This window comes from Lactuca sativa, chromosome 8 (assembly GCF_002870075.4).
Source record: "Lactuca sativa cultivar Salinas chromosome 8, Lsat_Salinas_v11, whole genome shotgun sequence".
In the NCBI taxonomy this organism is placed as follows: domain Eukaryota; kingdom Viridiplantae; phylum Streptophyta; class Magnoliopsida; order Asterales; family Asteraceae; genus Lactuca; species Lactuca sativa.
In genome coordinates, this window is record NC_056630.2 from 16959292 (window position 1) to 17103470 (window position 144179).

General features: G+C 36.9%; 7 protein-coding genes, 2 long non-coding RNA genes and 1 other non-coding gene across 15 annotated transcripts; 3 read left to right on the top strand and 7 right to left on the bottom strand.

Annotated features, from left to right (window-relative positions):
- Positions 1–57256: 57256 nt before the first annotated feature.
- On the bottom strand, positions 57257–60168 carry LOC111919689 (protein trichome birefringence-like 33). Its single transcript, XM_023915268.3, has 6 exons — positions 59805–60168; positions 59286–59502; positions 58617–58788; positions 58319–58518; positions 58042–58200; positions 57257–57634 (listed from the first exon to the last, which is right to left on the bottom strand). Exons 1-6 carry the CDS (start codon positions 60016–60018, stop codon positions 57295–57297), a joined length of 1302 nt encoding a protein of 433 aa, XP_023771036.1. The 5' UTR covers positions 60019–60168; the 3' UTR covers positions 57257–57294.
- Positions 60169–68274: 8106 nt separating this feature from the next.
- LOC111919770 (protein ALP1-like) lies at positions 68275–69159 on the top strand. Its single transcript, XM_023915362.1, has one exon. The coding sequence runs from the start codon at positions 68275–68277 to the stop codon at positions 69157–69159; it is 885 nt and encodes a 294-aa protein (XP_023771130.1).
- Positions 69160–72271: 3112 nt separating this feature from the next.
- On the bottom strand, positions 72272–74760 carry LOC111919690 (uncharacterized). 4 transcript variants are annotated; one of them, XR_006185522.1, is made up of 4 exons: positions 74462–74760; positions 74287–74393; positions 73805–74190; positions 72272–72992 (listed from the first exon to the last, which is right to left on the bottom strand). It is a non-coding gene; the product is annotated as an uncharacterized LOC111919690 (long non-coding RNA). The 4 variants fall into 4 exon arrangements; XR_006185524.1 differs by having other exon boundaries at positions 73805–73887; positions 73970–74393; XR_006185523.1 differs by having other exon boundaries at positions 72272–72776; positions 72863–72992; positions 73805–74393.
- Positions 74761–79595: 4835 nt separating this feature from the next.
- On the bottom strand, positions 79596–81359 carry LOC111919771 (uncharacterized). Its single transcript, XM_052766310.1, has 6 exons — positions 81173–81359; positions 81016–81089; positions 80779–80931; positions 80448–80697; positions 80084–80356; positions 79596–79990 (listed from the first exon to the last, which is right to left on the bottom strand). The coding sequence occupies exons 1-6, from the start codon at positions 81357–81359 to the stop codon at positions 79596–79598; spliced, it is 1332 nt and encodes a 443-aa protein (XP_052622270.1).
- A 2108-nt stretch (positions 81360–83467) lies between these two features.
- Positions 83468–86289, bottom strand: LOC111919691 (uncharacterized). Of its 2 annotated transcripts, none has more exons than XM_042897606.2 (11): positions 85951–86289; positions 85469–85525; positions 85108–85252; positions 84889–84952; positions 84733–84789; positions 84527–84633; positions 84405–84443; positions 84208–84296; positions 84055–84133; positions 83939–83986; positions 83468–83851 (listed from the first exon to the last, which is right to left on the bottom strand). In XM_042897606.2, the coding sequence occupies exons 1-11, from the start codon at positions 86142–86144 to the stop codon at positions 83771–83773; spliced, it is 960 nt and encodes a 319-aa protein (XP_042753540.1). In that variant the 5' UTR covers positions 86145–86289; the 3' UTR covers positions 83468–83770. The 2 variants fall into 2 exon arrangements, with proteins under 2 accessions (XP_042753540.1, XP_023771037.1); XM_023915269.3 differs by having other exon boundaries at positions 85108–85161; positions 85483–85525; positions 85951–86287.
- Positions 86290–97750: 11461 nt separating this feature from the next.
- LOC111919692 (ferritin-4, chloroplastic) lies at positions 97751–99761 on the top strand. The gene is made up of 8 exons (XM_023915270.3): positions 97751–98124; positions 98491–98574; positions 98680–98740; positions 98825–98912; positions 98998–99059; positions 99161–99226; positions 99319–99382; positions 99462–99761. Exons 1-8 carry the CDS (start codon positions 97838–97840, stop codon positions 99509–99511), a joined length of 762 nt encoding a protein of 253 aa, XP_023771038.1. The 5' UTR covers positions 97751–97837; the 3' UTR covers positions 99512–99761.
- A 7638-nt stretch (positions 99762–107399) lies between these two features.
- Positions 107400–112153, bottom strand: LOC111919693 (probable apyrase 7). The gene is made up of 3 exons (XM_023915272.3): positions 111841–112153; positions 109081–110972; positions 107400–107899 (listed from the first exon to the last, which is right to left on the bottom strand). The coding sequence occupies exons 2-3, from the start codon at positions 110828–110830 to the stop codon at positions 107634–107636; spliced, it is 2016 nt and encodes a 671-aa protein (XP_023771040.1). The 5' UTR covers positions 110831–110972; positions 111841–112153; the 3' UTR covers positions 107400–107633.
- A 25341-nt stretch (positions 112154–137494) lies between these two features.
- Positions 137495–140395, bottom strand: LOC111919694 (uncharacterized). 2 transcript variants are annotated; one of them, XR_006186254.2, is made up of 3 exons: positions 140279–140395; positions 139912–140070; positions 137495–138362 (listed from the first exon to the last, which is right to left on the bottom strand). It is a non-coding gene; the product is annotated as an uncharacterized LOC111919694 (long non-coding RNA). The 2 variants fall into 2 exon arrangements; XR_002859587.3 differs by having other exon boundaries at positions 137527–138271.
- Positions 140396–141330: 935 nt separating this feature from the next.
- TRNAK-CUU (transfer RNA lysine (anticodon CUU)) lies at positions 141331–141403 on the top strand. Its single transcript has one exon. It is a non-coding gene; the product is annotated as a tRNA-Lys (tRNA).
- A 422-nt stretch (positions 141404–141825) lies between these two features.
- Positions 141826–143966, bottom strand: LOC111919695 (peptide-N4-(N-acetyl-beta-glucosaminyl)asparagine amidase A). Its single transcript, XM_023915273.3, has one exon. The coding sequence runs from the start codon at positions 143811–143813 to the stop codon at positions 141999–142001; it is 1815 nt and encodes a 604-aa protein (XP_023771041.1). The 5' UTR covers positions 143814–143966; the 3' UTR covers positions 141826–141998.
- Between the last annotated feature and the right edge of the window lie 213 nt (positions 143967–144179).

Sequence of the window (144179 nt, forward strand, 5' to 3'; positions counted from 1 at the left end):
GCAATTGGGTCGGCTGCCCTCACATCCTATTTATAGGAGGTTGGAGCCTCAGAGTACGCGGGGCGTACTGCAGTACGCAACACATACTGCTTCCTAAATCGTCACTGCATGCGTCATCCGACATGTCGACACTCTTCGGAGTACGCGGGGCGTACGTCGGATCAGGCCGGTGACTCGCCTTCGGATAATGCCTCCGAATTTCCATTTAAATTTAATTACCAAATATTTAATAAACTTCGGAAATTCATATCTTCTTCATACGAACTTCATTTTCGACGTTCTTTATATCCACGCGAAGGTGAGACTACGCTCTACAACTTTCGTTTAGACTCCGTCGGCTAATTTCGAATTTATTTTTATTATTTATTTTTAATAGGCCGGGACAGAAACTTTCGTTATAAATTCATAACTTCTTCGTTTGACGTCCGTTCTCGCCTAACTTTTTATCGCTTCGATACCAACAATGAGATCTTCGATTCTTATTTAGATTGCTTCGGCTAAAAACTCCTCGATCTCAAATCGAGTAAAACAGGTTGCTCACCGCTAAGCCGAAACTTCGATAAATCATAACTTCCTCATACGAAGTCAGATTTGGGCGTTCTAAATATATTCGGAAACCTCGTTTCAACTACTACAACATTATTCAAAGATATTAAGTTTATTTTACACTTAAATTTTGATGCTTATTTTTATTCTTAATTAATCAAACCACATAATTAAGCAATTAAGCACAAAACACATAATACTCAAATAACAAAATCTTATTATTTCAAAACGGGTTACAGAGGTTAACCTAGACTATTACATTGCTAAAAATGGCAAGCCCGGAAACACAGGCGTTACAATTCTCTCCACCTTACAATGATTCCGTCCCCGGAATCACACATCAACAAACAAATGCGGATAACGACTCATCATGTCACTCTCCGTCTCCCAGGTGAGATTCGGCCCATTCGTGTGTTTCCATCGGACAAGCACTAACCCAACCATTTTGCGTCGCAACTTTTTAGTCTTTCGGTCAACAATTGCCTCTGGTTCTTCAATCAACCTTTTGTTCTCATCAATTCTCAATTCAGAAATTGGAATTATATCGGGAACTTCTCCAATGAACTTCCTCAAATAACACACATGAAAAGTGTTGTGAATTCCATTTAGTTCTTCGGGTAATTCGAGCTTGTAAGCTTGGTTCCCAATCCTCTGAAGAACTTTAAACGGTCCAATAAACCTTGGACTCAACTTTCCCCTTTTACCAAATCTTATAAGTCCCTTCCACGGCGAGACTTTAAGCAAAACCGAATCTCCAATCTCAAAAGTCATCGGTCTTCGCTTCTTGTCAGCATAGCTCTTTTGACGATCTTGAGCTGCTAACATTCTTTCTCTAATTATTTTCAACTTTTCAGCGGTTTGATGGACCATCTCAGGACCCATAAACTGCTTTTCTCCAGCCTCAAGCCAACAAGACGGCGTACGACACTTTTGTCCGTACAAAGCTTGATAAGGTGCCATCTTTATGCTCGAGTGGAAACTATTATTGTAGGAAAATTCTACTAAAGGTAAGTGTTCATCCCAGTTACCTAGGAATTCTAGGGTACATGCTCTCAGCATATCTTCAAGTGTTTGTATCGTTCTTTCACTCTGACCATCAGTCTGCGGATGGTAAGTTGTACTTAAACACAACTTGGTACCCAATTCCTCTTGTAGACTTTTCCAGAACCTTGAGGTGAAACGGTTATCACGATCCGATACAATCGTTAACGGAACACCGTGAAGCCTCACAATTTCCTTCACGTAAGAATTCGCAAGCTTTTCCATAAACCATTTCTCCTTGGCCACTATGAAATGCACACTCTTAGTGAATCGATCAACGACCACCCAAATCATGTCGTGACCATTCTTTGTTCTGGGCAGTTTAGTGACAAAGTCCATAACAATGTCTTCCCACTTACCCATAGGCACATGCAATGGTTCTAAACTCCCGTAAGGTTTCTGATGTTGTGTCTTTACTCTCGCACAAGTCACACACTCAGCCACATACTTTGCAACATCAAGCTTCATCGTTGGCCACCAGTAGTAGGGTTTCAGGTCCCTATACATTTTAGTCCTACCAGGATGAATTGAGTACATGGTTTTATGAGCTTCTTCCATCAGAAGATCCCAAATTCCTCCTGACTTAGGTACCCAAATACGATCTTGGAATACCTTCAGTCCATGACCGTTTGTACCAAACACCAACGTTTTACCCAAACGTTCCTCCTTTCGGTCATTTTTCTCAGAAGCTTCCTCTTGAGCTTTCTTTATACATTCCACAATGGTCGAGACAACTTCAATTCTCAACGCTCTTGGCCGTTTCCTTTCAAGATTGACCTTCCGACTGAGAGCATTAGCAACAACATTAGCTTTACCGGGGTGGTAAAGTATCTCACAGTCGTAGTCTTTAAGTAATTCTAGCCAGCGTCGTTGCCTCATATTCAATTCTTTCTGATTAAAGAGATATTGGAGACTCTTATGATCAGTCAAAAGTTTGCACTTCGTGCCATAGAGGTAATGCCTCCATATTTTCAGAGCGAAAACTACCGCTGCCAACTCCAAATCATGAGTCGGGTAATTCTTTTCATGCTCTTTCAGCTGTCGAGACGCATATGCTATCACCTTTTCTCTTTGGGTCAAAACACAACCCAATCCAACCCCAGACGCATCGCTATAAACAACGAAGTCTTCAACTCCATCGGGTGAAGAAAGTATCGGTGCCTCGCATAGCTTCTTCTTTAGCTTCTCAAATGCTTCTTTATGCTTATCACTCCAAGCATAAGTAGCTCCTTTGTGGGTCAAAGCTGTCAATGGAGTAGCAATCGAAGAAAAGCCTTGGATAAACCTTCGGTAATATCCAGCTAACCCCAAAAAGCTTCGAACCTCCGTGGGACTTTTCGGTTGTTCCCACTTCATCACAACTTCGATCTTCGCTGGATCAACCATTATCCCCTCTTGGTTGACCACGTGACCCAAGAATTGGACTTCACGAATCCAAAAATCACATTTGGAGAACTTCGCATACAACTTCTCCTGCTTCAAAACTTCTAACACCTCTCGCAAGTGTCTGCCATGCTCCTCCTGGCTTTTCGAGTAAATCAGAATGTCGTCTATGAACACTATCACGGATTTATCAAGGAAAGGATTACAAACCCTATTCATTAAATCCATGAATGCTGCCGGAGCATTGGTTAGTCCAAACGACATAACCAAAAACTCGTAGTGTCCATATCTAGTTCTGAATGCAGTCTTCTTGATATCTTGCTCTCTTACTTTTAGCTGATGATATCTTGACCTTAGATCGATCTTCGAGAAATAGCTCGAACCTTGCAATTGATCAAATAGGTCATCAATCCTCGGCAACGGATATCTATTCTTTATTGTTGCCTTGTTCAGCTCTCTGTAATCGATGCACATTCTCATACTTCCATCTTTCTTCTTCACGAACAACACCGGAGCTCCCAAGGGCGATGAACTAGGTCTAATAAAACCTTTGTCCAATAACTCCTGAAGTTGCATCATCAACTCCTTCATCTCCGTCGGTGCTAATCGATAAGGTGCTTTTGCTATTGGCGTGGTTCCTGGTAACAAGTCTATTCTGAACTCCACTTGTCTATCAGGTGGTAATCCAGGAAGATCTTCGGGAAATACTTCCGGATAATCACACACCATTGGAATACTCTGCATCACCTTCTTGTATTTCTTAGCATCAATCACGAATGCTAAATATGATGTACATCCCTTGGTCAAACACTTTCTGGCTTTCATTAGAGAAATAATTCCAGAATTTACTCTGCGTTTTTCCCCGTACACCATAAATGAATCTTTCCCAGGCGGGTTTACTTTAACTATCTTCTTCTTGCATAAAATTTCGGCATCATTGGCGCTAAGCCAATCCATTCCCAACACGATGTCGAAACCATTAAGCTCGATAGGCAATAATTCTTCGCAAAACTTATTCCCATTAAGGTCGATTAAGATGTCTTTCACACGATGGCTAACAGGTACAAACTTGCCACTGGCTACTTCGACTAATAAAGCATCATCTAGTCTATCAATAGGCAAAGCTAGCTTTCTACCAAACTCATGCGAAATAAAGGAGTAGTTGGCTCCAGAATCAAACAAAATTTGAGAAGGTAATTCATTTACGAGAAAGGTACCTGAAGCGACATCAGCTTCATCTTTCGCAGCTTTGAGTGTCATCTGGAAGGCTCTCGCCTTCGGCTTTGGTGGAATGTTGGGCCTAGCTGCCTCCTTCTTTTTCGGACAGTCTTTCAAAATGTGCCCCTCTTCATTACAACCAAAACACATCCTTTTGTTGCTCGGACATTCTTTGGCAAAATGTCCAACCTTTCCACACTTGTAGCAGGTCACATCCTCGCTACATTTCCCATAGTGCTTTTTCTTACACTTATCACACCACTTCGCTTCGCCTCCTTTTCCTCCAAACTTTTTCGAATCAGATTTCGAAAATTTGCCCTTCTTACCGGAACCAGATGTTCCCTCAAACTTCCTTTTTTCACCAACCTCAACCTTGACGGTGGTTCTTCCCTTAATCATGTTCTCAACAGACTTGGCAGCCCAAATAGCTGGCTCTAGGGTAAGTGCCTGACGTACTGGCACCTCGTACTCCCATGGGAGTCCCTTTGCATACCGGTCCACCTTATTCAACTCGTCTGGGACGATACACAAGGCAAACTCCATCTTATCGGTGAAGCTATTGGTGTATTCATCAACTGACAAACTGCCTTTCGTCAATGTCAGGAACTTGTTCTCCAACTCCAACAAATTTTGAGCCGAGCAGAACTTGCGCTTGAACTGCACCAAGAACTCTGCCCATGACAATTGCAGTGGCTCGTTAGGGCTCAACGTCTTCCCTAGAGTGTTCCACCAACAAACGGCTCCACCTCGGAATTGTCGCACGACATAGATAGTCTGTAACTTGCCTCTGCAGCCACATGTCATAAAGGCTAACTCCATTTCGGAGATCCAATCCATAACCCCAATTGGATCCTCCTTTCCATTGAAGGTTGATGGTTTGCAAGTTAGAAAGTCCTTGTACTTGCATCCCATTCCATCATTCCTTCCATCATGGTTATCTTGCCTAACTATCGATGGGTTGGCTTGACCAATAGACCCACTGAAGTTTCCCCCTTCCGAGTGCCCTTCATTTAATTCAGGCTCCTCCACACGAATTGACAGTTCTTCACGATGCTGCTGAAGCAACCATCTAGTTTCATCCATCTGACGATCCAACATCGTCTGAATCATCATTTGCACACCAGCCATGGTTATTGGCTCAGGTGCTGCTGCTACGACAGGTACTTGTTCAATCACTGGTGGTTGATTCCTGTTTTCGTCAGCATTTCCAACTCCACTTCTTGTTCTCACCATTTTTGATCTACACACCGAATAAGGTGAAATTAGATCCTCAATCATGGTAGATATTCAAATCTTCCTTATCACACCGAAACGTTTACATGCTAGTTCTAATATCGTAGACGCACGCTTAGAATCCTAGACACATAAGGTTTCTAGATCCGGTCGGCAACAGACCATAGATCCGAACAAATAATATGGCAACATATAACATTTAGCACATAAAGCATTTTAGGCAACTTTCCTAAAATAAACCAGTGCTCGTGTCTAAAACACAACAGACACACATCTCAAAACTTCACTTAGCATTCTAAGTTTAAGTCTAGAGATCCTACAAATTCCTAGTTCGCTTAAACTAATGCTCTGATACCAACTGTGACATCCCCAAAATCTCGGCCAGAAAAGACCGATTTTCATTTATGCTTTTAAAATATTTTCAGAGTAAATCCTTTTGATTTGAAAGAGTTGCGGAATTTGTTCCCAAAAACAAAACATGATAAAACAATGTTTACCAAAGCATTTCATAAAAGAAATGTATTTTCATTATAATCAAAACTCGGGGTGTCATGTTCCGATACAGACCAATAAGCATAAACGAATACATTACAAGTCATTCAACAAATATAAACATATACAGACTTGCAATCAAAACAACTGATGGTTCATCCATCTCGTGCCCTCGCGCCACTTCCTGTAATACAATTAAAACTGAGTGGGTCAGGCTTGGGAGCCTGGTGAGCATATAGGGTTTTCAACCCACAATAAATAATCATATTTAATTTTCACCAACCAACAATAACCCAATTACCCATTCCCGTTATTCTCACTTTATGTCCCAAAAATAGCTAACACAAGGGACCTAGTCTAAGAATATTTCATCGGGGTGACAACACATGCTTCGGGGGTACCTCAGCCATATAAGTCAAATAAGGCAACCATGAGGGGGATGGAGTACAGAAAATGAACACCCGAGTTCATTAACACCTACAGGTGGCGAACCTGTTAATGTTTCCACAAGCCTGTCTAGAATAGCCAGTGGTCGTCATCTAAACTCCGCTAGATGACTAAATCAAACAACAACGAGGCCTCTCATCTGTTTATTACACACCAACTATCTACCCATGTTCTACCCAACATATTAGTAGATAAAATATACATTTTTATACATAGTTTTGAAAACCTGTATAGCATGCTTTAATCAACACATAATCCACATAACAGATGAGGCACACACACACATAGCACATATCTCATAGAGAATAAATCATATCTATGAGATAGAAGAGAGCGAATACACATTCACACATAACACAACCAAATATATACACATAGCACGTATTTTATTTAAAATACTTCATATTATTGTATTTGGAAGAAGGTAACTACACACTCACACTTATAAACAACAATATACTTAATACACTCGAACCAAACTTGTATTATTATCGTGTTTATGAAAGGTAGTATACACTCACTTGATCAGAAGATGATCGGACAGCACTACGACTTGCAGAAGTAGCAATCCTCAGCAAATCTGAAAGATCTTCACAAAAATCGAACTTCTCGCGGGCAGAGCTTCGGCTCGGGAACCGCACTTCTCGGGATCTTTGGGATCTCGGGACTTGCCTCGGGGCTTGAGAACAATACCGGGGCTTCGGGATATTTCTGGCACGCAAAACGATGCAAAACGGGAGAGAGAAGAGAAGAAATTGGCAATTGGGTCGGCTGCCCTCGCATCCTATTTATAGGAGGCTGGAGGCTCGGAGTACGCGGGGCGTACTGTAGTACGCAGCGCGTACTGCTTCTGAAATCGTCACTGCATGCGTCATTCGAAATGTCGACACTCTTCGGAGTACGCGGGGCGTACTCGCGTATGCGGGGCGTACGTCGGATCAGGCCGGTGACTCGCCTTCGGATAATGCCTCCGAATTTCCATTTAAATTTAATTACCAAATATTTAATAAACTTCGGAAATTCATATCTTCTTCATACGAACTCCTTTTTCGACGTTCTTTATATCCACGCGAAGGTGAGACTACGCTCTACAACTTTCGTTTAGACTCCGTCGGCTAATTTCGAATTTATTTTTAATAGGCCGGGACAGAAACTTTCGTTATAAATTAATAACTTCTTCGTTTGACGTCCGTTCTCGCCTAACTTTTTATCGCTTCGATACCAACAATGAGATCTTCGATTCTCATTTAGATTGCTTCGGCTAAAAACCCCTCGATCTCAAATCGAGTAAAACAGACTGCTCACCGCTAAGCTGAAACTTCGATAAATCATAACTTCCTCATACGAAGTCAGATTTGGGCGTTCTAAATATATTCGGAAACCTCGTTTCAACTACTACAACATTATTCAAAGATATTAAGTTTATTTTACACTTAAATTTTGATGCTTATTTTTATTCTTAATTAATCAAACCACATAATTAAGCAATTAAGCACAAAACACATAATACTCAAATAACAAAATCTTATTATTTCAAAACGGGTTACAGAGGTTAACCTAGACTATTACATTGATAAAAATGGCAAGCCCGGAAACACAGGCGTTACAAAATCTCTCCCAAATCTCTCTATGCATCTCCAATCTCTCCCAAATCTCTCTATGCATCTCAAATATTTCCCAAATCTCTCTATGTATCTCAAATCTCTCTATGCATCTCAAATCTCTCTATGCATCTCAAATCTCTCTATGCATCTCAAATCTCTCCCAAATCTCTCTATGTATCTCAAATCTCTCTATGTATCTTCCTTAGTCAAAACCAACTCAAAACGAAAGGAGAAAACTCGAAAGAACAGGCCCATTCCGGAATATAGTATCCACACTCGGAACCTCTCTTCCTAGTTTGGAACCCTCTTGTTCCGGAACACCACCCACTTCGAAACCTTCTGATTTGGCTTCAGAATCCATCCACCCGAACAATCTCGCTCCGGACATTTGCTGATGATAGCTTATTTTAATTCCTTATTTTTATTAGTTTATTTTAGACTTTTAGTTCTTTTTTTATTAGTATTGCATTGTATATTCTTTATTTTCTTTATCATGGATCGTATCGAGGACTTTTTATTTTGCATGAGGAATTTTGCAGGATTTTGGAGCTCATTGCGGTTGCAGTTTGACTGGAGTTGGGCTTAGTGGGCTTTCCGATGCATTATTGGGCTTGGCGAATCCACCAAAGAAGATTTGGGCTTAAAAGGCTAAAGGCTTGGATGAAGTGGGCTTGTGAAGATGGATCTTGGACTTTTATTTTGGGCTTGGAGCATCCACATTTGAAGCTAAAAGATGATTGATTGATTTGAATCATGTGGCATATGGAGGGGACCAAGGGAATATTTGGTAGTGGGATGGTTAGTGGAGGAAAAATGAGCCAATTGCATTCCAGCAGCACTTGTGCGGGTGGAATCTCCGTCGCGCGGGTACCCGCGCAACTGCCCAGTTTTGGGCATTTTGGTCATTTGGCTTGCCATTACCTTGGGGGATCAAATCTTCCAGCCATAACTTCGATTTTACACCATTGGAGACCAGGAGGAGGCGATTTTGAAGCTCAAGACTCATTTCTTTTCATCTTTCCTAGTTATTGGTAGTTTCTTTATGCAATTAGATTTTTGTGATTGTTATCTATTGCCATGAGTGGCTAAATCCTCTATTTTGGTAGACCTTGGCTAAAACCTTTGAATGTTTGTGGGTTTTTGAAGGATTTATGCTTATTTATCATTTGTCTTATGTCTATGATTCTAGTTCATATCTCCTATGCTTGTTTAATGCTTTGATAATGAGCTTGGTACTTTAATAAGCAATTGTTAGTTTATTTCTTTGGTTTGGCATTGAATCATTGAATTTTACTTAGAACAAGTAAAATTCATCTCCAGCTTATGAATCATAACTCTTTTATGGATGTGTAAGCATTGACATCCTCTAGGAATTGACGATTCCTTCATTCTTAAGGCTAATCAACTTCTTGGGTTCATTTGCTTCAATTGGATCTTTGATTTTGATTAAGAAGGTGTGTTGTGGGCTTCCCCAACCTCCATACAACTTATGAGGAATTTTGGCATATCATGCTTCATGATTGCTATAACCAATTTGGGATGAATGATAAGCTTCATATTAAATCCTAATTATAAACACACAAATGTTCATTGTGTTATAGTTATTTGATTGTTTATGACTATGTCTACAAAAACCGGTGAACTACTCTACAATCCGGAAATTGAAAAAGAAGCAAAAATATTGAAAAAGCTAGCCAAACAAGCAAAACAGCAACAACTCGTTCAAGCTTCTTCCTCATCTCCACTAATCAACATAGAATACCACGTTCATACTACAAGTGATACCGACACCGAGCCGAGTTCTCCAATTGTTGGTCATTCCTTTGAAGACATTCCGTTTGAAAACTACATAGCCATGAATCACACTCCACCTCACAATCCTAACTCAAACCCAAACAATCAAGATGCTAATACCCCACCCCAACGACCAAGACAACAAAACCAAGAACCTATCATAGATATGCCACCTTAGAATCAAGCCCCTCCTAAAAACCAACCCAGTTATCAACCAGAAAACCAACAATTCCACCAAAACAACCAACCTCAAACCAATGCTTTTCAAGTTCAACAACAAGTATAATACCCAAATCAACCCAATTACCAACAACCTCTAATGTACCAAAACCCAATGTACCCACAACAACAACCTCCCTACAACCAATATCCTACCTAACAACCTTATCCATGACAAATCTACAATCACCAACAATACCCATACCCACCTTACCAACAATCACCCAATTACTTGCAACAATATCCCAATAACCCCAATCCACCCAATCCCCCTCGAGAGTTAACACTTTGACAAATGATGGAAACGGATGTTACTCATACACCTCTTGCTATTGTTTATCCCGCAAATCGTCGAGGGATTGAATTGAAGTCAAGTTTCATACATCAACTCACCAAGTTCCATGGTTTGGATAGAGAAGATCCTCAAAAGCATTTGAAGTCCTTTCATATGATATGTGTTAGCATGTTGCCTGAACATGTGACAATGGATGATCTCAAGCTAACCGTCTTCCCGCTCACCTTGGAAGATAAAGCTAGAGAGTGGTTATTCAACTTACCACCGGGATCTATCCACACATGGGAAGAGTTACTAAAGGCCTTTAATAGCAAGTTCTATCCCACCTCCCGAATATCAAGTCAAAGAAGTGACATTTTGGGGATTCGTCAAGGGGAGAATGAGACTTTTCATGATTTTTGGGAGTGATTCAACAACTTGTGTACAAGTTGCCCTCAACACAACATACCCGAACAACTACTTCTTCAACAATTTTATGAGGGTATGAATGAAAAATATCGAAGGATGATTGATGGTTCAAGTGGTGGTGACATCTTCAACAAGACACCCCAAGGGATAAGATCACTTTTTGGAACCATTTCTCAAAATCAAAGGAACTTTAGAACTAAAAATAAAATGAAGACAAATTCTCCACAAGTGGTTGGTGAAGTTAGAAATACCCAACACTGGGAATCAAAGCTTCTGGATTTGACTAATGTGTTAAGTCAAATGGTGGTGGGAAGTGGTCAACAATTGGTGGTATGCAATATTTGTGCAATGACGGGGTATTTTACGGATAAGTGTCCCACTCTTGGAAGTGAACCGGAAGATGTGAATGCAATGGGAGGATATCAAGGTCAACCAAGACCCATGGGATTTCAAAACAATTTCAACCCAAATTGGAGGAAAAACCCAAACAACCCATACCCACCAAAGCAAAATCCACCAAACATTTTGATGAGACCCTAACATCTGCAATATCCTTCCCAAAAACCTCAATATCCACAAACTTCTTATAACCCTCCAGATTACCAACAACCTCCAGAACAAGGCCAATCAAGTGGTAATCACCAAATGAGCCTTCAAGAACTTGTCACTTCTCTTGCTCAAAGTCAAACCCAATTTCAACAAGAGACCAAGAACACTTTCTCCAACATTTAAGCACAAATTGGAGACTTGGCCACCGCTCTCAACAAGATGGAACAAAGGGGTAAAATTCCTTCTCAAACCGAGAATAACCCGAATGTGAGTGCAATAACCTTAAGAAGAGGGAAAACCCTTGAAGAAAGCAACCCCAAAAGAGTTTCAAGAGAAGAAGTGTAACAACCAAAATTTCACGTCCAAAAATTTTATTTTTAAATCAATACTTTAGAAAACGGTTGTAATTAAAACATTGTCTGGTCAAACCATTTCATAACATACATCGTGTCTGAAAACCGAAACATGAAAAACAATCAACTATCAGAGTACAAAATCCCAGAATGACTCATGGTGCGGAAAACAAGGTGCATGTATGATGTGCCGCTACCGCGCCAGCTCCTTCCCGCTTGAAGAAGAGGTACCTGAAAACGAAACTGTAAACCGTAAGCACGAAGCTTAGTGAGTTCCCCCATAATACCTCATACCATACAAACATACAATGTACAGCTAGGAGATACGGGCCTCGCCCACACTCATGAAGATACGGGCCTCGCCCACACTCCGCTAGCTGGGAGATACGGGCCTTACCCACACTCTGCTATTTGGGAGATACGGGCCCCGCCCACACTCCCCTATCTAAGAGATACGGACGTCGCCCACACTCCAATATCAAAGAGATACGCGCCTCGCCCACACTCAGATGCTACCATAACATACAAGTATTACACATACAACGAGTATAAACAATTCTATCATACTGACATATATCATAATCAACCTCAACTATGAGATACGGGCCCTGCCCACACTCCGTCACTAACATATCGTCTATACGGGTCGGCCTTGGTGCCTTAGACCCGTTACTACTGGAAGGAAACTCACCTCGTAACGTAGCTACCGAAAGTCTGACTGCTAAACGTCTGGCGGCAGTATCGGTAATCCTCCGGCTACAATTCCATAAACATAGATTAGCCACTCATAAATACCCTTAGGTCAATTGACTGACCCACCCATGGTCCAAGGTCAACTCCTTGGTCAAAGTCAACTTCCAGTTGACTGGACTCGCCGAGTCGTGGCACAGACTCGCCGAGTCCTTCTCCTACTAACCCGGTCCTACTCGCCAAGTCCCTCTTCCCACTCACTGAGTCACCCTTAACTCACTACTCGGAACTATAGAACCGACTTGTGATCCGACTCGCCGAGTCCAAGAACGACTCGTCGAGTCCCCACGAGCAGATCTCCTACTCGCTTCCAAATCCTCACCAGAGCATCCCTTAAGAGGATTTGGGGTTCTGGGACTATTGCTACACGTTAAATTGCTAATTCCGCGTGCAGATACGAAGTGTTGGACCTTCAACACTTAAACCCCTCTTACTCAGTGACAGTTCATCTGACTCGCTGAGTTTGAAGAACAACTTGTTGAGTTCCAGGCAATCTTCATAGGACTCGCCGAGTTGTTCATCCAACTCGCCGAGTCTAAGACCATCTTCATAGAACTCGTCGAGTTCCACTTTGGGACTCGCCGAGTCCCTTCGACCCACTTCCCATACAGACCAAATCTGAGACATGCAATGCTTCTAAACCATAGATCTATGCTCCTAGGGCATGCTTATCACGTAAAGTTGCAAACTTTACGTGCATACATGGCCTTATAAGCTCAAGAAGGCAAATCCAAGCTCTTTAAGAGGTCATACACTCAATAGGGACCTCAATAACTCCAACCACAGAGACTTTACACTTCTAAGATGTCTATAAGGTCCCAATCTGAAGTCCTTTCAGAACATAGAACATGAATACATGGAGTTTGAGGTTTTAGGGTTTGTGACATCCCCAAAATCTCGGCTAGAAAAGACCGGTTTCATTTATGCTTTTTAAACATTTTCAGAGTAAATCCTCTTGATTTTAAAAGAGATGCGGAATTTGTTCCCAAACACAAAGTACGATAAAATAATATTTACCAAAGCATTTCATAAAGAAATGTATTTTCATTATATAATCAAACTCGGGATCATGTTCCGATACAGACCATAAAGCATAAACGATAACATTACAAGTCATTCAAGAAATATATACATATACAGACTTGTAAACAAAACAACTTGATGATTATCCATCTTATGCCCTCGTGCCACTTCCTGTAATACAAAGAAACTGAGTGGGTCAGGCTTGGGAGCCTGGTGAGCATATAGGGTTTTCAACCCACAATAAATAATTATATTTAATTGCACCAACCAACAATAACCCAATTACCCATTCCCGTTATTCTCACTTTACGTCCCTAAAACAACTAACACAAGGGACCTAGTCTTAGAATATTTCATCGGGGCGACAACACATGCATTCGGGGGTTTCCCGGCAATATATGTCAAATAAGGCAACCATGGGGAGATGGAGTACAGCGAATGAACACCCAAGTTCATTAACACCTACATGTGGCGAGCCTGCTAGTGTTCCACAAGACTGTCTAGAAAAGTCCGTGGTCGTCATCTAAACTCCGCTAGATGACTGAATCAAAACAACATCGAGGCCTCTCATCTGTTTATCACACATCAACTATCTACCCATGTTCTACCCAACATATTAGTAGATAAAAATATTTATTTTTATACATAGTTTAAAACCTGTATAGCATGCTTTAATCAATACATATTCCACATAACAGATGAGGCACACACACATAACACGTATTTCATAGAGAATAAATCAAATCTATGAGATAGAAGAGAGTGAATATACATTCACACATATAACAACAAAATATATACACATAACACGTATTTTATATAAAATACTTCATAATAATGTGTTGGAAGAAAGTAACTACACACTCACTTGATCAGAAGATGATCAGACAACACTACGGCTTGAAGAAGTAGTGTTTCTCCGTAGATCTGGAAGATCTTCACAAAAATCGAACTCCTCGCGGGCAGAGCTTCGGCTCGGGAATCGCACTTCTCGGGATCTCGGAAGCTTCCTTCTTAACTTGGATATGAGATCCGGAGTGTCGGGATGGCTTCGGGGTTTTACACGCAGAGCTTTAGCACGAAAAAGAGAAGAAATGAGCAAGAATGCCCGGAACCCTCGCATCCCATTTATAGGAGGCTGAGGCCTCGCAGTACGCTGGGCGTACGAGGTTACGCGGGGCGTACTGCCTCGGTCGTCATGGCTTACGTATCCGAAATCACTCGAGTGCGAGGCGCGTCATGCTTCGCTGTACGCGGGGCGTACCGCCTTACACTGGGTGTAATCCGGATAAGTCTGGTGACTCTTCTTCGGATAATATCGGGCATAATAATTAAATTTAAATATTAATTATTTAATAAAATTTAAAAATTCTTATCTTCATCATACGAACTCCGTTTTCGACGTTCTTTATATCCACGCGTATGTGAGACTACGCTCTACAACTTTCCTTTAGACTCCGTCGGCTAATTTTGACTTTGTTTTTATTATTTATTTTTAGTAGGCCCGGATAGGAAAATTTCGCTATAAATTCATAACTTCTTCGTCCGACGTCCGTTATCGCCTAACTATTTTATCGTTTCGCTACTAAAAACGAGATATTCGATTCCCGTTTAGATTGTTTCGGCTATAAACCGCTCGATCTCAAATCGAGGATTCGGGCTGCATACTGCCAAGTCGAAACTTCAGAAAATCATAACTTCCTCATACGAAGTCAGATTTAGGCGTTCTTTTTATGCATGCTCTCGGTTTAATGAACTCTACGACTTTCATTTAGATAACTAAGGCTAAATATTGCTCTAACGTAAATTTCACTTTTTACGTCATTCAGCGTTGCCGGTTCTGTCACGAAATTTCGACAGGTCATAACTTCTTCGTTATAATTCGGATTTCGACATTCTTTATATCTTCGGAATCCTTGTTTCGACCACTACATCTTTATGCAAAGATATCGGGCTTATTTCATACTTTAATTTTGACGCTTATTTTATTCTTAATTCATTAAATTATAATAATTAAGAAAATAAACACATGATTCACATAATTCACATAATACTCAAATATTTCATCATTAATACTTTAAAAGAGTTACATGGGTTAACCTAGACTGTTACATCAAGGATAATGCCTAGCCTGGAAACGTCGCCGTTACAATTCTCTCCCCCTTAGGATGATTCCATCCCCGGAATCACACATCGATAAACAAATGCGGATAGCGACTCAACATGTCACTCTCTGTTTCCCAAGTGAGATTTGGCCCATTCGAATGTTTCCAACGGACAAGCACTAATTCGACCATCTTGCGTCGAAGCTTCTTAGTCTTTCGGTCAACAATTGCCTCTGGTTCTTCAATTAATCTCTTGTTTTCATCAATTCTCAATTCAGAAATTGGAATTATATCAGGAACTTCTCCCGTGAACTTCGTCAAATAACACACATGGAAAGTGTTATGAATACCACTCAGTTCTTCTGGTAGTTCTAGCTTGTAAGCTTGGTTCCCAATACTCTGAAGAACTTTAAACGGTCCAATAAACCTCGGGCTTAATTTTCCCCTTTTACCAAACCTTATAAGTCCCTTCCACGGCGAGACTTTAAGTAAAACCGAATCTCCAACTTCAAAAGTCATCGGTCTTCGCTTCTTGTTAGCATAGCTCTTTTGACGATCCTGAGCTGCTAACATTCTTTCTCTAATTATTTTCAACTTTTCAGCGGTTTGATGGACCATCCCGGGACCCATAAACTGCTTTTCTCTAGCCTCAAGCCAACAAGACGGTGTACGACACTTTTGTCCGTACAAAGCTTGATAAGGTGCCATCTTTATGCTCGAGTGGAAACTATTATTGTAGGAAAATTCTACTAAAGGTAAGTGTTCATCCCAGTTACCTAGGAATTCTAGGGTACATGCTCTCAGCATATCTTCAAGTGTTTGTATCGTTCTTTCACTCTGACCATCAGTCTGCGGATGGTAAGCTGTACTTAAACACAACTTGGTACCCATTTCCTCTTGTAGACTTTTCCAAAACCTTGAGGTGAAACGGTTGTCACGATCTGACACAATCGTTAACGGGACATCGTGAAGCCTCACAATTTCCTTCACATAAGAATTCGCAAGCTTATCCATAGACCAGTTCTCCTTGGCTGCTATGAAATGTGCACTCTTAGTGAATCGATCAACGACCACCCAAATCATGTCGTGACCACTTTTTGTTCTGTGTAGTTTAGTGACAAAATCCATCGCAATGTCTTCCCATTTACCCATAGGCACAGGTAAAGGTTCTAAACTCCCATATGGTTTCTGATGTTGTGTCTTGACTCTTGCACAAGTCACACACTCGGCCACATACTTTGCAACATCAAGCTTCATCGTCGGCCACCAGTAGTAGGGTTTCAGGTCCCTATACTTTTTAGTGCTGCCAGGATGAATTGAGTACATGGTTTTGTGAGCTTCTTCCATTAGAAGATCTCTTATTCCTCCCGACTTAGGTACCCAAATACGCTCTTGGAATACCTTCAGTCCATGACCGTTTATACCAAACACCAACGTTTTGCCCAAACGTTCCTCTTTTCAGTCATTCTTCTCAGAAGCTTCCTCTTGAGCTTTCTTTATACTTTCCACAATTGTCGAGACAACTTCTATTCTCAACGCTCTTGGCCCTTTTCCTTCAAGATTGACTTTCCGACCGAGAGCATCAGCAACAACATTAGCTTTACCAGGGTGGTAAAGTATCTCACAGTCGTAGTCCTTAAGTAATTCTAGCCAGCATTGTTGCCTCATATTCAATTCTTTCTGACTAAAGAGATATTGGAGATTCTTATGATCAGTGAAAAGTTTGCACTTCGTGTCATAGAGGTAATGCCTCCATATTTTTAGAGCGAAAACTACCGCTGCCAACTCCAAATCATGAGTCGGGTAATTCTTTTCATGCTCCTTCAGCTGTCGAGACACATAGGCTATCACCTTTTCTCTTTGGGTCAAAACACAACCCAATCCAACCCCAGACACATCGCTATAAACAACGAAGTCTTCACCTCCATCGGGTAGAGATATAATCGATGCCTCACATAGCCTCTTCTTTAGCTTCTCGAATGCCTCTTTATGCTTATCACTCCAAGCATAAGTAGCTCCTTTGTGGGTCAAAGCTGTTAATGGACTAGCGATCGAAGAAAAGCCTTGGATAAACCTTCGGTAATATTCGGCTAATCCTAAAAAGCTTCGGATTTCCGTGGGACTTTTCGGCTGTTACCACTTCATTACAGTTTCAATCTTTGCTGGATCAACCATTATTCCTTCTTGGTTGACCACGTGACCCAAGAATTGGACTTCTCGAATCCAAAAATCACATTTGGAGAACTTCACATACAACTTCTCATTCTTCAAGACTTCTAACACTTCTCGCAAGTGTCTGCCATGCTCCTCTTGGATTTTCGAGTAAATCAGAATGTCGTCTATGAATACTATCACAGATTTATCAAGGAACGGATTACAAACCCTATTCATTAAATCCATGAATGCTGCTGGAGCATTGGTTAGTCCAAACGACATAACCAAGAACTCATAGTGTCCATATCGAGTTCTGAATGCAGTCTTCTCGATATCTTGCTCTCTTACTTTTAGCTGATGATATCCTGACCTTAGATCGATCTTCGAGAAGTAGCTCGAACCTTGCAATTGATCAAACATGTCATCAATCCTTGGCAACAGGTATCTATTCTTTATTGTTGCCTTGTTCAGCTCTCTGTAATCGATGCACATTCTCATACTTCCATCTTTCTTCTTCACGAATAACACCGGAGCTCCCCAGGGTGATGAACTAGGTCTAATGAAACCTTTGTCCAATAACTCCTGAAGTTGCATCATTAGCTCCTTCATCTCGGTCGGTGCTAATCGGTAAGGTGCTTTTGCAATTGGCGTGGTTCCTGGTAACAAGTCTATTCTGAACTCCACTTGTCTATTAGGAGGTAATCCAGGAAGATCTTCGGGAAATACTTCCGGATAATCACACACCACTGGAATACTCTGCATCACCTTCTTTTCCTTCTTAGCATCAATCATGTATACTAAATATGATGTACATCCCTTGGTCAAACACTTCCTGGCTTTCATTAGAGAAATGATTGCAGGATTACTCTGTGTTTTTCCCCATACACCATAAACGAATCTTTCCCAGGTGGGTGTCCTTTAACTATCTTCTTCTTGCATAAAATTTCAGCATCATTGGCGCTAAGCCAATCCATTCCCAGAACGATGTCGAAACCATTTAGTTCGATAGGAAATAATTCCTCGTGAAACTTATTCCCATTAAGGTCAATTAAGATGTTTTTCATTTGATGGCCAACAGGTACAAACTTGCCACTAGCAACTTCGACTAATAAAACATTATTTAGTCTATCAACAGACAAAACTAGTTTTCTACCAAACTCATGCGAAATAAAGGAGTAGTTGGCTCCAAAATCAAACAAAATTTGAGCAGGTAATTCGTTAACAAGAAAGGTACCTGAAGCGACATCAGCTTCATCTTTCGCAGCCTCAAGTGGCATCTGGAAGGCTCTCGCCTTCGGCTTCGGTGGAATGTTGGGCTTTGCTGCCTCCTTCTTCTTCAGACAGTGTTTCAAAATATGTCCCTCTTCATTACAACCAAAACACATCCTTTTGTTGTTCGGACACTCATTGGCAAAATGTCCAATTTTTCCACACTTGTAGCAGGTTACATCCTCACTACATTTCCCAAAGTGCTTTTTCTTACACTTATCACACCATTTCGCTTCGCCTCCTTTTCCTCCACCTAACCTTTTCGAATCAGATTTCGAAAATTTGCTTTTCTTACTGGAACCAGATGTTCCCTCAAACTTCCTCTTCTCACCAACCTCAACCTTGTTGGTGGTTCTCCCCTTAATCATGTTCTCAACAGACTTGGCAGCCTAGATAGCTGCCTCTAGAGTATGTGCCTGACATACCGGCACCTCGTACTCCCATGGGAGTCCTTTTGCGTATCGGTCAACCTTTTTCAGCTCATCTGGCACGATGCGCTAAGAAAACTCTATCTTATCGGTAAAGTTAATAGTGTATTCATCAACTGACATGCTGCCTTTTATCAATGCCAAAAACTTATTCTCCAACTCCAACAGATTTTGAGCCGAGCAGAACTTGCGTTTGAACTGCGCCAAGAATTCTGCCCATAACAACTGCAGTGGCTCATTAGGGCTTAAAGTCTTCCCTAGAGTGTTCCACCAACGAACGACTCCACCTCGAAACTGACACACTGCATAGATACTCTGCAACTTGCCTCTGTAGCCACAAGTCATGAAGGCCAACTCCATTTTTGAGATCCGATCCATAACTCCAATCGGATCCTCCTTTCCATTGAAGGTCGATGGTTTGCAAGTTAGAAAGTCCTTGTACTTGCATCCCATTCCATCATTCCTTCCATCATGGTTGTTTTGCCTAACTATCGGTGGGTTGGCTTGACCAACAGACCCACTGAAGTTTCCGCCTTCCGAGTGCCCTTCATTCAATTCGGGCTCTTCCACTTGAATTGACAGTTCTTCACGATTCTGTTGAAGCAACCGCCTAGTCTCCTCCATTTCATGATCCAACATCGTTTGAATCATCAATTGTACACCAACCATTGTTATCGGCTCAGGTGCTGCTGGTACGACAAGTATTTTCTCAATCACTGGTGGTTGATTCCTGTATTCATCAGCATTTCCAACTCCACTTCTCGTGCTCACCATTTTTGATCTACACACCGAATAAGGTGAAATTAGATCCTCATTCACAATAGATAATCAAATCATCCTTATCACTCCGAAACGTTTACATGCTAGTTCTAATATCGTAGAAGTACGCTTAGAATCCTACACACATAAGGTTTCCAGATCCGGTCGGCAACAAACCATAGATCCGAACAAATAATATCATATATGACAAACATATAACATTTAGCACATAAAAGCATTTTAGGCAATTTTCCTAAAATAACTAGTGCTCGTGTCTAAAACATAACAGACACACATCTCAAAATTTCACTTAGCATTTTAAGTTTAAGTCTACAAATCCTACAAATTCCTAGTTCGCTTAAACTAATGCTCTAATACCAACTGTGACATCCCCAAATTCTCGGCCAGAGAAGACCGGTTTCATTTATGCTTTTTAAACATTTTCAGAGTAAATCCTTTTGATTTTAAAAGAGATGCGGAATTTGTTTCCAAACACAAAGTATGATAAAATAATATTTACCAAAGCATTTCATAAAGAAATGTATTTTCATTATATAATCAAAACTCAGGATGTCATGTTCCGATACATACCATAAAGCATAAACGATAACATTACAAGTCATTCAACAAATATATACATATACAGACTTGTAAACAAAACAACTTGATGATTATTCATCTTATGCCCTCGCGCCACTTCCTGTAATACAAGGAAACTGAGTGGGTCAGGCTTGGGAGTCTGGTGAGCATATAGGGTTTTCAACACATAATAAATAATTATATTTAATTCCACCAACCAACAATAACCCAATTACCCATTCCCGTTATTCTCACTTTACGTCCCTAAAACAACTAACACAAGGGACCTAGTCTTAGAATATTTCATCGGGGCGACAACACATGCATTCGGGGGTTTCCCGGCAATATATGTCAAATAAGGCAACTATGGGGGGATAAAGTACATCGAATGAACACCCAAGTTCATTAACACCTACAGGTGGCGAGCCTGCTATTGTTCCACAAGACTGTCTAGAAAAGTCCGTGGTCGTCATCTAAACTCCGCTAGATGACTGAATCAAAACAACATCGAGGCCTCTCATCTGTTTATCACACATCAACTATCTACCCATGTTCTACCCAACATATTAGTAGATAAAAATATTTATTTTTATGCATAGGTTAAAGTCTGTATAGCATGCTTTAATCAATACATATTCCACATAACAGATGAGGCACACACACATAACACGTATTTCATAGAGAATAAATCAAATCTATGAGATAGAAGAGAGTGAATATACATTCACACATATAACAACAAAATATATACACATAACACGTATTTTATATAAAATACTTCATAATAATGTGTTGGAAGAAAGTAACCACACAATCACTTGATCAGAAGATGATCGGACAACACTACGGCTTGAAGAAGTAGTGTTTCTCCGTAGATCTGGAAGATCTTCACAAAAATCGAACTCCTCGCGGGTTGAGCTTCGGCTCAGGAATCGCACTTCTCGGGATCTCTAAATCTTCCTTCTTAACTTGGATATGAGATCCTGGGTGTCGGGATGGCTTCGGGGGTTTACACGCAGAGCTTCGGCACGAAAAAGAGAAGAAATGAGCAAGAATGCCCGGAACCCTCGCATCCCATTTATAGGAGGTAGAGGCCTTGCAGTACCCTGTGTCACACCCCCAAACCAGAACGGTGGAAACGTTTGGGGGCGGAGGACGTCATATTCAATATCATAACAGTTCATAGAAAGGAAAGTACACACCACCATACATATATAAAGGTTTTTAAAATGTTTACATCATTGTATTCATTACATGCCCAAAAGATAAAAGCATAAACATCTTTCAAAAGAAGTAAATTAACGCCAGCGCGTTAATCCCCAAAAGTTGATTTCCAAACCTGCTTAGCGGTTCCCTGAGAATACAAGTTATTTCAAAGAGAAAGTGTCAACAATTAAGTTGGTGAGTTCATAAGTAGTTTAGAAAGTTTGTATGCTATTCCAAATTGAGTGTATGTTTTCCAAGAAAATCCCTTATTTTCTTATAAAAGTGTGAAATGCATAAGAATATATGTATTGAATAATATGGATAGTTAAATCAAGAAAATCCCTTATTTTCCTATTAGTTGTTTGTTTTGTATACCGGGAAAATCCCATATTTTCCTAAAGTGATAGTTAGCCTAATGTCCCAGACTAAAAACCGAAAGCAAAAGACATGCCTTAGGGAGTTAGAGCATAGATTTATATAATAAAACCTATTAGAAGATTTCAGTTTGTTAGATGAAGAATAGTTTTAATAACTACTCATTCATCAATCAGAAGTACTATAATAATTGTATATCCGATGAGTTTTATAACCATACTAAACATAATATGCCTGTAGCGACGTTCTTCAGGTGTCGTAGCGTTATGACAAACTGTCACCCCAAAGGACGGACTGTAGCTAACAGTCAGGGCGCGGGATCATGACTTCCCGTATAGATCTACACACATTTGACACGTTCTCCGAACGGGAGACTCTGGTTATAGACAGGACTTGAAGCGGTACCTTTTAGCAAAAAGGTATTATTTGAAGATGTGCACGTCTCACGGATTCTCAACTAAGTCTGTATTAAAGTAGTAGTTTCGTATGCAAAGTTTATCCTTTTTCACAATGTTCGACAATGCATAAATCATAAGTTTTTAAAATGTATTAAAACAGTTTAGCAACGAAGGATGATTTGGAATTGCTAAATACTTTGTATAAATCTAGTGCATGCAAAAAGTGACAAGAGTTTTCACATAGTAGTAGTGAATCAAAAGTGATTCATTCGATAAAAACAAGTACAGTGAAACTTTATGAAATACATGATAATAACCGTATGTTTACTTGTATCCCCCCCTTAAAAGATTATAAAAAGCATTTAAAATGTATTTAAAAATGTGTTTGTAGGGGTATGAACTCACCTGAAGGTTTGAAGAAAGCGAGATGGAAACCGGGCAGAATTTCGTCTCGGGAAACAGATTTTTCTCAGGATTCTCGGGAATCTCGGGAGTAAAAACGATCTTCGGGACTTGGGCAAAATGACCAGGGCTTCGGGTTAGCACGGGCACGGAAAATGAGGCAAAACGCAAGAGAAATGAGAGGAAATGAGCAAGTTTTCCCGGAACCCTCGCATCCCTTTTATAGGGGCTGAGAGGCCTCGATACGTGGGGCGTATGGGCGTACGCGGGGCGTACCCGTGCGTCATGCATGACCGAGTCCTCGACTGCCCCGGAGCTCGGATGGGACGGGGCATAGCTCGCATAGGGGGCGACGTGGTCGAACCGAGGCCCTTGATTTGAGTACGCGGGGCGTACGAGGGTACACAGGGCGTACCTCAGTCCTATCTTGACTCCTCTTCGGATATTACCAAGAGTTTAAAATTAAAAATATATATTAATTATTTATTAAACTTCAAAAATTCATATCTCCTTCATACGAACTCCGTTTTCGACGTTCTTTATATCCACGCGTAGGTGAGACTAAGATCTACAACTTTCGTTTAGATTCCGCCGGGAAATTCCAAAATTATTTTTATTATTTATTTTTAAAAGGCCGTGTTTAAGGAATTTCTTTAGAAATTCATAACTTCTTTATCTGACGTCGGTTTTTGCCAGACTTTTTACCGCTGAATTACCATTGTCGAGACTTTCAATTCTCGTTTAGGTCATTCCGGCCAAAAGTCGCTCGATCTCCGATTCAAGTTTTTAGCTGCCTGCTGCTAAGCCGAACTTAAAAAAAATCATAAATTCAATTTACGAAGTCGGATTTGGGCGTTCTTTTTATGTACTTTTGCAGTTTAACGATATCCATGACTTTCATTTAGACACCTAAGGTCAAAAAGTATTTTATTGAAACTTTGCGTTTTTACGTAACTTCGTATTGCCGGTTTTGGTCGGAAAACTTAGGATGATCATGACTTCTTCGTTATAACTCGGATTTTAGTGTTCTTTATATGCTTGGAAATCTTAAGACGATATCTACTACATAGCGTACTCCAACCAGAGCTTTTGAATACTTCATTTTTCGATGGTATCCCAATTACTTTTTCCAAGAGGTTACAAGACTCGATTTTCAATGACCTGAAATGACGGGTTGTTACATCATCCCTCCGTTAGAGGGAATTTCGTCCCGAAATTTTAATACAAAAGAAAAGTTTTATGGGCTGAGGAAGAGGTGTGGATACTTCTGTTGCATTTGATCTTCTCGTTCCCACGTGAACTCAGGTCCCCTCTTAGCATTCCATCGGACCTTTACAATTGGAATGCGACCCTGTTTAGTTCGCTTAACTTCCCTGTCCATGATCTCGACGGGTTCTTCCACAAAGTTAAGATTTTCATTTAGTTCGATTTCATCGAGTGGAATTACTAGTGTTTCGTCGGACAAGCACTTTTTCAGGTTCGACACGTGGAATACTGGATGTACTTTGTTAAGCTCGATCGGAAGTTGGAGTTTGTAGGCCACTGGACCAACTCTTGAAATGATTTCAAAGGGTCCAATGTACCTAGGATTTAGCTTCCCACGTTTTCCAAAGAGTATCATGCCCTTCCAGGGTGAGTCCTTCAGTAGTACACGGTCGCCAATCTGGAATTCCAAGGGTTTACGTCTTTTGTCGGCATAGCTCTTTTGCCTATCCCTTGAGGATTTCAATCGTTCTCGTATTTGCACGATCTTTTCAGTCATTTTTCTGATGATCTCCGGACCAGTGAGGGTGCTATCAGGGACTAGACCTTTTGCCAATTGTGTGTCGCCCACTTCTGTCCAACACAGAGGTGATCTGCACTTACGGCCGTAAAGGGCTTCAAATGGAGCAGTCTTGATACTAGTATGATAACTATTGTTATAATAGAACTCGACCAAAGGTAAGTGAACATCCCATGCTTTACCAAAGTCGATTACACATGCTCGCAACATGTCTTCCAAGGTTTGGATTGTTCTCTCACTTTGTCCATCAGTTTGTGGGTGGTATGATGTACTCATATCCAACCTTGTTCCCATGGATTTTTGCAATGATTGCCAGAATCTGGAAGTGAATCTGCTGTCTCTATCTGAGATGATGGACATCGGCACTCCATGAAGTCGTACGATCTCCCGGATGTAGGTTCTTGATAGTTTTTCCATCTTATCAGTTTCCTTGATCGATAAGAAATGAGCGGACTTGGTTAGTCTGTCGACGATCACCCAAATAGTATCTTGGCCACGCTGAGTTTTGGGCAGTTTCGTTATAAAGTCCATGGAAATCTGCTCCCATTTCCACTCAGGTATTTCAGGTTGTTGGAGTAGGCCTGAGGGTTTCTGGTGTTCTATTTTTATCTTGGCGCAAGTCAAACACTTGCTCACATAGGTAGCAATCTCTGCTTTCATGTTTGGCCACCAGTAGAGTTGCTTGAGATCTAGATACATCTTGTCTGACACTGGGTGTATGGAGAATGGAGTCTTGTGTGCCTCGCTCATAACTACCTCTCTGAATCCACCAAACTTGGGTGTCCAGATTCGGTTCATGAAGTAGCGTGCTCCGTTACTCTTGATTTCTAAGTTCTTGTCCATTCCTCTAAGGGTCTCACCTGTCACGTTTTCGGGTTTCAAGGCCTCTATTTGAGCTTCCTTGACTTGTGCTGACAGGTGCGAATGGATCGACATGGCTAATGACTTCACTCTTCGGCCAAAGTACTCCTTACGACTAAGGGCATCGGCCACGACGTTTGCCTTTCCCGGATGATAGCGAATCTCACATTCGTAGTCGTTGATCAATTCGACCCAACGTCGCTGTCTCATGTTTAACTCTTTCTGGTCGAAGATGTGTTGGAGGCTCTTGTGGTCTGTAAAGATAGTGCACTTGGTACCGTATAGGTAGTGCCTCCAGATTTTAAGAGCGAAGACCACCGCTCCAAGTTCTAAGTCATGAGTGGTGTAATTGACCTCATGCGTTTTCAGTTGTCGTGAGGCATATGCAATAACCTTTCCCCTCTGCATTAGCACACAACCCAGTCCTTGCTTCGAAGCGTCGCAATACACCACAAAATCTTCGGTCCCATCTGGAAGAGAAAGGATGGGTGCACTACAAAGGGCCTGTTTCAAATTCTGAAATGCAACATCTTGCTTTTCTCCCCAGTTGTAGGTCACACCTTTCTGGGTTAAAGAAGTAAGAGGTTTTGTGATGCTGGAGAAATTCTGAATGAACCTTCGATAATAACCAACAAGACCTAGAAATTGGCGAATCTCTGTTGGAGTAGTTGGGGCAGACCAGTTTTTGATAGCCTTGATTTTTTATGGGTCCACGTGGATCCCTTCCTTGCTGACTACGTGACCGAGGAAGTCCACTTTTCTAATCCAAAACTCACACTTTGAGAATTTTGCATAAAGTCTCTCAGTCCGTAACGTCTCTAAGACTTGTCTCAGATGTTGACTATGCTCTTCTTTATTCTTTGAATAAATTAGTATATCGTCTATGAATACGATCACAAATTTATCCAAGAATGGACGACATACCCGATTCATTAGATCCATGAATACAGCCGGGGAATTGGTTAGTCCGAACGACATCACTACGAACTCGTAATGTCTGTATCTCGTTCGGAAGGCCGTCTTGGGAACATCGCTCTCCAGGACTCGCAGCTGGTGATATCCCGACCTCAGATCAATCTTGGAGAAGTAGTTGGCTCCTTGGAGTTGGTCGAATAAGTCGTCGATTCGGGGTAGGGGGTATCGGTTCTTGATGGTAAGTTTGTTGAGTTCTCGGTAGTCGATGCACATCCTGAATGATCCATCCTTCTTTTTCATGAACAAGACGGGTGCTCCCCATGGCGAGAAGCTCGGCCTGATGAATCCTTTTCCAAGTAGCTCATTCAGTTGGCTGGATAGCTCCTGCATCTCTGCCGGGGCTAATCGATAGGATGCTTTGGCTACTGGGGTAGCTCCGGGAACCAGATCGATTCTGAACTCGACTTGTCTCGCGGGTGGTATTCCCGGAAGGTCCTCGGGAAAAACGTCGGGAAAATCGCATACGTCGGGCACATTCTTGACGTCCTGGGCTTCGCGTTTCATATCTACAACATGTGCCAAAAACGCGTGACACTCTTTGCGTAGGCACTTCTGAGCTTGGATACTTGAGATGATACGAAGAGTGGTACTGGGTTTGTCGCCCAAGACAATGAAAGTTTCGCCGGTTGGCAGATTAAGACGAATGGCCTTATCGTAACATAAAATGTCTGCATGATGAGAACTCGGCCAATCCATGCCAATAATGACATCGAAACTCTTAATCGAGACTAGCATGAGGCTGATTGTAAAGGGATTATCGTTTAGAGTTAGAGTACAGTTTAAGTATATCTCCTTGGTGCCTTCGGTTTTACCGTTGGCCATTTCTACTATAAACGGTTCACTTAATGATTATGGTAATGGCTTTAGCAGGCCTTTAAAATTGTGACTCACAAAACTTCTCTCCGCTCCACTTTCAAACAAAATGCATGCATACGAGTTATCGAGAAGAAACGTACCCGTAACAACAGTGGGGTCCGCAACGGCTTCATCTTGTCCCATTGCGAATACTCGGCCCCTCCCGCCGGTATTCCTGTTGTTTGCCTTCGGGCAGTCCCTGCGGTAGTGCCCCGTGTCTCCGCACTCAAAGCAGGCACGACTTACTCCGGTATTAGTAGTGAGGGAGGGTTGTTGGGTTGGCTCTTTGCAATAGCGGGCTGTATGTCCCTTCTTATTGCACCTGGTGCATTGAAGGTCACGGCAGAGACCGTGGTGGTGGAAGTTGCATTGGTTGCATTTCGGAAGTTTCCCATTGTATGAGCTTGTGGGGGCAGTATTGGTAGGTACAGTAATAGCGTGGATCGCTACTACTTGTTGTTTCTTGGGGTTCTCCTATAGGGTTTGCCCCCTTCTCTTGTTCCAAGGCCTATTCTGGCCCTGTGCCTCCTTAGATGGATTGGTGGTAGTTGCAATGGTACCCTGTTTTACCCCGTGGTCGATGAGTCGCTGAGCCAGGCGTTTAGCGCTATTGTAGGTGATAGGGTTGGAAGCTAGGACATGCCCTTGAATCTGGGGTGACAACCCCCAAATGTACCTTTCAACCTTCTTTGATTCTGGTTTGACCATGGTAGGGCACAATGCAGCGAGGTCGTTGAACCTAGCTGTGTAGGTGACTAGATCAGACCCAGTCATTTTCAGATTCCAGAGCTCCTGCTCAAGCTTTTGCACTTCGCCCCTTGGGCAGTATTCTTCCAGTAGTAGAACCTTCAGATCTTCCCAACTCATGGCGTTGGCGACAGTGAGCGTCACCGAATTCACATGGCTTTTCCACCAAGTGAGGGCTCGATCTATGAAGGTGCAAGCAACGAACTTGACCTTGCTTGTTTCTTGGCATGAGCAGATCTCGAAGACTGTTTCGGTCTTTTCGAACCATTGCATTAGTGCAATGACTCCTCCCATGCCATTAAAATTCTTTGGCTTTGAGTTGGAGAACTCCTTGTAGGTACACTCCCTCACTTGACCACGGCCGGTGCCATGATTTGAATGATTCGTGTTGCTTCCTGTACCTCCATTTGCATTGGAGTTTATTTGTGAGAGAGCTGTTGTTACTACTGCTGTGATAGCCGCCTGGACCATGGCCGGATCATACGTTGGTGGTGGAGTTGGTGGTGGCACCGTGCCCGGTCTGGGCCTCAGGTTTGGACGAGGAGGCATCGCGCTGCCAAAAGAAAATGAGAGATTATAAGTTTTGGTGATTGCAAGTTGAATGATATTGAGTTAACTTCCTTTAATAGTTTAAGGATTTGGTTTGGCCAACACAGGGTTCTGAGTCTGATTTATAAATGAAGTTTGAATAGATGTACTTATGAATTGGACGAACTGCACATAATCAAAACAGAAAAGAGGTTTTCCCTATATATTTTAAACATATAGTTGTGTTACATCCGAGTTTAGACAAAACTTTTTGACCTTTCTAAAGGTCTCCGATTACAAAAAGTTTAAGGAAAGTAATACTTTTATCCGAAGTCCTAATTTATAACAAATTTTGAAATTTTGGCAAACACTACTTGTGACGTAGGTTGCGCTTGGAGCTTGACTCCGCATCCGATTGCTTCGACTCCATTAGACGCCTATCAAAAGCGGCTTGTTGTTCCCTTAATTCGGCTAGGGCTGCAATCATTTGTGCCTGAAATGCCTCAGTTTGGAGTTGGGCATGGTCCTGAATCCCATCCATCCTACGGATGTCAGAAGTGTGAACCTGCACTTCTACGTTGATTTCGCGGATCCGGTTGGCTTGAACTCCGGATTGATAGCACTGGTTGGCTAGTTTGCCAACCATGACCGGAAGTGCTCGGTCCGCCGATCCCCCGCCCCTGACATCATAAAAGTCTCGGCACATGCCGTAGGGAGGCCGTAAGCTTTGTTGTTGGCTCCAATGGTGGAGGTGACTCCCCCACACAGGAGTGGGTCCTTGGAAGTTCCTCACATGGACGGGAGGTTGTGGGGCCAGTGGATTGATAACCTCTGGCTCTGAATCTGTACCAGAGTCATCTCCTTCATCCAACTCTATAGGTTCTTCGTCTTCTTCGGGATCTTCTTCGATCCATCCTCCATTACCTTGGTTGGGGTAGTAGGGGTCATTGGGGTGGTGGAATCCAGCCATTGAGTCTGTACGAGAATAGGGTTAAGAATTCACTATAAGCTAGAGTACATGAAATTTACCCTTAAGTTTAATGGTTGTTGATACTTAGATACTCCCTTAGTATTATTTAACGATATGTTTTTGGCAAGTTTTAAATTTGTTGTCCACTACAGACACTCCTCGGCACACGTTAGTCGGCTCTCGGACAAATATAGTTGATCAGGCTATATCCTTCCCAGTTCCGATTACATGTCCCAAGTCGTACCTACATTGCACAACTTATTTATAATACTTCTAAAATGGTCCGATGTGAAACTGTTATTAGTACGAAATGAATGCATGCTTACTTTACAAAAACTAAATAAATTTAATTTCAAAAGTATGAATCTTCTCAGAGTGTTTTTGCCCAGTTGAGTTTATAGTTGTATACCAAAAATGGTTTTGTTATACTTAATTCACTATAAATGATGCTCTGATACCAATCTGTCACACCCCCAAACTAGAACGGAGGAAACGTTTGGGGGCGGAGGACGTCATATTCAGTATCATAACAGTTCATAGAAAGGAAAGTACACACCACCATACATATATAAAGGCTTTTAAAATGTTTACATCATTGTATTCATTACATGCCCAAAAGATAAAAGCATAAACATCTTTCAAAAGAAGTAAATTAACGCCAGCACGTTAATCCCCAAAAGTTGATTTCCAAACCTGCTTAGCGGTTCCCTGAGAATACAAGTTATTTCAAAGAGAAAGTGTCAACAATTAAGATGGTGAGTTCATAAGTAGTTTAGAAAGTTTGTATGCCATTCCAAATTGAGTGTATGTTTTCCAAGAAAATCCCTTATTTTCTTATAAAAGTGTGAAATGCATAAGAATATATGTATTGAATAATATGGATAGTTAAATCAAGAAAATCTCTTATTTTCCTATTAGTTGTTTGTTTTGTATAACGGGAAAATCCCATATTTTCCTAAAGTGATAGTTAGCCTAATGTCCCAGACTAAAAACCGAAAGCAAAAGACATGCCTTAGGGAGTTAGAGCATAGATTTATATAATAAAACCTATTAGAAGATTTCAGTTTGTTAGATGAAGAATAGTTTTAATAACTACTCATTCATCAATCAGAAGTACTATAATAATTGTATATCCGATGAGTTTTATAACCATACTAAACATAATATGCCTGTAGCGACGTTCTTCAGGTGTCGTAGCGTTATGACAAACTGTCACCCCAAAGGACGGACTGTAGCTAACAGTCAGGGCGCGGGATCATGACTTCCCGTATAGATCTATACACCTTTGACACATTCTCCGAACGGGAGACTCTGGTTATAGACAGGACTTGAAGCGGTACCTTTTAGCAAAAAGGTATTATTTGAAGATGTGCACGTCTCACGGATTCTCAACTAAGTCTGTATTAAAGTAGTAGTTTCGTATGCAAAGTTTATCCTTTTTCACAATGTTCGACAATGCATAAATCATAAGTTTTTAAAATGTATTAAAACGGTTTAGCAACGAAGGATGCTTTGGAATTGCTAAATACTTTGTATAAATCTAGTGCATGCAAAAAGTGACAAGAGTTTTCACATAGTAGTAGTGAATCACAAGTGATTCATTCGATAAAAACGAGTACAGTGAAACTTTATGAAATACATGATAATAACCGTATGTTTACTTGTATCCCCCCCCCTTAAAAGATTATAAAAAGCATTTAAAATGTATTTAAAAATGTGTTTGTAGGGGTATGAACTTACCTGAAGGTTTGAAGAAAGCGAGATGGAAACCGGGCAGAATTTCGTCTCGGGAAACAGATTTTTCTCAGGATTCTCGGGAATCTCGGGAGTAAAAACGATCTTCGGGACTTGGGCAAAATGACCAGGGCTTCGGGTTAGCACGGGCACGGAAAAAGAGGCAAAACGCAAGAGAAACGAGAGGAAATGAGCAAGTTTTCCCGGAACCCTCACATCCCTTTTATAGGGGCTGAGAGGCCTCGGTACGTGGGGCGTACGGGCGTACGCGGGGCGTACCCGTGCGTCATGCATGACCGAGTCCTCGACTGCCCCGGAGCTCGGATGGGACGGGGCATAGCTCGCATAGGGGGCGACGTGGTCGAACCGAGGCCCTTGATTTGAGTACGCAGGGCGTACCTCGGTCCTATCTTGACTCCTCTTCGGATATTACCAAGAGTTTAAAATTAAAAATATATATTAATTATTTATTAAACTTCAAAAATTCATATCTCCTTCATACGAACTCCGTTTTTGACGTTCTTTATATCCACGCGTAGGTGAGACTAAGATCTACAACTTTCATTTAGATTCCGTCGGAAAATTCCAAAATTATTTTTATTATTTATTTTTAAAAGGCCGTGTTTAAGGAATTTCTTTAGAAATTCATAACTTCTTTATCTGAAGTCGGTTTTTGCCAGACTTTTTACCGCTGAATTACCATTGTCGAGACCTTCGATTCTCGTTTAGGTCATTCCGGCCAAAAGTCGCTCGATCTCCGATTCGAGTTTTTAGCTGCCTGATGCTAAGCCGAACTTAAAAAAAAATCATAAATTCAATTTACGAAGTCGGATTTGGGCGTTCTTTTTATGTACTTTTGCATTTTAACGATATCTATGACTTTCATTTAGACACCTAAGGTCAAAAAGTATTTTATTGAAACTTTGCGTTTTTACGTAACTTCGTATTGCCAGTTTTGTCGGAAAACTTAGAATGGTCATAACTTCTTCGTTATAACTCGGATTTTAGTGTTCTTTATATGCTTGGAAATCTTAAGACGATATCTAATACATAGCGTACTCCAACCAGAGCTTTTGAATACTTCATTTTTTGATGGTATCCCAATTACTTTTTCCAAGAGGTTACAAGACTCGATTTTCAATGACCTGAAATGACGGGTTGTTACACCCTGGGCGTACGAGGTTACGCGGGGCGTACTGCCTCGGTCGTCATGGCTTACGTATCCGAAATCACTCGAGTGCGAGGCGCGTCATGCTTCGTTGTACGCGAGGCGTACCGCCTTACGCTGGGCGTAATCCGGATAAGGCTGGTGACTCCTCTTCGGATAATATCGGGCATAATAATTAAATTTAAATATTAATTATTTAATAAATTTTAAAAATTCATATCTTGATCATACGAACTCCGTTTTCGACGTTCTTTATATCCACGCGTAGGTGAGACTACGCTCTACAACTTTCATTTAGACCCCGTCGGCTAATTTTGACTTTATTTTTATTATTTATTTATAGTAGGCCCAGACAGGAAAACTTCGTTATAAATTCATAACTTTTTCGTCCGATGTCCGTTCTCACCTAACTATTTTATCGTTTTGCTACTAACAACGAGATCTTCGATTCTCGTTTAGATTGTGTCGGCTATAAACCGCTCGATCTCAAATCGAGGATTCGAGCTGCATACTGCCAAATCGAAACTTCAGAAAATCATAACTTCCTCATACGAAGTCAGATTTGGGCGTTCTATTTATGCATGCTCTTGGTTTAACGAAGTCTACGACTGTCGTCTAGATAACTAAGGCTAAATATTGCTCCAACATAAATTTCACTTTTTACGTCATTCAACATTGCCGATTCTATCGCGAAATTTCGACAGGTCATAACTTCTTCGTTATAACTCGGATTTCGGCATTCTTTATATCTTCGGAATCCTTGTTTCGACCACTACATCTTTACGCAAGGATATCGGGATTATTTCATACTTTAATTTTGACGCTTATTTTATTCTTAATTCATTAAATTATAATAATTAAGAAAATAAACACATGATTCACATAATTCTCATAATACTCAAATATTTCATCATTAATACTTTAAAAGAGTTACATGGGTTAACCTAGACTATTACATCAAGGATAATGCCTAGCCTGGAAACGCGGGCGTTACAGGCTTGAAAACCACTAATTTGGGACAAAAAGGGGAATCTAATGAACTAGTGATCAAGGTAAGAACTTTTCTACCTGAATGGAAGCTTCTCACAGTGTAGATTCCGGATCTACCTCTCCTCCTTGCACACTTCAACCTCTTCCTTCTTCTTCTAAGCTCCCAAACCTTCCTCACAAAGCCAAAAACACTCTCAAGAACAATATGGGGGCTAGGGTTTCTTTCTACAGCTATCTGGAAGTGTTAGGGACAAAGGAGGCCAAGTTAGAGCGTTTAAATAGGGTGCAAACACCCGAATTAGGGTTTTTACCCAAACAGGGTCTACTCGCTGAGTCCGGGGGCCGACTCGCCGAGTCCAAAGTTCAGACCCCGTGTCTTATCCCGATCCTACTCGGCGAGTTGGTCCTTCAACTCGCCGAGTCCAAGGAAAAAATGCACTATTTTAAAATATAAATCACAAGGAGTACGTACCAGGAACTAGGTGCTACAAGAAGAAGATGAGGTTATTGTTGTTGAGCCTACAAAGGTTGTAGTTCCTCCAAAGGAACCGATTGTGACAAACAATGATCAACCCAACTCTTCCAACAAGACCATCAAGCCATTAGTCATACCACCACCTTTCCCATCCTGTTTGGCTCCCTCAAACAAACAAGAGGAAGAGAAGGAGTTTCTTGAGACTTTCCGCAAGGTCCAAATCAACATTCCACTATTGAATGCTATTAAGCAAATTCCAAGTTATGCAAAATTTCTCAAGGATCTGTGCACCAAGAAAAGGAAATTCAAGGAAAATGAAAAATATTCAAGTCAATGCAAATGTGTCTGCGGTTATCCAAAAGAAGTTACCTACCAAATGCAAGGATCCAAGAATATTTGCTATCCCTTGTATCAATGTGATGCCATATTCAGTTTTTCAATCTCTTAATGTTGGACCTTTGGAAGAAACGGGAGTAATCATTCAATTGGCGGACAAGTCAAGTGTGTATCCAAGAAGAGTGTTGGAGGATGTGTTAGTACAAGTTAATTAACTAGTATTTTCTGCGGACTTTTATGTCATTGATCAAGAAGAGAAGAATCCTTCCAAATCATCTATTATCCTCCTTGGAAGACCTTTCATGAATACCACTCACACGATCATTGATGTCCATAAAGGAAAAATTATTATGCATTTTATGGAGAGATCATTCACTTCAACATCTTTGAAGCAATGAGGTACCCTAACAACATTTCTCCATTGTACCGGGTTGATGTGATTGAGCCAATAAACGGGATAAGCCCTAATGTATGCATACACAAGATTCTTATGGAAGATTATTGCAAGCCTAGGAGAGAGGCTCAAAGAAGATTGAATCCTCCAATGATGGAAGTGGTCAAGAAGAAGATAATTAAAATGTTAAAAATGTGCAAAGAGAAGAAAAATGCATTTCATGATAAGCACATGACCCAAAAACACTTTATTCCGGGTCAAGAAGTTCTTCTTTATCATTCACGCTTAAAGATATTCCTGGGAAAATTGTGATCTCCATGGCACGGACCTTTCATTGTTATAAAAGTGTTTGATCATGGTGTGGTTGAAATCAAGAGTTTGGAAACAAATCAAATATTTAAAGTGAATGGGCATCGCTTGAAGCCATTTTATGAAGGCTTTGACACGGGAGAATTCGACAACGTCACATTGGAAACTACGATTTACGAAGGTTGATGGAAGCGGGGCTATGTCTTGGCAAAGACGTTAACAAAATGCATTGTAAATGAATAATCCCCGCTTAAATTTTTGATGTTTCTAGGCTTGAAGTTGGTCTAAAATAAGCATCTAGAGGTTTAGCAATGATCTTGGTAAAGTATAGAAGAAAACCGGAGCTTGTGGAGCGAAAAATTGCAAAAAAATGTCAAAATCTGCAACTTGCGCAGGTGCCCGCTCAAACGTTGCGCGACCATGCCCTACCCGTGCAAAAATACGAGCTCAAATTACCCCTACACGAGTTGCATTCTGATGTATGTGCGCGGCTGCCCCCCACCCGCGCAAAGTTTGCAAGGGTACCCGTGCAAAGTTTGCAAGGGTACCCGTGCAAAGTTTGCAAGGGTACCCACAAATATGTCACTTCATAAGAAAATTTCGAGTCATTTCATATGCTTCCTTTGCGCGACCAAGATTTCATCCATGTGTATTTAGGTGGCCAAGAACTCTACCCACACATCATTATACGAGCCATGTGTTGCTTCCATATCGTCCTCGTGGGCTACTCCACCTTGATCCCGGTTTGATCATTCCTTACTCTCATCCTAAGCATTGAGGACAATGCTTCATTTTAAGCTTGGGGTAAGGTATTCTTATATTTTATTTTTTATTGCATTTAGGCTATATATAGTTGCACTTAGAGTAAGTTATTTAGGTCATTCATAAAAATTGCATAAAAATTTCAAAAATATTGCATATTCTGTTTCTTTCTTTTCTAATTTTCATACTTTTTTGATGCATTCTAGTTTAAGTTCATACATTTTTGTTCTCTCTTGTCTTCTCATCCATACAGGTACCATAGCGCCAAGTCACAAATATTAAATCATAGATTGGTCCCGGGTCTTGATATGGAATTCCTTGTATTGAATAAATGGGACACGTTTTGAGCCTCACAGACCACTTTGAGACCGCTTGTGTGGGGTCAGATGCAGGTAGCTTGATTGGGTCTAGGTGCGGAGGGACGTGGTTGGTCAAACCGATGTGTGCGAGCAAGGATTAACCCGGTAAGGTATTTTGAAGACATTGAAGACTCACATCTTGGTTTTTTTTGTTGGGGGGGGGGGGGGGGAATACCCCTTAGTACTCTTGAGTCTCGTCCGAGCCTTACTTAGTTAGATTCTCACCACCCTTTTTAAGATAGGTCATCATTTTCTAGGGGGCTAGAGTAGATAGTTAGTTAGATTTTGTTTATCACACCTTGCATTGAAGTGCTTGATGAACTTTGAAGTGGGTCCCTCAATTCACATCTTTTGGGACCAAGTTTTTTTGGTAACACCTATTTTTGAGTCATATCCCACTCTTTTTAGTTGATCTTGGCACATTGTCAAGGATCATTAGGTGTTCATGTTAGCCTCCATCTTATGTTACGTTGTGAAATTCCTTAGACCTTCCAAGAAGAAAACACAAAAAAAATTAAGAAATTGGAAAAGTGAAGACAAAAAGAAACAATGAAGAAGATTAAAGAAAATCAACAAAAACAAAGAAGCAAAATGAAGAAAAAGAGCAACACAAAAGAAGAACAAGAATCCAAGTCCAAGACTTCTCTCAAAAAAAAAACAGAAGATCGAGCTACAAAGAGGCTGAAGACCAAATAACAGATGTTCAAGATTGAAGATTTAAATTGTTAGGTTTAAGTTTAGGTTAAGTAGAATTTTATTATTTTTATTTTATTTTATTTTTGATTTTGGTGAGAAAAGGCTATGACAATGAGACGGTAAACTGTAAAGGACAATACAAGGGAGAAGCCTATGAAACCGGATGTTTGCCCGAAGGCCACGCTGCAAAACCCTATCTCGTACTATACACTTTAGCCTGAAAAATGCAGGAATCATAGTGTGTGAAGATGCACCTTTTCTTCTTGCACTATGGTCTACATTGGTGATTTAAAGTGCCCCCACTGGGCGCATCCTTTGTTCCTTTGTCTTACATACCGCGACTACATTCAACCGTGATCTATTCGCCCTTCAAGTGGTTCGAGAATGTGGTTTATGGCTCTAAAGTGGGGAACATTTTGAAGTTGCGTAGTGTCCATGAAAGACTGATTCTGACCATGTTGACTGATGTTGACCAGGTTCTTTGGTATCTTTCTTTTTCCTTTTTAGTTTAGCTCATCTCGAGCTCATTTTAGTCTTGTTCTAACTTGAGGAAAAGTTAGATTTAAGCTTGGGGTGATTTTATAGCTTATTTTATTTCCTTATTTTTATTAGTTTATTTTAGACTTTTAGCTCTTTTTTATTAGTATTGCATTGTATATTCTTTATTTTCTTTATCATGGATCGTATCGGGGACTTTTTATATTGCATGAGGAATTTTGCAGGATTTTGGAGCTCATTGTGGTTGCGGTTTGACTGGAGTTGGGCTTAGTGGGCTTTCCGATGCATTATTGGGCTTGGCGGATCCACCAAGGAAGATTTGGGATTAAAAAGTTAAAGGCTTGGATGAAGTGGGCTTGTGAAGATGGATCTTGGACTTTTATTTTGGGCTTGGAGCATCCACATTTGAAGCTAAAAGATGATTAGTTGATTTGAATCATGTGGCATATGGAGGGGACCAAGGGAATCTTTGGTAGTGGGATGGTTAGTGGAGGAAAAATGAGCCAATAGCATTCCAGCAACACTTGCACGAATGGAATCTCCGTCGCCCGGGTACCCGCGCAACTGCCCAGTTTTGGGCATTTTGATCATTTGGATTGCCACTACCTTGGGGGATCAGATCTTTCAGCCATAACTTCGATTTTACACCATGGGAGACCAGGAGGGGGCGATTTTGAAGCTCAAGACTAATTTCTTTTAATCTTTCCGAGTTATTGGTAGTTTGTTTATGCAATTAGACTTTTATGATTGTTATTTTATTGCCATGAGTGGCTAAATCCTCTATTTTGGTAGACCTTGGCTAAAACCTTTGAATGTTTGTGGGTTTTTGAAGGATTTATGCTTATTTATCATTTGTCTTATGTCTATGATTCTAGTTCATATCTCCTATGCTTGTTTAATGCTTTGATCATGAGCTTGATACTTTAATAAGAAATTGTTAGTTTATTTCTTTGGTTTGGCATTGAATCATTGAATTTTACTTAGAACAAGGGCTTTATAATGATAAAAATCATCTCTAGCTTATGAATCATAACTCCTTTATGGATGTGTAAGCATTGACATCCTCTAGGAATTGGGGATTCCTTTATTCTTAAGGCTAATCAACTTCTTGGGTTCAATTGCATCAATTGGATCTTTGAATTTGATTAAGAAGGTATGCTGTGGGCTTCCCCAACCTCCACACAACTTATGAGGAATCTTGGCATATCATGCTTCATGATTGCTATAACCAATTTGGGATGAATGATAAGCTTCATGTTATCCTAATGATAAACACACAAATGTTCATTATGTTGAATTGCCTTGATTTACCAATTCTCTCCAATATTTGAGCATCTCATCATCTTGCTTAATTTCAAGCTTTTTAGTTATTCAATTCTTTTAGTTTTCAAGCAATCACAACCCCCTCCCCTCGTTAGTTTAATTGTAGTCAGTTAGTTTATTTACAATAGTTCTACTAGATTGCATTGGTGATTGAATACAACCATTTCCCCGAGGATCGATACCCCTTTTTACCATTATATTACGTTTTATTTGCAAACAAAGGGTGTAATTTGTTTGGTGGACTTGACATCCCACCAGCTGATCCGGAACTGCTGACTTCGGAAGGTCTCGCATCACTTCGGAAGGATCAGCCACCGAGCCATCTCGCACGGGAATCCTTTGCACCTCGGAAGAAGGCACTCCTGAATTTGAGGTTTGACTTCAGAACCTCTTGAACCCACTCTGGAAACCGAGAAGATCTTCGGAACTCCTGGTTTGACTCCGGAACTCACCATTTTACTCCGGAATTCGAAGATTGACTTCGGAATTCACCTTATTTCTTCGGATTTTAGACCATTTCGGACGATTTCATCATTTTAAGATATTTTGACGTCGGGAATCCCACCAAACTCATATTTTTCATAATTTAGACCCCTTAAACCCCTATTTTATGCCAAATTTGAATGTTTAAAACATATTTACATAAAATAATATTCAAGATCTATAAAGGTATTATTTTAATCACAAAATGGGAATTAGATAAGGATAAGAGAGTTTGACTTTATGATTTGATGTAATTCCCATTTCCCATGCAATTGATTCACAGTAAACCATGCATTATCCACCAAATAACAATGTTTTGAACCATCAGATTTCTAAGCACATATTTCCCCTTTTATCCCTTAAAGCAACGACAGTAAGAGAACTTTAAACTCCACCATTTCTCTCTCTTTTATCATATTCTCTCTAATACTTCTCTCAAGAGTAAGAGCAAGGATCTTGCTGAAGGCTTAACTCCTTAAGTTCTCCTTAGAGTTTTTAAGTAAGTTATTCCATTTATCTAGTAGTTTATATAATTTTCAAGATAAATTCACATTATTCCACCCATAATGATATGTGAGAAAAACTCTTAGGACAACATTTCTTCCATGGAAGTTTGTCAACTCATCTAAAAGTTTAGATTTAAGATCTTCACACCATCACTCCAAACATCCCATAACCAACTCAAGGTGAGCTTCAAACCCCTATCTTTTAAGTTTTCATTGTTTTGGGGGAGGATATAAGTCAAGGGTCTTGTGAACTCTTAGTATATTTGCGTGTTATGATTTATGTGCTTAAGGTTATGAAATTTCATATTAATGGTTCAAGAACTCGAGATTTTGAGAAAGTCTCAAGAGTTTGCTTAAGCAAAATTGTTGGCTCAAAATTTTGGGAAGATGAAAATTATGAAATTTGTACTATTTTGGACTATTTTCGGACAAAATGTACATAAAAGTCATTTTTGAACTGTTGGATAAATTTGAGTTGTTATTGAACATTTTGATTAAAATGGGCCAAAAGTGGGATTATTTAATAAACAAGGGCCATTTTGGACATTTTCTTACATACGAGCCCAAAATAAGTATTTTAGAAGAAATGAGCCATTTTCAACAATTCACCAAGTTTTGGACCACTTATGACACCTTTTGACAATAATGGATCTTATTTGATGCTTTATAGAAAGAAGGGTCATTTTTGCCAATAACGATAATAATGGATCATTTTTGATAACTATGATTCATTATGGATTATTTTTTTTATAAACAAAAAAACGATATATCTAATCAACGAGTACAACTATTGTTATCTATTTAATAAATAATGGATTTCAACTATTAACACAAATATCTGTTAGTATTCTAGTCAAACGCATCTCCAAAGTACACACACACACACACACACACACATATATATATATATATATATACACACACACACACACACACGTTCAAAGTCCTACAAAGAGTTGTGACCAGAGTTCCCTGGAGGGAAAACGAAAATTTGTGTATAGATCTATACGGGGTTGACACCCCGCACCTTCGCTGTTCGCTACAGCTAGAACGGCCAGTCTATGGTGACAAATATCTTTAATCGATTTGGGCGCCTGAAAAACGCCAAGACAGACCTCCGTCATATTAGTATGGTTATAACGGCTCACTAGAATATAGCAATGTTATTTAGAAATTTATGTAGGGAAAACCTTACAAATAAATTGGCACATTGTGTTTACTGTCCCTATGCATGGTAGTGATTGTCCACATTCGTTGTGTTGATCGTCCACTTGCACTGTGCGGAATGTCCACAATCGCCCGTTGATTTCTCACACCTCTCCAGTCTTAGGATTTTTAAGACCACAAACGACTACACACATACAGAAAACATAGGATTTTCTAGGGAAAAACGATTTTATAATATTCCGAAAGATGTTAAACTAAAACACACACATGCAACTATACTCAATTGGAACCAGAGTTTACAACTATTTTATATAAGAAAATATAGGATTTTCGGGAGAAAACGATTTCATACAATTTCGAAAGACGATAAACTAAAACACACACACACATGCAACGATACTTGATTGGAAACAAGACTTACAACCGTTTTGACAAGAAAACACTAGAATTTTTTGGATTTCTAAACTATCACAAATTCTTAAACAAAAATGCTCATTAACTCACCAACATATGTTATGTTGACGCTTTTCAAAACGGCTTGTATTCTCAGGGATCTAGTAAGCAGGTAATCACCACGATCAAGGACAGGCGTCGTTGCGTTATGTTATTGCTACTTTTGTTATTTCATGTTTAACTTTTGAACAGAATAAGTATTGTAAACAATGTAAGTTTATTATCTTAATGTATGATGTTTGAATTTGCTACGTTTCATTTATATACAATTGTTATGATACTGCACAATAAAGTCACCCGCCTCCGGACGTTTCCGCCGTCTGGTATGGGGGTGTGACAATCTCCGTGATCTCCTGGGAGTTTTGAGGCGAGAGCGAATTTATGCCAAGTTCTCGAAATGCGAGTTTTGGTTATGAGAGGTACAGTTCCTTGGACATCTCGTTAACCAGGAGAGGATTTTAGTCGATCCGGACAAGATCGAGGCGGTGGAGGTTCCGAAATCTCCCTTGGATATCAGGAGCTTCTTGGGATTGGCAGGGTACTACCGGAGATTCATACATTATTTCTCCAAGATTGCGGTACCACTCACTCGTATGACGAGGAAGGCGATGGATTTTCCGGTGGAGCCCTGAGCAGCAGTGTAACGCCTAGTTCCTGGTATGCACTTAATTTATTTATTTATTCATTTTTGAAGGGATACTCAACGAGTTGGTGGCCCTAACTCGTCGAGTAAAAGGCAATATATGTGCGGATTTTAAGTGAGCTACTCGATGAGTCGCAACCCTAACTTGACGAGTAGGACAAGCTGGATGAAACCCTAATCTTTAGGGTTTGCACCCTATTTAAGCATCATATCTGGCCTCCATCACCTCCAAGCCCTAATCTCGAAACCCTAATCCACCTTGAGTGATCTTGAGCTATTTCTTGCCATTTTGAGTGTTATTTGTGCCTTTTGAAGCTTGTGGGAGAAGAAGAAGAAGATAGAAGGCTCAAGGGGGGAAGAAGTAGATCCAGGAACTACACTCCATTTGCTACATTTTCTGGTAATCAAGTCTCTAACTTGATCATTCTTCTCTTAGATCTATTTGTTTCCATATTATGAAGGTTTTTGTTCAAGAACCTTGGTCGTTGGGATTAGGACATCCCAAGTGACTTATATCTTAGATATAGGGTCTAGGAAGGGTTCCATGGCATAAAGGTGCAAACTTTATGACCATGGATGCCCCATGCAAGCTTGTATGCAAGAACATGGCCTTTGTAGCCCTAAAAGACCATGCATGAAAGGAAAGCTCGGGACTTTATGTGTCCAACAGATGATAAAAGCCTAGATCTAGTATATGTTCCTTGGTTTAGGGTGTTATGGCTTATGGACCAAGATTTATGTCTTAAAGGAGTTAGGGTTTGGGTTAAACCCATTAAGAAGGACTAAGTACGGGTAAAGTTGGAAACTTTACCCTTAAGAGTGTATTCCCAATATGTAGATGAAGTTTGGAGCATAGAGCTGATAGGTAGGAGCTTAATCCAGTGGGGTGGCTCAATTAGACAGGAGAACTCGGCGAGTCCAGGAAAGGACTTGGCGAGTTGAAGCGGGCTGTCCCGATCATTATGACAGGAAGAACTCGACGAGTTTGTTAAGGGACTCGACGAATTGACCTAGTTGACTACGTGTATGAGTTGTTCATGAACTCGCCGAGTTGGGAGATGACTCGACGAGTTAGGTTTGACCTGGAGTTGACCTTGACTATGACCAGGACGTTGAATTTGACCAGGGCTAAAATGGTCATTTCACCCTAAGAGGATTATCAGATTTTGACTAAGAATTATTGTGATATTGATAGTCGGGGAGTCGTTGGAGCAGCTATCAGATATTCCTCACCGCGAGTTTTTGCAGACAACTTTTCCAGGTGAGTTTTCTCCTACAGGAACGGGTCTAAGGCACAAATGTCAGCCCGTTCATGTTAGTAGTAGTTCCGGATTACTTTCTGATGTTGGGCGTGGCCCGATGTAGAGTTGTATGTTTTTCCGGATCTCGATCCGATGTCGGGGTGGTCCCGAGGAATGCTTGTACGCTTGTATGTTTGATGTCTTTGTGATTCTTGCATGTATTTGTTATGTTGTAGGAGTTCTGGACTTCGGTCTGATGTCAGGGCAAGCTCGATTAATTTCTAGTTAGTATGTATGATAGCATGTTTTCGGACTCCGGTCCGATGCCGGGGCGGTTCCCGAGGAATGTTAGTATGATTCCGGATTACAGTCCGATGTCGGGGTAAGTCCGAGGAATGTCTTGTTAGTAGGATATGATAGTATGTTTCTAGATCTTGGTCCGATGTTGGGTGGGACCCGAGGAAGGTTCTCATGTTAGTATATGTGATATGTTATATGTTAGTTGATATGTTATTATGTATGCCGAGATTTGCTCGATGTCGGGCGGGGCCCGATGTCGAATAGGGTTCGATGCTGGGAAAGCCGATGTCGAGCTAGATTCGATTCAGCAGGGGCATGGCCCAAGATATGTTATATGTTATGTGTATGGTATGTGGTAGTTTGGAGAGACTCACTAAGCTTTGTGCTTACGGTTTTCAGTTTTGGTTTCAGGTACTTCCACTAGCAAAGGGAAGGGCTCGGGATGATCGCACGGCACACACCACAGTTTTAGCCAGGGATTGTTTTAGACTATGATATATTCTTATATGATTTCGATATAGTATTTGACATTATGTTTTGAGATACATGGTTCTTGATTTTCATTATGATGATGGACGATTTATGGTTTTTGATAACGATTTAAAACGAAATTTTTGGACCGTATTATTGGGATGTTTCAAGCAGATTGCATTTGAGACTCTGCGACAGCGACTCTGCAAGGCACCAGTTTTGACACTCCCAGAGGGAGTTGAGGATTTCGTAGTGTTCTGTGATGCATAGATCATCAGATTGGAGCAGTCCTTATGCAGAGAGGATTGGTGATAGCCTATGCATCGCGACAACTGAAGCCGCATGAGACGAGATATCCCACACATGATCTGGAGTTGGGAGCTGTAGTATTCACTCTCAAGATTTGGAGACGTTATCTCTATAGGGTACGTTGTACCATATACATGGACCACAAGAGTTTGAGACACATCATGGATCAGCCGAACCTGAACATGAGGCAGCGCAAGTGGTTGTACGTAGTCAAGCATTATGACTACGAGATCCTTTAACATCTGGGTAAAGCGAATGTGGTTGCGGACGCCCTGAGCCGCAAGTCGGTTGGACCTTCTGTTTCAGTGGTATGTATGAGGATATCAGTGGATTCTCCACTTGTGAGCTTGATTAAGGAACCTCAAACCGAGGGTGTACAATAGTAGAACTGGAAATTGGAGAGGATTAGGGGCGAGATCACCAGACTCGTGCAGGATAGTTGGGGATTGTTGACCCGTTGCGGTCGGGTATGGGTTCCGATGTCTGGTGGGGTCAGACAGATTGTACTAGCGGATTCTCATAAGTCTCGCTTCTCTATTCACCCGGGGGCTACCAAGATGTACCGAGATCTAAGACTGAGTTACCAGTGGTCGTGCATGAAAAGAGAGATCGCATGGTACGTCGAGAGGTGCTTGAACTACAGCATGGTCAAGGTCGAACATCAGAGGCTGCATGAAAAGCTGCAGCCTTTGGAGGTTCCCATGTAGAAATGGGAGCAGATCACGATGGAATTTATCACCAAACTGTCGAGGACGATGAAGGAATATGATGCTATATGGGTCATCGTGGATCGATTGACCAAGAGTGTCCATTTACTGCCCATTCGAGAGAGCTCATCGGCCGAGAAGTTGACCGATATGTATATCCGCGAGATCTTTGCTCTCCACAAGGTACCAGTCTCTATTGTCTCAGATCGTGATACTTGATCGTGTTGCTCTCCACGGGGTACCAGTCTCTATTGTCTCAAATCGTATTGCTCTCCACGGCCGAGAAGCTGGCAAAAGTTCCACGAGGAACTGGGCATGCGGCTGCATTTCAGTACAACTTATCATCCGCAGACAGACGACCAGAGTGAGTGGACCATACAAAAACTTGAGGATATGTTAAGGGCCGGTGTTATTGACTTTGGAGGGAGCTGGGACTCCTACCTACCTCTTGTAGATTTCTCCTACAACAAAAGAATTCATTCCGATATTGGTGCTCCACCATTTGAGCTATTGTATGGATGGGGATGTCGCACCCCGGTCTGTTGGGGCAAGATTGGTCACAGGGTGATGGGTCAGACAGAGGTAGTTATGCGGATTATTGAGAGGATTCAGCAGATCAGGTAGCAGCTGCAAACTGCTCAGAGTCGGCAGAAGAGTTACGCCGACCGGCGCCGATCTGAATTGAAGTTTCAGGTTGGTGACATGGTACTACTGAAGGTCTCACCCTAAAAGGGTGTGATTCGCTTCAGAAAGATGGGAGAAGTTGGTTCCCCGATACTGATGCGTTCTAATTTCACAATCAAATGGCAAAACTCAATTAAGATGATCAACAGGAGGCAAAACCTTCAACACAAGGTTTTCACGTGAATATTCCAAAGAAAAAGTAGTCTTCCAAAAAAACCGTCGTTTCTGGCTTAGGGTTCGGTACAAAAAGCAAGCAAAACCAAAATTTTGGAAAGTCTAATAAACTTGGAAAGGAAATATTAAAAAGTCAAAACAAATTAATTTGACCACCAAATAAATAAATAAAAAGGCCTGCACGTAATAAAAAATTCACACCAATTCAACCGGGTCAAGTTTAGATGCTCCGTCATCATCCTCCCCCGCTTGGAAGTATTCTTTGTCACTTGCATCTCCCTCTACACCTGTTCCCTCATATGGTCCTAAATCCGACACATTAAAGGTAGCTGAAACGTTGTAACGACCAGGCAGATCCAACTTATATGCATTATCATTTATTTTTTTCACAATTCGAAAGGGTCCATCGGCTCTTGGATGAAGTTTACCAAATCGTCCAGCAGGGAAGCGCTCCTTACACATGTGCAGCCAGAACAGGTCGCCTTCTTTAAAAATGACTTGTCTACGTTTTTTATTAGCCTGCTCCTGGTAACTGTTGTTAGCATTGATGATGTTCTGTTGTACCTGCTGGTGTAGCTCCTTGATATGATCTGCATGCTGTTTTCCATCTGCATTATTCAGAGTAGTTATCGATACCGGAACAAGATCCAATGGTGTGATGGAATTTTTCCCATAGACAACTTCAAATGGTGTTTTCCCTGTGGTCCTGTTAACAGATCGATTATATGCAAAATTGTCCTGTGGAAGAGCTAAATCCCACAGCTTGGGTCGATTCCCAACCAATCCTCGTAATAAGTTCCCCAAGCTTCTATTAACAACTTCGGTTTGCCCATCCGTTTGGGGATGATGGGCACTACCAAACTGTAGTTTGGACCCGAGGTTACTCCATAGAGTCCACTAAAAATGTCCCACAAATTTAACGTCACGATCAGATGTAATAGTCTTGGGAACTCCATGCAACCTAACGATTTCAATGAAAAATAAACGAACCACTTGGCTGGCGTCATACTTTCGTGTCCATGCGAGAAAATGTGCCATCTTGGAAAACGATTGACTACTACCATCACCGAGTCTTTTTTCCGTTGATTTTTAGGTAATCCTAAAACGAAATCTAAACCAATATCCTCCCACGGGGCGGTAGGTACCGGTAACGGTAAATATAAGCCCGCGTTACTACCATGCACTTTGGCAACATGGCATACCCGACACCTTGCGATAATTCGACCGACGTCTTTGCTTAGTCTTGGCCAGTAGTAGCGTTCCCGGACCTGCCCTATAGTTTTGTCACGACCGAAATGACCGGCTAGTCCACCCGCATGGCTCTCTAAAATAATCGTATCACGTAAAGAGCTGTCGAGAATACACAATTGGTTTTCTCGAAACAAATAGCTATTTTGTTTTGTGAATCGTTGAAATGAACCAGACCCACATGCTGGCCATATATCTTGGAAATCAGGATCACCACAGTACATGTCACAGAAAGTGTCAAACCCAAGAACCTGCACACTCATTATGCTGAGTAAAGAATGGCGTCTGCTAAGCGCGTCAGCCAGGGATGAAAGTGGGTCCAAACCCAGACCGGATGGACCCGGACCCGGAAAACCCGGAACGGATTAATGGGATTTTCTAGAACCGGAAACCGGACCGGTATATAGGAAAAGGTTCTGGTTCAGTTCCGGGTAACGTGGGTCTAGAACCGAAAAACCCGAAAATATCAAAGTGGGTAAGGTGGAACCGGGTAAATGAGTTTAGAACCGGAAAACCCAGATTTTTTTTGTAATTAACTAAATCGCATAATCTTTCAACCGTTATAAAAAAATAATAAACACAAAATTACATTAAAGTTACATAAATTACGACATTGATTTTTTTAAAAGAAATAATCTAATATCAAAGTTGGTATAATATCACTGTGGATTGTGGAATACATAATGAGAATTGAGAATTTGTGTAATTTTATAGTACTCTACGTCCATACTTCATAATTAATATCCACCATTAATTCATTTTTTCTAATAATACATTAGACTATTGGACAATTATTTTATCCACCTTCTTTAATTTAATTTAATTTGGGTTGTGTGTTTTCATTTAAGATATGTGGAAATTCATTTTTTGTTTAATTTATTTAACTTTAAAAAGAAATCATTCAAAATGCATTTTTTGTTTATTATTTTATCTTACCCTTCCTATATCTATCATGCATATTTAAATAAGTCCAAGTCATGTGATTTGATCATTTTTTAAACTCACCATGAAATTAGATCCAGCCTATGAGCCTAATCAAATTGCTTTGATGTTTGAAGTGGCAATTTGATCAGTTTCGACTAAACCAAATAGTGGACATTCATTGCAGTTAAGAAATATAAAATACGATATGCCAAAATGAAAAGGAATATATGGATAATTAGCAAATGCTGGTTCTTTTACCTATTTAAACCCACAAACACAATACCAAACAAGTAAATCATACAGTTAAATAATAAATTTAGAAACTCTCAAATCCCAATCACACATTGAACCAACCATGTCCAAAACTGGTTCTTGTCGTATTCCGGTTCCTTGACCCTATACCGGTTCCTTGGACAATAAACCTAAACCGGTTCCTTGGCCTACTAAGCCCGGACCCGGTCCATTAAACCCGGTTCCGGTTTTTTAAACAAAGTCGGTTCAAAAACCCGGATTAACCGGACCCGTTGGACCCATACCCGGAATACCCGGAACCCGGATAAGAGTAGGTTTGAGACCCAATACCCGGACCGTTTAAGCATTTTCCGGTTATACCGGTTCCGGTACGGTTTTCCGGTTTTATAACTCATCCCTAATGCTAGCCACCTGGTTTTGTGCCCATGCCTTATGTTTTATAACAAAAGAAAATGCTTGTAATGTTTCAACCCATTTTGCATGACGGGGGTTTAATTTATGGATTCCGTTAACATACTTCAGGGCTTCGTGGTCGGAAAAAAGAACAAACTCGCTACCAATGACATAGTGTCGCCACGTTTCAAGGGCCTGCACAATGACATAAAACTCCTTGTCGTACGTAGAGTGTTTGCGATGGGCTTTGTTTAATTTTTCACTAAAAAAAGCGATCGGGCATTGGTTTTGACTTAGAACACCACCAACCCTCACTCCGGATGCGTCACATTCTACCTGAAAGGCACACGAAAAATTGGGTAGGGCTAAGACCGGAGATTGTGTTACCTTGACTTTGAGCCTTGAAGGCTTTAGAGGCTTCGGTTGTCCACTGAAAATGACCGCCCTTCAAGCACTTAGTAATAGGCGTGATAATTGTGCTAAAATTTCGTATGAATCGCCTATAAAATGAAGCCAACCCGTGAAAGCTACATATGTCGTGTATGGTTCGAGGTATGGGCCACTCGATAATTGCTTCCACTTTCGTAGGGTCCATCTTTAAACCTTACCCCGAAATAATATAACCCAAAAAATGGTACTTCTGGAACAAGAAAAATGCATTTCTCTCCATTAGCATATAGTTTTTGTGACCTCAGGACATTAAACACTTGGGTGAGGTGTCGCACATGTTGGTTTGTAGAGTCGCTAAAGATCAATATATTGTCAAAGTAAACAACCATGAATTTTCCAATATAATCCTTAAAAATCAGGTTCATAAGATTCATAAATGTACTTGGGGCGTTGGTTAGACCAAAGGGCATGACTAGCCACTCGTATAACCCATCACGTGTTTTAAATGCCGTTTTCCACTCGTCACCAGGCCTCATTCTTATTTGGTGATAACCCCTATGAAGATCAATTTTCGAAAATACTTTAGCCCCGTGTAGTTGGTCAACAAGATCGTTAAATCGAGGGATAGGAAAACGGTATTTAACGGTGATCTTATTGACGACTCGGCTATCGATACACATCCGAAATTTTCCACCACTTTTTGGTACCAACAACGCGGGAACGGAACATGGGCTCATGCTCTCTTGAATCAATCCTTTATCGAGCAATTCAGAGACCTGTCTTTGTATTTCCTCTTAATCTTTAGGATTCATGCGGTAAGCGGGTCTATTCGGAATAACCACACCAGGTATAAAATTGATGCAATGTTGAACATCCCTCATCAAAGGTAAACCTGGTGGAATTTCGGTTGGGAAAACATCATTGAATTCCGCCACTAGCGATTGGATTACAGGAGGGAGAGGTGAACTTGTTTGTTTATTAGACTCTAAAATTATTAAAGCAAAAAAGTTACCTCCTGACTTCAAGTTACGTTGCAATTCTGCATGGGGTATAAATAGAGAATTTTCTTTCCTTGGTTCTTGTTGTGGGACCAAGGGGGTAAGAAGAATATTTATTCCTTCCTTCTTAAAACGGTATGTGTTTTTGAAACCATTGTGTATGGTTTTCCGGTCAAATTTCCATGGCCGCCCGAGTAGGAGGTGGCATGCATCCATCGGCACTACCTCACACCACACTTCATCCTTATATTTGTTGCCGATCGAGAATTGGACTAAGCATTTCTTATCAACTGTGACCGTGTTCTCTTTTTTATCCATGCGAGTTGATACGGTTGAGGGTGGTTCTTTACTGGAAGTACCGACTTTTCTACCATTAAGGTTGAACCAGCTTCCCCCATCAATAATCACGTCACACACTTTCCCGTTAGTTGTGCATTTAGTTCAGAAGATGTTATTCCGCTTCCAAACATCCTTATCTGTATCATCTACCTGAGTGGTGTTTACTACTCGCCTAAGCACTAACGACTCCCCGATATCAGCACCTATGATTTCCTCTACATCCGTCTCCGCGTTATCATCGATTGCTTCATCATATTGTGTAATCGTGTCCTCGACGAGAGTGACCATGTGCTTATTGAGACATTCACGCGCCACATGCCCTACCCCTTGACATCGAAAACACCTGAGAACTCGTGAGCCCGATGAAGTTGATGGGTTAACGGAGTTTATTTTGACTGTGGCTGGTGGGTTAGGCGGGGAAACAGGTGGAACCTTAGGACTAGTAAAGTTTTGGGATCCCAATATTGACTTTACACGTTGTTTTTTCGACTTTGAAAGCTAATTGGCATACATCATTATAACTCCAGTAGGGTTCTAGGTTAATGACATCGGCGATTTCTAGTTTGAGAGCCCCAAGGAATCGGGCTATGATCTGTTCTTCTTCTTCCTCAATGACACAACGTACCTTGAGTCGTTCAAACTCAACGATGAAGTCGGTCACGGTGGAGTTTGTCTGGGCAAAAGTGTGATATTCCATGAAGGCTTCCTGACGGTAATTGACAGGTAGAAATTTACCTTGTAACAACTTCTTGAACTTTGCCCACGTTTCAACTTTGGATTTTTGAGCTTGTTGGCGACGTTTTTTCTCGTGTTCCCACCATAGCGATGCAGATTTCTGTAGTTTAATGGCTATGAGCTTAACCTTTAAGGGATCAGGGATATCTTTCAAGTTGAAGATCCGCTCTACGGTGCTTAACCAATCTATGAAATCATCAGGATGGGATTTACCGTCAAATTCAGGAATTTCTATCTTCATTCCTAAATTGTGCAAAGAGTCCTTGTGAGTTTGTCTCCGGGCATGTCGCTGGTATGTAGCAAAAGCGTTAGGTCGGTCAAAGCCAAAAGGGTTTATGTCCTCCCCGACTCTGTCGTCCCAAAATTCCGATACAGTTTCTTCGTGTTGCTCCTCCTGTCTTAATTCCAACTCCCTGATGCGTTGCTGGAGTCTTTCAATCTCACGATCTCGTGGATCGCGTTCTTCTTCTTCTTTGCCTCAGTCGACGTTTCTACGAAGAGGGGGCGTCCACGAAGGCCAACCATTTGATTCACCTAGAGCTCTAATACCAAATGATGCGTTCTAATTTCACAATCAAATGGAAAAACTCAATTAAGATGATCAACAGGAGGCTAAACCTTTAACACAAGGTTGTCACGTGAATATTCCAAAGAAAAAGTAGTCTTCCAAAAAATCGTCGTTTCTGGCTTAGGGTTTGGTACTAAAAGCAAGAAAACCAAAATTTTGGAAAGTCTAATAAACTTGGAAAGGAAATACTAAAAAGTCAAAACAAATTAATTTGACCACCAAATAAATAAATAAAAAGGCCTGCACGTAATAAAACATTCACACCAATTCAATCGGGTCAAGTTTAGATGCTCCGTCATCAGATACATTGGAACCTTTCGAGTTATTTCCAGGGTTGGCAAGGTGGCATATAGACTGGATCTTTCGGAGGAGCTCAGTCAGATTCACAACACTTTTCACATCTCGCAATTGCAAAAGTGCATATTAAATGAGGAGGCAGTGGTGTCATTAGATGATATTAAGGTCGATAAGCACCTGAATTACGCGGAGAGGCTAGTGGTCGTTCTGGAGAGGAAAGTGAAGGTTCTACGGAAAAAGGAGGTACCTTTGGTAAAGGTACTATGGGAGAAACGGAGGGGATCCGAGTGGACTTGGGAGCTGGAGGTCGAGATGCGGGAGCATTATCCAAATTGTTCACAACAGCAGGCTTCGAGGACGAAGCCTAGTTCAAATGGAGGATAGCTGTAACATCCCAATTTTCAGGTATGAATTTCAAGAATTTTTATACATCATTTAAGATCTACTCGACGAGTTGGAGGGCCCAACTCGTCGTGTAGAAACTGATCAGGCCGCGTGGTTTATGGAACCTACTCGACGAGTTGGAGGACCCCAACTCGATGAGTTGAGGTTGTGCATGAAAACCATAATTTTTAGGGTTTGCACCCTATTTAAAGGACCTTAAGTCCCCTCACCGGCCTCCCTTATCACTTTACAGTCCAGAGAAACCCTAGTTCGAGCCTTATACCGTCTTGAGTGTGTGTGAGAGCCTTGGAGAGTGATTTTGGTGTGATTGTGAAGGAACTTGGAGCTTGAAGAGGTTGGAGCAAAGGGGGACATGATAGATCCAACATCTAGTCTATGTTAGCAACCATTTAGAGGTAAAAATTCTTTATCTTGACCTCTTATTGCTTAGATCTTCCCTTATGCAAGAATATGGTCATTTCTAAGGCAAAATGGAGTCACTCTCGAGTTTGAGCTTATCATGAGGACATGGTCTCAGATCTGGACTCCTCTAGGCCCCATGGCCATAAATTTGTCGACTTTATCTAGTCTTGGCTCTCCTCCATGCCCTAAACCTCTTGTTTATCTAAGATTTGGTGTTTTGATCCCTTTGAGGCCTTACATGCATGTAAAGTTAGCAACTTTACGTGGTATCTTAGTCCTAAGAGGCTAGATCTGTAGTTTGGGGCCTTAGACTCGACTGGAAAGGGCTGAAAATGTTAAGACAGGAAAACTCGACGAGTTGCTTAGCCAAATCGACAAGTTGGATACGGTTTACCCGCCTTCTGGATACTGAGTGAACTCGGCGAGTGGGTGAGATGACTCGGCGAGTCGACAAGGGTTTTCCCAGTCTTCTGAACATTGAAGAACTCGAAGAGTTACTCGGGTAACTCGACGTGTTGTCTCAAACTTTTCACGATCTTCTGAGATATGAAGGAACTCGACGAGTCAGCAGATGAACTCGACAAGTTGGGTCAACAATGACCGTTGAATTTGACTTTGACCATGGTTGACCAAGTTTGACTTCTAGGGATATTTTGGTAATTTGGGATTCTAATGGAATCAGTTATATGGTGGTTACAGGCAGTTGAGTTTGGAGATGTGAGTTGGGATACGATTTAATGGTTCAACACTACTTAAGAAGTGAGTTTTCCTCACTATACTAACACGGTCAAAGGCACCAATGCCGACCCTTTTGGATTGTTATCCAGGTTATCGCATGATGATATGCTTAGTGATTTGCTAAATCTATATCCTGGTATATAAGACGATGTTGTGTTTAGTGACCTATTAGGTCGGTATCCTGGTATATAGGATAATGCTATGATTGGTGATATGTTAGATTTGTTTGACTGTTTACACATGCTAGCTAGCGTTTGATGTGTATGTGTTGATTGTATGTGTGGGGGTGGGTTGAGGCGGTCCTGCTTTGTGTTGTAGGCCAACATACCCAGGGCCGCCTGGATAGACTGAAGGCCCAATGGGGCGTACCAGTCAGGCCGAAGGCCCGAAAAACGGTCCAGATAAGCTAAATGTCCGATATGGCGGACCAGACATGCTGAAGGTTCGGAGAGTGGACCAGACAGGCTGAAGGCCCGGTGAGGACGGTCCAGTCATACTATAGACTCTATATGCAAGCTGTTTGTTATGATATTGTTCTGGTTTGTATGTTGTTGGTATTTTAGGGGAACTCACTACGCTCCAGGCTTACAGTTTTGGATTTATTTCAGGTACTTCAGATGATCGCGGGAAACTCACTATGCTCCAGGCTTACAGTTTTGAATTTTATGGATGTTACATGTAATTTTTGGGACATTACAATTTAATTAATATTTAATCATACATAACACGATAAACACAATAAACATGAAAAACACGACATATAAATGTTAAATCGTGTCAATTTTGTGTCAAATTTTGAACACGAAAACGACACGACACGACATCGTGTTTTTTTACACTTGACACGAACACAAATTCAAATTTCAGTTTCGTCTGATTTTTGTTTCGTGTCGTGCATTTTTATCATGTCATGTCTTGAATTGCTACCCCTAGTTTGTTATTAGTATAATAATAGAAAAATATTAACATAATTAATAATATGAGTTATGGTCGGTTACACCCATTGGGTCAGTTTTGAATGAATAAACCAAACCCAAACCAAATTTTTTGGTTTAGATTTTAAATTCAAAATTGATGGTTTGGGTTCGTTTTTAGTTTTACTCTTAATGTAACCAGATCCGGTCCAAACCAGTTTTTGACGAAAATGAATACGATTAATCTGATCCACCAGATTATAACCAGATCCTAATCCTCCAGGCAAAACCGAATTTGACACCACATCATAAACCGGAATTACCAAAAACCAGATCCAATTCTTCCCAAAAATCCAGTAAAATCCACCAAAAATCGAATCAAACCGATTTGAAATCAGACTAGAACCAGATTTAGATTTTTGCCAGATCTAGATCGGGTTTTGAGTGATGTAAGTCAAACCACATCGGTTCAAATGCTGCATTTGCGGACCTCTAATCATCATTCTCTGCGGCTAAGGCAAACCTCATGGTTCTTCAATGAGAATCAAAACCAACATCTATAAACACCCCACAACCACCACCAATCTTTTTTTCTTATTCCCTTGATATGTCGGTGGGCAGAGTAGAGAGACTAAACGGGGCATGATATGCATTGTGAGGGTGCTCAGGATTTTCAGTTATGCGGTGGCTCGATGTCTTAGTTCACGCAAAGGGAAGTAGGGTTAGTGTTCTCGAGTGAGATAACAAACAATCGTCTAGCTTCGATGATGAGGGCGATGGAAGAAACAAATAAACATAGTATACGGAGATGTGATCATACTTAATAGGGTTAGGGTTAAATAAGTAGTTTAGCCATTTATAGAAGTTGGAATTAAAGAAGCATTTAATAATTTAATCTAATATGTCATGGTGTAATATACATGGACAAGATAAGACCACCTAAACAAGTTTAAGATCGATAAACCGACACAAATCTAATTCGTCTTAGTTAGTAAGTAAAACATGACTTTAATGGTCTTAGAAAACACAAAAAAGAAACATCATTGACCATTTAAAATCATTTAACAAAACTAGATGTCTGCCCGCGTAAAGTGACGACGATAAATGACTTTTCTGGCGAATTGTTTCTTATAGGAAATAATTATTAGGTTTTATTATTATTTAGTATAAAATAAAAAATTATAATTTTTAAATAAAATATTTATGTTTATACCTTACGTCTTGCATGTTTATATATTGATGTAAATTAATATTGGTGTTTAGTTGAAAAATATAAATTAATTTATATACACTAATTTAATATTTTAAAATTTTTATTTCGCTTCAAATTGATTTTTTTTTAATTATTTTTCTTAATTCAAAATTACAAACTTTTGGTAAGGATTAATGAATTATTTTTGTATAATTGATCTGTACAAAAAACTTTGTAACTTATATCTTTTAAAATTCAAAATATACTTTCTAATAAAACATAAAATACAAGATAAAAGATAGTGTTGGATTAGATGAAGATTAACCTCTAAGATTAAAAGGTTAAAGAGAAACCTCTTGTGCCCAACAATTCTAGAAAGAGAGTCATAACTAGAAGTTTTTCCTAGTAGAAAAATTAGTCCCTACACTTTTGCCATAATTACAAATTGGACCCTAGAAATATATTTTAAGCAGTTTTACCTACAAAAACTTTATCATTGTCATTGTGTTCTCAAGTTTTTTTAGAAGAGAAAGGGAAAGAAAGGAGATGATTGAGAGGGAAAATGATCGTTCTTTAATTTTTTTTATGGAGAGAAAAGAATGAAAATGAAAGGATTTGAAGGGGAAATCTAGGATGTTTTAGTCACCAAATTATCCGCTCAAAATTAGGCGGACCGGGAAGGAAAGCAAATAACGACCAGTTTTTCCCCTATTCTTCATCTACCTTAGCATATGTTCTTCATCTTCCTTTTCAAAGCATTTTCTTTCTCACCTGCAACAAACATGGTGAAGGTTGTCGTCTTCACACGTTTTCACAACATCACTGTTGCCATCAAAAAGCTGAAATATATTCTCCCCTGGCCTTACAATCGCCCTCTCATCTTCTTCCCTCTTTCTCCTTGTGATAATGAAATTGATGAACCCTGACCAACCAAGGGTAAATATGTCATTTAACAGTGAAAAGTCTTTCCCTCCCCCTACAACTTGAGAACACTTCTCATGATTTTTTCTCTCTTTCCATCTTCTTCCCCCTCCCCTCCCTTCCTCCCCCTATTTAAAATTTAAACTCAAGAACACAATGTCTATGTTTTATGCAATATATTGATATTTTTTTTGGTCATATTCAATATATGGTTTTTAAAGATAAATGTTCATTAGAATGACACGCCATGCATATTATAACGATCTTTAACATTGATTTATATGCTTTAAATTGCGTTTACTGGTATGGAGAATTTATTGGCGCTATTAATAGTTAGCATATCAATATGTTGCATATAATACAAGAACGGTGTATATACATGGAATATTTAAATCGAAGTTTTAAAGCATTTTGATTTTTTTTTTTTATAAAAATAAAACTATTGGGCTCATTCATAAGAGGCTTTGCGACATTTGGCCCAACCCATTAAATCTCAATTACAAATTTACAAACCCAATTCAAGTTTTTCATTAATTCTAACTTTCTAAGCCTTTTTAAACCAACGTGATGCAACGCCACCACAAAATAATTTCAATGATAAACAATATATGCACCAAAAATTATCAATTAAATTCTCATTTGTTTTATCAAGGATAAAAAAGCTTGGCAAATAAGAGTTCGTTCCATGTATCTTGAAGACCAGGTAAACACCAATGCACACAATCTGCATAGCTAACCGGATTAGCTATTTGTTGGGGTGTCAAAGGGCTCCATTGCTTCTTATAGATTGAGGTGTGGGCATCTTTTCGGTAAAGTGAGAGTTGTGTGATGTTTAAAAATGTTATTGGAAACTTTGATTTCCCAAAAACGTCTCCGATTACTTTCATTATACTTTTCCTACAATCTGATCCCCAGTAGTTTGGATCTGTAATCATTTCTGTTTGGTTGTAACAATTTCCATTTGGCTCTGCTCCCCAATCGGCGCTCCTATACATAGAACCAAAATAATAAATTAATAAGTGAGCTTAAAAACACGTTCGTTTTCTCCACATTAAAAGTGACATGAAAGAACTACATTTATAAAAATAGATATAAAATAGTAATTGTGTAGGCTTCTTTCTATTAAAAAAAAGAGAGAAAAAAAAGGAGAAAGACTCTAGGTGAAAAGCAACCTTGTTGAAAGCATAAAAAGGGTTATTGAACTTTTTTTTTTATAAAATTCAGTATCTCAACCGGTAGGTTTTTATTATGCATAAAAACATATGTACATATCATATAAAATATGTACTCTTAAGCCAAAATGATAAATCAAAATCATTAAAAGTTATTTGGGTATTTACATTTCAAAGAGTGGCTTAACTTTATATGTTAAAAAGGCAATATAATTAACTCACTTTTGATGAGAAGGAGACATGCTTGTGAAGAAGAGCCTTGTATTGTTGGGATCCATATTCTTCCTTACCCATCTCAACATACTTTTCATTCCCATTTTATAAGCATCCTCCGTAGACACTGCTACTATCTCTTTCACTTCATCATCAAACGATCCTTGCCTGCAAATTTTCATAAAAAATTAATTAACCCTTAAACCGACCATAAATGTTTATATATATAATGATATCTAATAAAGAAATAATTAGGTTTAAGTGAGTGTAGAAAATTAAAGGTTACAAGATGTTGAAGTGAAGGCCAGTCATCCACCAAAGGTAAGTATTGAAGACCATAATATCAACCCCTTTCCAATGTTTTCCATGCTTGTTAATAGAACCTCTTCGTACAACTCTATCAGAGACACGATGTATGATGGCATCATCGGAGTTTGATTCAAGCAAAAAGGGAGCCCAATAGAATTCAATTGTCGCATTGTAATCCTACAATATACAACAAATTAATAATCATCATCAAGGAATTGAAATGAGTTCAATTAATTGTCGATTTTTGTTTATAATTAGTGGAAAATGTTATGTACCTTGGCAGTGAAAACTGTTAGAGAACCAATAGTTTCCATGGATTTAGCGTTATCGGGGATGAGTGAATGTAGAAGACACACCATTGATACGTATTGTCCTCTGTTTAAGGAATCTCCAACAAACATCATCCTCTTATTTCTTAATGTCTCTAGCATCAGTGATGCATTGAAGCTGCATGTGTCATTAATCATCACATAAATAAAATGTAAGCAACGATTTGATCCTTATATGATAATATTTTTTGCAAGTTAACTATTATACTTATTAAAATTCGAACCTTATATGATAATATTTTTTGCTCAAACTCGAATCAAACTTAATTTCTTGGAGATTGGCGATGGTTGTTCATATGAATATTTCTGAATAATTCAAGCTATATAATTAAACTTCGTTTATAGTCAATATTTTTTAGCTTGATTTTTTTCTGGACACGTTGAGCTATCAAATCAATTTTAAGTAACATTAACGTAATTATATTGTCGATCTCGAGATCAACGAGAATTGATCTCGTTTACAGCTTTAAACACCTAAAAAAATATGGTCAACGATCACACTAATAATGTTTAAGATATGGTCATTGAACACAAAATATATACTAGTATAATACAAACTAACACACAAATAACGTTTATAATATAATTTCATTGGAAAACTAAATAAAACATTACCTTGGAAGAGAACAACCATGGGGTTGCCACCTCCAGAATTGATAATCCCGGTCCGGCCGGCCATGCTCCTGACATGTGAGCTGCGGCTGAATGTAGGGACACTCCGATTCTTGATACAATGGCCGGTTCAACGGATCCCACACCCACTTCCCGCTAAATACATCACATCCCTTCTCCGTCTCCCCAATTGAAAACGGCAATTTCTTGTAATAATTCTCTAATTATCATCAAATTAACCAAACAATTTAAATATCTTTAACGTATATAGCTTTCTTAAGGGGCTGTTTGATAATTAACCTCTGTATCGTTTAAAGGATATATATATATATATATATATATATATATATATATATATATATATATATATATATATATATATATATATATATATATATATATATATATATATATATATATATATATATATCTGTGTGATTGAAGAATCCTACATTCTTTTAACCATTAAAAGGTTGGAATCATTCAAAAACATCCTCTGTATAATTCATTTGCATAACTTACCAGTGGTGTAAGGCGGTGGTGATGGGTTTGGACTGATATCAAGATCAAGTTGTCCGAGGATGCAACCGAGGTCTTGACCGTATAAGAAGGTGACAAAGATGATGAAGGCTAATAAAGTAAAAAGGTATGGAGATAATCGACCTTTTCTTGTAAGAACAGAGGTTGAGATTGAAGAAGAAGAAGAAGAAGAAGAAGAAGTTGGAGGTGGCTTCATACCGTTTTTGTTATATAACAGAATGTATGTAATGTCTAAACTTTTTCTTGGTTGATATTTGGTATAGTGAGAATATGTGTGTTTATATTATGATGCATCATGCAGGCTTCAATAATATAACCTAATCTTTTTTTTATATATGATAATTACGAATGATGCTTTGAGTTTAGGTTTTGTTTAATAAATATGTTTAGGTAGAATTTCAAAATTTTGTTGTATTCGTGAATAAATATTGTAGGACCCACAAATATTTATAGTTTTTATCTGTATAAAAATATATTTAGATTTTTTTTTCTTTTTATAAAATAACGGTATAAAAAGATGATAGGTTTATTTGTTAACTAGATTGGATGATCGTATAGAGTCGCTAATACAGGTAGCTAAACTAGTAAATCGAGTAATTTTGCTAATAAACAGTCGAAAGAAACCGGTTTCATATATTTTTTTTTTGTTTTATAAACATATAATTCGTTGATATAATTATATAAATAATGTTAGTACAAAAATGTTCCAATGACTAATTATATTTTATTATTCTCTAATCATAGTTAATATAATTAACTATAAAGATGCAAGATTCATTTGATAACTCAAACTTTCCCGACAACTTGAATTTTTTTTCTGGTATCTTGTTTTAAAAAACAACTTAATGCATCTAGGCGCTTATATATAAAGTAGGATTGTTAAAAAAAAATGTCAATATATGATTTTTCTTTTGTAATATATATATATATATATATATATATATATATATATATATATATATATATATATATATATATTGTTTTGTGCACACATGCATTTTCTTGACATAAAATGTGCACATATATACATCACTAAAAAAATGTTTTTCTTGAAAAGAAATTCAACGTTAGCATCTAGATGTATTAAGTAGTTTTTTTTCAAGAAAGTTCTCAGATTCTCGAAAAACTTTATATATATATATATATATATATATATATATATATATATATATATATATATATATATATATATTTTTGTTAAAATTGTTGCCAGTCGAGTAAACATTTTTTATTAAATCTATATTAAACCTTTTGGTGTCAACTTAAATTTAAAAATTATAGTAAATTAAGTTGGTTTTAATAACTAATTAATTAATTGTATTAGTTGAATATTTGTTTCATTATGATCCCAGCTTGTTTGTCACACACAATAAATGGTGAATGAATCAATGCTTCCCCTCCTCTAATTGTTTTATTATTCTGTTTCTTACTTTGAAAAAGTAACATTATTGCAAATTTCGATCTTCAGATTGCCCTTTTATTCCTAAAGTTTACAAACGTAGAAATGGATGCTTAAATCGTTTTAACTCAATCGAAAGTTAAAGTTTGACCATTGTATTATGAAAGTTAATTATTTGAACACTTTACCTAATACTTGGATTATCTTTTTGTTCACTAACCACGGTCTGCTGTTTTAGAAAAATATAGAAGTTGATTAGATATATCCAAAATTAATATTCATATTTAGTCAGAAAATAAAAACAACGAGCAAAATGTGATTGAAACTTAATAACTGAATAATAAGTTAACAATAAAAGTATCAATAATTAAATGGAGAAGATATAACAAAATTATAAATGTCTTTTTTTTTTGCTGGGAGTATTAATGTAAGCAAATTAAAGAAACATAGATGGAGGGTAAAGTTTATGGTTGAATGGGAAGAGCTATCATGGAATCTTGGCTTGTAAGCTAAGGTTTGTTTGTGAAGGATGATCAATCATTTTCTATCTTTTCTTATCAACTTATCATTACTAATTAATATACCACTTCAAGATTAAAATTAATAAAACCATAATGATGTTTTAGTGCATGCGATGCAGTTTTTTTTACAAGATTACTGTTTTAAATTTACAAGCTCTTAATAATAATAATAATAATAATAATAATAATAATAATAATAAAACTAAACTAAATAAAATAATAAACCATGTTGTGAGTTTTGAGTTATTTAAAGGGTTGTAAGTTGACATGTTATATTTTTAAAGGCTATAGATTGTTGGTAATCAAAAGTCAAAATAAAATATAAAAATTCAGGAATTATTATATAAAAACTAATTTAGAAATGAGTGAAGTATTATTGATTGTAACAGTTTTGTAATTATCATGAACTCAAATATGTTTAAACATATCATTTTGGATGATTTGCTAATTGCGATATTAGTTTGTGCAATAATAACTATGTTAGATTTTTGCTATCAACCTCAAAATCAAATCTAAAAATAAGTTAGAAGTTATAACCTTACTTACATGTTTATAGTAAACTAATCAAATTTGTTGAAACTGATTGGACAAAACCATCTCATATTTTATCATACATAACTCGAGATAAAAACATATACTCATGAACTATATTAGATTCTTCCAATTTGCAACAAGAACATATAAACATTCATGACATTAAAAATATGTGTATTGAATGAGTTACTAATAATACGTTATTTTTTTTACAATATTATGGTTATTATAAAGTTTGTGCTCATTATAATTTTGGAAAAAAGATTATATATTTATATGCACGCAAAAAAATGTTAAAGGGGTATTAGGTGATTTTCAGGTAAGATATCAACTTCATATGTTTGGTGCTAACAAAGGGAACAGTTGGGGTGAGTTGACATTTGCCCCATCAATCATGGATGCTTGAATTGCATATCTCATTTTGTTTTTCTTTTTGGGGATAATATATTTTCTATGGGTACCCATTTTCTATTTGCAACTTTACTTTTTCCAATATTTTATTTTAATATCACATCAATTTCGTTGGATATAATTTCTTGTGAATGTTGGGTGGTAATATCTTTAGGGTGTTTAGTTGGGAATTTTTTTAGATCATCCGCGTGTTTTTTAGATAATTTAAAAGTTTTGTTTTTTTAAGTTAAATCTTCAACCTGACACAGAAGCTTATGGATTAGAATCTCATGAAAGAAAATGTGTATGGTTTGCCATATAAAAATGAGTCTTCGCTTTAACATCCAATGCAGCATATAAATATATAATGTCGATTAATTAACCAAAAGATTGGCAAAGTCTCTCAAATGTCAAAAGTAAATGATTGGATAATTTGCCATATAAAGCAACAATTACTAGAAATAATACATTGGGTGGTTACCTTGCTGGTTGACGTACGGTTGGTACTAGCGTATATTTCACAAATAAAACGGTGGGTAAAACACACCATTCATTGAGATATCAATATCATTCTGAATTTAACGAGAGGGTGTTTGGACGTTAACTACTATACAAAAGATAATAAGCCGGACGGACATACATTTGGCGTAATTAGAATTTTATGAGTGTTAGTGAGATTTAAACTAAGATCTAATACTATAAGTTAGTTAACACAGATGTATGTTTATAGGCAGAGTCCAGTAGTATATTTTTTCGGGATTTTTTTTAGTTACGGTGCTACTTTTGAAAAAATTATGGGCTATTCCTAAATTATAAATCAAACACAAAATAGTTTAACTAAATGTTTAAAGTAGCCCAAAATATGTGTTGATAGTCCAAAAAATTAAGCCCATAATTATAATTAGTCACAAATTAGTAAAATAAAACAAATAACCAAATGTTCAATCCATAATGTTTGTCCGTTAAATTAAATGAAGGAAAGCAACACACACATTACAGAAAAAATCCCTCCTACATCGGTCTTGCCCCCATCCACAACCATTGCTGACGCTGATTTTTTCTTGTCGCTGATTTTTGTATGGGAGTGACTTTCTCTATCGACAGTCCCCTACCCCATAATATAATGAAACCATTAAGTCTCAATTCTCAGTCATACTATTAGTTTAGATTGTTTCAAATTTCCATCATTTGTCTATTTCATTGAAATATTTGAAGTTAGCAATTAAGTTTATTTAATTAGGAACTTATGGTTAATATTTAATTGTTATTGTTAATAGTGAGTTGTCATTTGTTGTTGAAACTTGAAATCAAGTTTTTTATGAAATCTTTTTATTACGAACCTTTCTTGTTTGTTGGTGGAAATAGGGAAGTATCATTCTTTTCTTTAGTTTATAGATTATTAAAACTAACTTTGGTTTCATCTATCACAATCGCAACCGTTAACAAGTGTTTTTTTTTAAAATGAAGTTGTTGAAAACCGGCTTGCATAATAGAGTAGGTGACGATTTTATGAATGATGCTTTGATTTGTAGTGTAGAAAATGAAACATTTGAGAATGTTAAGACTGAAATGTAATTACTCGTTTTCGAAAGATGAAAGAGCAAAAAGGTCAACTTTAAAATGTAATATATATTATGTAGTCTAGTTTGTCACTTTGTTATGTCTAATAATATTACGGTTTTTATTTTTTTCTTATTATATATTACGCAAAAAAATAAAATTATGCTATCATTGGACTTTGACACTGGCTCCTCCATTATGTACACTGTATATAGAGCGAGTTTACAATGAAATGATGGGTCAAGGGTGTTGCACCCCCTTGCGGGGTCAAGGGGAACTGCTCCTAGCGATGATCCCAATGACCGATCAAAGGGGGGTCGAGGGGCAGCTCACACATTGTCGAGTAGATGAAGCTGGTGACATCCCAAGTTGCATGGAAGCCCAAATTGCATGTGGCAACCATGTTGTCTAACAACTTCTTATCAATTCTTTCATACAACTCGACTTGCATTATAATTATTTCCAAAAAATGTTTTTTAACTGTTGGAAACCATAATTTTATCTTATTTTTACATGTATATATGAGTACATATATTAAAAAAAACTTTTGGAACGTTAATAATATCTTGAACATCCCATATACTCTGAAATGCCTAAAACAAAAATTTCTCTCATGGATTTTTCCGTAATGAAATTCTTGAAACTCAAGCATATGATAGAGATATCAATACATAAAGTGAACTTACAAGATCCTCAAGATATCTTGGATTCTCTTATTCTCGATACATCCTCTTTCGTGATACCTATTTTCTAACAATAATTATAAAAATTGCCACAATATTATAAAGAATTAATGAAAAGTACCAGATTTTATGTGATTTTCCAAAAATGACCATCATCTTTTAAACATACCCATTTTGGATTCTAGGGTTATATAATGTGTACATTTTCCTTCTTTTCACTAAATTCACTAAACACTAAGAAAAAAAGTCTCTCTTTTCATTTACCATTTAAATGTTTACTATCATTGATTTTTCACCAAATGAATCCATTTATGGACTTTTATCGAAATCTATTTCGGGTTTGGTAAGTTTGTTTAATTTTTTGTTACGTCCCATAGGTAGCAATTCAAGTGCCAAATGCACCTTTTTTTATACTTTCTATCGAAGAAAATCATACACACGTTTGTTTGTTATACTTAAGGGGTCGGCAAATTATAATGATTGATATCATTTATGTATGCCTGAAATATGGATTTTGGAAACATTCTTCGTGTTTCAAATATGTTCTTCATATTTCATAGATGTTTTGATATTTTGGATTTCATCTATGTGTTTCTATTTTATTTCACTTGAGTTTTATTTCGTTTTGTTGATATATAATAGAAATAGTCGAAGTAGGAATCAAAAAAGTCACCACTAACCTGTAACATATCTTAAAAAGTCGTTATATTAATGGTGTTTTTTCATTCTTTCTTGTCCCTAAATCTTAGTGTATCTGTTTGGAACATGACTAGGTTTTAGGATTAAAATTTCTTCCGATGGTTTTATAACCATTTCTTGTTGTTATGGAAGCATAAACTTCATGGAATATATCGGAGGCTAATAATGTCTTGTTGAAATGAGGAGTATGAAGTTTCAAATGCGATACAATGTTAAATGAATAATATGACATTCTTGACTTTGTGAACGTCAATAATTCAATCTAATGAATATATAATTTTATGGGTTATTCAAATCAAACATTAGATATTGTTGACTTTATGAATGACTAGCATTCATGTTAGACTTAGTCTGGCTCCTAATTGATGCTCTTGACTTTGATGAATTGGCTGACAATGGAAATGGACATGTAATTCGTATGTATCCCTTCTTTAGGCACTGACTTCCTGTTTTAATTATCAGACCTATCTTCGAGATGGAACATAAGAATAGATTTGTGTGGGTGTAGGTCTAGCTTGATGTTTATTAATGAAAGTGGGTTTAATGACTATTACTTCATACCGTGTTTCCGATTTAGAGGGAGCTAGAACAGGATTAACAAATTTTATGCATACAGCACGCTACCTATGTCAAGAAAATGATGCACTTAGTCTATGATAATGTGTGAGTCTTAGTGATTTAATGTCGTTATGGTTTAGCGAAAATATTAAACACAATAATTTGTATACCAAGAGCTTACTCAACTTTGACAAAGATACCTTCTCTGTTTCCAAGGATCCATCATCACCGATGGTTGATTTACTAAAATCACTCAAGATTTTAAAAATAGTCTTGATAGTTGTATTTTATTTATTTCTCCTTATAACTCACTTTGCATATTTTTATTCATTTTTAGTTAAATCATTTTACATATTTTCATTTATTTTATTTTATGGCTATAGCGAATGCTTTCGAGTCTTTTTGTTTATTTTTAGATTTTTAGAAGACCGATGTGGTGTTAAATTGTTTGGGATTGATCCAAAGCTTCGTGGAAAAGTTGGGGCTTGAAAAACATTATCTTTCCAGCTAGAAGGAAGAGTTGGAAGGAAGAAAAAGAAGATTGAGTTTATTTTGGAGAACTTTGGGCTCATTTTTTGGATCCAATGGATGTTGCACAAAGAAGACAAAAGAGAAAAGGAGATAAAAGCTAAAAATGACATGTATTGATGGACTGTCAAGTGTTTTAGTTTTTATCTCGTTGTCTCTTTTTCTCTTCTTTATCCTATGTCCGGAAAATGATCCTGAAAGTCCGCCAAAATAAGCCCAATCATCTTTTTCTTCCTTCTATATGTCCCTTCTAGCCAAAAGGATAATGTTTTCCAAGCCTACAATTTTTCCACAAAGCTCCCAAACAATTCTGCAACGCACTGTTCATCTAAAATTCTGAAAATAAACTCAAATACTCAAAAGCACCCGATATAATGATAAAATAAATATTATCAAAAATATGCAAGACGATTTAAATAAAAATGTCAAACAAATTATAAAAAGAAATAAATAAAATACAACTATCAAATATGGAAACCAATGTATAGGATTTGCAATCTAGTACTCTTACCCACAAGCTTATGTGGGTCTATGTGGTACCAAATTTTGATAGACAAAAAATACACTACACCCTTTAGCCTTACATAATACATGATCTGGAATAGAGTCACATCACAAACAAAGGAAGATGATAAGGCTTACCGGGAGTGGACGTCAAAACAGGCACATTTTATGCTTGGTACACGCGAACACCACCCCAAGGTGGCATGTTGGGTGTCATATTAACCACGACTGATCACCACTTCTCTCTCTCTCTCTCTCATGTGTTAAAACCAATCTCGTGATGGTGGTGGAGGAGCGTGGTTGACGTGGCGGTGAGGTGGAAGGGGGTCAGGTCAAAAAACACCACCCTCCACTCCTGATAGCCTATTAAAATTAGGTTTGAGATTTTGGTCTTTCAGATCGTAGGATTGAACCCCTTCAAATATGTTTGGAATAAGAGAGTTTTCTAGAAACTTTTAATGAGAGTCTTCAACCAAAAATGACCAACTACAACCCATAAGACGAGTCGGTATGGGTCCAACGAGAAGCAACGGGGGGTGAGGTGGCACCCCTCAACGTCGTTATGACACGGGGAACACCACCCCCCCCCCCTGCTCGTTGCTTCTCGTCGAGGTGATTCTCGTTGAGGAGACGACGGGAAGAAACGAAGAAAAATTTTAAAAAAATGACCGTTTGATTTGCAACGGTTTGAAAAAAAAAAGTTAATTATTAAAAAAAAACATTTTATCCTATAAATACTCTCACTTTATTTAAAATTTTCACACACTTTCTCTTATCCTCTCTACATACTTTCAATTATCTTCAAAAAAATATGGATCCTTTCGACTCGTCCGATGATTCAGATGACGATATTTTCTTTAGGATGATGTATCATTATTACACTACCGACCTGCTACAACCAGATAAATAAAAATGTACTACATGTTTCTTTAATTTTGCAACATATGCAATATATTTTATGAAACTGTAGTTAATTTATGTTTAGGTACGAATTTTTTCAATTAAGATATGATGCTAGAGGTAGACGGGGGTTTACAACCTTGCAGAAATGTGCTGCGGCCATTCGTTTGATGGCTATGGGGGAGTCATCCGACACCATGGACGACCATATGAGAATGTCCGAAAGAACCGCAAGAGAGAGTTTGTATACATTGTCAAGGGATGTTGTTGAAACTTTTGGAGACGTGTATTTGCGGAAACCTTCGTTGCATGATTTGCAAGAATTGTATGCGGCGCATGAAGAACGTCATGGGTTTCCCGGAATGATCGGAAGCATTGATTGCACACACTGGAAATGGAAAAATTGTCTGGTAGCATGGAAAGGGCAATACGCAAGTGGTCATCACGGATCACCTTCATTGGTGTTAGAGGCCGTCGCTTCTCAAGATTTATGGATTTGGCATGCATTTTTTGGGGTTGCAGGTTCCAACAACGACGTCAACGTTCTTGATCAGTCGCCAATATTCGACGATTTTTTAAATGGAAAAGCCCCGGATGCTCCTTTTACGGTGAATGGAAACGAATACAAATATTGGTATTACCTTACAGATGGAATATATCCTCAGTATTCCACATTCGTGAAGGCATTCCGCCACCCGGTTGAAGAACGAGACAAATTTTTTAAGAGAAGACAAGAAAGAGCATGTAAAGATGTGGAACGTGCTTTTGGAGTGCTGAAGGCCAAGTGGCATATAGTCGAACATGCAGCACGACCATTGGATTTAGAAAATTTACGATATATCATGTATGCATGTATCATAATGCATAACATGGTAGTAGAAGATAAAGGGAGAAATATTGCACACTATATCCCAACAGAGCTCAGACACGTTCAGTTTCAACCAGGAACAACAGTATATTTGCATCGCGTTGTTGACATTCAGGACGCAAATAAACACAGACAACTTCGAGATGATTTGACGGATTATATCTTCTATGGTAACAATAACGATAACGAATAGCGTTGTCTTTTTTTTTTAATTTTGATGTTATTTCTTTTTTTGTTTTTGGATATTATGTGTAATTTAGCCTTTATGTTAATTTTAATCTTTAAAAATTTTTAATTTTTTTATAATTTTTAAACATTATGTTTTATTTATTATTTATATTTAAAAAATATTTGTATCAATTTAAAAAAATCGAAATAAATAAAAAATACATTATAAAATGGAAAAAAAAGTATAAAAAAAAACGAAATAGTAAAAAAATAAAATAAAAATAAAAATATTTATTTTCAAAAAGTTGGTGTTGCATCTTGTTGCCCATTTCTCCACTTGGTGTGATAACACCATTAGCTTAGGTGGCATGTGAGGTGGCATAATTTGGTGTTGCACCTTTTTGCCCACACCCAATGCTGTAAATGATAAACCAAATTGGAAAAGCTGCATACCAACACACACAAATAGAACAAATAGCAGTGGGCGGTTGACGATAACAAAATAACAATAATTTGCAAGAAACGAAACATATGGACTAAGGTTTTATAATTGGCAAATGCTTGGGACTAAACACATACTTTACTTTATTTAATAATTATCCTTTAATGTGCCAAACTGTCGACAATTCACCATAACTGGTCCAAGAAAGCTTAATTAAACTTCAACCATTCAGTATAGTCTTGTTTATAATCACGTCTCCAATGCACTTATCGGATACACTACAAAAAAAAAAAAAAAAAAAAAAAAAAAAAAAAGTTATTAACTCAAACTTAGAATTCTGATATGGATTTTGTTTCACAATAATTTATAGGGCAGAAAAAGGTTTCGTTGGTATTATAAGACGTTTCATTCAAATAATAGTACCTCAGAACATATTAATATAATCAATAACTGTAATTGTACTAGAAACTCACCCAACAATCAAAGCATCTTATCAGGTCATGGTTGTAAAGCATTTCATCACAAAGTTGTCCCCACATAAAAAGGAAGAAAAATAAAATGTCAAAGTACAGTATCATGATTGATGGCACACATGTAACGTAATATAAAATTTCACTTTCAAGACTTCTCCTTGCAAGTTTAGATCAACTTAAACTTTAATGAAGCAAAAGGAAAAACTAAATCAACAATATCCACGTGAAATCAATCAATCACAAACTAGTTTGTGGAATTTCTGGTATTTTGCAAAAAAGGAAAATGAAAATTCAATGGCAAATAAAGAAATAAAGTGTAACATGTTAGAGTCAACCTGAAACCAAACCATATTATATATGTGTGCGTGTTTTGTCTCTTATTTACTCAATTATATTCGATTAACTTGAGCTATTACTTGTCATCCAGTCATTGATCAACGAGGAATTATTTGTAGTTTGGATTAGAGGTGCACAAAAGTAGGATCTTGTAACACTATCTAGATGTTAAAAATCTAGTCCAATGTTTTAGGTTTTAGCCTATGAAGTGTGGATATACTAGATTAGATTTTTCGTTTCTTACATTTATTGTGTGCTAGAATGCACCAATAGGAATTTAGTAAATTAAATAATTATTTAATTAAATAAATATAGATATTAAATTATTTACATAATTATATGTATATTAAATGATATCTATAATTATAATTCTCTTTTTATGGAAACTAATTAAATCCGTCATTAATGTCAGCAATAATATTCTTTCAGAATGATTCACATCTAGGTTTTTATATATGAGTTCATATTTTGTTTCCGGGCTCACTCACTTAAAATACAATAAAGTTGCATGGAATATGAAGAACGACAATGTATTCTACTAAAATACACTCTCATTCTGCTAGAATATACTCTCATTATTCTATATATGAATTTATTTTGAAAGAATATTATTGTTGACATTAATGACGAATTTAATTGGTTCCATAAAAATAAGTTATAGGTATGGATAGTATTTAATATAGATATAATTAATACTAAATTCCTATTGGTGCATTCTAGCACACAATAGATGTGAAAAACATTTGAACCTATATATATATATATATATATATATATATATATATATATATATATATATATATATATATATATATATATATATATATATATATATATATATATACTAGTCATTTACCCGCGCAAAACGGCGGGCGGCAAATAGAGATTTTTCGGCGAACACTTTCCGGCAAACAAATATAATTGTGTTTTTGTTTAGGGTTTAAAATAAAAATGTGTACATGATTTTGGTTGAAAAAAATGTTGTTTTAGTGATCTATGTATATATTTTAGGTTAGAACAAAAATATATTGTAATTGTTTTTATAACAATGGTCATTTTCCAATTAATATTGATAAAAAAAATATCAATCTCGTAACAATTGTCGTTTTCAAAATATATTCAATGGAATAAAATATAATAATGTTAGTTTAAATTTCAAATGGATATTTATTTATACAAAATTAGGTAATTTAATCATTATAAATGAGTTTTTCATTGAAAATAATCATTTTTTCTGGAATGTATGATGATAATTTCTTTCAACAATTAGTTTCATTCAAAAACATATTACTCCATTATAATGAACATAACAAATACATATTGTTATTGGTTGGTTTTACGGCAATAGAAAATTTTGTAACGACAATTAAAATCCTTTCAAACGGCTAAGAAATCTAACAATCATGTTGGTTTGATTACACTTTTTCATTTTTTTTTCCACAAACGATTTACCTGAAAAATGAATATTTTTTTTATTTTTTTAATGCTGATGATTGACAAATTTTAAGATATATCGTGATTTTCAATAGTAGATTTTTGTTTTTTTTCTTAATCTTCAAGTTATAAAGTTCACAATATAAAATATTTGTATTTTTATAAATAAAAAAATTTTGTGCATGTTATGATAGACATTTATTTTTAAGTATGATAGTTTAATGAAAATAAAAATAATAAATTTATAAATATAATTGTTAAATGTCCTACCAGGTAGTTGTGTAGTTCTCATAACCATGTATTTCTAGCATTGATCTTCTTTTTATTAAATGCTAACTCTATTGCCTTACCATCTTTACCATTTCTTCTTCCTAATTTCCAAAAATTAACCAAAATTATTAAACACTTTTAGCTATAATAAACAAATCAATAAAACATGTATTAGCCACGTATAAAGAAACAACGTCTCTATCGTATTATTAAACCGAACATTACAAAATTAAAACTTACATTGACACGACCATTTTTAACCCCAAAAGTTGGTTGCTGCAATTGTTTTATTAATATTCAATTGGCCCCATCACCCCTATCCCATCTCACCCTTCCACTTGCTTGTCTCAAACCAAATCAAAGAGTCAAAAAAAGAAATATAATAAAGTAACTAGGATTCTAATAACATAAATAATAAATTTTCTAAAAGTGTTTAATCTCAATAATTTGGTGTTTTGTAGACTCTAATCATCACTTGCCTCCATGATTCTCCATTTTAAGAAGCACCTAAAAAAAAGGCTACAAATGCCTTCAAATAAAGAAATGTGATAATATATAGGTGACCAAATAAATGAGTGGAACAAAGGGGGTTACACATGTCTAATGAAATCGATAAAAATCAAAACTTTACTAAACACAACATTTCACGATCTATAAACACACATAATTAAACACCCATTTTAGGACCTGTAAACATATACATACTTACACAGTTAAACACACACACAATTAGAGAAAAAAAATATAAAAAGAGACATATATGCCTTAATTACCATTTTTTTCCTTCAAATTCAATTAGTTTTTTCTCCATTTTCTACTATAACAAACTTTCACGACCAACTTCATCAGAAAGTGATTCCATAAACTCATTACTGTCACATTTTATGGAAATTTAAAGTTTCCCTGAAAAAACAAACTTTCACATATGAAAAAATGAAAAAAAAAACGGTGGTGCTATCTGAATCTTTTCAGATCTGTCCAACCAACAGAACAAATGCAAAATTTGGTGTATGGATATGTGTGTTAATGATCGAAACCATATATATATATATATATATATATATATATATATATATATATATATATATATATATATATATATATATATATATATATATATATATATATATATATATATATATATATATATATATATATATATATATATATATATATATAGAGAGAGAGAGAGAGAGAGAGAGAAAGATGTACACCACCCAAGAAATATATATAAATATACAAGTAGTTAGAATTGCTAGAAAAAGAGCACACAACATTTTTGTGCAAGGTTTTAAGACACCATACAGGCATATAAATTGCATAATCAAAACATATTAATATCTTAGTAACATTAACATTCTAATAAGATTTACTCACTACCAATTTTGGTAATTTAGTACCTCCCTCGACTATTTTGTGTTTTCATGCTTTACACATTGATGACATCATTTTCGTCTTTTGTATAAACCAAATTTTCAGGCTCTATTCCTATTCATGTTTCGCCAGAAAGGATCAGAACATTTGAAACAACCAAATTCTACATGAATCTTACTACATTAAACAAAACCTATGTTGACTGGGTTACATAAGGTGTGGATTAACATATTTTAATCAATACCAAAACAAAAAACCAAATAGAAATAAGTTAAGATTGATTCAAAACAACTAAAAGAATAAAGTAATAGAAACTTTACAAAAAGGAAGTCGGGACTTACAGTCTTTACAAGAGTACACGCTTCGATGATGTAGTTAATTATAAATACCCTCCTGGTCCATGAAAAGCCCAATATAAATATACCTGATTAAATAGATGTATTAATCAGAAGAACAACCAATCGAAGATGTGGAAGTTGATGACATGTAACTGCTGCGGTTGGGACCTTTTGCTTCTGCAATGAGGACAATGACGGGATGACATAAAATTTTGTTTTAAAGACATCGCCATGACCGATTTGGAGCATGTACTACAGGTGAATCTATAACAAAAGCTTCGAACTTTAGTCAAACCACACCATTCTTAGTTAGAAACGGAGCGAGAATCTATAAATGATCCAAGAGAAAATTAGATCGATACACTTATTATTCTTCAACATCTTGTTACCTAATTGGGGAGAGGGAGATGTAATTGTACATATTCATGAATAGAAATCTTTAGATAGTTATATACATAAGATAATCGACATGAAGTTGGCCTTACTATTCGTAGTGACTATGTCGCCTCGGTGGTGCCATCAGTGATTCCCATCAATCGAATCTATGTGAGCTCATCCATCTATTGAATCAGTGTAAGTCCATCCATCAATTCTGAAATTTAAAGACAAACATTGAGAGTAAGAAAGGAAAAAAAAACAAACTCAGAAAAGAGCAAATACCTACAAATCTGAAGACTCAGAGATTTAGGGTTTTCATCCAGAATACCCAAATCTATCCAATTTAAAAAACCAATAACATAGAGAATCGATTGATTAACTGAAGAGGAACAAAGGTTTTGTTGGTTGTTGTCGTCAGAAGCCACGACATTGAAGGGCGTGTATACGTGTCTGTTTGTGTGGTGTTGGCTGGGCTAAGAGCGAAAGTGGATGAATAAAAGAGAGAAATTGAACTTGAGTTTGGAGAGAAGGAAGCGAAGAGGAAAGACAAAGTGAAGGTGTCATCGGGAGGAAAGGCAGTTTAAGAGGGTGTTTGGATAGGGAAAAAAAATGACAGTTTATTGCTTATTTTCACCACAATAAGCTAATTTAAGTGTTTGGATAGAATGCTTAAAAAATTAGCTTATTGCGGTGGGAATAAGCTAAATAAGCTGATTTTAATAAGCAAGGGGGTAATGCTTATTGCTTATTGCTTATTAGTCATTTTACTCATATAAGCTGTTTTGTTTGCCAAACACTTCAAATGCTTATTGCTTATTGTTTATTCCCACCGCAATAAACTAATCCAAACACATTTTAAAAAAATGCTTATTCCCACCACAATAAGCAATAAGCAATAAGCTAATTAAGCTAAAAATGCATTTATCCAAACACCCTCTAAGATACATCAATTAATCAATACATATTTTATTTGAATACGCCGAAGGTGAGGGAATACCATATTGCCCGTTCAAGGTTGACAGATTCATAGTGTGGAATAGTTTTATCTTGAGATATTTAAAAGATAAGAATTTATCTATGTATTTCACAATTGTACTCAGTACTTTACAAATGATACGATTTAAAAATAATATTATTTTATTGATGATTACTTGTACCATTTGCTTAATGTTTTGAACGTCTTAAAAAAATATTATTATTATATTGAATCTATTTATAGAAATAGTGAGATTTTTTTTATAAGATTGTAACATCCTAAAATTCAAGGCAAAAAATTTCATTTTTAAATACATTATTATATAAAACCATCAGTAAAAAAAAACATTCATATTAATATCTCATGTCAAAACCAATGTGTCAATAATCAAAACGTATTATCATAAAACCATATGATAGTGTAATCCCAAAGATCTCATGTGCGGAAAACATAGTGTGATGCGCTGCGATCAAGCCGGCTCCTTTCCTTTGAAAACGAGTACCCGAAACCAAAACTATAAACCGTAAGCACAAAGCTTAGTGAGTTTCCCCATCATACCACATACCATACAATCATATAACATACATATACTGTCAAGCATATATGGGTGCCTGACCTACCTCTTCGATCCTCTCGACCGGATACTGCCTAGCATATCTGGGTGCTAGCCTCCCCTTCGGTCCTCTCGACCGGATACTGCCTAACATACCTGGGTGTTGGGATCCCCTTCGGTCCTCTCGACCGGATACTGCCTAGCATATCTGGGTGCTGGCCTCCCCTTCGGTATCTTTCAACCGGTAACCGGGGACTATTTCACCCCCTAACACTACCACATAAAAGCATAGCATATCACATAAGTCATATACTGCTTAGCATATCTAGGTGCTGGCCTACCCCTTCGGTCCTGTCGACCGGTAAGTGGGGACTATTTCACCCCCTACTGCTACCACATAATATCATATCACATATATCATAATCTGTCTAGCATAGTTGGGTACTAATCTATCCCTTCGGCCCTATCGACCGGTAACCAGGGACTATTTCATCCCCTACTACCACTATCACATAACATCATATCATGCTAGCACATAAACATAAACAGGTAGTAGCAAACATAGACAATTATCACCAAGACAATCATCTAATAACAACTCCTACTGGTGAGCCGTCATTGTGGCCGTAGACCCACCGCTACTGGAAGGTAACTCACCTCACACTGTTGAAGTCCCGAAGACACAATCCCACACTTGCTGAAGTCCCGCAGACTCGACCCCAGCTGCAGGCTGATAGATTCCCGAACTGTCAACACCAAAATAACACCCAATTAATAATTGGGTCCTAATACATAACCATAAACACTTACTTTGGATAATTACATTACCCCAAGCTTGGCTTATTCAAGCCCAAGGCCCAATCCGTAGGCCCAAAGTCAACTAGGAATCAAAGCCCAACACATGGCCCAATTTTACAAATTGGCCCTAGGCCTATACATGGTCTTATTCTGAGGCCCAACATCATGTAATTACTAAGGACCAAACTATGGCCCATCTATGGCCTAATTTTCCAAATTGGGCCTAAACCCCTTACATGGGCCTTACCCTAGGCCCATTAAATTATTCTAGTTCAATTGCTTGCTCTTGGATGGTCCATTATTATCTCAATCATTTAGGCCCAATAGAAAGTCCCAACAATAAACCCAAGTGAAATTAGGGTTTCACATAAAATGATGATTAGGGTTAAGTTTCCTACTTAACCCATTAAGGACTTAATCCATTAAGTCTAATATTGCTTAGATTAATTTCCGCCAATGATTATTATTTAATATTCCAAATTATTAAATAATTCCCGTGTGTCCCGATTAATTTCCCAAATTAAGATTTATTGGCATTAGGGTTTTCCAACACAAATACTAGCCCATTATTAATTTGTTGGACTTTTAGGTTATTTAGGGCTTTATTGGGCCTATCAAGCCCACTAGAATATCATTGAGCCCATTAGGGTTTTATTAGGGTCCGTTAAGCTTTATTGGGCCCATTTGAGCTACTTTGGCCCATTAGGGTTTCAAGCACCCCCAAACGAATCAAACTCACAAGGAAAACACACCGCCACCCGACATGGCAGCCAGTGGCGGCAGGAGGCGGCAGCCACCACCCTAAGGTGGTGGTTTTCAATTTCTTTTCATTATACCATTCATCTTACAAATTACAACTCAAGATCCGAAATCACACACACACACTAAAGAAAATACACCCACCCATGGTGGCAGCCACCACCTCATGGTGGTGGCAGTGGCTCTTCCATGAACTCCGGCAAAACACCCAAACACGCGCACAAACTCCAAACTAGAGACCGGGACCCCGAGAAAATACGCATCCACACGAACACCAAGCGGCGGTGAAGGACAGTTTGACGGTCCTAGGGGTCGGCAGAACCCTTAGCGACCAGTTTGAGCGGCGACAGATGATGGCTTCGGCTTCAACAACAACGACACAAGGCAGTAGCAATCAAACACGATAATGGCAACAACGAACGACAAGAAGAAAGGAAGAAAATGAGAAGGCGGTTAACCCATGCCTAACGAACCGACTATAATTTCGATCTCAGTGGCTCCCGAGTGGCCCATGGCGTTTCCGTCCAATGACAGCGTTCTGGTGGCGAGGTGGTCGCTGGCGGACTCTCCTGATCGGAAAACGAACAAGAAGATGAGGGAGATGGCGACTGAGGTCCGGCATCTCACAGTGGCAATCAATCCTCTGAGGGACGTGCTCTCGCTCCGACGTGGGGGAGGATGGACTCCGACGACTGGCTTCAACGGTGGCTTGAAGATCTCTCATGGCGGCGGTTGAAGGTGAGGAGTAAGGTGGCGGCTGAAAGGGTTACGCTTTTAAGGTTAGGGATGCTAGGGTTATAAGCATGGAGAAGTAACGGGTTTAATACCCGTGTCCCTTACAAATTCGTGAGGATTGTCACTTCCTGCCCCTCCCATCTCTAATATTTTCATTTGTAGTCCAATATTTACACTCCAGCCCCCTGGCTCTAAAATTCCTTTCAACACAAGTCCAAAGAAATTGCCAAACAACCCCTAGCATCAGAATTCTATTCATAATTGGTCCGGAAGTTACATTTTAATCCCCATTTCCAGATTTTAATACATTCGAGTCCTGATAACAACCACTCATATCAACTTACTATCACCTTAGAGCTAAATTAAAATAATATAAAATACATCTCGAGGTTTTACGACCATTATTATTTATTTTATTCGTTTATTTATTTATTTAAATAAACAGGGTGTTACAAAGATAGTGTGTGTGTGTGTGTGTATATATATATATATATATATATATATATATATATATATATATATATAAATTACACGAATCGTCCCTGGTCCAAGTGCCAAATTGCACGTTCAGTCCCTATTTTTGAAAATTAACTTGGACCGTCCCTCATATATTTAAATACTACCCGCCCAGTCCCTATTGTCGTTAGACGTTAGTTTTCTCCGTTTGGGTGCCCCACGTGCCTTGCACGCAGGGGTATTTTTGTCATTTCATCTTGTGTGCCCCTATTAGAGCCGTTGCCCCTCCCCCTAATTTCATTTATCTTCGTCGGTCTTCTTCCCCATTACTTTTTCCCCCTTTCGTTCTTCGATTACCCTTCTCCAACCAACACAAATGGCAATTAGATGCAATTGTGGAGCTGAAGCTGTGATTCGTACCTCATGGAGCAAGAACAACCCTGGAAAACATTACTATGCTTGTTCTAACCCGGTTAATTTTGATTTGTTGATAAATCTAACCTAATCTCCTGATTTCTTCTATTTTCTGTAAATTTTAGCATTGTTAAATGTTTCTACACTTATTTTGCAGGCTCGTGGTTGCAAGTTCATTGGTTGGGTGGTGGAGGATCAGAAATGTGCTTGTATGAGCATTAGGATGAAGCTTGAACAACAAAATCTAAAACAGAAGTTGTATCTAGCTATTAGTTGGTTTATGTTTGTGTCAATTCTAGTGTACAAAGTGTAGGATTACCTTTTAGTTGTACAAACTCAAGTTGGATGTATCAGTTTGCATGTTAATGAAAATTGGGTGTTTTTATGGTAATTGCCAAACATGTATTCATACCAAAGTATTCATACCAAAACAACAACTTATATCATACCATTAAGTATTCATACCAAAACAACAATTTATATCATACCATTAAGTCATCAAACCATTACAAACATGGATTAATACATTAACAACCTAATTAATCATTAAGTCATTCAAACCATTACAAACATTCATCAAGTCAACATAGTTTGAAGTACATCACCATCATAGTTAAAGAAGTAGCAGAACATTAGTTCACAGCACCAAAAGACATGAAAGAACATTGTTTCAAGTACATCAAAAGCATTAGCCAACCAAAAGAAAAGAAAGTAATACAAAAACACTAAACCATCATACTTTTTCCCTTATTCATAGCACCTGAGTTATGTCCCACATCACTACCATTGGCCTGTGATCCTCCCACTGTCTGCCCCTTGCAGCTCCTACCATTATGCCCAACATTTCCATACTTTGAACATCTAACTGTTCTGGTCCCTATAGCACCATCATCTTCAGTAGCAGATCTTCTTCTTTTCTTTTTTGGCCTACCAATAGGCACATGATGTTTTGGTGGTAGTAACTTAGTTGGACAAGGACTTTTTGCCCACATCATCCTCCCATTAATTGGTTCAATTTTAAAGGCATACATCTCTTGCCATGTCTTCAACCAGTATGTTGGGTGAACCCATGTTTCAGGTATCCCAACATTCTCATTATATCTCCTCATATCCCATATAGCTGCAATTGTATGCTTGCATGGTATGCCAGTGACCTCCCACTTGTTACATGAGCATGTATGTTGTGTTATCTAAACTACACATTGGTCCACACCTTCACCACCTGTAACCTGATACTTCCCATTTCCACAAAACACAGCCCTATACTCTGCAGCTTCACATTTGATCTTCTTTATAGTCTTGGTAGCTGTAGGAGTTAGTGGGCCATAACATTTGTCAATTGTCTTTTGGATAATAACAAGCTTCTTCATTATGTACTCTCTAATAAATTCCAAGCAACTTATAATTGGTTTGTCACGACCCTTGACAAGCTTGATATTCAATGTCTCACAAAGGTTGTTTAACAATGCATCACAATGTGTTCTTCCTGTAGAATAACAATGTTGCATCATAATTTTCAGTAATCTTTTAAGATGCATACTCAAAAATGTTTAAGAATTCTAACATGTATAACTGACCTGTGAAGTGAGACCTGGACCAATGTTGGGGTGGAATGGCTTTAAGCCATTCATATGCATCATTGTTCAATTTCTTCAGTTCCTCCATTGCATGATTGAATTGTTGTACAGTTGATGTTGTTGCACATTTCCAGAGACAATCTTTAAACTCCTTGCCCCTCCACTTCCGCTTCATATTCTCATGGATATGTCGAAGGCAAAATCTATTTTCTGCACATGGAAACAATTTTGCAATTGCAGGCAAAACACCCTACAACATAAACACAATCAATTTTATATAATTAGTACAAATAATATAAAGGTTAAGTAGTTAAAATGTGTATACTATTACCTTCTGCCTATCAGTTATAAAAGTGAAGTTTGAATTGGTACTCAAATCCAAATCATCACCAAGATTTTTTAGAAACCATGTCCATGAGCTGTAGTTCTCAGACTCTACAACACCATATGCAACTGGGTAAGTGCAGTTGTTTCCATCTAATCCCTATAATAGTAAGAACAAATTAGGTCCAACATCTATAAGTCATATGTAAGATTAATTAGTTAATATATGTATAAAATTACTTACCACTGCAGTTAGAATCATACCAGGGTAGGGACCCTTCATGAATGCACCATCCAGTCCAAGAAATTCCCTTTTCCCTGCTGCAAATCCTTGTTTCAGTAGACCAAGATATATATATATATATATATATATATATATATATATATATATATATATATACGTCTAAAAATCCTAGTATCTGATGCAGGGTTGGAAGAATTATCCACTTGAAGCTTGATTGTTGTGTTTGGGTTTCGACTTTGAACCTCCAGTAGATAGTCCCTCAATATAGAATATTGACCCCCAAAATCACCCCTAATAGTTTCTAGGGATTTTGCTTTTGCCCTAAACACTTTCATGTCCGACATCTGAATTTTGTATTTCCTCTCTAGCTACTCCTTTAAAGCCCTGATTGGTATTTTGGGTTAGACTCCAACTGCTCAATAATTTGTTTGGAAAGAAACTTGTAATTACAAGCTTTGATTTTTCTTGTTTGGAGACATTTATGCTCCTTGTCGTATGTTTTCACAGTCCAATCATCATCCTTTTTTCCATTTACTTACTAAAAGTTTCCAAGGGCACTTATTGCTTTCATCTACTTTCACTGCACTTTTCTTTTTATTGGGTCCTCCTTTTTCACCCGTTTGACTGGGTCCACCATTTATGTTCCTTTGACTTGCCCACCTTTCCCACTAGTTTTACTTGGTCCACCTTTTCTAGAAGTCTCAAGTATCCCCATATCTAGTATTGTTCCTTTACATACTACCCTGACCCTGTTTTTATCATTCTTGACAATATCTAATTCTCTTCTTGTCTCTATTGCATGCAAGTAAATTCTGTCTTTTGCTTCCTGAGAACTTGAGAATGTTTGAAGTATGTAGAAAGGGTCACTCACTTGAGCTGCATCATTTATCTGTACCCTTTCAGCAGCCGGGATTTTATTTCTTCTTTTACTTATTTGCCCTTCATCAGATGATGACTTAAATTGCAGAACATCAGTGTTGATCATCTCCATCTCCTCATCAGACATTGCTACATTCTCTGTTGTAATATGGGCATCACCAACCCACTCCAAATTATCATCAATGTTGAGGTAGAAATCATGCATGTCCACTTCAGGATCATCCAACAAGTTATCCTCATCCACAATGAAATCACTATCACTTGAATCTCCACTACCCTCACTATCACTAGATCCACCTAGGGCTTCACTATAAGGTTCCATAATAGGGGGTTCCATGTTTGGTTTTTTCACAGATTCAACTTCAATAGGGGATTCTATTCTAGGGGGTGAAACATGTACAACATCAATATGACTAGGGGATTCCATGTTAGGTTCCATTGTAGGGGTTTGCATACTTGGTTCTAAAACAGGGGGTTCAACTGTGGTTGTGTCAATCCATTCGAGACACAACCTTCTAGAACAAGAAGGGGGTTCAACAATCTCTTCAATCCTGAGTTTTGAAGGGTTAGGTGACATAGCATATGTATGCAAGTTGGTACGCTAAAATTATGTATACACTTCTATAAGCTTGTATGAAGCAACGTAGGACCTTAAGTGGTTGACATCTTGATCACTACCCAATGCAAACAACCCAAAATCTAAATCCCCTAACGGTCATTTAAAGTGATAATACATAACCTTACCTTCTTCAACGCAACCCAACTCCTCCATCATATCATCAATTTCGTGAACAGAGAACAAGTCACTGTCGATCAAGTCCACAAATTTGTGTTGTCCCTTGATGTATTTTCTCCCAGGAAATTTGGTAAACTCTCCTCCATGGTGCAAGCGTATACTAAAAACAGTTGGATTCCCACCTTCACAAGAAAAAAACAACAATATTTTCAAAATCAGAGACAAAATGATCAAGAACAGAGCATAAAATGGTTGGCTTTCCTTACCGTAACTTGCTTCCAAATCGATTTCATCCATCTATGGTCGTATTCGCCACCCACTCATCTTCACTCTTGACGGAAAACTAGGGTTTTTGTGAGAGGAGAAAGGTTTTGATTGGGGACTGGGTATGCAACGTTTGGGTAAACTGGATATGGCACCATACGCAGTTGATAATATACACATGACATGAAATGACGAAAATACCCCTACATGCAAGGCACGTGGGGCACCCAAATGGAGAAAACTAACGTCTAACGACAATAGGAACTGGGCGGGTAGTATTTAAATACATGAGGGACGGTCCTAGTAATTTTAAAAAATAGGGACTGAACGTGCAATTTGGCACTTGGACCAGGGACGATTCGTGTAATTTACTATATATATATATATATATATATATATATATATATATATATATATATATATATATATATATATATATATATATATATATTCCTTGATTTTATCAACACTATTAGAATAAAATTTGTTTGTAATTATACATATGATAATTGTTCTAAACTACTAAAAAAAAGTTATCGATAGTAAATAGTTAAAAGTTAAAACATCATCCCCTGCAACAATTATCTTATTCCAATTATTCAACATCATATAATAAATTCTAAAATACATATCCAAACACCCTGAATAATAATACATTAACATTTAAAAAAAAAATTCAGACTCGTTTACACTAAATTGCATCCTCTCAGCTGACCATGACCACAATACCCAAAGATACAAAAAAATAAGGACTTGAATTCAAAACTTGGGATATAGCAAAAACCGCATTGCACAGCTCAGCATCTAAATTGAGCTTAACAGTTGTTGTTACTGCTTTTGTTAGTGTATAAATTAACTCCAACACTATTTGAAAAGTCAAAAGTCAACGGGAGAGTATGAGCTCCTGTAACTTTGAGATGGGCCTCTAAATCTTCGAACCAATGACATATATGAACTCTGTAAAAACATTATATAACGGTTAATAACATACAAAAAAATCAAATTTTGGATTAAATGTATACTGAAAATCAAATATGCATATACCCGAATTCTATGTGGCAAGCTAGCCCAAAATTCCAAGTTTGGAATAATCTGAAAAAAATAAAAAATAAATAAACTGCAAATCAAACAAAATTTTCCAGAAGGTTCCGGAAACTTACATCTATACCACGGATGCCGAGATAAAAGTAACGATAAGCAGCTCCAGCTATAAAATAAGCTCCAAAAAGACACAAAAGTCTGAAGAAAAAAAAAGAATATTCAGAAAAGGGCAATATGGGTATTTGCGGAGAAGTTTAGGGTTTGATGATTACATGATTAAGAGTGTGCCAAACCATCCCAATCCACTGCCAGGGGCGGACAAAACATTGGCACAGCCAGCTGGATGTGTTATTTGTGTAACCTACAGTAAATATGTAACAGAAAAAGGGTAATTTAGTCATTTACTTGGAACAGGGACCAAAAGTATTAAAATCAGGTAAACTCAGGACCAAAAATGTAATTTACTCACAAAGTTACAAACCCCGACTCTCTCAAGTGTCTTAGGTCCCTGAAACAGAATAGAATAATTTTAGTTGTTATTTAGAAAAATAAGAATGAAAAAAAAAAGGAAAAAGAAAAACATTTTCTCACTTGAACTTGCTTTGAATCACAGATAACAGAAACAGAAAGCGAACAATTCCTTTCTGATCCTTGGTGCCACGTTTTTACAACTATACCCATATCTGGATTCTCTTTATCTGCCATTTTTATAACCCCAAAATAGTTAATGTAAACGTCAGAAATTACTTTATTTCCAATACAAAAAAAATAATAATATAAATTAAAAAAAAAATTACCAATGAGATCTGTGGTGATGGTTTGGGTGCGCCCAATAGCAGTGCATACGGGATAACCTGCATACGTTTTAGAAGCAACTTTTATAAATTGTTACAAACTCAAAGATGTTAATAAATTAATAATATATTTTATTAAAAGTTTCCTGAAGAATATACCTAATTTAATCTCGGACATAAGCGCACTGCACCCCATCCCACATCGAGATGATCCCCCACAATCCTATAAAATTGAAATTCCAATGATTTAAATATTTTCCTCATAACTAATTCTTCAGATATTATAACAAGAATAAGATGTTACATTCATACTATATAATAGTAGAGCTCATTTTGAAAACAATAATATCGTTGATAACTGTAGCAGAAGAGACTCACCCAGCAATCAAAACATCTCGGGGGATCATGGTTGAAAATCATTCCATCACAAAGCTGACCCCACAATCCACATAGGAAAGAAGAAAGATAAGATGTCAGCTTAGAGTAGCATGGCTGATGGCAAACATGTAATATAATATAATAACTGTGTCCAATTAAAAAATATTCACTTTTAGGACTTCTCCCCACAACTTTTTAGATCAACTTAAACTTCAACGAAGCAAAAGGAAAAACTTAAACAGCAATACCCACATGAAATCGCAAATAAGTATGTTTGTGGAATTTGCTGTAATTTGCAAAAGATAAGAAAGGGGAAAGGGAAAAGGAAAATTCAATGGTGAATAATGAAATAATCTGTAACCTGTTAGAGACAACCTGAAACCAAACCACCGTTCCATTAGATGACACCTTGTAATATCTGATGCAAATTAATTGAAGATATTGTTAGCAGATTGTTCTATGTCATTATTTTTATGTTTTACATGAAATATTTATACCAAGAAATCAGTTTAACTAAGCATTTCATATAGAGACGCCACTCACAATCCATCAGTAACCAAAATGTATCTCCTTTTTTTTTTTAAATGATGACCAAAATAAGAACTTCACATTTTTAGCCGCCTAAGCAATCGAATTAATTAATCACCCAACTCTTGCCACCTAATTTTCCATTATCACTTAACCATATCCAAACTTGAATCATTCGGACTATACATGTCAGTTAATGAGAGAATGCACATTTTCAATGCTCTATAACCTAATCCTAAAATCAAGCATATGAATCACATTGAATGACAACTCTACGGAAACATGTGAAGAAGTATGTACGGAGGGAAGAAGTACCCGTCTTCGCTAAGAACGCCATGAGGGAATGTTTCGGAAGGGGAAGCCAAGCTATAACTATAGAACTTGTTCTCCTGGGTAATACTGAATTCACAGATCGTAGACAGCGCATGAACTACACCGAGTCTGTATAGAATCGATAAATTGAGAAGGTGGAGAAGAAGACTTCGTGATTGCATCTTCCAATGCTTCATTGTTCTCGTTTTAGACAGAAATCCACTGCAATTTTGGGAAGATCATGGAAGATTGGAAGTGGAAAGCTTTTAGGGTTCTAAATGGTCTTTATGACCGTTGTCCGGAGCTATTTCCGTCTGCCTGAATCTACGAGGCCTCATGTCCTGATTTGTCATAATTGCTTAAAATCTAATAAGGCCAACTAAGATAGCCCATTAAATACGCCCAAAAATAAATGGGCTTGTTTTCTGTAAATATCATAATACCCTTGGGCCTTTTTTATTAAAATTTAAAATAGGGTTTTTTTCTATTGAGTTTTGTATTAATAAAATGATTGGAGAAATAATGATATATCTATACTTTCTTTCTTTAGACTATGAATATGTCTTAATGAGCCTAAGTGGTTTTTTATATTTATATTCAATCAAACGATTTTTATAATAAAGTTAATCGAGTTGAAAGAATAAACAAAAGAGCAAGTATGTAAAAGTTTAGTGTTTTAATCGGGTTTTTTAGCATAAAACATTTAGCCATTTTATATGGGTTAAGTACAAACACAATCATGTATAGATGTGAATATTAGGTATTTAACTCATGCAAGAAATAACCCTAAACCACAGTAGTAGATAATTGCATTTATATTTTATACATAATATAATATTTTACATAAAAGTAAATATTGATAAAGACAACAAGTATGTTTTATGTTAACGGTTAGTTTTTATCTAAAATATAAACGCAATGAGATCATTGTACAAATCATTAGGCAACACGTTAACAAAAAAAAATTCGATGAATGATGAGATTTGAAGTCACTTTTTGAGATATCCGAGGTTGTGTTCCACTACTTACTTAATGATACAAATTCACAAAAGTATATTTTTATGGCTGTGAGTTGGTGACACATCACATCCACCTATATAAAGCCATTCCACGATGATAGTTTCCTTGTGACAAGTCATGTAGTTACGGGTTGAATGGGATATTTTTAAACAATCTTCGTACAATTTGTTTTTTTTTTTTTGGTGAACTTTCACAAATGTTGCCGGTAATGTTTTAAAAATCGATTTTATAGTTGAACCGATTTATCAGGGACGAACGCAGGATTTGGTAGTAGGTGTTGCCGGTCCATAGTAGATGTTGCCGGTAAGTAGAAAAAAGAAAAAAAAATCAAAAAATATCAAAAAATTTACACTGCATACAGAAAAAACAGGGGTTGACGGTGCCATTGCGGGCACCCAAATAGAACCGTCCCTGGATTTGATGACTGATTTCCAGTTTAAATGTTAGTTTAAACCGACTTTCATATATATATATATATATATATATATATATATATATATATATATATATATATATATATATATATATATATATATATATATATATTGGTGAGCTTTCATAGGGGTTAATGTCACTGTGACCCTACGAACTTTCTGGTTTTGGTTTAAAATGTCCCTTAAATTACTTTTTTGCTTTCTAAGTGCTTAAACTCGGTTTTTATGCGTTAAAAGGGTCCTTCATTGAATAGGTGAAGGGGTAATCCGGATACCATTGCCTAGTCAGACAACCACATGACATTAACTGATTAACCCTTATATTACCAATGCTTGTGTAGTACTTCTGTCGGATTTTCAAAATTCATAAATATAATCAGTCTCCCATATTTGTTCATCACCATAACTCAAAAACTCAGTTGTGTTCCCCACGATTCAAGAAAAATCTGATGAACCACGTCCAGAAACAAGAAACTGAGAAAGAAGCTCATCAACGATTTTCTGAAAATGTGTTTTCCCTATATCTTCAATTTTAGAAAATAATTCGTTCATCATCCACCATTTCAGGAAAAACGTTATATGTTGTATAATCGGTCTCCCAAGTTTGTTCATACCAAAACTCAAGAACTCAGCTGTGTTCCCCACGATTTTAGGAAAATCGGATGAACACATCCATAAACAAGAAACTGAAAAACATGTTCATCAACGATTTCCGAATATGTGTTATCCCCATATCTTCAACTTCAGGGAAAATTTTATTCAACATCCACGTTTTTGTTTACCATCCACCATTTCGGAAAACATGGTCTGCCCTAGAACTCGATTTCAAAAAACCCTAGAATACAAAACTTGAATTAAAGAACACACATTTTAAGAAAATCCTAAAACAAAAAACACACGATTTCAAAATAATCCTAAAGTGTAAAAGACACAATTTCATAAACACATGATATCAGAAAACCCTAGAAATTGATTTGAGAAACTCAAAAATCACGTTTTCATTTTCGATTTCAGGTAATCCTAGGACACCACCACAAAACGTCGACCTTGTGCTCCTACTCACATGTCTCCTGTTCTTGCTTCGATTTTGCTTAAGTTTCGAAGACGGCAGATAATGTTGGTTTCAAACACATGTTTCTTCACTATTTTCATCATCATCACCAACAGTCGCCCATCTCTTCAACTCCATGAACAGTTGTGGATTGAAAGTAGAGAAGTATATGATTAAGCGTCCTAATGTGCGCTTACGTGCCATTAAAACCGACTATAGTGGGTAAAAGGACCAAACTAACAGGTTAAATATGAGTTTGAGCCCTTACAAAGCCAAAAAAAAATAAGTGAAGGGACTAATTAAACCAAAACATGAAAGTTCGTAGGGTCCTAGTGACATTAATCCGCCTTCATAATGCAAAGGTGGGTCCCACCTAAATTTTTAAAGTTTATGTAAAGAAAACCTATCATAATTATTGCGGACCTGTCTACAGGGTCGGTCCAATAGATTTTCATGCCCCGGGCAAAACAACATAATAATGCCCTTTGTAAACCATGACTACAACACATAAATGTTTAACAAAACGGTTTAAGAAACAATATGGCAAGTTTTTTTTTTACCATTAACATATTAGTAATTAGTAGTTGCTTAATCCATTTATTCTAGATATCATAATCGTTTCTGAGTTTATTTTTTCTCAGAATGAGATACATTAGTCTTAGCTACACACTTAAAACCATGTTAGCAACATTGCAATAGAGCCTTGCAACCGGATATATTCATATTCATTACTAACAATCATATTAATTATTGATTGTTAGTATAGTAATTAGTAAGTTATGAACTTTATTTTTCAAATCAAACCAAGCCAATACAAGCATAATTGTATTTAAGCCAATGAAAGCATAATTTTAATGTACAATCTATCTAAAAAGTTAAGCTTCTAAGCACCAAATAAAGCCAGCCAAAAACATTAGAAACGATCTAACAATAAAAACTATTATGAATCATATGCGAATAAAAGTAACTTTAAGGTAATAACCTACTCTACCAATTAAAGTAAACGATTGATTCATATATCGATATACAATTGAAACCTTAAAAAATTAAACAACAAAACAAGATCTAAAATACTCGGCTATTAAAAATTGAAAACAATAACAATCCAAACTATTAAAGAATAAACATCTGAAAGCCAAAAAACAAAGCACAAGACATTAAGAAATTGAAACCATTATGAGTTCCTTGTTTTTTCTCCTCTAATCTTAAAGTGTCGACCAAAAATACGAACCAATTTATCCCCCTTTGTTATTTTTGGTTCGGTATCTAATCACACCATTATCCCCATATCTTTGAAGTCCAACAACAGATAACCTAAAAAAAGAAGAAAATCTTGAGCCCTCTTTTTTTTGTTCTTGGAAGAATTGCATACTATAACAGAAAACCAATATAAACCATAGATTGAGTTCCTTTTCTTCGCCCTTCACAATAGCTCCTTTTAAAGCCGAAAAACTGATGTTTTTCTTTTGTATTCCCCCTTGTCTCCTTGTCTTCTACGGTTATTCAGTTACATTGCCACCTAATTTCTTTACTTTATTCAGTTACTTTTTTTTTGCCCTGGGCCATTGCCCAAGTCGCCTAGTACTTGGGTCGGCCCTGCCTGTCTAATGGGGAAATGAACTTAATAAGGTAATTAACTTTTCAAATTGTTCACATCTGGGTAACTATATTTTTTTGTACACATCTAGGTAGTGAACTTTTTGGACGTGTTCACATATGACCATTATGACCGGCAGCAACAGGCTACAGCCTGTTGCTGCCAGTCATAATGGTCATATGTGAACACTTCTAAAAAGTTCGTTACTTAGATGTGTACAAAAAAAAGATAGTTACCCAGATGTGAACAAACCGAAAAGGTAAGAGTAAATTACACGAATGGTCCCTATAGTTTGGGTAATTTATGTGTTTGGTCCCTAACTTATTTTTTAACTCGGATGACCCTACTGTTTATTTTTATTGTGCGTTTGGTTCGTGTCCTACCTCAAAAAACTATTGTGCCCTTTTTAATTATATATATAGTATTTTGCCACATACATACATATATAAAAAGCTAGAAGTTTCTTACATCTAACATCGGTGTGTGTCGGCTTTTGAGTTGTGTGAATAGTGCACTTCGGTTAACTTGATCGATTTAACTGTTCAATTTGTTTTGGAAATGGATTGTTTTTAATGGGCTAAGTAAAATTTAATTATCCAAGTCAAATAATTGTAACATCACGAAATAATGTACATTTAGCATTCTTTAAATCTTTATCAAAAGTGTCACATTTGATCCCTAATAGAGAAAGTTTGCAAAAAGAGGTTATACACGTACATATGAGTACATTTAGCTTACTCATGTAGCATGCATGGTCACAGAGAGCCAACTAGTACTCGTAAATACCAACGCGTACATATAAAGAACGCCGAAAACCGAGTTATAACGAAGAAGTTATGACCCGTTGAAGTTTCGCGACGGAACCGGCACGATACCGGGAAGCGTAAATAGTGAATTTATGATAGAGCGAGATTTAGCCTTAGCGATCTAAACGAAAGTCGTAGAATATGTTAAACTAAGAACATCAATAAAAAGAACGCCCAAATCTGACTTCGTATGAGGAAGTTATGATTTTTCTAAGATTTAGCATAGCAGTGCACAGCCCGAAATCTGAATTTTAGATCGGTCGATTTTTAGCCGACGGGATCTAAATGAAAGTTGTAGTACTCGTAAATACCAACGCGTGGATATAAAGAACGTCGATAATAGAGCTCGTATGCAAAAGTTATGGATGAAGCTTAGTCCCTACTTTTCGAGCGCGGCGAATTCGATACAGTTTCGTAAATACGAGATAGAATGAGAATTAGCCAACGAGGTCTAAATGAGAGTTGAAGATCTCATTAATAGGAACTCAACGGTAAAAAGACAGACAAAAATGGAGCTCGTATGCGAAAGTTATGGACGAAGTTTAGTCCCTACTTTTCGAGCGCGGCGAATTCGATACAGTTTTGTAAATCCGAGATAGAATGAGAATTAGCCAACGAGGTCTAAATGAAAGTTGAAGATCTCATTAATAGGAACTCAACAGTAAAAAGACAGACAAAAACGGAGCTCGTATGCAAAAGTTACGGACGAAGCTTAGAGACTACTTTACTATAAAACTCCTATAAATACAAGGGTGAACTCCTCATATTTTCTTCACACCATAAGCCTCTCTTTCTCTCTCTAACTTCTCTCTAGCCTCCCTAAACCCCTCCCAAGTCTACGGAACCTCCCTAGCACGAGAAGAAAGCCCCGGAGCGCCCGACGGCTCCGAGAAGAAAAGCTTTCGGCTTGGAAGCGCTGCTCCAGCGAAGACCGATTTTTAATAAAAACTCGCTGTAAGTGAGCTACGCCTATACTATATTTAATATAGATTTTATTTAATTATAGTAACATTATTAGGACCTTAAAATAATTATTTAGGCTATTATTATGAGTTATATTGAGTGTTATTTAACGCTTATATAATAGTAATAATAGCTAGACTATTAATTAGTCATGGTTAACGTTAAAAACTAAACCCTAGTGGTATTGATACTAGGTTTTGTCGAGGAAAATTGTTTTGAGATAACGAAGTGCTGTCTGAGTTCGGAATCACCACCTAATCAGGTGAGTGCATAGTTACTTTCATCTTACACATAGTTATGAAGTATTTTATTATAAATTTACGTGCTATGTGTGCATATTGTCTAAATACTTGCTGTCTATGCTGGTGAAAGATTTTTATACATGTTTTAAATGATGTAAACTGTATAAAGTATTTTATATCTACAAGATATGTTGGGTAAAACATGGGTAGATGAATGATGATGGATAAAAGCTGAAATAGAGGAACATTAGTAGTACGGACCTAGTGCCCTATAGGTATACATTGGCAGCAGTGGACCTAGTACCCTATAGATGAGCACTGGCAGCTGCGCCACAACCCGTAGATGATTTAGATCTACGGTAAACGTCCTAGCAGCTGCGCTCCAAGGATAGTATCGGCAGCTGCGCCTAATAAGGAGCCTTATGACCATGACAGTAGTGTTTAAAGGTCAATACCGGCAGAAGCGCCTCATAGAAAATGTCCTAATTCTGGCAGCTGAGCCTAAGTGACAATATTAGCAGCTGCGCTTGACCAATGTGTCATTGGCAACAATGGACTTCATGTTGTTTCCTTAGGATGATCCTTAGGAATGAATGAATGAGAAATAGCTGATTCTTAGGGTAGATCCTTAAGAATAAAGAAGATAATGGGGATGGGTAATTGGGTTGATTGTTTGATTGTTTAAACATAATAATTATATTATTGTGGGTTGAAAACCCTATGTACTCACCAGGTTTCCCAACCTGACCCACTCAGTTTATTTATATCACAGGTGTTGATATGAAGTGACATTACACTGAGAGATTTAAAGAGATGTAGATCACTAGTGTAAATAATTGTAAGTTCTGTTTATGCTTATGTTTCTGTATTAACGATGACATCCCAAACGTTTTAAAATGAAATAAATACGTTTCTTCGAAAATGTTTTAATAACGTATTTACCATGTTTTTCTGGGAACAAATTCCGCAACATTTTTATAAAATGAAGTACTCTGATTTTTATAAAGCATAAACAACATCGGTCTTTTTTGGCCGTGAAAATGGGGATGTCACATGCTAGCAAGTTTGAAGATCCATAAACTTACCACCTTTATGAATAATTTTTAGGTATAAAGCTTGTACTTTGGCAAGTGTTATTCTAGATCTCTTCGGTTTAAGATTTATGAGCTAAAGTCTCAAAGTTTGGACCTTTTTAAGTTTGGGACTCTCTAAGGGGTTCAGGTTGTCCTTTCATGCATATTAGGACATTTAGATGTATAAAAATGCTTGCTTGATCTTCCCATTTGGCTCATGCACAAGTAAAGTAGGTTAGAATGCATGAAGTGATGGTTTGAGCCTTTCCTAGCCATGAAATGGCTTAAAGCCCACAACTTTATGGATTAAGAGACCTTAAATTAGTCAGATAAGTAGTTGGGTTGGTTGTCTTAAAGGATTAAGACACCAACTTAGTGGTTTTGGAGACTGATGGAGTACATCAGGCGTACTCTTGGCTGCGTGTAGCCTGATCCTTCCCCGATACATGCTAACATGGTTGTACGCCCAACGTATGGAGTAGTACGTTTGGTGTCCGCATTGAGTGTTGACTTTCGTTGACTTTGACCCTTGGTCAAGTTTTATGGTTTTTGGATCATGGGAAGGAAAATGGTCCTTTGCCCTTAGAAGGTTTATCTATGGGATTTGGACTCGCAAGTGAGATTTTGAATTTAATTATTAATTAGGGTTAATTATTTTGTTGACTAGGTAGAGTCTAGATTCGGCGGTTCGGGTGCTAGATTTTTTGTGTCGTCGGTATCACGTGAGTCTCCTCACATGCTCTTACATGTATGGTAGGATAGTTGTATTTGTGATGACTAGCTGGGTTTAGTTGTTATATTATGTCATGATAATTACATGCTGATTGAGGCTACTGATAGCCAACCAAGGTTGTTGATAACCCACCGGGCGTGCTGTTAGCTCGCTAGGGTTGTTGATTGCCCCCATGGTTGCGGATAACCCATAGTTGTTTATTTATGTTGTGTTATATGTGGTGTCTTGGGGAACTCACTAAGTTTTGTGCTTACAGTTGTTGATTTATATGTGGCAAGTACTTCATAGGACTGCGGGATGGCGAAGGTCTGATTGTACACACGCACTAGGGAATTTATTATCGGGACATGTTTATAAACTCTGATAATTATGGTACTTGTTGTTTTGGGATGATCATGTATTTGACAACTTGGTTGTGAAACTATGTTTTTTGGTAACTTAAGAACGAAAATTTTGGTCTAAAATTTGAGGTGTTACAATTTAGTATCAGAGCCCTGGTTTGAGGGATTTGGATGAACCTTTGGGTGATTCCAAACTCAAACTAAGGATCTGAAAATTTTTAAGAACTTAACAAAAAAAATGAAGACTTTTACAGGAGAAAACCCAAAAAAGCAGTGTGTACAATCGGCCAGCGCTCGAGCGACAGTTTCCCAAATACCTTAATTTATATTTTGAGTAGTGCAGAGCATATATGTTTATAGTATGAGCCGATAGAACTGCTTGCTAGCTAAATATAGGCTAAGGAATCTTGCAAAGTTAGTGTGAAATGTTGCCTAATTTGTGATGCCTTAGCCTAGGAGTTCATTCTTGTGAGATTGAACTTGTCTTTACTATTTGCTTTGTGTTTGCTACATAGTTGTACGTAGTTAGGATTTTATAGCCTTATAATGCCTGATTTACCCTTTCTTCCTGTTCCTTGTTTGGTTGTGGATTTGAGGTGGAATCATTTATTCGAATGTCTATTGAGTCTCGTACTATGTACAATTGACATACGCGAAGCAAATAGCGAGGCCGTCGGAGGTATCAGGAAGTGGAGCAGTGTTGGGGAGCAGTTTAGAGTTAGTATCTAGATGCTTATCAGTGATTCCAAGGGAACCTATAGGGCTAGTTCTTAGATAATGTGAGGAGGTAGAGTCCTTGTGACTTAGGGTCTTGAGGGTATGACTCGAGACAAATACGGGTTCGTGTGGAAGTTAGTATTGGGTCCGTACTACAGGAAGCACTGGATCCTTACGCGGCTCGAGGAGTAACCTCAAGGGACTAAAGAGCTTGTATGGGTGTGATCAATGGTAATTACACTTTAGTCTGTTTGTTGATAACTTTCTTATGTGTTTCAGTATGGTGGTTACCCGAGGTTTAGGCTCCAGTGACCCCGAGAGGGCAAGCGCCACTGATGATGAGATCCACAGGATAGTTGCCGTAGAGGTGGACGCAACAATCAGAGAGGCTATCCCATTGATATTTGGGTCTGTCAAGACCATGTTGATTGAGACTTTTGATGAGTGTTATGTCGTTGTCACTGAGGCTGTTGTTGTCATAACCACCGTGGTTCTTGCTGCTGCGAGACCGCAAGGGGTGATTCATTGTGGTATCAGGAGTTCACCAACACAACCCATGATGCGATTACCACTATGAGATGGATCTCTGATGTGGAAGGATGTTTCAATACATGCTCCTATCCGGAGAGTTTGAGGGTTCGATTCGCATTGAACTTGCTTAGCTTGGGGGCGAAGGACTGGTGGAAGTTTGTGACAGCTGACTACACTCTTGCAGAGCATGTTGCGATGAATTGGGAGAGGTTTACTGTGATATTTATAGGATGAGTTTGTACCTGCAGTTGAGCGGGAAAGCTTGGCCTAGGACTTCCTGTCTCTTAAGCAGAAGACAGAGACGGTGACTGAGATCACCAGGATGTTTCATTTTTTTCTTCTGATTTTCGAGTACTCGTTTTGTCTTTAATGTTTTTTTTTTCCAATTTTGGTTAACCAAAACGAACAATAAGTACATTATATCATGGGGTTTTATGCTACAATTTACAAGCATTGGAGCGTGTAATAATAGTTAAGGGCATGAGTTATTATGCTTAGTTACAAAGTCAATATTTGATCGCGAAATATCAAATTAGTTTTTTGACGAAACTTGGTAAACAAGTAATGATAACTAAACTTATTATTTGCAACTAATTGATATTTAATTATCAATATTATTTGTTGATTTGTCTATTTTTGGATTCTATCAATAATTCATAATTAGTTCACAATACTAATAGTTGGATTGTTTGTAATTAAGTAAGTGTGAAACACATCATATACTTAGTATGCATGTAATGAATATCATATCAAATCTAGTTGATGTCAGGTATAATAAGTTGCCCTAGAGTTGCTCGTGTACAGTTACGTCAATCGTATTTTCATGCTTATCTTTATCTAGCTTCAGGTTTGTAATAACTGGAATGTCTACATGTTTGTTATCCAACATGCAATGTCTAGTTAATACTTCAACTGCATATATTTTTTGATCAATGAACATGCCTTATTCTCTTTATAGCACTTTGATTCCTAAAATATAGCGCATATTTCCCATCAAGTATGTCGAACTATATTAACATGGATTGTTTGTAGTTCATATAAGAGTCATGCATTATCACCGGGTATATATCAAATCATTTATATAAGCACTTACAATGACATATGACCTCTACTGTTATGCTTTGTGAACAATGTTTGCTTAATTGTGTATTTTTTAATTATTCATCCTTGAAATGTGCTTCATTCTTACTAAAACAGGCTCGTGGAACTTCCTTTAATCTATACAGTGTTTTGTGAAGTTGGTATTTCTCTTTAATATGTATCCCTTTGATTTTTCTACATATACATTCTCTTTTTAATTTTCTATGCAATAATATATATTTTACAGTAAGTGGTAGACTCTCCCCTTTTCCATAAGCAATTAAGGCAATGATAGTTCGTATGGTATCAAGTCTCATGATTAGAGCATATACTTTCATGTAGTCGATGTCTTCATTTTTAAGAGCATCAATTTTCTACAAGATGAGTTTTGTGCTTGATGCCCTCATGTTGATCACATTTGGTCTTGTAAATCTATTTGACTCCTACAGACGAGTTTTGTATTTGTTTTACTAAAAGTTAAGATGATGGAACTTTTTCATCAAAAGTTGACTCCTTCAACCAAACAGTTATTAAACCTAATCTTGACACACCTTTGCAAATTTTGAAATCAAAAGTTAGTGGATTAGGACTTCTACGATGCATTGAATTTTATAGAGTTTAAAAGGCTACCACATATTATTCTAATTTTTATGTAACTCTACCATTTCTTGCTACAATACCTTAATTATATAGAAGTTCAATGTAACATATTTAAAAAAATCATTCATGAAATTAAACTCAATATGCTCGTTAAATAGTTAAATGGCCATTAAACTTTATATGTGTTAGACATCAACATGACATTCTATTATTATTATTGAATTTAATCCTGATAACTAAACATTTCATACAATTAATTCGCTATACATTGTCGATGCTTTCGTTATAACGAGTAAACACACATTTGCAAGAAAGATATTTATTTTCTGCATCAAAAATATTTTTAATAGCTTTTACAATAGTCGACCCAATTGAGCTATTCATTATTTTGTTCTTCTAACACGACGAAAAATGTTAATTATTTGATATGGTCTCGATCGTGCCAATAAATCATTGGATAACGCACCACCCCGAAAACACAAAAAGCAAAAAATATCCAGATATGCCACAAGCCAACCACGCGCCACCTGACTCACTCAATCTTATCCCTCCACGTGTCGCATCATCCTACGGCTCAGCATTAACGCCGATTCCCTATATTTATGCATCCATCTTCGTCTTCCTTTATCACTCACTTGAAAACTTCTTCACTTCCCCTGTTATCCGTTCCAGTTTGTGCGTATTTCTCTTGAAATTATCATTATGCTTCTCAAAACCCCTCCCACCCTCAACTTCTTCAACGGAGCCACCGCCGATAATAATCTCGGCTGTTTTCGCTTCTCATCTTCTTCTCTCTCGACGCCGTCGCCTGTCGTTTGTGCGGCGGTGAAAGGTGGTTCTTCGAACCACAGCCCACTTGCTGGAGTTGTGTTTGAACCATTTGAGGAGGTAAAGAAGGAGCTCAGTCTTGTCCCCTCTCTTCCTCAACAATCTCTTGCTCGCCAGAAATATGCTGACGAATCTGAAGCTTCCATCAACGAACAGATCAAGTAGGTTTTCCTTTTCTGGAGTTAGTTTTTGATTTCTAGCTTCATTAATTTTACGGTTTTCACTGCCATTTTTTATATTTAGTATAGTAATACTCTATGCTAGCATTACATGTCTCTAGACTAAACAACTGGACATATCTATAGTTTATAGAGTGTGATTCTATACAGTTGCTCTATGTTTAGATTTTGGAACTTTGATTATTCGAACTTAAAACTAGACCTTATCGTGAAGCCAAACTGCCCACCATGTGTATGATAAAAGTTATAGGAGAATCCCATCATTGTCCTGCATCTTTAATCTGTATGATAAAGTTCTACTTATACTTGTTTTGCTTATATCTGATGATATTTCGTGTTTTGTTTCAGTGTTGAGTACAATGTTTCCTATGTATACCATGCTCTGTATGCCTACTTTGATCGGGACAATGTTGCTCTCAGGGGCTTAGCCAAGTAAGTTGCTACTACTATCATATATATATATGATATATCTCATTATAACGAATCGGAATGTAAGATTAACTGGTGTATTCATTTATAATACTTGTAACTTTACAGATTCTTTAAGGAGTCTAGCGAAGAGGAAAGAGAGCATGCCGAGAAATTCATGGAGTACCAGGTGTTTTATCATTTATCACCGATCTCTAGCTTTTTATTTGCTATATATTTGGATCAAAATGATGATGAATCTTTCTGCTTTCAGAACAAAAGAGGTGGAAAAGTGAAGCTGAATTCTATTTTAATGCCGTTATCTGAGTTTGATCATGAAGAGAAAGGTGATGCATTGTATGGTAAGTTCTGTATATCCCTTCTATGTGCTCTAAATGTTCACTTGTAAGCTTCTATATTTATTTTTTTCAATACTTTTGATACTAGCCATGGAGCTTGCTTTGTCATTGGAGAAGTTGACAAATGAGAAACTCCTAAACCTCCATGAGGTATTTACGTAAATGCCCTTTGGTTTTACTTTTAAGCATATAACCACAGAAGGATTAAAGTTTCTGATATGCAAATGTTGGGTGAAATGAAATGAAACCAGGTAGCCAACAGGAACAATGATGTGCAATTAGCTGATTTTGTAGAAAGTGAATTTCTCGGTGAACAGGTGAATCCCAAATTTAAAAACGAAATTTTGTATTTTATTGGAGTAAAAATTATAATTATACTGACATTTATTTATTAATGTAATAAAAAAAGGTTGAAGCAATCAAAAAGATATCCGAGTATGTTGCTCAACTAAGAAGAGTTGGCAAAGGACATGGTAAAATTATTGATATGAATTTTCATTTATTGGTGATTTGTTATAGAAAGAACAACCTAACTTTTTACAAATTTGTCAGGTGTTTGGCATTTTGATCAGATGCTTCTGAATGAAGGTGCTGCTGTCTGATGAAGAAAAGTTTCTTGTTTCTAGTGTTATGAATATCATCAAGTTGTAGGTTTAGAGATGGTGTGTGATTTTTGTTTATCAGTAAGTTTTTTTTTATGTAGTGAGAGACCTAGAAACCTTCTATTAAAAAAGTATGCAATATCACGTCATGTGGTGGCAATTGCAGTAGTGTCTTTCTCATCAATGTAATGAACTAAACATGGTATCACTTTTGTGACCTACTTGCAAGACATGTTATTTTTTTATATAAGACTTCTATTAACCTTTTTTTTTAATAAAAAAAACTTATTACTCTAAGCAAAAAGTTCTAAATCTAAAAACTATTTTAAGTAGTTTTTAGTTTTTAACTAAATTTGCCAAAAGCCGTTGGGTCTTATCTAGTTTTGCCAGAACTATTAGTTGAAATCTAGTTTTGTGAGACATGTTTTATATGTTTCAAATAAATTAATTACACTAATGATATTGTTTTTTTTTTTTTTTATAAAAGCTACTTATTTTTATTTTCTATATTTAATAAAATAGAGTAACTTTTAAAAATAACAAACATTAAAATGTATTGACAAAATGGGCTTCAAAATGATATGTTATTATATGTAAGAGTAAGTGAGAAGTTTACAAAGTGGTTGGGGGTAACCCAATTTTTTGAAAACCGGACTGGACATCGAACCAGCCGTCTTATTGGTTGGATGGTTCAAGTATATATATATATATATATATATATATATATATATATATATATATATATATATAAAAGAATTTTGAAATCTTAAAATGAAATAACAAAATCTTATTTCTATTAATTTATATCTACTCTTAAAATTTTATTATAAAGGTAAGAAAAAAGTGAAAAAAACAATAATATAAATATTAGTTAGTATCGAAGGTTGGAAGACTGGAAGACGAGTATACAAATTCAATTGTGATTGTTTAACACCTAGAAAATGCTTCGTGACTCGTAGGCATTGCATGGTCAATTACCCTGGTGCAAGTGGTCCTTGCAGTTGGACCATCAAGAATTTATTTTTTGGTGGTCACCTTCGGCTATAAGGCCATAAGTGCCCTTAAAATCAAAATACCTACACGAAAATGGAATTCCATTATTTCCATATTTCTAACTAATGGTTCTCTAACAATAAACTTGTTAACAGTGAATGTGTGATTAGATTTTTAAATACTAATGATTTTTCATTTAATAGCTAAAAGCTTGTGGTTGTCGATACTTAAAACTAGCCAATCAAACCATAGCTAATACAAACATGCCTACCAATTGAACACTCATCTACAGTTTGGTTTCCGATTATAAAAAAGTTTAGTTTTTTTTGGGCAAAATCGTAGGTGAAGTTACTCACCTACAATATGCTCTCAACAAAGCTACTGTTTGTTGTTCATTTGTATGAATCCTATGCTTGTTATGAACAAAACTATAAGACTAAAGGGAGTGGGAGGTGCTAAGCCTCGCCACCGCCCTCGCTACCAGTTCGTTATTCTATCCCTTTGATTATGCTAAATGTCTCGCTAAGAAGAAGTCGCCAAGAAGCAAGCGAGAGGAGAGAGAGATGAAGGGAAGAGCTGATTGGCTCTTTCCTTTTTTTTTTTTTTTTGTGATTCACTTAGCTCTTACTTTCACAGTTTCAAAGGTTAGAAAAAGGGTGAGATGAGTAATGCAGTCCATATTTTCGACGAAATGCAGGGAAGGACAAGACACAAAAATATGAATTTGACAAAAATGGACCTCCAATAATCCCAGACTTACACATTACTCCCCTATCTTAGTTCCTCTCACAAACCAATTTTCTGAAATTACCAAGAAGACCCTACATTTGAATATTATACTTATTTTCATGTAATTGATTTATATTAAAATAATTTAATTTAATTAAATTGGAAAAAAGAAAAAAAAAATAGAATGCTAGGAGTGTTACCACTCCCTACTAAATGCTAAACAGAAAAAGATGAAACTGATGTGACAATGTGCTACCTTTAGCCTAAGTGAAAGCACAAACCTACTCTTTCCCTCCTTTAGCTACTGTTTCTTTTTTTTTTTATGGTGTTGATAGTTGTTTGATTGAAGTTAATTATTATTTCATATTAGCCTGACTACTATATTATACATATTTTTACAAGACTACCATCGGGTTATATACTCCCTATACATGCTACAAACTTCCCAAAAAAAGATCTGCATATGTAGATGTCACCTACGGTGTACAAGCAAGCAATTGATTCACAAAATATGCATCATCCGCTTGTACACTGTAGGTGGCATAGAAAAAACTGTACCACATGCTATCAGATTACAAGGTAAACTATAGAAAACAAATAAAACAAAGTTTAAGGAGAAACATGATTGTTGTTCGTAGTCGTCATTGAAGAGCGTTTCACTAGCTTCAAACATCCAAAAATAACTTAAATGAAAATTTCTAACTTTATATATTTTGGGGGCCCTCAAACCGTAGATGAGTTCCAAAACTGTAGCCCATAACCCCTAAACCGTAGGTTATTACCTCTAAAACTCTCCAAAACGTAGGTCAAGGAGATTAAATATCCCCAAAGGTTCAGGACGAGCTAGATAAAAAGGGTCCTTATTTTTATTATAATTTTTTATTTTCAAATAAATATATATAATAAAAAATTGAGTCATGTGTAGCTGCCCACTTTGCTCTCCTTTAAGCCCCCCACGTCGTAGGTTTTTAGTTGAAACTGTAGGTTTCCTTAATCGCCTATTGTTTGATAGGTTATTTTTTGCTACAAACTAATTTATGGGTATTAAGTAAAAAGTTTTATGATTAGAATTGTTATTTTCTCTTTTTAAGAGGCCAACGTATTGTTGTTGTGAATCTAGATTTATTTTTAAGACAGTTGGGTGTGGGCAATGCCAAAGTGGGCGTTATTGCATGTTATAACGACGCAAACACCGCCCCACCTCTCCGTTATTGCATGTTATTAGCTTCCACGTTACTTTTCGTTACCACCACCACGTCCTTTAACGCCGTTTTCTTCTTTTTTCTTAAAATACATGAGTGGGCGTTGCCCACTCCGACTAGTCTAAAAAGTGAAAGTATTATGGTTGTGGTTAGACTTTTTAACCTGTCTAATCACATAAAATTGTTCTAAAATAGTAAAATTATCCTAGCAGTTTAATCATTATTCATCCTAGCAATAGAATGTCAATGTTGACTCAATAGTTTATGGTGAAATAAGTTTTTTTCAAATATGGAGAATATTTTTAATTTGTCGTCTACATCAAAAAAACTTCCTTCTAGATTAATTTGGGATATAAAAGAATCGGATGTTTCGACTTTTGTTTGGGGCATATGTAATTTGTCGTCTACATCACACATGTTTTTTTCTCGTGTCAAGTAGCTTCAGACCTTTTAAAATTCTTTGGGAGGTAGTGTGACCTTAACATTTTGACATTTACAGATCTTGAAGATATAATATTTTGGCTCTGACATGGTGCACCTTTCTAACATGAAAAGAAGTGGTTTGGATTTTATACTTTCAAATTTCAATTATGTGGTGGTTACTATGAAATTTTCGAAATTCTATTTTTTTAGTTAATTGACTGTTCAAAGGAATTCGTTGATTGATAGATTGATCAATTATTGCTAAATTAGTTGTGAGACCCGTATATTATACGGGTTTATTAAAACAAAATGTTAAATCGAAACAATTAAGTGGGAAGTTTATATGAATTTGAAAATTATGAAGAAAAAAAACATGCAAAAAACAAATAAATTAAAATTATTTGTTTAATTAGCAGACTCGTGTACTAAACAGGTTAATTATAACAAAATGTTAAACACAAATGTTTAAACTGTAAATTTATTTTGAAATTGAATTGAAATTTAAAATTTAAAATTAATAGTCATTATGGTAGGTTTAATTTATGGAACTAAATTAATGATGTATTGGAAATGAAAAATGAAGTAAATGACAAGTGGAAAATAAATATATCTCAAAATTATAACAAAATGACATGTGGCCAATTGAATGAAAGAATGACATGTGGCTAAATTATTTTTATTTATTAGGGTAGATTTGATTTGTTAACTAGAATATGTGTTTTAGTATTAGTTTCGTGGATGTTAAATCCATTTTTGTCTATTCATATGTAATTGTTTGTTAGTTATTTGATAACATTTTCTATTAAAATCATTCCCTTCAAAAAAAAAAAAAACCCTCAAAGGTAGATTTAGTAAAATATATTGAAAGCTTCGAAATTTTTTTTATTTATAATACATAAAAGCTTATAAATCTTTTTATTCTTTTTTTTTTTGAACCGGCAAATAGAGGGTAACCCGACCCGATGGATCAGGAATGCCTGGCGGGCCACCAAGAGAGGCACCACTCACCACCAAAGGGAACGAAGAATCGAACCCACGTCAATCCAGGGAAAATCCCCCAAATGTGCTCAGCCAAGAATAGAACTCTTTTTATTCGAGGATTAGATTGTTATTTAAGGGGTATTAATGAAATTGACATATATGAACAAACTAATTAACAATAATGACCATATTTTTTCAATTTTGAAAAATAATCATTTTATCTAGAACATGGGATTCTTGATTATTAATGTTTGTTTTAGAGTAGAACCTTGTATTATGTCTTGTTCTTTTCGTCATTTTTTTAATTTATCATTTTCGTGTCTATTAATAATAGATGTCGAAGAAGTTCTATTTACTCAATAGATTTTTTCATCCTTTTTTGTTTGTCCACCACTTTTTATTTATTTATAGTATACATAATTATTATAAGATAAGATTATAAGAATAAATAAAATACGTAATAACTATATGATTCAGAATGGAAGAGCTTATATCAGTAACTCAATTTCAATTCAAACATGGGTTTGAGTTAGACTCCATGTTATGAGAAGTATTTATCATCCGCGTAGAAGAGATATTGGTAGGACGTGACATAAGGTATTTCAAAATCAAAGATAACATGATGAAGGTATATAAGAGATCTCAAATGATAAAGGTCTCAAGACCTTAAGTAGCAAAATAAATAAATAAATAAATAAAAGGTCAATGACCTTATATAGCAATGGAATGGAGCATTATGGCAAAATGAAAACAAAAATCTTGTTTGGTTGATAAAAGAAATGAACCTTACCAAATGCAATTTTTTCTCCATATTCTTTTAACAGGGAAGTTCTTTTTTTTTTTTTTTTGTTTTTTTTTTAAATTCTATTTGGGAACAGAATGACATATATTTATAATTATAAATTAATTTTATTCGTATAGTTTTCAATAGTCATTCTCTCCCAACCCACTGAACCCACTATCACATCAATTTTGCTTTTCATTTTTCTTCAATCTTTCCCAACTCACAACACACGGAAACCCTATCTTTTTCAACATACTCAACCAATGACGAATCTAGAATAAAATTCACATGCTTCCTTAATCATGTTCAACCGAACTAATAAAAGTATAGTTTTTAAAACCATAGCGTATCGGCCAATTCGATCGATTGAAGCGAGAACCGTTCTTGTTACCAATATTTTATCTACAAAACCGTTTGTTAGCAATTAGTGGTAGGGGTTTTCACGGTCCGGTTTTTTCGGTTTTTAGGTCAAACCAAAGCCAAACCGTTAGTAACAGTTTTTGTCAAGCAAAAACCGAAGCCGAACTGTTGAAAATTTAAAACCGAACCAAACCAGACCGTTACTAACGGTTTGGCTCCGGTTTGGTTTCACGGTTTGAGATTTTTAGGTCCATTTTAGTTGAGTCCATTAAACTAATTTAGTAAAATAAATCGATTATGTTGGTACACCTAAAGAACAACCACAGTCGAGATGAGACTCTGCTTTGCGATTTTGAGTCTTTGCGATTAGGTTTAGGGCAAGTGGAAACAAATCAAACGATTGCTTGGAGTTGGAAAGGTGGACTCTCAGTTGTCGGGCTTCATTTACATTATAGTAAGCAAAAGAAACTACTAGAAATCTGGGCTAAATAAACGTGAGTTTTAAATTTTATTATCTATATATAAAAATTAATATATAATACAATAAAATATAACTATATATATATATATATATATATATATATATATATATATATATATATATATATATATATATATATATATATATAGACTAAAGAACAACCACAGTCGAGACGAGACTCTGCTTTGCAATTTTGAGTCTTCGCGATTAGATTTAGGGCAAGTGGAAACAAATCAAACGATTGCTTGGAGTTGGAAAGGTGGACTCTCAGTTGTCGGACTTCATTTACACTATAGTAAACAAAAGAAACTACCAGGAATCTGAGCTATATAAACGTGCGTATTAAATTTTATTATCTATATATAAAAATTAATATATAATACAATAAAATATAACTACATATAAAAATTATATATATATATATATATATATATATATATATATATACACACACACACACACAAATCTTAACGGTTTGGTCCGGTTTTTTATACGGTTTGAAATCTTAAAAACCGTAAGCAAAACCGTTCACTACGGTTTGAAAAGTTCAAAACCGCAAACCAAACCGATGACCGATTTCACAGTTTCAAACCGTACCGCGAACACTCCTAATTAGTGGCAATTGACCGGTTTACTAAAAAATCCGCTTCAATCGGACCTTTGGACATTTAAAAAAACGATATTTATAAATATATGTATTATATTTTTAAAAAACAACTGACTTATTAGCTAAGTCATAGCTAGCCGTTAAATACAAAGTTACTTTAAATTTTTCTCTAATCATTTTATTTATAAGACATCATCTCTCACCTATTTCATGTCGTTAGTCGATGTGACACTAACTATAAGTGGTATATATATCATTTTAAATCAAAGAAATATTTTAAACATATATATATTGTTTTCCTCTTTTTTTTTCAATACAAGGTAGGTTCTTTATTTTTTTTAAGATAGGTCCTAAATTTTTTGGATATATAATTAGTAGTAAATATCGAAAAAATAGGTGGGTTAAAGGACACACCTTGTGACATCGCTACTGCACTCAATCCATTCAATTAAAAAAATATAAAACAATCAAGTTAAAATCTTAATTAGCAATAGAGTTATCGTCGGTATCATTCTTTTTTCAATGGGTTGTTTAATTGGTTTCACTAACCCACTTCATCACCCCCCTCTCTCTCTCTCTCTCTATCTCTCTCATTTTCTCTTGTACCATGTGTTTTAAAACTTGTACCTTAGTTGTTTTGTATTTTTTTTAATTGAATGAGTTTAGTAGGTTGAGAAAAATAGAATTTCCGTGTGTTGTGTGTTGAGAAAGATGAAAAAAAAATGAGAAACAAAAATTGATGTGACAGTAAATTCAGTGGGTTTGGAGGAAATAACTCCCTCCTTCTAAATAACTACGAGATTATTATAACACCAAAGCACCCAATTAACTGTATAGCAAATCAAGGAAAATGCCTTCATTTCTATGTATTAGTTTTATTAAAGTTTTCCAATCCTATTTACATACGATCGAAAACACATTAAGAGGTATTTTCTCACTTTCCCACAACATATTAATTATATCTACACTTTATATGATATACTAGTATATATTAACCTAGCACAGTTGGTTAACATTGTGTTCAATTACATCATACGACCACCAATAACGCTGTCTTTGTTTATCATATTTCCTATTAATTGAAGTTTGTTTTGTATGATATGGGACCCCTGTCGACAACAAGAATATATAGTCTTTTCAATTTTAACACATAACATGAAGCTTTAGTCGATTCAGTACATCCAGATAAGTTTTCCTTTTGTTTTCACGTACATGTCTTAATGCCAACAAGCATCTAATTTGATTGATTATTATATTCGACACAATTACAAGTTAATACAATCTGCTGTTTTCATTTAAATTGTTTAATAACTTATGAAATATACCGATTTAAAAATGTTAAAATGTTAGCAGCTTATCATATCTTGTTGTAAAACAGTTCAATTTGAATATTTTTTGAATAGTCTAAAATATGTATTTTAACTATTTCAACCTGACAACTACTATATATCGATTGTACAAAAACACTTGGGGCTTACTGGAACAATCAGAGACCACAATCTTTGGATCTTGACCGTTGATGGGGTTTTCAAATGTGGGAGACAAATCCCATATGAGAATCCTTAAATCTTCATTAAATGTGTATGTGTATCAGAAAGCGAAGAAGCGAGGTCATCTCTAGATTGGGATCGTCTGCTTTGCAGGTGCATCCGACCTCTGTGAGGGCTAGGGTAGAATGCGCCCAAAGTGCCATTACTATCAAATTGCATCTGTCCCAAGCTACCTGATGAAATACTATGTGGGATGCTTGGATATAATGAAGAATCTGCCAGCTGGACATCAGTGCCACGTGCCACTGGACTGAGTGGTGTCTTCATTCTACCCTCCCCTAAATCACCATAAAAACACGTCTTAGAAATTGCCCAAACTGCCATTTTTTGTTTTTCTTATTTATAGTATTGTACTTTCAATTTTCTTATTTAAGCAATATACTTTGTACACTGAAATTTTTACCCATTAACATTTCGACTTGAATTATGATGACATGACACAGATTAACATGTGTTTTATGCCATGTTATTGTATACATGTTCATATTGCTGATGTGAATTTTTTTTTTTTTTTTTTTGCCAAATTTTCTTCTTTAGTTCTGGCATCAAACTTACAACATTGTACTTTTAAAGTTTTTTCTTATTAATATATCATACATTATAGCGAATATGGTACACCAAAAATAATTTCACGAGGGGGTGGATCATTCTTCTATCTACGTTTAGAAAATTCATGCAAAAATCTGCCTTGGACCTCTTCAAATTATATTGAGAAAATTGTGGAAAAAAGAAGGAATAGTAAATAATATGTGAAAATTACTTTTGGTATAAGAGAATGTTTTGTTGGTGCTCATCTTCTTACTCGCTAGATCAAGACAAATATCAAAATCAAGAGAGGATATTAAGAGCAAGAATTAGTAGATTCCACATGTCATTATTTTATATGAGAAGGAAAATGGGTGGAAATAAAAGGAAGGATGATATTTAATTTCTCTTGGTATAAACATATTTGATTTGATTTGATTTAATGTATGATTTTTTAGTAAGAGAAAATTAAAAGTACAATGTCGTAATTAGAAATGAAAGTTTGATGCTATAATTAAAAAGATGGTAAAAGACTTTGAAGTTTGAATGAAGTATTTTATAAAAAAAAAAGTGCCATATTACACTCGCACATCCTTTGTAGATAATGACATAGCATAAAAACTTGCTAATCTGTGTCATGCCGCCGTAATTCAAATCAAGAGAATGGGTAGATGTTTAAAAATATTGTGTCCTGATAACTTTTTTTTATAATTAAAATGCCATAATTAGAAAATCAATATAAAAATAAAGTACAACGTTATTTCTTGCATTTAGCCCCAAATCAAAATATATTTAGTTTATTATTAATTTTTTTAATCTTTCATGCAGAGTGTAGAAAGTAGAAAAATGTGAATTAAATCGTTGGAGAGTGTATGGTTAGCTTTGTGAATCCTATTAATTTGAGTAAAAGAAACTATTTTCTCAAAGAATTTACCTGAAATGACAGGACTCCAGCGCCGGTAATTAAAAGGACTTGATATATTGAGAACAGAATTCCCCGATACGTTTCTGTGCCTAAAAACCGGTAAATTCAACTTACGGGAGAATCGTCTACCAACCAATGATAACACAAACGCAAGTAAACACAAGGAACCCAACAAAATCACTAATAAGGTCAAAGGGTGCATCTCAATTTCAAACAATTTGTAATTATAAAACCCGGTTCCGGGTCCAGGTCGTCTCCAAATCACTTTCCCAGCTTCCAGAAGCGCAACCCCAGTTGTCCACGTAATCCCACCCGACCCGATATTAACTTGACTATCTTTTATACCCAAACCTTCTCTCAATAATAACACAACATAAGGTGCTCTGAAACAATATTGTTCTATAAACGGCTGAGCTGGCACACTGCTCTTAGCAACCTCCCATGATTCTTCACAGAATTTCCGACCTTTCGACAAAACTTCATTCAGTGGGGCCTTATCACTCAAATTGAAAAACCGATACACCACATAGAATCCAGACATCGCGTAAAACTGTCCATATGTATGTTTTTTTGACAATTCCGATGAGTTGAGAGTCAATTTTGCTAGCTTACTACATTCTTCCCAATTTGGAGCACCCATTAACCGAACCGGGTTTCCGTTTTTTCCTATGTAATGTTCATCGTACCCAGATTGCAAACAAGGATGTCTTATGATAACTTTGTTACTACTTTCGGGGTTCATTTTTAGTAAATGAAGTACGGATTTGTCAAAAGCATCGTTTAGACCATAACCTGAAAGAGAATAAGCACTTAACCGATGGTTGACTTGACCAATTGTCACGTTTAACGTTGTATTTGTGTAGTCATTGGTTTCAAATGTGACCTGTAAAGATGATCCACCTAAGTCAAGTGCACCATATGTTTGTTTATTTGATCTATTTTTATCACCAAGCATATGCGTATGATAATTTAAAGCTATCCATCCATAAAACGCTTCTTCTGTCCCACTAATGATTTTAACCCACTCTCGTTTACATACAAAAGACGAATTCTTCAAGATCAACCACGCGTTGTTCAACACCCAGTCTGAGTCAGCAGTGGGTAATCTCCGGACGCCAGCTGTCGCGTAGAGAAACAATGAGGTGGATTTATGTGCGTGTTTTGGGATTTGTTTTTCAGCCCAGTAAAGGAGTGGGTTTATGGCATGGGTCAACCCGGTTACATTGTTGACCAGCTTGTCGAATCCGGGTTCGGTTTCTTTACGGTTGTAGGCCCGCCCACTTTGAGAACTGGGTTTAGAATTAAGATCTTGTGGTATTGATTTTAACAAAATCGGAAGGTTTTGATCTTTTTGGTGGTTGATGGATGCTTGGTATATATAGACACGTGTACCTGTGCTACCACAATCAAGTACAACGAAGAATCTGGAGGATTTTTTAGACCAATTTGAATAAAGATGAAGTGATGTGTAGATAAGAGAAGCAAAGAACAGGAAGCAAACGAGAATTACCCACTTTCTAGATTTTGGTGATGGTTTCTCTTTTAAAAAATTTGTCCCACTGTTTTTTCTTGAGAAATCAATCTGGTCAAGTCCATGGTTATGATTAAGATTGCCTTCTTCTGGATCAAGTTGATTGTATGCAGAGAAATCTTGAAGTGAAGAGGAGAGTCTTAAACTATCTTTGTGTCTAGAGTTAGGGAAAATGAAATCACGAACAGAACCTCTCAAAGGGGGCAAGTCTGATGATGTGTATACCATGCTTGAAGAAATTTGGGAAATTTTAAGCCAGGTGATATCTATGGCATCCCAAAATACATAGAGAGGATATGACACAAGTTAGAAGATGGAAGCTCTTCATGTTTATGAGCATTGGCCTCTAGTCACAGATAAATAGGCTGACCTGAAAAAATCACAGTGTGAGTACTAGCTAGCCTTGTGATTGAACTTCTAAACTGTTTAAAAAGGATATTTATTAAAAACACTGTTCGTATAGCACCTGAAAAACAATAATTTATCACATAGTTATAGTACTAAATGTAGAATATTGCACCCTAGTATTATCATGGAAGGCCTTAATTCACAAATTCCTAGTATGAGACTATAATGAATGCATCTTCACTCTTGTGCAAGGTAACATGCCCTAATGCCTAATCTGACCTCTTCCATAGATAGAAAGACAGTTTATCATGATTCATGAAAGCTACCAGAAATCCAGAATCAGTATCCAGAGGTGTCTCCAAATATTAAGGATCCGAAATATACCCCATCTGATCTAACAACTTCAATTTGATATGGAGCAATTCAAATTTGAGCGAAGAATAACAACCAAATTGAACTATATCAGAAAGCATTACTAAATCTGAACTTAAGAAGTAATTTATTTGTCTTTTAAAATCGAAATATTAACAGGACTTGGAGAGCATTAGTTGCGAATGTGTTTCCCTATTTCTGTCCGAAAACTGCAATTTTACTTGTTCATTTCTAATCTTCTATGAATCTCTAAGTTCTGATAAAAGCAAAGTAACCTTCAAATTTAGTTTAGTAGCCACAACATTTTTTTCCTAAGTTCTAGTTTCTGCATTTTCGCGCACCCGGAAACGAAATCATAAAAGCACGATATCCTATTCCTGATAACCAGAATGCAAAACATCGAGGATAGCTTCTAATTGTGAACATACAAAACAGCAAAAAACAATCGATCGCAGCGTGAAAACGAAGAGATAGCAACAGTAAATTCAATAAACATAAATGGATTTGCGGATACTTACAGAATCGGAGCAATGAGGTTCCTTCGATTTAATAAGTATATGAGGAGTATAGATCTCGAGGGAAGAGTATGAGATATGTATGGAGTGACAGTCTCGATTCAACCGATTAAGAAGGAAATAGCCAAAAATTAACACTTGAAGAAAGACGGTTGAAATTGTTCTCTGAGTTGTCGCAGATCACAATCAACCGTCGTCGGTCGTCGGTCGTCGGTCGCCGGGTATGGATTGGATCCAAACTGGCGAAAGAAGAGATATAGGCGCCCCTTTCCGCGTTGATCATCTCCGACACACAACAAACCTACGCAACGACTCCTTTTTTTTTTTTTGTCAATAAAAGGAATTTTGACTTTCTTTATTCTTTTTCTTGTTTATGATTGGTATTTAAATTAAATGAATAAATATATAAAGTTTGAGCTCATGTCAACTTAAACTGGACACAATTTCTTTCAAGGTAATAATTATTCGAATATTAATAATAAAATATTTATATTATTGTCGAAATTCAGGAAAAGAAAAACGTTTCAACTAAAATCAAAAGCAACAAAATCTTATATAGTTTTTACTAAATAGCTCGATTTTTTCAATATCTCAAATTTGCTTCAACAAAATACCTATATCATCAACCATTTGTTGAGACTGACATTAAAAAATTTCTCCAAAACTTCCTATTTCTATGAGATTCAGGTAACATCTCATATATATTTTTTTTCACGCCACATATAGATTGATTTCTTAAGCCTTTTAAAGGCATTCACAATAGAGGTTTAATAAAAGTTGAATGGAGTGTAAGTGATACATGAAGAATGGTTGAATGGAAGAGTTGTATGAACTTAATATTTTTCTTTTTCAAACAAATTTTAAACCTAATCATATTTTCATATTATTTTATATTAGATTTTTTTTTAATTAAACCACAATTAAATTCATCATATTTTTTTATATTATATTATTTAGGTTTCGTGTTTTTTAATTAATATATTTTTAGGATTACATGTTTTGTGTTTCATAATTTTTAATTAATGTATTTTTAAGTATTTTGTTTTTTTAAACTATTATATCTTTTATTTTTAAATTTATAATTATGTTTAAAAATATAAAGATGGTGACGTGGAAATCCATTAAATTCTGTTGAGTTTAATGAAATGTGAATGTTAAAAAGTAAAATTAAATAAAAAGGTAAAATATTTATGTGGTAGGGATGTGACTGTAGATACCCTAAGCTTATTTTTTAACATAGTTGTCATAATTCATTCCAAGTGTTAAATAACTTGAACGAAATTGGGCCGTAATCTATACAAGTGTTCAATAACTTGAACGAAATAATCCATAATCCATCATCTCATTCTTTAGAATAATGGGACAGTGATCTAACACTAATTTATTTAAAGCTTTAGAAGTGAGATAAGGAAAAATATCTAATAAAGTTTGATTTCCATGGATCTATAAGTTTAATTCTTTTTGTTTTTAGATTAACTTTCTACGTCTTTAAATTAGATTAGTGGGGTTAATATTGTGTTAAGGACTTAAGGTTATTATTAACTAGTTAAATTCTTCATAATTTTTTTAACTATAAAAGTCTCTGAACTTTGGTTTTCAAATCCAGCATTTTAAAATTTCGACTTCAAACCAATTTTGGTTGTATAAATCTAATAAGGTAACAGAAAAGCGTTGACATGATGAATTTTTCGATGGTTGCCCATTCAAGTGTGATTGTTCTAGTTTTAGTTTTACCTTGCATCATTAAAATGATTACAAATGATGATAGTTATTATAATATTAAATTAACATTTAACAAGTTTAAAATGTATTTTTACTTAAATGAGAGTGAACACATGAGTTAATGACTTTAACCTCAAACAGGAGTTATAGAGTTATTCACTAAATACTAAATAACCATATATTAAGCTTATATTTTTCCATAAGACCATATTTTTTTGAAAGACCGCAAACTTCACTTCACTAAATTCACATCACTGATTTTTCTAACAAAAGCAAACCAACAAATATTCATGGAAATCTAGTTTTTTCGTGAGGCATATTATTTCTACATTCTTTTGTAGTAATGATATGAGTATAAGATGGCCTTGCTAAAGCATCCCGATATGCATTTGTGACTCACGAGAAATTACTTTCACTTTCTTCCCCATGCAACTCATAATAAATTCGGAATTAAAGAACCTTGTTATTTATTTATTTATTTATATATTTTTTTTTGAAAATGGAACTTCCCTAATGAGGGTTTTCTGGTCAGCTTTCGTGCACCAACTAATCCCCCACTGAGAACATGAGACAATTATTTATTTATATATGTCTCATGTCTTGGAGTCACTGCAGTCGAACATTCATGACCACAAGGGCTGAGTAATATCAGGATTTAAACATGGGTCAATAGGTTATCCACCATATCTTTCACATGTCTTACCAAATCACCATAACCTTGTTATTAACTTGCAATCTTCCTAACTATTTGCACGATGAAGAACATGAGTAAACCTTGATGCAATCATTCAACTAGAGTACATGATGCAAACGAAGAACATGAGTAAACCTTGGAAATCAAGTGGAGCTTAGTTTGATTTTTTACCATTGAGACACACACGACGAAATGAAAATTGGGTCTTGAATTTATCAGATATGATCCAACGATTCTATGATATGTGAGTGAGAAAGATCAGATAGATTGTATGTGTGTGTGTGAAATTTATATCTTGAATGTTAAAATTGATTCTAGAACACATGTAAATTTGTTGAAATTTTTACAGGTCATGTTTATTGATATGGACATATTTAGTTATAAAATTCATGCATTATCTTAATAATTTATGTTGTTTTTGTCTCAAATATTGAACAAAAGGTACTTAATTAGTTTAAAATTTCATTTTCAGCAACGAAAACATGCTTGGGAGAAAAAGGAAGCCGAATAAGCGATTGGAAGCTTGGAATTTTGATTTTGAAGAAAGAAGACAAAATTGAAGAAGAACTAGGCGAGTTTATCCTAAAACTCGACGAGTTGATATGAAGAATCCCGACAAAACACTGCCTTGTTGTACAAACGATTTTAATGAAAAACTCGGCGAGTTTGGGTCCTCAAACTCGACGTGTTGAGCCTATTTTCAAAATCTATTTAAGTATCGTTTCTGTTCGAAACCCTAACGTTGGTTGTAGACTTTTAGCGACTTTTGGAGGCTAGAGACATTCTCAAGAAGCTTTGGAAACCAGAATTCGACTAGAGGCTATTTTTGAAGAGATCAAAGGCAATTAATGTAACATATGGTTCCTGATATGTATTTTAACTCCTAAATTGTTCAATTTTATAAAGCTACTTGACGAGTTGGTAGCCCCAACTCATCGTGTAGAAATGTTTGGACAACATGTTTTTAAGTGGTCAACTCGGCGAGTTGGGATGCCTCAACTCGACGAGTTGCCTGGAAGAAATGAAACCCTAATTTTGGGGTTTTGCACTCTATTTAAACAACTTAAGCTCCATAAGTTGGCCTCATTTCCAGCCTCCATTGTTCTAAACCCTAACCTCGAAACCCTAAAGCATCTTTGAGAGATTGTGAGCCATTCTTGAGTGTGTTGTGTGTGTTTGAAGCCATTGGAAGAAAGAAGAAACTTGGAGATACAAGAAGGAGCTGCTAGATCCAGAATCTTTGCTTCATTTTTGGCATCTTTCTGGTAAAAAAAAGTCTTAACCTTGCTTTGTGGTTGCTTAGACCTTAATCTTAATGTTCTTTTGCTTGTTTTTGTCCAAGTGAAGTGGCCTTTGGGAGTTGGACGTCCCATATAGACAAACCCTTTCAGATCCAGTGTCTTAAGGAGCTTTCATGGCATAAAGGTGCCAACTTTATGGCCCTAAGAGCTCCATGCATCTTCTAAGCCCTTGTTTTGGCCTATTAAGCTTCATTTGGCCATGCATGTGAGTAAAGTTGAAGACTTTACGTGACCTTTTAGCCTTTAAGGTCCAAATTTGTGTTCATAAGCTCTATCATGAAGATATGATGGTTTTTAGATTAATTCATAAGCCTTTTTGGATTAGGGTTTGAGCTTAACGCCTTTGGGGTGGTTCTACATGGGTGAAGTTGGAAACTTTACCCTTCTAGACGTAATATCAGTCTAGATCTGGAATATAAGGCCTCGATTTGAAGAATAATGGCTTACTACATTAAGTGGGTTGGCAAACTGAAGAAGTCGACGAGTCCATTAGGGAACTCGACGAGTTGGTTTGGGATTGTCCCGATTCTGTTGAAAAAAGAGGAACTTGACGAGTTAAAAGGGAAACTCAACGATTTAATTCGAAATATCACGATTCTGTGATTCATGGAAACTCGAAGAATTGAAGGATAAATCGACGAGTTTAGTCAACTCGGAGCGTTGACTTTGACCAAGTTTGACCTTAGGGGATTTTGAAATATTGATTGGTATCTAAGGGATTGTTTCTGTTTAGGGATTGAGTAGAGGTGTTTCCAGGGCCGGGGATTTATCCAGTTACCTTTCAGCATTCGAGGTGAGTTTCCTTACCGGGTTTAGTGGGTCGAAGGCACCAAGGCCGGCCCATGTTTACATTATGTTGCTAGTATGCTAGTTGTCTTCGTGACTCTTGCATGTGTTGTGTTTATACATTTTTTCGGGTCAAGGTCGGATGTTGATATGGACCTTGCGGAAAGTTTCAAATAATTCATTTTCTTCCTCTATCTTCTTGGAAAAGGCTAACCGGGAAGGGAAGGGTGGTGGTATGACCAATGGCTTGATGGTCTTGTTGGAAGATTCGGGTTGCTCAATATTTATCACAATTGGTTCCTTTGGAGGAACTACAACCTTTGTAGGCTCAACAATAATAACTTCATATTCTTCTTCTCTTGAAACTCTTTTAGTGTTGCTTTCTCCAAGTGTTTTCCCATTTCTCAAGGTTATTGTACTCACATTGGGGTTCTTCTTGGTTTGAGATGGGAGTTTGCCTCTTTGTTCCATCTTGTTGTGAGCGGTGGCCAAGTCTCCAATTTGTGCTTGAATGTTGGAGAAAGTATTCTTGGTCTCTTGTTGAAATTGGGTTTGGCTTTGAGCAAGATATGGAGGTTTTTGTGATGGGTATTGACTCTAATTAGATTTGTAGTTGTTTTGAAATCCCATGGGTCTTGGTTGACCTTGATATCCTCCCATTGCATTAACATCCTCCAGTTCACTACCAAGTGAGGGGCACTTATCCGTATAATGTCCCGTCATTGCACAAATACCACACACCATCAATTGTTGACCACTTCCCACCACCATTTGAATTAACACATTAGTCAAATCCAAGAGCTTTGATTCTAAGTGTTGGGTGTTGCTAACTTTAATGACCACTTGTGGAGTATTTCTCTTCATTTCATTTCGAGCCCCAAAGTTCCTTTGATTTTGAGAAATGGTTCCAAAAAGTGATCTTATCTCTTGAGGTGTCTTGTTGAATATGTCACCACCACTTGAAGCATCAATCATCCTTCGATCTTTTTCATTCATGCCCTCATAAAATTGTTGAAGAAGTAGTTGTTTGGGTATGTTGTGTTGAGGAATACTTTTACACAAGTTGTTGAATCGCTCCCAAAAATCATAAAAAGTCTCATTCTCCCCTTAAAGAATCCCCAAAGTGTCACTTCTTTGACTTGATATTCGGGAGGTGGGATAGAACTTGTTATTGAATGCTTTGAGTAACTCTTCCCATGTGTGAATAGATCTCGGTGGTAAGTTGAATAACCACTCTCTAGCTTTATCTTCCAAGGTGAGCGGGAAGGCGGTTAGCTTGAAATCATCCAATGTCACGTGTTCGGGCAACATGCTAACACATATCATATGAAAGGACTTCAAATGCCTTTGAGGATCTTCTTTATCCAAACCATGGAATTTGGTTAGTTGATGTATGAAAATTGACTTCAATTCAATTCCTCAGCGGTTTGCGGGATAAACAATACCAAGAGGCGTGTGAGTAACATCCGTCTCCATCATTTGTCTAAGTGTCAACTCCTGAGGGGGATTGACTGGATTGGGGTTATTGAGATATTGTTGCATGTAATTGGGAGTTTGTTGGTAAGGTGGGTATAGGTATGGTTGGTGATTATACATTTGTGGTGGATAAGGTTAGTAGTTAGGGTATTGGGTGTAAGGAGGTTGTTGTAGGGGATACATTAGTTGTTGGTACATTAGAGGTTGTAGGTAATGAGGTTGATTTGGTTGATGTGCTTGTGGTGGTTGAACTTGAAAAGAATTGTTTTGAGGTTGGTTGTTTTGATAGAAGTTTTGGGTTTATGGTTGCGGTGGTTGATAATTGGGTTGGTTTTGAGGAGGGGCTTGATTCCAAGGTAGCATATCTATGAGAGGTTCTTGGTTTTGTTGTGTTGGTTGTTGGGGTTGGGGTATTGGCATCTTGATTGTTTGGTTTGGGTTGGGATTGTGAAGTGGAGTGTGATTCATGGCTTTGTAGTTTTCAAACGAAATCTCTTCAAAGGAATGACCAACAATTAGAGAACTTGGCTCGGTGTCGGTATCACTTGAAGTATGAAATTGTTCTTTTATGTTGATTAGTGGAGAAAAGGAAGAAGCTTGAACGAGTTGTTGTTGCTTTTCTTGTTTGGCTAACTGTTCAACCTTTTTGCTTCTTTTTCAATTTCCAGATTATAGAGTAGTTCACCAGTTCTTGTAGACCTAGACATAAACAATCAAATAACAATAACCAATTTCCCCGTCAACGGTGCCAAAACTTGGTGGGATGTCAAGTCCACCAAGCAAATTACACCCTTTGTTTGCAAATAAAGCGTAATATAACGGTAAAAAGGGGTATGGATCATGGGGGAATGATTGTATTCAATCAACAATGCAATCTAAAAGAACTAGTGTAAATAAACTAACTAACTACAATTAAACAAAAAAAAATTGGGGGGGGGGGGTTATGATTGCTTGAAAAGTAAAAGACTTGAATAACTAGAAAACTTGCAATTAAGCAATATAGCGAGATGCTGAAATATTGGAGAGAATTGGTAAACCAAGGCAATTCAACACAATGAACATTTGTGTATTTTTCATTAGGATTTAACATGAAGCTTATCATTCATCTCAAATTGGTTATAGCAATCATGAAGCATGATATGCCAAGATTCCTCATAAGTTGTATGGAGGTTGGGGAAGACCACGACACACCTTCTTAATCAAAATCAAAGATCCAATTGAAGCAATTGTGTAGCACCTGGTTCCTGGTACGTAAAATTTATCTAAGTATTTTACATTTTTAGCCTTGGACTCGGCGAGTTGTAGGCTCGACTCGCCGAGTGGAGACGGGTTTGGGAGCATGTTAAGTTGGCGACTCGGCGAGTCCCCGCTGTCTGATGAAACCCTAAATTTCAAGGGTTTGCACCCTATTTAAACAAACCTTATGCGCCCCAACCTCGCCCCCTTCACCCTCAGAGCTCCCAACATCGTTCAAACCCTTATTCCTTGTGAGATTGAAGTGCTTTGGTGTGTTTCTTGAAGATTTTGAGAAGAAAGAAGAGTAGATCAAGAAGACAAGAAGGAGGCCAGGCATCCTTGTGTTATCTCAATGATTACCTTGAGGTATAACTCAGTTTCCCCCTGTTTTCATGCTTATAGTTCCTTATAGCTCCATTAAAGTCCTTCTTGAGCCATTTCCAAGCTTGATTTCGAATTAGGGTTTGTAATAAGTGGATTAACCCTTATATCTAGGCATGATTGAGCTCCAGGAGCTCAGATCTACTGCCTTTATGGATCCATATTGCATGAAAGCCCTAGATATACTCTTTTAGTGCATTTTGAGCCCTAAAACCTTCATTGGTGTTTATTTACACGTAAAGTTGGAAACTTTATGTGTTAATCAGGCCCTATAAACCCAGATCTATGTATGGCATGAGCTGGATTCGAGCAAAATCGAGTATATAGTGTTTGCATGAGAAAGACTCGGTGAGTCGTTCTTCGGACTCGACGAGTCGAGTCGCGAGTCCCTGAGTTCTTCCCCTTTTCGTGTTTGCGGAGTGGAGTAGTGAGTCATGGGGTGTGACTCAGTGAGTCGGAAGCCAGACTCACCCATGAAGAAACTCGGCGAGTCAATGCCCTGACTCGACGAGTCCAAGGCAATCTTCTTGCCTCAAGAACAGACTCGGCGAGTTGTTCATACAACTCGGCGAGTCTCAGCATAGAGTGTTCTTCGGATGAAGACAAAATCGACGAGTTGTTCATACAACTCGGCGAGTAGGATGAAGGACGTTTGGACATCAGTTTAGAAGGAAAACTCGTCAAGTCGATGCCAAAATCGACGAGTGGAGACGGGACAATGGTCAGCCAAAGGGATAGGGACTCGGCGAGTTGGCAGGCCAACTCGGCGAGTCGGGTCAACTGGAAGTTGACTTTGATTTTGACTCTTGGCTTAGTTAGGGGTAAATGGTCATTTTATCCTGAGGTTGATTAGCAACATTTGACTGAGTGTTTTGTGGGGGATTATAGCCAGAGGATTTCCAGGGCAGCAGCAGCAGGAGACAGTCAGTTCCCACGCAGATCAGCAGCTACTTTGAGGTGAGTTACCTTCCAGTAACGGTGGGTCTACGGCCACAATGTCGGCCCACCAGTAGGATTGTACGATAGATGTTTGTCTCTTTGATATTCATCTAGGTTTGCTACTACCTGTGATATGTTATTGTGCTAAGAATGATATGATGCTATGTGCTAGTGACAGTAGGGGGAGATAGTCCCCCAGAACACCGGTCGATAGGGCCGAAGGGGCGGTCATGCCCAACCATGCTAGATAGTTTATGAGATATATGTGTTATGTGGTTGTAGTAGGGGGTGAAATAGTCCCCAGTATCCGGTCGAGAGGACCGAAGGGGAGACCAGCACCCAGATATGCTAGTCAGTATCCGGTCGAGATGACCGAAGGGGAGGCAAGCTCCCAGATATACTGGTCAGTATCCGGTCGAGAGGACCAAAGGGGAGTCCAGCTCCCAGATATACTAGACAGTATCCGCTCGAGAGGAACGAAGGGGTAGGTCGGGCATCCAGATATGCCTGACAATATTTGTATGTTATGTTATTGTATGGTGTGTGATATGTTGGGGGAACTCACTAAGCTTCGTGCTTACAGTTTTCAGTTTTGGTTTCAGGTACCTCTTCTTCGAAGGGGAAGGAGCTGGCGCGGTAGCGGCCCATCACACACACGCCTTGTATTCCACACTATGAGATCCTCCTGGGAATTTGTACTCTGACTTTATTATGTTTACGACATGTTTTTCAAGACATGCGATAACTTTTATGAAATGATATGATTAGTGAGTGTTTTATTTCTAAGGTTCGCTAAGAATATGTTTTAAAAATGAAAATTTTGGCTCTTATTTTTGGGACGTTACAAATGTTGGATTAGTGTCTAAGTCCATAACTATTTTGGTATGTACTTGACCCGATGGTGCATGTTCCTTTTGGGCCGCCTTCACCAAAGCAACTTGATAGGATGAATTATGGAGAGAAAGGATTAATTATGATTTATTAATATATTATGAGAATAATATATTAAAGGAGAAATCATATTGTTTAATTAATATTAGTCAAGAATTAATAAGAATTAAGTTTGTGGCTAAAAGACATTAATTAAACTTAAGGGACTAGAACTGTCAATTGTGTGATAGTTGAATATTGAGCTAATGGACTCCATATTAAAGGGGTGGACGAATTCTATGGGGAAACCCATTAGAAATCATCCAAAGGCTTTTAAGAAAGGAGTACATGGGTTGCTTAGGGCCTAAGCATCCAAATTAGGGTTTCCTTGTTAGATAACCCTAATAGCCTCACTATTTAAGGAACCCTTAAGCCCAAAAAACGTAGAGAACTAATTAGTTAGGGTTTCCACACGTTTTTGAGAGCCTCCTTCTCTTCTCTTCTTCATCCTCTTGCTCTTGGTGTTTGTGAACCATTAGAGGAGTGACATTTGTGACTCTAAGCTTTCTAAAGTCAATACAAGAAGGATTTGAGATTGTTATTGCTACATAACAATCAAGGTATGATCTAAACCCTAATTCATATGTTATATTGATTATCATATATTAGATTTAGGTTTATAGTCTTGGATGAATTGCATGTACAATAGAGAAACCTAGATCCAAGCATTAGGGTTGCATGAGCACATAGGATGTTCTTATGGCTAAAACACATCAGTGGTATCAGAGCCTTGATTGGTTTCTATTGTATTGATGCCTTGGTTATTTGTTCAAGCTTCAAAAAATTGATTTTTTGGCCCCCTGTCTGATGAACTCGGCGAGTAGCTCCAACTCGGCGAGTCCATAGAGGAACTCGGCGAGTTCAAGCGTCAGAAGGAGGCTGTTTCGGGATTTGTTTTTGCCTATTTTGACTTAGGATAATTGCATAATTGTTTAAAATTAATAAAATTCGAATTTTATTGATTCCTTATGATTATCCTTGTTAAAATAAAAGATTTTGGTCATCTAATTAGATAATTGTTACCTTATTTGATAAATGTTAAGTTATGAAAATTATTTGATCATTATCTTGCAAGAATTTGAACTAGATCTAATTAGATAACCACCAATTATAGTTAATTGCTTTATTTGAATTATGTGATCTAGAATATTCTTGACAAAGTTTGGAAAAGTTTCAAATTAATCCCTTTAGGTTTTATAGTTTAAATTAGATCTCAAAAGTTTTTTTTTTGAAATTTAAATAGTTGAAACCCTAATGTTTTGAAAAAGGTTTCAAAACTTGCCCTCAAGTTTTGGAATTTAAATTTTGATTGAAAAGTTTGAAAATATTTAAATTCTAAACCCTAATGTTTTGAAATGTTTCAAAACTTCCCCTCAAGTTTTGGAATTTAAAAGTTGATTAAAAGTTTAATTTAGAAATGTTAAATTCTAAAACCCTAGTATAGTTTTGAAAAAGTTCAAATCACATCCTTATGGTTTTATTAATTAATTAAAGTGTATAATTAAAAAGAGATTTAATAAATCCATAAAGTTTTGGTTTACAATTTAATTGGATTAAAAGTATAATTGTTAAATTTGGCCTCCTAGTATTTTTAAAAGTGTAAAATACACCCTATACTATATATAACATTAAAAGTCTAACATTATATATATGTATAAGTAAAAGTCAGTCTTACCGTTAGTAGGCCTCATTCACGAAGCTGGTCTATAAGGGGTGTTTAAGGAAATTGCCTATAAAATGGCGATTGAATGGGTATCCACTCTTACCCACCACACTCTTGACTAGTGGAGGGTCGTTAGCCGAACGGGTAGGATAGGACAGGAACCTTCCATTATAAGTATAATGAAGTACAAAAGTAACTAAATGCTTTTTCAAAATTCCCAATCTTAGTTACGTTAGGCAAAAGTGAATTGATGCAATTCCATGAAATTACACTTTGTACCCTAGCGGAGACGTTAGTGGAGCGTGTGTGGTTAACCGGCACACTAAATGGTTCTAAGCAAAGGTAGCAAAGGGTGACTCAATGTTTGTCATAGTTTGGTGGAGCGTGTGTGGTTTACCGGCACATCGATTAGGTGACCGTAACATGTGAGGGCACCATGTAAGTTTGCATGGTTATTCACACCCGCTTTGTGATCCTCGACATCCCAGTCACAAACTAGAGGGGCATATCGAGATTTAAACATGACATTGAAAAGGTTCAATGAATCTCAAAGGATCTAGGAGTTTTCAATACGTTTAAGACTTAATCTTTTTTTCGTTTTTCATGGTGGAAAATTAGTGAATCGTCATTCACTTACCTTCAAATGTTCTGCAATTCGGGTTACAGCATCCCTCTCCCGAGTTGTGGAATATTGTGTTGGGTCCTAGCCTTAATATCTCATTTGGGTGATTTATTAAGGACTCAATCAATCAACTGACTTGAATTTGTTTTCTCCCGTTTTGTAGATGTCAAAGTACGACAACTATGGTCTTCCCAAATCCCGTGGAACACAAATTCCACATGAAGATGATATTCCACGATTCGATCGAGGAACAAGAAATCATGCTTCACTTCCTCCTCCTCCTCCTCCCGTTATTCTCCCTAACCCACAAGATCGAAGAATTGAAAGGTTCAATGTCACTAAAGCCCTATTGGAAATGAAACATGAAGATGGTAAACCGGTGTGTGCCCACATTCTAGGAATGAAATCACACATTGATAGGTTGATAATGTTGGGTGCGTCATTCCCGGATAAGTTGGCTGTGAACTGGGTTCTGCAGTCACTTCCCGAATCATATAATGAGTTCAAGAGAAAGTATTATATGATGGATCATGACGAAAACCTCATTGACCTAACTTACATGCTCATTGCTGCTGAATCAGAAATGATTTGGCAAAGCAAGGGAACGTATTTGTTGGGAAAGTCAACCAACCATGCTTCCGAGGACGTTCTAGGAGAACCGACATGCGTTTGCTGCCAAGAGAAAGGGCATTGGATACAAGTCTGTCCTAAGAGCCTGAAGAGTCCAGAATATGGGAGAGTCAAAGAGTATGGTTGTGCTTCAGGTAAAATCCACTATCTAACTCCATTAAGTTCCTATTCATTAATTCTTAATACATAATGTGATAAGATTGCATTTGAATGTTTTGCAGGATCAATGAAAAGAGATGAAGCTTGATGAGAAAGCAAGATGAGTCTAATCACGAAGAAATGGATCTCGATCGCATGGATTCGAAGATTAGATTTGAGCTTAGAAAGTTATGATAGAGTTGTTAGGAATATTTGATTACATAGTTTTTTCAGTTGATTTTGCATTGTAAGGACAAATGTTTTCCGCTGCTTTTATGAATAAAATAAATTTTGATTTGACTCATTTATTTATTTATTTCCTTGCAATGAAATCGTTATGAAAAATTGATGTTTGCATATTTCTACAACGAATGGATGTGATTCTTAATTATGATAATTATGGAAATGTCGAGAATTTACCAAATAGGGAGAGTTTCTCATCGCCCAAGTTTCAATTGGACAAAAAATTGGAATCATGCAACTTGGTTGCACGTTGAATGAGAAATTTCATATTTGGAAATTAGACTAAGTCGTTGACAAAGTGTCAAGTGAAGGACTAGGAGATCGAGTACACAAAGTTGTGTGTTGATCAAGTCCACCACAAGAGTAACAAAGATATTCGTCATGATTCACTAAAGGTTTAGTAAATATGATTATACTTATAAGATTAAGTATAATTCTGAATTGATTGAAAAGGTTTAAATCAATAGCAGAACGAATAAGAAGAATCAAGTAAGCAGAAAGATAAAAGTTTCTCTATTCTAAAAAGAAGGGAGAGTTCCTTTTATGTTTTATGATAGGTCTTAATGATTAAGAACCATATCTCAATTAATCCTCTGTGTAAGTCTTAGTACAATTGTTTGTCTGAGAAGAGGAATCAAGAATTGAAGAAATGGTTAAATCAAGATGTCAATCATACTTCGTTCCAAAACAAATCTTAGAGTTAAGATTATGACATTGAGTGACAAGTCTTAAGAAGGTTTATAACATTCATCAAGTGTAGAATTTGGAAAAGGATTTTCTTATTATCGTACATTTAAAATTGGAAAGTTGTGATGTCTTGGATAAGACAAAGACCAACTAGGACCAATTTTATATGGTGTTTTGTCTTGATAAAATCTACACTAACTCTTGAATATTTGATTGTCAAGAAATGTTTATTGACAAGAGAATCTTATATGTCAAGGAGTCAGTGGGAGTCTTAATGGTCTTGAAAAGTTTCAAGAACTAATCAAGAATAAACCTTGTCGATCATCACTAGCACACAAATTGAGGTTTACAACCTATCGTGTTGACGTTATCTTGTTTCTGTGCCGTTCCAATCGAGTTAATTATGCATATGAGTTCGATGAGTTCTCATTTGAATGCATAAAAGGAAAGGACCTTGATCAATGAAAAGTACATTGATAGGAAAGGGTGAGCTGCTTAACTACTTGGAAGACATGGTGGGCAGCCGTGTTACCATAAGGCAAGAAATCAAGATTAAGAAAGCTCAGTCCATATGAGTTTGAATTTGTCGTAAACTTTGTTTTTGACAAATTCACATGGATAGGAACACATACACCATTAAAATCTAAGTGTCATAAGATTCCCTCCTTCATGAAAATAATTGTGAGGAAATGCTTTCACTAAGAGAGATTTTAAGAAGATAGTGATTGTAAAATTGTACTCTGAAATTTGATTATGGTTACGGTATCCCTTTCCATGATTCGAATTGTGAGATTTGGCAATTTGTCTGAATTGTTTAAGACATACACATGAACTATCTAAGGCAAAGATGTATAAGTTTATGAAGCCTTGATAAAAGATTATCAAAGCATTGGGTATTAGAAATATGAACTTAAAGAAATTCAATAGGCATTGTTTTACTGAAAGTTAAGCTGTTTCTGAATACGTGTTAAAGCTAGTGGGAGCATAAGTGTTATGGTTATAATAATCATCGTGATAGTGGGAGCATAAATGTTATGATTGTATGATTATTAAGGCAAGTATTGCAAGTTAGCAATATTAATTATAGAAAACAAGAGTTATACTTTACAAAGTCGTAAGAATTGAATAGTTGTTTTGCTATAATTAAGGGAGAGAATATTATGCTTCATTTCAAATCTAAAGGCTTAGGTTGTGGAATGTTAATAAATTTAGTCAAGGATACATAGTACGTTCTCAAATTTCGATTATGATTATGGAATCCCTCTTCATAAATCAAATTGTGAGAATGTGACACGTAAAATATTATGGCAAAAGATTGATAAAGTATCGAATCTTTATGTAAGACATTATGCATCGTGTCCCACACGCTTCGGGTATAGGATCGATTGCAAATGCTACAATATTTGACCATTCTAAAATTTTTTCAAATGTCTAGTGCATTTAGAGGGAAAAAGGACAAGAATCGGTTTTGACTAAGATAATTAAACAACAATCAAAGGACAATCCAAAGTCCGCCGAGGATTGGTCGCTTGTGAGTAGTTGGAGGTATAGTATTGGATGGACCATATCGACATTATTATGAATAGATAAGATTCTATTAAGAATGAGTTGTCATATGGTAAGTATGGAAAGGTTTCCATATTGGGAGTCGGATATTAAGAATCAATGTCTAGATTAGAAACTTTTATGCAAAAGGATGTTCAAAGGAATGTACTTTGAGTGAAACACATCACATCTATGGAATTGTCTTGTAACAATCTCCAATAGAGGACTTTGTACTTTCATTGGCAATAGTCCTTGTGACTTTAGTGCATTGATATTACGAAAGGATCATTACATAAAATGTTAGAATCTAGCATATTCTATAAGTGGCAAGAATTTGATATTCTTTCACTTATAGAAAGGATTGGGAGTTGTGAAATGAGTATGATTGGTAATGTGTTCATTTGATTTATTTCACAAAGTAAGAACCATAGGTAAACATTGTGTGCATGCTAAGAGCATGGGACAAGTGTGGTAATAATTCAAGTAAGAAGTTGATTACCCGAAACGACAAATAATGAGTAATCAATGTAGTGATAAATAAAAGGTGTTTTATTTATACGCAAAGGTTTGAGGCCATATGGGATTAGTATTATCCTTGTGTTTCACTTTGCATGTTTTGACTTCCTGAATAATTTAATTGGTTGAGAACAGTCAAGTTATTCAAACAGGCCACAGTCATTCATATGTTGGAAGTAGATATGAATGAAGACTGTCATGAATAGGTGTGTGGATTGTCTAAAGAGTATTGGACATAAGCAAATGTTTGCTGCAACGTTCATGGGTGCTTATGAATGAGATTTGAGCATTGGATTAAACCCACGTTCACTTGGATCACTTCATGGATTTTATCACGAGTAATTAGTGAGACGATAACATCTTATATTCTTGAAACCGAGATGTGTGAGTTGTATCTTGCGAGTTGGTTGAACATTGATAATATGTAAACGCACCAGTAACTTGGTGTTATAAAACATATTGTTGTGTGTAATTCGGTAAGTGAGTACAAGCAAGCATTGAGTCAAAGTTTATCCGTTCCTTTTATCCAAAGTAGGATAAAAGCGATATTTGTGGGCCCCTCAAGGATTTAGTGATGGCACCTAAGCACTTGGCCAAGCGGGGACTAAATTGATGTGTTCAATTGTAGTCTGTTGTCAGTCGTCATAAATCTAAATTCGGGAAACAACACATAGACAGAGAGAATGATTTAGATCCATGTCTCAGTCTATACGATATCTAGAATGGAGGAATATATGATCCCTTATCTTAAGGACACACATATTTGATAAGATCAGAGTTGACAGCGGCTTTGGAAAGCTACGATTGCAGATCAGGATCTAAAGTCATATGCAGAATAGTTATTAGACTTATCCAAGTGGGAGACTGTTGGATTAGTGTCTAAGTCCATAACTATTTTGGTATGTACTTGACCCGATGGTGCATGGTCCTTTTGGGTTGCCTTCACCAAAGCAAATTGATAGGATGAATTATGGAGAGAAAGGATTAATTATGATTTATTAATATATTATGAGAATAATATATTAAAGGAGAAATCATATTGTTTAATTAATATTAGTCAAGAATTAATAAGAATTAAGTTTGTGGCTAAAAGACATTAATTAAACTTAAGGGACTAGAACTGTCAATTGTGTGATAGTTGAATATTGAGCTAATGGACTCCATATTAAAGGGGTGGACGAATTCTATGGGGAAACCCATTAGAAATCGTCCAAAGGCCTTTAAGAAAGGAGTACATGGGTTGCTTAGGGCCTAAGCATCCAAATTAGGGTTTCCTTGTTAGATAAGCCTAATAGCCTCACTATTTAAGGAACCCTTAAGCCCCAAAAACGTAGAGAACTAATTAGTTAGGGTTTCCACAAGTTTTTGAGAGCCTCCTTCTCTTCTCTTCTTCATCCTCTTGCTCCTGGTGTTTGTGAACCATTAGAGGAGTGACATTTGTGACTCTAAGCTTTCTAAAGTCAATACAAGAAGGATTTGAGATTGTTATTGCTACATAACAATCAAGGTATGATCTAAACCCTAATTCATATGTTATATTGATTATCATATATTAGATTTAGGTTTATAGTCTTGGATGAATTGCATGTACAATAGAGAAACCTAGATCCAAGCATTAAGGTTGCATGAGCACATAGGATGTTCTTATGGCTAAAACCCATCAACAAATTGAACCCAAGAAGTTGATTAGCCTTAAGAATGAAGGAATCCCCAATTCCTAGAGGATGTCAATGCTTACACATCCATAAAGGAGTTATGATTCATAAGCTAGAGATGATTTTATCATCATAAAGCCCTTGTTCTAAGTAAAATTCAATGATTCAATTCCAAACCAAAAAAATAAACGAACAATTGCTTATTAAAGTACCAAGCTCATGATCAAAGCATTAAACAAGCATAGGAAATATGAACTAGAATCATAGACATAAGATAAATGATAAATAAGCATAAATCCTTCAAAAACCCACAAATACTCAAAGGTTTTAGCTAAGGTCTACCAAAATAGATAGTTTAGCCACTCATGACAATAGAATAACAATCGCAAAAGTCTAATTGTGTAACATCCCAAAAATACGAGCCAAAAATTTCATTTTTAAAGCATATTCTTAGCGAACCTTAAAAATAAAATATTCACTGATCATATCATTTCATAAAAGTCATCGCATGTCTTGAAAAAAAAACATTTCATAAAAAAAATAATAAAGTCAGAGTACAAATTCCCAGGAGGGTCTCATAGTGCGGAATACAAGGCGTGTGTGTGATGGGCCACTACCGCGCCAGCTCCTTCCCCTTCGAAGAAGAGGTACCTGAAATCAAAACTGAAAATTGTAAGCACGAAGCTTAGTGAGTTCCCCCAACATACCACATAACATACAATCTCATAACATACAAATATTGTTAGGCATATCTGGGTGCCCGACATACCTCTTCGGTCCTCTCGACCAGATACTGACCAGTATATCTGGGAGCTTGCCTCCCTTTCGGTCCTCTCGACCGGACACTGACTAGCATATCTGGGTGCTAGTCTCCCCTTCGGTCCTCTCGACCGGATACTGACCAGTATATCTGGGAGCTTGCCTCCCCTTCGGTCCTCTCGACTAGATACTGGGGACTATTTCACCCCCTACCACTACCACATAACACATATATCTCAAACTATCTAGCATGGCTGGGCATAACTGCCCCTTCGGCCCTATCGACCGGTGTTCTGGGGGACTATCTCCCCCTACTGTCACTAGCACATAGCATCATATCATACTAGCACAATAACATATCACAGGTAGTAGCAACCTAGATGAATATCACAGAGACAAACATCTAACATACAATCCTACTGGTGGGTCGGCATTGTGGCCGTAGACCCACCGCTACTGGAAGGTAACTCACCTCAAAGTAGCTGCTGATCTGCGTGGGAACTGACTGTCTCCTACTGCTGCTGCCCTGGAAATCCTCCGGCTATGATCCCCACAAAACACTCAGTTAAAAGCTACTAATTGACCTCAGGGTAAAATGACCATTTACCCCTAACTAAGCCAAGAGTCAAAGTCAAAGTCAACTTCTAGTTGACCCGACTCGTCGAGTTGACCTGCCAACTCGCCGAGTCCCTATCCCTTTGCCTGACCATTGTCCCATCTCTACTCGTCGAGTTTGGCATTGACTCGACGACTTTTTCCTTCTAAACTGGTGTCTGAACATCCTTCATCCTACTCGCCGAGTTGTATGAACAACTCATTGAGTTCGTCCTCATCCGAAGAACACTCTATGCTGGGACTCGCCGAGTTGTATGAACAACTCGCCGAGTCTGTTCTTGAGGCAAGAAGATTGCCTTGGACTCGCCGAGTCAGGGCATTGACTCGCCGAGTTTCTTCATGGGTGAGTCTGGCTTCTGACTCACTGATTCACACCCCATGACTCACTACTCCACTCCGCAAACACGAAAAGGGGAAAACTCGGGGACTCGCGACTCGACTCGCCGAGTCTGCCACATGCAAATACTATATACGCGATTCTGCTTGAATCCAGCTCATACCATACATAGATCTGGGTTTCTAGGGCCTGGTTAATACGTAAAGTTTCCAACTTTACGTGTAAATAAACACCAATGAAGGTTTTAGGGCTCAAAATGCACTAAAAGAGTAGATCTAGGGCTTTCATGCAATATGGCTCCATAAAAGCAGTAGATCCAAGCTCCTGGAGCTCAATCATGCCTAGATCTAGAGGCTAAACAACTTATTACAAACCCTAATACACTAATAAGCTTGGCGAAAGGCTCAAGAAGGACTTTCATGGAGCGACAAGGGACAATAAGCATGAAAACAGAGGGAAACTAAGTTATACCTCAAGGAAATCACTGAGATAACACAAGGATGCCTGGCCTCCTTCTTCTCTTCTTGATCTACTCTCCCTTCCTCTCCAAATCTTCAAGAAAACACACCAAAATGCTTCAAACTCACAAGGAACAAGGCTTGAACGAAGTAGAGAGCTCCGAGGGTGAAGGGGGCGAGCTTGGGGGCGGATAATAGGGTTTAAATAGCGTGCAAACCCTTGTAATTTAGGGTTTCATCAGATAGCTGGGACTCGCCGAGTCCAGAATGTGGACTCGCCGAGTCGCCAACTTAAACGTGCTCCCAAACCCGTCTCCACTCGGCGAGTCGGGCCTACAACTCGCCGAGTCCAAGGCTAAAAATGTAAAATACTTAGATAAATTTTACGTACCAGGAACCAGGTGCTACAAATTGCATAAAGAAACTACCAATAACTTGGAAAGATGAAAAGAAATGAGTCTTGAGCTCCAAAATCGCCTTCTCCTCGTCTCCAGTGGTGTAAAATCGAAGTTATGGCTGATAGATCTGATCCCCCAAGGTAATGGCAAGCCTAATGACCAAAATGCCCAAAACTGGGCAGTTGCGCGGGTACCCGCGCGATGAAAATTCCACCCGTGCAAGTGCTGCTGAAATGCAATTGGCTCATTTTTCCTCTACTAACCATCCCACTACCAAAGATTCCTTTGCTCCCCTCCATATCCCATTTGTTTCAAACTAACCAATCATCTTTTAGCTTCAAATATGGATGCTCCAAGCCCAAAATAGCAATCCATGATCCACTCACATGCCCACTTCATCCAAGTCTTTAACCTTTTTAAGCCCAAATCTCCTTTAATGGATCCGCAAAGCCCAATAATGCCTCAGAAGCCCACAAAGCCCATTTCCAAGCTAATCCATAACCGCAACAACCTCCAAAACCCTACAAAATACCTCATGCAAAATTAAAAGTCCCCGGTACAATCCATGATAAAGAAAATAAATAAAGTACAATGCAATATTGATAAAAATATCTAAAAATATAAAATAAACTAATAAAAATAAGGAAATAAAATAAGCTATCAAGTTTCCAAAAGAAGGATGATTCATACCGGATGTGCATTGATTACCAGGAGTTGAACAAGTTAAGGGTGAAGAACCGTTACCTACTTCCTCGGATTGATGACCTCTTCGACCAACTATATGGTGCATCTTGGTTCTCCAAGATCTATTTGAGGCTAGGGTATCATCAAATGAGAGTTAGAGAGGAGGACATGGAGAAAACAAAGTTCTGATCAAGTTATGGTTATTATGAGTTCCTGGTAATGCCATTTGGGCTCATCAACGCACCGGTGGCATTTATGGATTTGAAGAATCATGTATGCAATCTAATGCTCGATTGTTCAATTATTATTTTTATTGATGAAATCCTAGTCTATTCCAAGACCAGGGAGAAGCTTCAAGAGCACCTTTGAGAGATGTTGGGAGTTTTGAGGAGGGAGAAGCTTTATGCCAAGTTCTAGAAGTGTGATTTTTTTGTTATAGGAGGTCCATTTCTTAGGGAGGTCCCGAAGTCCCCTTTGGAGATCAAGAGTTTTCTGGGTTTAGCAGGGTATTATCGGAGGCTTATTCTGGATTTCTCCAAGGTTGTTTTACCTTTCACTCGTTTGACGAGGAAAGGTGTGGATTTTCACTAAGGCCATAAGCAGCATGTTGCGTTCGATACATTGAGACAAAAGTTATGTAAGGCTCCAGTTTTGACTCTTCTAGAGGTCGTGAAGATTTTGTTGTATATTGTGATGCTTCTATCACCAGTTTGGGGTAGTACTCATGCAAAAGGGGGGGGGGGGGGGGGGTTATTACGTATGCTTCCAGACAGCTGAAGCCGAATGAGGTTCGGTATCTGGTGCATGATCTGGAGTTGGGGGCGGTGGTGTTTGCCCTCAATATTTGGCGACATTTTCTTTATGGTGTATGGTGTACCATCTACACGGATCACAAGAGTATGAGATATCTCATAGATTAGTCGAATCTAAATATGAGACAACATAGATGGCTTGACGTGGTCAAAGATTATGACTGCGAGATTCCGTATCATCCCAGGAAAGCGAATGTAGTTGCTGATGCTTTGAACTGCAAGTCAGCTAGTACTTGTGTTGGGGGCCTATGTATGAGGATTTCTATCGATTCGCTGTTATGGACTTGATTAGGGAGGCTCAGGCCGAGGGAGTTAAGGAGGAAAATTGGAAGCAGGAGAGGATCAAGGGTGAGATCGAAAAGTTTTCTACCGATAATCGCGGATTGTTGACCTAGTGCAGTCGGATTTAGGTACCAGATTTTGGTGGGATCAGGCATACTGTGATGAAGGAGGCACATAAGTCCAAATTTTCGATACACTATGGGGCCACAAATATGTATCGAGATTTGAGACTTAGTTATTGGTGGTTACGTATGAAGAAGGAAATAGTCTAGTACGTTAAGAGATGCGTGACCTGCCGGATGGTCAAGGCCGAGTACCAGAGGCCGCACGACAAATTGCAGACTTTGGAGGTTCCCATGTGGAAATGGGAACATATCTCCATGGATTTTATCACCAAGTTATCCATGAAAACTAAGGGGTTTGATGTGATATGGGTCATTGTGGACCGTCTGACAAAGAGTTCCCACTTTCTAACTATTCGGGAGAGCTCCTCGGTTGAGAAATTGGCCGATGAGTATGTGCGTGAGATTCTCAATCATCATGGTGTTCTGGTTTCCATTGTATCTGATCGATATATTTGGTTCACTTCTCGATTTTGGCAAAAGTTCCACGAGGAATTGGGTATGACATTGCTCTTCAGCACCGCATATCACCCACATAATGACGGTTAGAGCTAGCATGCAATCTAGATGCTCGAGGATATGTTGAAATCCCGTGTTAGATTTCGATGGGAGTTGGGACTCCTACCTTATTGTTGCTAAGTTATCCTACAACAACAATTATCACTCTAGTGTCAGTGCACTGCATTTTGAGCTTCTTTATAGGAGGAAGTGTCGTACCCCGTTTGTTGGGGGGAAGGTCGGTCATAGGGTTATGAGGAGAAACGAGGTGGTCCTTCATACAACATAGCTTATCTAGCAGGTTAGGCATAGGTTGCAGACAACTCAGAGTCGACATAAGAGTTATGCTGACAAACGTCGATCCGAGTTGGAGTTCCAGGTCGGCGATATGGTTTTACTGAAGGTAACACCCTGGAAGGGTGTAATACGCTTCAGGAAGTGGGGAAAGTTGGGGCCCCGATTCATCGGTACGTTTCAAGTAGTGGCCAGGATAGGCAGGGTGGCCTACCGACTAGATCTGCCTGACAAGCTTGGCTAAATCCACAACACTTTCCATGTTTCTCAGCTTTGGAAGTGTGTAGTTGATGATTCAACAGTGTTCCCTTTAGACAATATTCAGGTTGATGATCGCCTGAACTATATTGAGAGGTCAGTGACGATTTATGATAGGAAGACGAATGCCTTGCGTAACAAGGAGGTATCATTGGTCAAAGTTCAGTGGCAGCAGTGGAAGGGTTCCGGATGGACTTACGAACCCGAGGCTAAGATGTGGAAGAACTACCCTGAGTTATTCGTAACATCGGACTTCGAGGATGAAGTCTGATTCAAGTGAGGGAGAATTGTAACACTTGGATCCCAAGGTAATTCAAATTCCAATTTTTGGCATTTTAAGGTGTTCCACGACGTAGTAAATCAAGAAGTATATGGCCACGACGTGGTAGTTGGCAAATGAAAAAACACTATTTTTGGGTTTTCCTCCCTATTTAAAGGAATGAGGAGGCTAGATTTTTCTCACCCTCAGCCTCCACCAGCCTCTTTGAGATATGAGAAAACCCTAAACCCCCTCCTTTTTTAAGCCTTGTTTTGGTGTTCTTTGAAGCCATTAAAGGAAGAAAGAAGAATAAGTGAGCTAAGATCCAACAAGCGAGACCTTCTCCTTTGCGGTAGCATCCTTCTAGGCCTTTGTAAGTGTCCAAGACTCGATTTTTATCATGATAGGTTGCAAGATCTTGAATTTTGTCCCTAAATCTTCATGTTCTTGATTGTTAGAGTGATGAGATCTCATAAAGTTTGCAACTTTATGAATCTCCAGGCCATTTAAAAGTGTTTGGTGCTTTGGATCTGGATTTGTAGTGAATTTTTGTATCATGCGTGGATTTTTGATCAAAAACCCTCATTTTTACCTAATAAGAGCCCAAGACATGTATTGGACATGCATGTCTAGAAAGTAAGGGTTTTTATGTTGTTTTATGATGTTAGAAAAATTTCTGGAAATGTTGAACTAGAAGTCTTTAAGATTAAGTGCTTAATGAATTAAGCCAAGTTATGTTTTGCCTTTTTTGGACCTAGGAGTGAAACTCTTACCCCTTGGAGAGTCTAAAGGGATAAAGTTGGAAGCTTTATCCACTTAGACCATAGTATGGACCAGATTTGAGCTTTAGAGCCCTTAGAATCAAAGAAAGACAGCTTAACCCATTAAGTTGTTAGGAACCCAAAACCCACGACATGGCCTAGGTCTCCACGGCGTGACAAGTGGGCTAAGACTCGTCTATTTTGTTATTTAGTAGCCACGATGTGGTGACCAACTGGATTGACTTTTGACTTTGATTGTTGACCGTTAACTTTGACCAAGTTTGACTTTAGGTTATTTAGAATATTTTTAGTAGTAGATTGAGGTTGGGTCCCTGGGTGTTATACAGGTGACCCGTAGAGTCGGTAGTTGGAGCATCATTCGGTTATGCTATCTTTCTATCATTTAGGTGAGTTTTCCTCACTATACTCGTGGGTCGAAGACACCAATGTCGGTCTACTAGGTTATGTATCCTAGTATATGGGATGTTACTATGCTATAGTGCTTTGTAGATTTGCATGATTATTTGTGTTGTTATATGATTTATTTGTTGCATGTATGGGCATAGTGTGGTATGGGTTAAGGCTTTACTGCTATGCATGTAAGCCAACAGACCGAGGCATTCCATTCTAACGACTGATTAGGCTGAGGCAATACAATCTAATGACTGTGGGTCAGGGGTAATCTAATTCGATGGTTGTGGACCCGAGGGTAATCCAGTCTGATGACTGTGGACCCAACATGCATGTTTGTATATGTTATTCTGCGTGAGGGATTTTGGGAGATCTCACTAAGCTTTGACTTACAGTTTAAGTGTTATGTTTTAGGTACTTCAGAGGATCGTGGCAAGGCGAATACGTGATCTTACACATCCTTCAATGATACATTTTGTAGATTTTATGATACTCTGATTTTGTGATATCTATATTTGGATATTTGGTTTTTATGACTTGGGTTTGATTGAACAATATTTTTACTTAAACTGAAAAACAAAAATTTTATCATGATTTTAGGATGTTACAGATTCTCAGGACGTATCTGATAGGGATGATAATGATTTTCAAATTCATGTGGATAACATTTTAGATGAACACAAATTACTGAAACGGTCATTGTGGTTTGCAATAATTTCATGTTTCGTCCTTATGTTTTATTTTGCACGTTGGGCATCCCTAACATTTGCTTTTAATACGTGTTTGGTCCTTACGTCCATTTGTCATTAGCTATCTCTGTGAATACGCCTCACGTGCCTAACAGGCCAGGGGTATTTTTTCCTTTTTAATATAATCAACCTTATAAGAATGCTTTTCAAATACGTGGCATCCATTCTTCTTCTCTACGACTTGGACATCTATTCTTCTTTTATGCAACTTCTTCAATTCAACGCTAATGGTGATAAGGTGTGATTGTGGTTATCTAACTGTTATACGAACCTCGACGACCAAGAAAAGCCTTGGAAAGTGATTGTACTGTTGTACTGGAACAGTAATTTTAGGTTTAATCGATGTTTCACTTGCTTTAAACACTAAATAAAAGTTAGACCTAATTATTGAAATTTTAGGGACCATAATGTGGGTTTCTATGTTGGGTTGATGAAGATAGCTCCGCTCATGCCAACAAATGAAAGAGCTTCAAAATGAAAATAAAAAATTGAGGCTTTTGTTACTGTGCAATTAGGTTTTTTTTTTTGTAGCAACTCTAATTTACAAATTGTACTGTAATTGCAATGTAATTGGTTTCAACCCTTTTGTTTTTGCTTTTTGTCTGGAATGGAATGTAATTTTAGTGGAATGGATTTTAGTTGATTGGAATGTAATTGTAGTGGTATGGAATGGATTGTAATTGACTGGAATGTTATGTAATTTGGTTTGATTGTAATTGTGTGGTGATTGTAATTGGAATGGAATTGTGTCATGTTGTTGTAATGTAATTGGAATGAAATACAAATGATAGTAGGATTTTATCAAAAGATAGTAGGATATCATCATAATTTTAGCAAAAGATAGAGATGTTATCAAAAGATCATCATAATGTTAACAAAAGATTATCATAATGTTAACAAAAACATCAACACATTGCATAGTGTAAAAAGCCATTACATTAAGCTACGAAATAAAACGACTAGGATGCTTTCAAACTACTGTCTTTCCTTCCTTCCCAACCCAACTTGGTCTCCTATTAACAACACTTATTGCACTGCTTTTCCCAGCCCAACTTGGTATCTTCTTACCAGCAACACTTCCAGCAACACTTACACTGCTTTGACTTGCACCACCAACACCACTTGCACTGTTTTGACCTGCATCACCATCACCACTTGCACTGCTTTTACCTGCACCACTTGCAATACTATGACCTTTGCAACTCCTTTTGTTATGACTAAGGTTTTTGCATTTTAAGCATGTGACAAATTTCTCTTTCCTTGAAGCCTTACCTAAACGATAAGCCTAAAAAAAAATAATAGAAAGATATAATATAATTTTAATGTTACATCAACTCTAACAAAGTCAAGTATGTTTAAAAAGAGAAAATTATAAACTTGAAAACTTTATAATCTCTTCCTAATAAAAGACTCTTTAAGGCGTCACGTGTCCCCTTTCTACACCTCCTTCATTCCACGTGTCTTAGCTTTAGCCATCCTATGAATTGTTTTCCCGCTCAATGCTTCTTTGAAGAATTGATATCAACTTCCTTGATCATCTCCTACTAATTAGGCATTTGGTTACTATATCCCCCTGCATTTAAATATATTTGAAGTATCATATATCACCAAATCCCTTAGATTCAGCAATGTTTTTTAATTGCTTTATCTTTTACCATTTATACCTGCATCATAATAGGAATGAAATAATGATTACAATATTATATTTGCTTATTGATTTCGTTTATATAAACCAAACCCCTAAAACTATTTCCAAGATTTGCCGTCTTTCTCATTTGATTTCTGCCTACTTCTTCTTCTCTGCGAATCTGATACATAATTCTCCAAACAACTGTTGATCATTTTATTATTTTTCTTTATTTTCCTTATTTCTATCTTCTTCTCCTTATCTTACGGTTCTTATCTACCATCTTATAGGCATCGATGTTTACTAAATATATATATGTTTTAATTAACATGTGTTTTAGACTGCATAATTCATGTTTAATGTTAACTCAGGTAAGGCTGTTGGTTTTATCAAAATTTTAATATGAATGTTAATTCAGTTAATATTGTTGGTTTTATAAAAACCTAATCTATTTACATTGCTTGCTGTACAAATGTTCTCTAATATTCTATTTAATGTTAAATCAGTGTTTAGAGTGCCTAATTTGGCTAATTCTTTCTCACTTTCTCACTTCCTCTATTCTCATAATCTGATTTTTTCTGCTTTATTTTATTGGTTAACATATTTATTTTAATGATGTTTTTATATATTGATAAAGGTATAGTAGTAGACTTTTAATGTTTTATAAATGGGAGTAGAGCTGAAATGTCATCCTACTTTCAAAATGGCTACTAGGATGTACTTGAAATGACATTCTACTTAAAAAAATGATTTTTGTATTAAAAAATAATAGGTCTATGCAAGGTTTTTCAGAAAATATGTATTACGTTTTAGAGACATATACCATATACTAGACATGGTAACTTTTTTTTTTAAAAAAGTTTTATGAAATGGTAAAAACTATATATCCAAGCTATAATTTCTTCGGTAAAAACTGCTTATTTATTGCATTAAGTTTTCATATTTTTCTTATTAGTGTATTCTACTTTAAACAGTCTATTTAATTATTACGAATCCATATAGAGTGTTTGAAATAGATAGGGCATCCTAAAACATAATAGTCTATAAAATCCATACATAAAAAGTACATAGCTATTTCGTGTATTTATAGTGGTTGAAATAGATGGGGAATCCTAAATTATAACAGTGTCTGCAATATTGCCCTTTTATATTAAAAAACAACAAGTCTGTCCTTTTATATTATAAACTGACAACTATGACCTTTTATATTATAAAAATGACAAATATGCCATTTTAATAGAAAAATAGCCATTGTTAATTTTCTATCGGCTATAATGTTTTTTAATTATGTTTTTTACTTTCAAATATAAATTCAAGCTATCATTATAACAATATACATTCAAAGCACATTGCTATAATTTGTGTGTTTGTGTTAGTGTATGTATGGAGTGTATGTGTATTTATTGTGGGAGAAAAATGGAATAATTAAGTAATAAATTGAAAAAACATTATATATATATATATATATATATATATATATATATATATATATATATATATATATATATATATATATATATATATGAAAAACATCAACAAACCTTGAATAGTTTGAGAAAGAGAGTGTTATTTCAAGTCCAAGATACCTTTTTTATGCAAAGATGCTTTATCTATTGATGATGATATCATAACCCCTCAAACGTCATTTCCTACCGACACTTATGCAACAAAGTTCTTGCATTCGTGATTCCATCTGTCATCTCATATCGCCGATTGAACGATTACATGTAAGAAATCCTTTAACTCTGGACAATTGATATTTTCAGTCATAAATACATGAACCAGTGTAATTGATTTGTAATCAAGTTCAATTTCTTCCAATTTCCCAAAACCCAAAAACAATTTTAACAAACAAAGGCCCAAATCTGAGAAAACCCTAACGATATTATGATCGATTTTAATCATGAATATACTCAAACTCTATATAAAAATTTAAATCGATTTCTATAATACCTGGCCATCCAATCCCAAATTTGCATTCGAGTTACACCGAGATACATAGACGAACAGATCCTTGCCTAATGGAAGCATTTTCCATACTGACTTGCAAAGAGAGAAGAGGGGGGGGGGGGGGGGGGGGGGGGGTAATATGTGTTTTTTCTTGACTAGAAAGTGTTTGAGAGGGAGTAGGTTTAATTTCCGTCTATTGTAGGAATTAACAATAATTTTTTTTGTCCTAAAAATGACTTTCTTACTAAATAGTTTAATGTAACTTTTTAATTAATAGTATTCAATTAAAATTTTATAAAGTATCTATACATACAAAATTAAAATTTTATAAAATTTCTACAAATACAAAATGTCTATCGAATCAAACCAGTGTGTTGTTGTAGTTTGAAGTATTTGATTATATATATATATATATATATATATATATATATATATATATATATATATATATATATATATATATATATATATATATATATATATATATATATATATATATATATATATATATATATATATAACATCTATCATTATAAATTAAGATTTTTTTTTCTTATCATTGGTCGATCATTTTAATACCAATACATATTATTATATTAATTTTTTAATTAATACTCATAACTTATTATTAAAGTTTTTTAATTATTTATCAAACAAGTATATGGATGCCATGGATACTAGAGAGAAAATAAAAAATAGTCGATCGGATATTCAAACCAACATTATATTATTATGAACTTACTCATAAAACATCTATATTTATTAATTATTAAATTTTTTATTATCATTGCTCAATAGTTAACTTATAATTTAATTAAAATTATTTTTAATTTTCTCATCCGTGGTATCCACGGGTTATAATTTAGTTTTGTATTATTTATTAGATAGATAAAATTTTATAAATTAGAATCAAGTTTGAATTTACATATAAATACATATATAAATAGGTATGGCTAAAGGTGATTCGATCTCTCAAATGATTAAATTTGAAGGTTATGGACTTGGATTTATCATAATTCATAATTTTATTATTCATAAAATAATTTTAACAAAAAGCCCGTCTAGCTCAGTTGGTAGAGCGCAAGGCTCTTAACCTTGTGGTCGTGGGTTCGAGCCCCACGGTGGGCGAATCTTTTTCCTTAATTCTGCTCTCAACACACTCACAGAGATATTATCTTTTTACTTAATTCGGTTGTCAACACACTAACAGAGTTATTAAAAATGACACGATTCTAAATTTTATTTTGAAAATAATGTTGATTTTATTACCTTATTCAGTTATTCTATTGTCCAATTTTAAAACACTATACGTTTCTTAATAAAAAAATACCTTTAGTTACATTGCTGGGTAATATTCTTCAAATCATCCAGATAAACTGTAAAAACGTCACCAAAATACCTACACAATCAAAATCACCCCCATTCAACTTCAAATGCACAGATATAATCTTTGCTTACCTTTCTAAATCCAAGCTCCAATTTTGATACATTATTGTCATCAACCATAAATCATAACATCAATTATTTAAACCATAAGAAAACTTAAACTGTTTATTTTGCCATAAAAACAAGCTAAGTCAATTATTTAAAACCATACATAGAGTTTTTATTCCAAACATATAACTAAAGCTAAATGCCTCAAAACTATGGCAGCTTATTTATACAAATTTTACATAAACACAACTAAACTAAACTAAACTAAACAATACGAGTCGAATGAGAACTAAGCTTCACAAGTGAAGAATGTTTGATCCCCAACAACATCACCATCCACGACACCAACATTTCGAGAATAACAACCAAATTCATCCTGGTAATTGTAGTTCTGATGATTATCGGCTGAACCTGATAGAACAGAATTACCCATAACCACCATCGAACCATTACAATTCTGTTTGTGACTCAAAACCCTAGAACTGTTCTCACCATAAAACCGCTCACTTCGTTCTTGCTCCACCTTCGTGATCATCAACGAGGTGTCTTCATCTACTCCAGGCTGAGTATCCATGGAGATCTTCAGAGGGTAATCTATTTTTACTTCTAAGCTTCCAATCAATTGACCCATCTCATTTGTGATTTTGATTTTCGTCTTCCTTTTGATCTGTTGGTCGAGTTCTTTCTTAGTTCCCTCTGATTTGAACTTGAGCTTGCTCTTGAATTTGGTTTTTTCGGTACATTGGGTTTTCAGATTGCCGAAGCTTGAATTTACCCATCCGGTAGCTTGACTACTCCTTTCTCCTTCTACTTCGAATTCTCCATCAAGGAGTACGAACTCAGATTTACGTTGGATCTGCATTGATGGGACTTTATACTTCACAGTTTCAGCGTTTACATCTGTATGATCCAACCAGAGATGTAGATTTGCATCGATAAGCCAAAAGGAGATACCATCAGCAACCTGAAGCCCGATTGAATGTTTTTTGTTATCTAAAAGAAGCCCTAGAAATGGAGTCAAATCGATATCATAAGTAGGAAGATCAAAAGCTCCAATGGAGACAACCGGCTCCCAAAACAGAGGATTAATTCCGCCGGTGAATATCACCGGGAAAGGAATCACTGATCCGACTAATTGACCGTCAATCGTCACCAATACTTCACGGTATGCCCCGTGAGCTCTTCCGGTGGCCAAATGGTTGGTTTCTACATACGAATCTGAAGGATTCATGTACCAGAATTCATCGTCTCCATGAAACGAAACATACAATTCAAGCACCGCTTTGTAAGTCTTCTGAGAAATTTGAAGATTTGTCGTTTCGATATGAAATTCATCTTGAATTCTAAACCAAAACCCCTCATCAAGAGCACCTGATATAGGTAGAACCAAATCTGCTGGCTTATTATACGGATACAACGAATTTAAAACTCGACCGACCTCTAAATTATTCTCATTTTCAGGTGAATTAATAGAAATCAATTTTCTATTGAACGAGTTAGCTCTTGATTCTCCCGGAACGATAGATAACGGAACCCTAGCGACTTTATCGGAGTAATAGAGGAAAGATATATTAATGTGGTAAACGCCAGTGAATTCGTCGTTGACAATGTTTTCGAGCATAACGGCGAGGGTGAGATTGGGCTGAGAAATAATCGAAGAATACCTAGTCACATCCTTCCGAACACTCCAGAAAATACCATCTTCAGTCGGCTGAGCAGTACTCGTACGCAACAACTCTACCCCATCAATCCAGACTCCGGCGATACGGTCGTACTGCTCACCTTTACATTCAGCTCGGAATTCAAGTACGGCAAGGGACCATTCACATGTGGCCGGAGGCGGGGTGTAGTTGACTGTGACAGGTGGACTGCCGTAGGTGTATCCGAAGCTGTGATTGAGTACGCTGACGGAGCATGCCGGAGTAATGTCGTCGGTGGGAAGTGGGTGTGTGACTTCGAAGTACTGTTGAGGTGCGGCACCACTTCTCTGATTACTGAAAGTTTTTGTCGATGATCTGAGAAAATGTGGCTGTGATGATGAAGATTGAATTGGAATGGCGAAGAAGAGAGGGAGGAAGAGGAGAAGGAGGTCCAGGATCTTCATAGTTTTTGTTTTTGTAAATTTTGATAAGAATTTGAAATTTTGGGGGTTTATAAAGAATAGTGTTCCTGTTCAGTGTAAGGAGACTGCGAAGCTTCCTCGTAACCTCGTTAAGGGCTGGGATGTAAATTTGGGAGCATTTATGGATTGGACTTTTTTTTGAAGTAGGTGATTCTTCTACATCAAATTTTGATTCATCGAATGTAATTTATATCTATTACCAATTATGTCGAGGGAGAATTTTTTTTTTTTGGAACTTGTAAATATTATTAAAAGAAAATAAAATAACCCATGCCTAGCAAACAAATAGACGAGGGAGAAAAAAGAGGTACAAAGGGCATTTTACTTACAAAAAAAGGGGCATACATA

Excerpts from the sequence above, each read along its gene's own strand:
- LOC111919692 (XM_023915270.3), top strand. The coding sequence starts at position 97,838 with ATGCTTCTCAAAACCCCTCCCACCCTCAACTTCTTCAACGGAGCCACC. Across the intron at positions 98,125-98,490 it reads TCCATCAACGAACAGATCAA|TGTTGAGTACAATGTTTCCT; the intron begins GTAGGTTTTCCT and ends GTTTTGTTTCAG. Across the intron at positions 99,383-99,461 it reads AAGAGTTGGCAAAGGACATG|GTGTTTGGCATTTTGATCAG; the intron begins GTAAAATTATTG and ends CAAATTTGTCAG.
- LOC111919771 (XM_052766310.1), bottom strand. The coding sequence starts at position 81,359 with ATGTCGGACATGAAAGTGTTTAGGGCAAAAGCAAAATCCCTAGAAACT. Across the intron at positions 80,932-81,015 it reads GTATGATTCTAACTGCAGTG|GGATTAGATGGAAACAACTG; the intron begins GTAAGTAATTTT and ends TTACTATTATAG. Across the intron at positions 80,357-80,447 it reads GTCCAGGTCTCACTTCACAG|GAAGAACACATTGTGATGCA; the intron begins GTCAGTTATACA and ends GTTATTCTACAG.
- LOC111919689 (XM_023915268.3), bottom strand. The coding sequence starts at position 60,018 with ATGAAGCCACCTCCAACTTCTTCTTCTTCTTCTTCTTCTTCTTCAATC. Across the intron at positions 59,503-59,804 it reads ACCACCGCCTTACACCACTG|AGAATTATTACAAGAAATTG; the intron begins GTAAGTTATGCA and ends GATGATAATTAG. Across the intron at positions 58,789-59,285 it reads CATGGTTGTTCTCTTCCAAG|CTTCAATGCATCACTGATGC; the intron begins GTAATGTTTTAT and ends TGACACATGCAG.
- LOC111919693 (XM_023915272.3), bottom strand. The coding sequence starts at position 110,830 with ATGGTATACACATCATCAGACTTGCCCCCTTTGAGAGGTTCTGTTCGT. Across the intron at positions 107,900-109,080 it reads CTGGAGTCCTGTCATTTCAG|GGGAGGGTAGAATGAAGACA; the intron begins GTAAATTCTTTG and ends ATGGTGATTTAG.
- LOC111919770 (XM_023915362.1), top strand. The coding sequence starts at position 68,275 with ATGGGGGAGTCATCCGACACCATGGACGACCATATGAGAATGTCCGAA.
- LOC111919695 (XM_023915273.3), bottom strand. The coding sequence starts at position 143,813 with ATGAAGATCCTGGACCTCCTTCTCCTCTTCCTCCCTCTCTTCTTCGCC.
- LOC111919691 (XM_042897606.2), bottom strand. The coding sequence starts at position 86,144 with ATGAAGCATTGGAAGATGCAATCACGAAGTCTTCTTCTCCACCTTCTC. Across the intron at positions 85,526-85,950 it reads GGCGTTCTTAGCGAAGACGG|ATATTACAAGGTGTCATCTA; the intron begins GTACTTCTTCCC and ends AATTTGCATCAG. Across the intron at positions 84,444-84,526 it reads GTGATTCAAAGCAAGTTCAA|GGACCTAAGACACTTGAGAG; the intron begins GTGAGAAAATGT and ends ATTCTGTTTCAG.